Genomic DNA, 143,708 nt, shown 5'->3' with positions numbered 1-143,708 from the left:
ATCAATATTCAACAAAACAAACTCATCTAAAAGACAATTGCCCATCAGTTCTTTTCCATGTAGATCAGCAGGAAGTGATCATGAAACAGAAACTCTAACAGTCTACATTCCAACATAACATTTTGGTTGTTTTGTTGATTTTTCAGTTGGCTTCCCATTCCTGAGAGACAGAGAGCGAGGGTGAGCATGTACTGATTAACAGTCACCCTGAATGCACTGTTCGCACAGTCTGCCAAGTAATCAGTTTCATACGAATGCCAGCATGACACCTGCAGCAAGCAAACATCGCCCTGAGATTAGACCCAACTCAGTCTTTATGAAGCTTTTGAATGCATAATGAACACAAAATGCTTAGCTTCTGAAAGTTTATTAGTCCATTTTAATACATAAGATGAATAAAAAATGATAAAGGAGCTTTTAATACAACCTTTGTTTTGTTTCAGATTAACGGTGTATGTGTCCTGTGTTCTTTGAGATAGAGCTTCTGTCACAGATGAGTGAAGAGGTTGATCTCAGCTCTCATATCAATCTTCTTAATCTCCAAAGCTTGGAGCAGAGAAAAAACTAAGGACATGTCCACACATACACGGGTATTTTTATAAACAGAGTTTTTCCTTCTTCCGTTTAAAAAAAAAAAATCTCCATCCAGATGAAAATGCAAAAGCATGCTATGAAGCACTGTCAAGAGCATGCCAAGCCAACAGGTGTCAATATAATCTCAAACATAAAGCCATGTTGGCCAGTCAGAAGTCTGAAAAGTTTCCAGAAGGCAGAGATAATAGTATTTCTGACGTCACAAGCCAATATCTCTGGTTTTGCTGTATACACGATAAAGCAACCGCAGTTTTTGAAAATCTTCAACGTGGCAGGTGTTTTCAGAAATGTTCAGTTTCAGTGACCTGGTGCAGCATTTGCGTGTGGACGAACAGCCAAAAGGTTTTGATAATGTGTATGTAGACAGGGCCTATGAAGACGAGACAACAACAACATCGTGCAGGTACTTGATTTGCTGTACTTAGTAAACTTAATTTAACATAACAGTCAGTTATGCACAGATTAGATGCATTACATAAATGCCTGATATATAGTTTATGCAGCTTGGCTCTAAGAAATAGAGACTAACTCAAGGAGTCATGTTACATAATCTATCAAGTCCTGTCCCAACAAAGACATAACCAGCTAGTTAGAAGTGAGCTCCGTGCATGAACTGTGTTCCCATTGTCATTCATTCACGGATTTGTGCTGCGCAGCGTCTTCACACATGGACAAGTGTGACATTATACCTCTGTAAATAAAGACAATTTAAATTTACGTCTCGCTCACTTCAGTGCTCTTTGAATGGAGCACATAAGTTAACTTCAGAATCATGGCGGAATATCCAGTGATGTCCACTTCATTGGGCACTTATGTTCGAGTAGAACAAAAGTCTGAAGCGATAAGAGAAACGTACAAAATGTGCAGAGCAGGGGGCACAAGGACTGGAACTGAGAACCACTGAGTTGAATAATACAGCCAAGAATGATCGCATGGTGGAAAAAAGTGCTGAATTTAATTCTCTCTCTGCTGTAAATTTGCTCAATCATTAGTCTCGTGAAGCCGCTTTCATATTGCTGTTCACTCAGTGGATTGATGTGGTTGATGCTCAGGAAATGCTCCAGCACGGCCACCGCATGTAACTTTTAACAAGATTCACTTGTTTAAAACACCATAAATTGTATTAACATTTATTATATAACCATTATTTTGCTAGCAAAGATCTAAATAAATACAACTCTATGAAATAAATGATTTATTATAGCCGCAAGCGATCACACTTTGAATATAGTTCTGTGTAACTGCATAGATAAACCGTGCTGTCAGCAGGCATTTTATAATCTAGAGGGACAAAACATAATTTTGATATAACATTCCAGTTAAGAAATGCAATAAAATACAATGTTTTGTTTGTTATATTCCAATATTCCAGAGAATATTATCCAGTGAATTATTCTTGACTCTGTAGCTATTAAACAGCTTATAAACCTACTATAACGGTAGTTTAAAATGAAGTTGATATGACTCCTGTCTTTTATTTTCTCCATTTGAAAACATTAGACATTCTACATTTATTTTGCTTATTATTAATATTAGTGTTGCTGCTGTTGATGCTTTTTATAAATAAAATGTTTTTTATTGTTGTAATATAAAGATTAAATTTAACATGAAAGACTAATTTTCAACACATAAAAAAAAGATGACTGAATAGAGCATCACATTCCCGCCCACAGCCGGTGCCGGAAGTAAAAATTCAATACAATTTCTGTATTGACAGTTGGGGTATAAGCCATAAAAACGTAACCATACATGGTAGACTTAAAACGGCTGTACTAAGCGATAGTATATGCTCATATAAACGCCAAAGGTTCATGGGGCACTAACCTTGTTTTGAGATAAATGCCTTTTATTCGCGATGTCTTGGATAAGTACTTCATAACCCACAATCCCACAATCCCACAGTGATGCATCAGATTGGTGGAACTCGTGTAACCGTCTGGTTAAACCCCGCGAAGGTCCGTGTAGACTGAAGATCATTAATAAAAAAATAAAATAAAATAAAAACCTGTGTTGCGTTTTTGCATGGTAGACTTATCAGTGTAATTATGATCTCCTTGGCTACTATGATGGCTTTTTTCAAGGACGAAAACAAAAGTGTTCAAAGGGGTGAAACCCACTTCAGATGGGGTCATGTAGTTGAGTGTAGCGTGTCCGAGGGTCAGCTTGTGGGTTTTGTTAGGGCCAGCATGAGGGACAAGACCTACAAAGTTTTGGTGAATTTTGCAGGGAGGTTGGTAACGTTAGTTAGCATTATCGTCCACTTTAGCTAGGCTACTGTAGCCTTCATATGGTACAAGTCATATCAAGCATTTTATAATGCCACTGTCAAAACAATATTTAGCCTAGGCATACCTTTTTGTGCATTTACTGAACATTTGTGTAATGGCAATGACGTGTTGACGACTGAGCGGTGATTGCAGTCAGGTACAAAGCACTGCACCATGTTGCTGATGTTATCGTTAACCGCTATCACACACGCACACAATGTATAAAATAAACGATACCTATATAAAACTATTTATTTACACGATTAATAGTGAGAGAACTGCTATTACTGCACATTCACTATATAAAATAAAATTCACTGGAGGAAAACGTTCGCACGGCCGTCGTCAGATTTGAAGTCGCTCAAAAGGCTCGTTCGCGGTTGTGGCTTCAGTCGACTTCAGTGAGGCGCGGTGGTTTATGGAATGAGTAGTTCCTTCGCTTGAAATGAAAATATGTACACAGTCTTGTACCTTTGACTTTTTTTGGATTTTCTATACAGTGGTTAGTAACCAGAAGTTGACGCTTTGAAAACCACACAAGAGATAACAATTGAAACAAATATGACCCCAGTGTCATGACTTTGGTCTGATCAGCAGGTTTTTGTTGTGTTTGACAGTTCACCATGTGCTCGTTGTCTTTGCCCTCCCCATCGTTATCCTAATTTCTACCTCAGCTGCTGTCACACCTGTGACTTGTTTATTCCTTAACTTTCCCTCTTTTTAAGCTCCCCTCGTGTGTAGTCTGGTGTCCGACCGTTGTGGTGTAATGAGCTACACTTTGTGACCTATAGTTAATCTTGTCGTGTCTTGCTGTGTCTTCTTAGGCTCCAAGTTCAGTCTAGTGATTTCTGTTCACCTCTGCTGCTTGCTCTCAGCCTCCTGTTTCCGCAGTCTTCTGTTCCTGCCCTGATATCGCCACAATACTCAGTGCCCTACAAGAGACTCTCAGCTCCGAATGTTGTGTCAGTACCGACGCTTGGCCCCCCTGTGCTGTACTTCGTCTGACGTTGCGTCGTCTCTGACGCTGGGACTGTGTGCCCTGGTCCTCAATTACCTTGCCTGGTGGAGGGGCTGGAGGCTCATGTGACTGTACCCCTTATCCTTCCCCTAATCTTGGCTTCAGCTTAGGGGTTCTTGAGACTTTAAATAAATTTGAGTTGTACCTGCAAATTGAATCCGTGCGTTTCCCTGACACCCAGTGGATGAATCAGTGTCTTCTGTTCTGAAGCAAAACAATAGGTGTGTATAAGAATAATAATAATGACAGTTGGCCAGAAGTAGGGTTTATAGTTGAAAAGGTTTTAAATATTACTTTTTATTCTCTCCAGAAGACACTGATTCATCTGCTGGGATAGAATTTTTGGAAGTATCCCTTTAAGTCTGGAGGAAGTTCTAGAATGACTGACTTGTTAAGTCTTTCTTTCCTTCATTGGGAATAATCTATTCTTCAGTTATACATCTGCCATACATGGTGATCAGTGATATCTAAGAATGTTTAATTCAAATATGGATTGTTCTCTAACAGAAGCATAACTGTCTTATCCTCCCCTAGTCTCACTGTCTGGCTCTGACTCCCTCTCCGATTTTCTGAGTTTTCTTTGGAGAAGAGTGTTGATGTTGATGTTGAATGTTGATGATTAAGGAGAGATAGAGTGGAATTGTGGAATGTTTTTGCTAGGGATGCACTGATATGAAATTCTTGGCTGATAACGATAACCGATAATTCTTTATATTTGAAAGCCAATAACCAGTTTGTTGGGCGGTAAATCGAAATCCTAATTCTTATATCATTTTTGAGAGCCTGATTACAAAAGTCTCATCATTAAAATCCATGTCCCAAACACTTCAACATAAATCAAACATATACAGTACAGCAGTTTGAACCAGTGTACATTTTAAAATGAATTTTACACTTCTATTACTAAATTTCTTTATCACAAAAAAACCTTATAATGCTTAAATTTATGCAAACAAGTAATTGGACAACATTACCTGCGTGTAAAGAATCAAAATGCATGTGCCATGGATAAAAGGGAATAGCCTCTGCACAGACAATGATGAAATTATTTTAATTAAATCATATTGTTGATGAAAATAATAAGATAAAAATAAAAGAAAAAATCATGCATCCATGATTTTGAAAAAAGAAACATCTTAAATTAATACATCTGTTTCAAAGAGCAGCATGTTTGAGCTGACTGCCCTAGTTGAAATCTCTTTCAGCTGGGAAAAAATAAAATAAAATTATAGTCAATCACAATACACCCAACTTAATGTACTGCATGCTTTGTTGTCATACAAAACTAGTAAATGTGGTTTTATATGCTGCACATTTGTTATATACATCATGGTAATACAAAACAGCAATAAACAGAACTGTAAACACAGCTATTTCCCACATTAATTACCAACAACAATATACTGTCCTTACAAAAGCATTGAGTGGTTTTAATTAACTGACATAAGTTTGTTTAAAACGAGATAATATATTTTAAAACCGTATAATAATATTTTAGTAAAATAAAAAATATATTTAAAATAGATCAAAGGGACAAAATAAATAACATAAAATTGACTAAGGACCCAGTTCATTTTTTCTCAGTGAATAAAAAATAAGACACGAGTGAATCTATTAGGCTGTAAGTCCTGTAACAGATGTATAACTGTAGCATCTTCTATACCTGAGCATTAATCTCAGCCTCAGATGTCATGACCGTGGACAGACTGCCATCAGTCTGAAGGTCTGGCTATGCAAGACTACCTAACCACTGACTCGGGTAATTATTGTCATGGAGACAGATGTGCAGACCAGATGATGTTGGGTATACATCACAGACATATCTTTCATGTATTTTACATGTCCATTAGACAGATTCATGCATGTATAATACACCTATTAGTAAGCAGCACAGCTACAGTGTCATCATGGTCTTGATTTGATGTTTTTCACCTTTAACTAACACAGCTGCTGCCTGCTATTATGTAACTGCCATGTTTATGTGTCCCATCAGAGCTGCATGTGTTCGCAGCTGAGTGTAGCCTTTCATAACCTGATTGTAATGAATTGGGTAAGGTAAAAGCTTTTGCTCCATGAAGCATTTGTGGCCCACATAGCATATCTGGCTCCACACTCATGCATTTATTTTGGGTGGAAATGATCATGGATTTTTGCCTCGTGAGTGCAAGAAAATTACAGGAAAATGATATTCAAACAACGCACGTCTGTTTTATTACAGATAAACAAGAGGTCACACACAGAATGTGGATGAGGTGAAAAGTGATGTGCCATTCAAGAGGAATTGGATCAAAACAAGCTAAAAATCTGGAGGTTATGTATAATTTGATGTCACCAAAATTACAATTATTTAATATTGCAGTGTTTTAACAAGCAACCTCGCTCTGTCATTCTCACAGAATACATTAAGATATCAGAAAAAAATGTCTGTAATTAACCACAGTTAATTGTGTTTGGTTTAGCAAGGACAGGGCAGGACTAAGGGGCCAGGGGTCCCTGTACTTGAGGTTAGTTTGGGCCCTTTACAGATACACTACTAATGCCCTCAACTAGAACATCATTATGGAGTTACACAAAAATCTAAATATCCGTGGAGGTTCATATACTGTACAATTAATATACAACATGTCTAATTTAGATGTAATATTAACAAGTCATTATAATACAATAAACAGGGTATGTTCTCTAATTTGAGAATTCGAAACCCTGAAATTACACTGAAAAAAAACTGAGATGTATTAGTATTATAAAATGTACAGGTGCTGGTCATATAATTAGAATATAATCAAAAAGTTGATTTCACTAATTCCATTCAAAAAGAGAAACTTGTATATTATATTTATTCATTAGACACAGACTGATATATTTCAAATGTTTATTTCTTTTAATTTTGTTGATTATAACTGACAACTAAGGAAAATCCCAAATTCAGTATCTCAGAAAATTAGAATATTGTGAAAAAGTTCAATATTGAAGACACCTGGTGGCACACTCTAATCAGCTTATTAACTCAAAACACCTGCAAAGGCCTTTAAATGGTCTCTCAGTCAAGTTCTGTAGGCCACACAATCATGGGGAAGAGTGCTGACTTGACAGTTGACCAAAAGACAACCATTGACACCTTGCACAAGGAGGGCAAAGACATAAGGCATAAGGAGGCAAGACAAAAAAGGTCATTGCAAAAGAGGCTGGCTGTTCACAGAGCTCTGTGTTAAAGTACATTAATAGAGAGGCGAAGGGAAGGAAAAGATGTGGTAGAAAAAAGTGTACAAGCAATAGGGATAACCGCACCCTGCAGAGGATTGTGAAACAAAACCCATTCAAAAATGTGGGGGAGATTCACAAAGAGTGGACTACAGCTGGAGTCAGTGCTTCAAGAACCACTACGCACAGACGTATTCAAGACATGGGTTTCAGCTGTCACATTCCTTGTGTCAAGCCACTCTTGAACAACAAACAGCGTCAGAAGCTTCTAAAGACAAAAAGGACTGGACTGCTGCTGTGTGTTCCAAAGTTATATTCTCTGATCAAAGTAAATTTAGCATTTTCTTCTGGAAATCAGGGTCACAGAGTCTGGAGTCACTAGAGCACTTTATGGTTCCTGCTGCTGACCAACTTTATGGAGATGCAGATTTCATTTTCCAACAAGACTTGGCACCTGCACACAGTGCTCTGTAAGCTACTTTTTTAAATATGAAACTACAACTGCCAGTTGGAGGCAGCAAGTGACTGTATTAATGAGTGACTTGAATCATTAAATCAACTGATTTGTTTAAAAAGGTAATGTATTTAACTTTGCAACTGAACTTATCCTGATCAAATCATTTACTGGTCCTTGTAACGCTGAGGAACAAAACAAAACTGTTGCTCGGAGACGCAGCGCTTCTGCTGTTTTTTCTGTTCTGTTCTGTTCTGTTCTGTTCTGTTCTGTTTTTTTTTTTTTTTTTTTGGAGCAAAATGGAATTTTGTGTTTGAAAGTTTCTCAGTAACTTGTTTATTGTTTATACATTTATGATATTTGGAAAAACTCCATGGACTTTTGTTTGTGTGACAGGCTAACTCCTGGGCATGTAAAAACAGAAACTCATAAAATGCATATTTTTATTTATTTTTTAATAATTTTGATGATTGTCATGACTCACACAACAGGAACACGGAATGAAAGAGTGAGGAGACGAGGAGTAAAACAATCAAAAGGGTTTTATTAATGGCACGCTGGGGACTACAGGACTGGAGACATCAGGAGAACAGAATGACGTATACCAGCAGACCAAGAACTGGAGACAGAACACACAATAAATACACGGACGCCAATGGGAAACACCTGGGAACAAATTTATTAACATGGCTGGAAACAATTAACACAAGGACAGGAACATGAATTACCATATAACCGCAATGGAGTCACAAGAGGAGCAAAACACATGGACCAGAGTCTGACAATGATATTTCTGCCCCTCTATATATGTGTGATGGCAATGAGATGGGAGAAAGCGCTCAGAACTCTTCAGATCACATAATTTAGTGGGGCATTAATATAATATAGAATCATCCTCTGTAAAAAAAAAAAAAAAAAAATAGGCGTGAATTTATGCATTTATCATTATCTTTCTAAATGTGCACTCTTTTGGGCTAAAGGCTTAAAGGGGTCATATGATGCTTTTTTAAAGATCATTATTTGGTGTAACAATATGTTGACATGCTTTTAATGTAAAATAAACATAATATTTAAAATAATGTACATTATTGTAAGTCCTCTATGCCTCTATCAAACGTGTCGTTTTCTACAAAGTCCCTCCTTCCGACAAGCAGTCTGCTTTGATTGGCCAACTGACAGAGTGCATTGTGATTGGCCGAACACTGCAAGCACTTGTCAGAAATGTAACACCCTTTCCATAATCGTGAGTTTCATCTTTCAAATAAATGTAAAGACAGTTAATAATGTCCTTATTTTACCATCAGTTCAAGCCCAAAAGGGGAACATTGTGGTGTGACAGACAAAGTGATGCAGCTCGTATGTGTTTGCATTAAACAAGCCACTGACGGTTAAGACAGCTGACTACACTGTGTGACGTCTCTCTTTTTCTCTCCCGCTCTCTCTCTATCTCTCTCTCTTACACACACACACACACAATGCACAAAACTCTGCATTTGAACATTCAATAGCAAATACTTAAACGAATAACAAAACATACCTCCAGTAGCTGATTCAGAAGCGCCAGATTGTCGTAGCAAAGTCAGAATGGCCTCCTTTACTAGGTTTACGAAACGGTCGTCCATAAAATGCATTGCTGTTCTGCTGTAAGTAATCTTAAAGATTCCTAAATGCATGTACTTTTGGAAGGCCAAATAAAGCACTTTTGCTTTGGCCTAGAAACACAGCATCTCTCTGACACGGCTGCTTCAAAACTAACTCCGGTTAGTGAAACCATGCCTTCTTTCTTTGCGTGAACATTTGGACAGCATTACGCAAATATTTCCACATAGTGATGTAGACGTGGGGTGTATTTAAATGAGCGGTTTTAGGGGGGCGTGGCAGAGTCTTAACTTTGATAAAGAATATCTCTTTGGATTTGAGACTTTAGTCTTTGCAACTTTACAGATCTTCTTCATTCATCAAGAGCTTGCACACTCCAAACAGAAAGGAAAAATTGAAATTGCATCCAATGACCCCTTTAATGGAGATTTTTAAAGTAGCCATGTGATGACAAATTAATCGCAGTCACGATTCAATACGTGTGTCTTTCTTCCGTGTGAAATAATCAAACACCATTTTGATTATTTCACACGGAAGAAAGACACGTATTGAATTATTAAACATGTATCGCTGATTAATTTGTCGTCACATGGTTACTCACATGGACCTACTGGAAGGTCGCAGTTGGAGGACTGGCCCGTTCAGCCCATGTGTGCGCAGTGGAAAACGGCTAATAATTTATTTCTGGCATAACTGAACAAAACAAAAAATATTAAACCGTGAGAGGCAGGGACCATGTGCTCAAGCCCAATGGTCAGTCCGGACATGAGGAATGCTGTTTTTTAATCTCCTCAAGAACAACACAGATATGATTCTTTGTATAGAAAATTCTGAAAAAGTCAGAATTACGAGATATAAAATCACAGTTCTGAGAAAAAAGTCAGAAAACAGCGAGATATAGAGTTTATCTCAGAATTCTGACCTCTCCCCTCAGAATTCAATCTCACAATTTTGAAAAAAAGAAAGATTTGTGAAATGAAAATCATAATTACCCCGTTTATTAATTTATCCTGTGGCAGAGAAAAGTGAAAAACTGAAATGTGGTCTAGGACATTTATGAACTGGCATTACACTGGCAGAATATGGCATAAAGATGAAGAATTATTCAACAGATGGCTCTCCCATTTTTACTCTGCCAGCTATTGATGTGTTGGCCTGCTTGTCCCAATTAATGGAGTCACCACAGACATTTATCCACAAATGTTTAAGCGTCCAGTTTATAAATGGTATCCTTTAGCAGTAAACTAATTCTGTGCCACCACTAATGAGAAATCAAGGTTTGAATGTCAATTCTGCAGTCAAACTTAAGGATTCACATTCATGTGAAGCACTCAGAAAACAATGCCCAGGATCCAATCGGTAAGTGATCAAAGGCTGCTGTCCGGCAAACACACCGCCTGGGACGGAATTCAGAACGTCAGTGAGTTGAATATAATAACTAGGATTAGAAACAGAGGCCTTTAAAGCCTGGAGGACAAGCAATCAGCATTCTGCCATCCCAATGATCAAATCGAGAAGACTTATGCTAATCAAAGTCTGTCTTTTCCCCTTTCGATCCGCATCTAAACCACACAAGAGAAACTAAAAGAGTGCAGCAAAAAGAGCAAACATTAGAAACAGCTCTAAGAGGTTTGTTGTTCTCGGTTGGCCGTGATGGATTGGACTGGCTCACAGCTGTGACTCAAGCTGCATCCGAAAACAACCAATGGACGTCAGAGACTGTTAGGACATCAGAACTGACAGACAATCTCTTCTGATAAACAAGAGTAGTTTCCTACATTCAATAATCACTAGGACTGAGTGTGATTGAGGTTATATATTTATTTTCTATAGGTGCAATGATTGAGTGTGGTTGAAGACATGCAGTGCATGTAGTTGAATGCAGACACACATTATCAATGTGGTGAAGGAGGATCTGGGATCAGGCTGCCTCCTACTGGTTAAACTGAGATGCAGCATTGTTGGTAAGTTTGTTAAATTTTAAAAAGGCATTTATTTTAAACAGAAAGTAAATCCAAGAATCAGGCAAATATGCAAAATACTTTTTTTAATCGACCAGTGTTTAAAAATACACTTCAATTGATTAAGAAAACATACAGATATGGAAAATTATACAAAGCAGTATGAAAAAGACAAAAAAAAGAAATTTATATATATATATAAGCATTAAAATGCCATTTAAGTTACAACTTTCAAGAACCACAAAATCTAATGAGCTAATGTATTCAACCGATGAATGGTTTGTACTTTTATCAGTTTTTGAAACACTGCTATGGTCACTGGTGAGTGTTCTGGTCAAGAATAACATGGTTGGTAAAAACAACTAAACAGCTGAACATACAATGGAAAACACGCATATACATAACGTCTATTTACAGAGGTAACACATCAATCAAAATCAATCAACCAAAAGCAAAAGATTAAAATAAAACATTAAATATAATTATTTACAATTTTCTGAACTTTACATGTATTTTTTCAGGTTATTTCAAAAACCCCTCCAACGTTTCCAGACTCACCGTGGGGATCAATGCAACTTCAAAGAAAACCCTGTAAAAAATAAAAGACATTTTAATAATAAATAAATAGCTTGGACAGAGGTCTTCACAGTGCACCCGAGACCCGTCGTCCCGGGTCTGTTTAACATTGTGTGTAATACCCGTGCGATCGGAGTCATCAGACTCGGAGAACACACGGCCGTGATCAAAGACTGCTTGTGTTTTTTGTAACTTGCAACTTGTAAAATTAGGAAAAGAAAAGAGTGAGCCAAAAAAAAGTGATCGCTCTCTCTCTCTCTGCTTTTAGAAGCAGAGCTCGCAGACTCAGAGTTAATACAAGGGCACGCACGGTAATAATGCTTGCAGACTTGACACACTCATATTTAATATATTTCAAATCAGCAACACAATCTGAGGTGAACTGTCACATGAATGTTTTCTATGACGCTCAAATTGCGTTAAAGCATATTTTAGGTTGATACAGCTAGCACGCATGTGCAGTCTCGAGCGCATTTCATGTTTCTATGGCAACCAGTGAGGGACATTTCGACCGCCAAACCGCGTTTTACATTTTCTCCCATTTTTATAATATTATAAATGAACCGTTTAATCTTAAAGTTTTAGTGGTCAGATTCAGACTCGATGCAGAGCAGAGAGCACAGCGATCAGATGATAGCAAATAAATAACGTCAGCGGCCATGGCATTGCACGAGCGATCGTTATTATAGTTCAAAAGGGCAAACAGTCTAAGTTATTATGCGAATTAACTCGAGTCAGAATGTACATGTGCACAGTAGCATTTGTCATCCGTCACCGTGACATCAAGTGGACTTTTGGAGCTGAAATAATGAGTGGATTCAGCTTGGACTTGGAATAACGAGAGGAATAACATGGATAACTTTTTTGTCGGAGGATTGTAATGCATCACAGGCAGTCAGGTACAAGGAAGAGAGACTACGGCTCTTTAAATTAGGTAAGACAAAAAGCAGTATTTTTCGCAACAGGTTTATTGACTTGTAATAGCAATTTAAGGTGGAATATGTGACAGTCGGGTCTGTGTCTTCCCGGCGGGTTCGGGTCCAGATTTCAAATAATATACGGGTCTGGGTCGGGTAGGCATTTCTCGGATCTACACGGGTCCGGGTCCAGTTTTTGATATATTAGACGGGTCCGGGTCGGTTCGGTGTAGTACATTACGGGTCTCTTTCGGGTTCAGGCACGAATTTTTGGACCCGTGAATACCTCTACTTGGACATAATAAAATTAAATATGAACAAATCACTTCATTAGTCAAATGCTTTTAAGAAGTCAACATACATACATATACACACACACACACAAAACTGCAAACAAACCAGAAATGTTTACACCATAAAGACATCCAGCAAAAAATCTTTAAGTCAAAAGTTATTTGAATGGCTGAGATAAGATATGTCTTTGAACGTCGTTGTTTAGCATTTAGGGGCGATTAGAATTTTTTATATATAACTCCTCACTTGTCCACTGATCATGTACTGGTTACTCCACAACACCTCGGATCACTTCCTCCTCACTATGAACCTCACCATGGTTCCTTACACAACAAATACCCCTTCACATTTCATCTTTCAACATAAACTACTCAACCCTCTCACCCTCCCGGCTATCTGCTATGTTTTCATCTTTGCATCCCTCCCCCTAAACTGTTAGCATCTTTTGATACTAAGAGTGCTCCTTATACATTCTGCTCCACTCTCTGATGCAGAAGTCTCCAAACTCATCCTTTCTAATCATCCTACTACTTGTCCGCTAAATCCTATTCCATCTCATCTCCTTCAAGCCATTTCTCCTGCAGTTGTACCTGCACTCACTCACATCATTAACATATCCTTTCACTGTGGTGTTTTTTCCTCAACATTTAAACAGTATCATTTAACCCATCTCTTTTATAGACGGTTTCATCGGGTGCACGCGCCTGGCCCCAAGTTAACTTCCGGTCTGTGTTGTGGATATCGGTCTGGCTGCAGTGCCTTCTACAAACGCAGTTAAAGTTAAGGTGATGAGTAGACTGAAGTTGGGCTCAGGTGGTTGTGCTGTGGGATGTGTTTCCCATACATTTATTTATTTTTGGAGACTCGCCTTTTTGAAAACTCGATAAACAAACGTTACGTATAAATGAATAATAAAACGTATAAACGTTACGTAACTCCTGAATAAACATGAGTAACGTTACGTACTGCACGTTTAATAATAATAATTCCTTACATTTATATGTTTAAATATTAAAATGAGGCACGGGTGTTTTTATATCACTTTTTCTGAAGGAAGACTTGCATGTTATATGCCTGATAACGCAGCGTTTGTGAGCATAGCTCTGCTGTGTTTACAGCTGTTACTGGGGAAACCTCTATTTCTCGCGCTTTATGCATCTCCTGCTCGGAAATAATTAATTTGCATTTTCATTAAGTCCACCTGATTTACGCAGCAAACATATTTTGTTTGTTATCAAAAAAAAAATCTACTATGGAGGGCTGTTGTTATTGATTCTATTTGGAAGTCTACCGGAAGTTAAGTTAGGGCCATAAAAGCGTGCATGCGCAGTAACGTTTGTTTATGTTGTTGCCGTTGAAACCGTCCTATGGAACTACAGATAATTTCCCTTCTTCCTTTCATTGCAAAAACACTTGAATGAGCTGTGTTCATCCAAGTCTCTGCCTTTCTCACACAGAACAACCTCCTCGACCACAACCAGTCTGGTTTCAGAAGTGAACATTCAACCAAGACTGCCTTGTTGAAGCCCTAAGACTGACAAGAGCGGATTCAAAATCTTCAATATTTTTCTTGCTGGACCCGTCCGATGCTTTTGACATGGTTAACCACCAGATCCTCCTCTCAACCCTATTGGCAAAGGGCATTGGAGGAACTGCACTTCAGTGGTTTGAGTCTTACCTATCAGATAGGTCCTTCAAAGTATCTTGGAGAGGTGAGGTGTCTAAGTCACAACATCCAACTACTGGGGTGCCTCAGTTCTTGGACCACTTCTCTTCTCTGTCTACATGGTATCATTAGGTTCTGTCATTCAGAAACTTGGCTTTTCATACCACTGCATTGCTGATGACACTCAACTCTACCTTTCATGCCATCCTAAAGATCCAACGATAGCTGCTTGCATATCAGCTTGTCTAACAGACATTTCTTGCTGGATAAAGGACTATCACCATCAACTCAACCTGGCCAAGACAGAACTGCTTGTGCTTCCAGCAAACCTATCATTTCATCACAATTTCAGCATCGAGTTAGGCACATCAATCATAACTCTTTCAATAAAAGACAGAAACTACTTACTTTCTTAGAACACATTGCTAAAACTGTCCGGTCCTGCAGATTTGCTTTATTCAACATAAAGAAGATCAGGCCCTTTCTTTCGCTACATGTTTCTCAACTCATTGTTCAAGCTCTTGCTCTGTCCAGGCTGGACTATTGCAATGCTCTCTTGGCAGCTCTTCCAAACATTTGTACAAACCTTTACAATTAATCCAGAAGGCGGTAACAAGATACATTTTTAATGAGCAAAAAAGAAATGCACGTCACACCTCTGTTTATCAATTTGCACTGGCTACCAATAGCTGCTCTCATAAAATTCAAGGCATTGATGCTTGCCTACAAAAACACCACTGGCTCTGTACTTTTTACACTTTTTGTATTTATCAATTTTTTGGTTGTTTTATTTATCAATATTTTCATGTATTATACAATTAACAAAAGCAAAATATTCTCTATTCTATCCATTTACTTTTTGTTTGTTATATTATAAAAAAAAAAACCTTGCTACTTGTACTGCGTTAAGCTAACTAAAAATCTAAGTTTTATAAAAATCATTAAGTTTTAGGCCTTTTCAGTTTTCGGTTTACCACACTTTTTACTTACTTTAGTATTGCAGAGTTAACCCAGATACCTTATAATACTGAGATAATAGCGGAGAGCAAAAGTAGACACAAAGAACCTACTATTCTGGTTAAAAATACACAATTTAAACTGCATTGATTACTTACTTGTGTGCATATTTGCTCCTGACGACACCGAGTTTACTGTCCGGCGGGCTGATGAGCATATCATGAAGTTTTCTGACCACAGGTGCCAGATCCTCCACACTGTATCCAGAGTGGAACTGCAAACACTGTGTCTGGAAACAGGAGTTGAACATCAGTCAGAACCTTTACTCAAACACTGAACTGCAATTGTGAAGTGCAGCCAGACATCTGTGAAGCTTGGAGGAGTCTAATGAGTGTTACATATGGGAAGTGAGACCTTAATACGCCTGCCAAATATTTCATGGTTCTAGAAGAAAATGCCCTCAAGCTGTCAATAATCTGAGGATATGATAAAAACAACATCCGGAGAGAATGTAAATGAATGCGTAAGCGTGTGTTCGTTGTTGCTTCAAGGTAATTGAACTTCTTCATATATGACTTCTCCGTAGAAACACACAGGACACAAACCACTTACTCTAACGTTGGTAAACAAAGTCCAGCTTCACTTTAATTAACCAAAATACCTTTATCATGGTCTTAAAGGACAAACCAACCCACTACTTAGTTTGAGTGTGAATGTGCGTGTGTGTGCATAGTAGGTTTGGGCGATAATACGGTAATATGGTATACCGCGGGATCTAAAAATAGCAACGGTATCAGTTTCAATACCGTCATACCGTCAATAAAAAAAACAAAAAACAATGCACTTATATAGGAGAAAGGATTAAATATTAAATATAATTTATTTAATGCCTAAAAATGCGTATGCGTGGTTGTCATCGCGTGACAACGAGAAGAGGAGAAAGAGAGAGAGGGGGAAAGATGGCGAGTTGCGCACTGAGTGACCTGGTCTCGAAAAGAACACAACTTCTGCAGTTTGCCAGTATTTCGGGTTTCGACCGAATGAGAAGGGAGAGGCGGTAAATACGGACGAGGCTATTTGCAAATTGTGCCCTCACGAAAAAAGATGACTCTGGGAATAGGCTATGCTGCTAAAAAAAAAAAAAGCCGATGCAATGGCAGGTCCTGTCGGCATCGGCAACGTAGAGGACCGAGTAGGAGCTGAAATAACAGGCTAATGTTGGGAGCCAGTTACTCAAGGAGACGAGGACCCACTTCATTAATGGAAAAATGCTGCCTGGTGTTTTCCCCAGATGTCCGAGTGGCACGAAAGTACCTGTGCATCTATGCCACAAGCATGGCTGGACTGGCCATTGGGCATACCGGGCATTTGCCGGGTGGGCCGACGTGCTTTTTGGGCCGATATATCTCATACTCATAACTTTTTTTTTTTTTTTTTTTTAAACGGCCCATAAAATTTGTACATCGGCGGCCCACTCGTTTTGTTTTGCTTAATTGGCGGCGCTGGGTTTGTGCCGGTGTAATGCATTGGTCAAAGTCAGTGTTAGTTTTTTTTTCTGACAGACCAGCCCATGAAACACGTAGATCAGCGGCCCATTGGCTCTTTTCTTGATTGACACTGGGCTGGCCCAATCACAACTTTAAACGAGTGAGCGAGCGGCAGCAGTGTCAGTGTGTATCTGTAAAAAAAGATGGAGAAGAAACGCAAGGAATGTGCAGATAAATAGCGTGAAAAAATAGCAGGCCCTTAAAGCAGACACTGTAAACCGTGTCAAAATATATGTTTTCTGACCTTCATCAGCTCCTGTGGCAGATGATGATAGTGAGGACGGAGGATCAGGAGAGAGATGAGAAAGTGTAGAGCCTGCGGTAAGCATAACTACTTTCAAAACACTTAGGCCATGTCATGATTGTAGATTATTTCCACATCTGCATAGTTGATGATTACCGCAATTCACTAGAAATTTAATAAGAGGCGTTTGTAAACCATGTTTTCCGCCAAAATAAAAGCTTGATGCAGCAAAATAAAAGATCATGTGCTTATCTCTTTCAAGTATAGAAATTGGTACAACTAATTAAGAAAGTTTCCTTTATTTTTTGTGCATTTGTTTTACAAAATATGGCTATTACTGTCATTGGATTAATATTATAACTATTATTATGTATAGGTGTAATGTAAATAGACACTGTAACTAAAAGAGGTTTGAATTTTTCTTTGTTTAATTTGTACACTGAATATGGGTTGGAGCTTTTAATTTTGAACTCTCAAAGTGCACCAGATTAATGAATTTAACATTAAAATACACAAAATTTTCCTCACGGGGGGGCATGCCCCCGAACCCCCTAGAAGGACCGAGGACACACCACCATAGTTTTAACAAAAATCCTGTAAGAAACACTGGTATTGCTATGCCAGAGCCGCTTATAGCTTGTTTTAGGATTCACCGCTGTGGAGTATAGTTCAACTGCATTAATAAATATACAATTTTGACTTATTTCATCTGTTAACTCTCACTCGTTCCTATACTCACTCATTACATGCATGGCATTAGTGGTTTTAATGAATAGGAGTTGGTATGCATATAATTAAGGGCGTGCAAAGATGGGTGGTGTTTATGATCATATAGTGGGCCGGTCTGGGCAAAAATGCCCGGGCCGATTTTTTGTCCCAGTCCAGCCCTGGCCACAAGCACACCATCGAAGCAGATTTTCAGCACCGCAGGTAAAGTTGTTGGTCCACAACGTGCCCTAGCGAAAAAATCTTGACTAGATTGTATTCCACTTGCCATTCGTTCCTATTGGCACTGTGTTTATTTTTTTATTTATTTAATGGATTCAGGTATTTTTATTTGGTTTTCATTAAAAACAATTTTGGAAAGACGACTGGAAAGAAGAGGTTTTTATTTAGACCTATTGCTTTTCAATAATTTTTATAATATATATATATATATAAAATTATAAAAATAATATTAATTTTGAAAAAAAAAAATTTGAGCTCACAAAAAACTAATACTGTTTATTTAAATTAAGTTTAATGAGACAGACGTTATTTTTCAGCAACATTTATTGTTTCTGTCATTTTTGAACAAGCTTACACACAATAAGCTTGAACATTACACATCGTGTTTTGTAGCTGAAAACCTTTAACAATGCGTGCAAACAAACAAAAGTACAGATTAAAAGCAAAAAAAAAAAAATGAACAAAGAAAAAACGTAAAGCAGCCTGCAGCAATTAGGCCATTGTACAGAATGTAGCTTACACTTAACTTTGAAACTGTCAGCAATTCTTTTTTGCTTTTTTTTCTATTGTTTTACATGTTCTTGTTAAGAAATACGGGCATGTAAACATGATCAGGGGAAAGTCGGCTCCTTAGTCTGTTAACAATAAGGCCGGCCGCGGAGAAAACGCGCTCTGACGGCACAGACGTTGGCGGGACTCACAAATAACGGTGTGCTGAGCGAATACATTTTGTGAAGCGCTTCGTGTTTTGGTTTCACCACTGAATTGGATCCTCATCTGGTGGAATACATGGCTCCAGCAAGAACTGTTCCCACTCGTCTCGGCTGGACTCTCTGTAATCGTCGCTGAAGAACTGGCTCAGCCTTTCAGACGAGTGGGCATTGCATCCACTTCATCGTTGGTGGCAGCGGCTGCATCCGCGCCACTCGCATCAAGGAAAATGTTCTGATAATGTTCAAAAAATATATATTTTTTCTTACTTTCATGTTTTCATCGAGAAACCTGAGATGTTTGTGCCGAGGGTCTAAGGCAGACGCGAGAAGAGGAGTTTTCACTGCATTCTCCAAGTTAGCGGTGTTTATTCGTTGCTTGAGAGATGCTGCAACAATGTTCTTGAATGTGGTCACTTTCTGTGATTATCCACTGCATATTTGAAGTACTGTAGAAGACCGCATTTCTTATTCATTAATTATTTTTTGCTTGCATACATCTTCAAATATGCTGTGGAGAATCACAGAAAGTGACTGAATTAGGTTTTATTGTGGACTTTTTTTCTTTTTTTTATGGCAAGCAAAAATATGTTGAAATTCAAATATCATTTTTATTTATCGAATAATTAGAGCAGAACGAATAATCGAATGTGACTATCCGTGCACACCCCTAGTGATTTATTGATTTGTGTGCGCGTCTCCGCGCAAAAACTGTTCTGTATGTTTGTTAATTTAATTCTGTTTGACTATTGGTATTTGTTGCTAATAAAAGTTGTTAATATTGTTGTGGATGTAATTTTGTTATTGTTTCAGTATCAGTGTTTGGTATTCAGTTTCTGAATGGTTTAGGCACAAGCCAACAGTTTGGTGATGCTGTCTCAGCCTTACGTCATCATTTTTTAATTATTCACGGTAATACCGTATACCGAGGTAAAATAGGGAGGAGGTTTGACGGTATCAAAATTTGGATACGCCCAAGCCTAGTGCATAGAGACAGAATTAGCATCCATAATGAGCAGTTACCAGGCCAGAGTTGTCGTCAGGTTTAGCTCATTCAAATCATAGCACACAGGCATGATGAACTCATTGTGAAAGTGTCAAACACGGAATGGTGGCATTTTGTGAAAATAAATGGTATAACTCATGAGCTCTGTGCTTGTGCATACATTATAAAAGCATAAATGTAAACACATACCCATCCTCCCAGATCCTTAGTAACCAGAGCGATGAGCAGACAGGCAGAGGCGAGCAAAGACGCTCGTATGGGCACAAAATCCATCTCTAGCAAGCTCAGCTCACAAATAAAGCGCGCCAGAGTCAGTGTGTCCATACCTGCATTCACACACTGCCGGGAGATGAGAGACAATTAATCATCACACACACACACAAGCCAGAAAGAGCCTCCATACACTGCCAAACTGCAGAGAGGAGAAGTCAAGTTTTATACATTTTATTCATATACAACATACACACACACACACACAGATACAAAGTCAGTAGCAATGCCAATTGTGTCAGCTCACAATTACTAAAGGAAGTGCTTCAGTAAGCCATAGCAGGAAAGCATTTTAATTTAAACATCTGAAATGTAAAGTTTGATTTCCTTGATTCCTGAAATGTTCTACTCTTGAAGGAATAGTTCATTTGTCATTATTTACTAATCCTCCTCTTTTTGTTCTGATGCAGAGTGCTGTTATTTTTTGTGCACAAAAGGACAATCTTTCGAAGAGTCTTTAGACCGCTCTTATACAAATCATAGTGACTGACTATTGCTGTTAAGCTCAAAAATGAATAATGTTTTTGTCATTTTGGAGCTTAACAGACAAGGTCACTATGAACTAGAAACTAAGGAAAAAACTTGCACAAAGATTGTTCAAAAGATCTTCTAATATAATATATTAATATATCTAATATATCTTCTAATATAAACATTATAAACCATTATAATGTTTGAAGTCTGTAGGACTTTTAATGCTTTTGAAAGACTTGTGCTCAATAAAGGCTGCACTCATTTGTACATTAAAATAGTAATATTGAGAAATATCATTATTATTATTATTCAAAATTTTCTATTTCAATATACAACCCGAATTCCGGAAAAAAGGGGACGTTTTTTAAATTTTAATAAAATGAAAACTAAAAGACTTTCAAATCACATGAGCCAATATTTTATTCACAATAGAACATAGGTCTCCGGCCTTTTCCTTACGCACAGAGATTTCTCCAGTTTCTCTGAATCTTTTGATGATGTTATGCACTGTAGATGATGAGATTTGCAAAGCCTTTGCAATTTGACGTTGAGGAACATTGTTTTTAAAGTTTTCCACAAATTTTTTACGCAGTCTTTCACAGATTGGCGAGCCTCTGCCCATCTTTACTTCTGAGAGACTCTGCTTCTCTAAGACAAAGCTTTTATAGCTAATCATGTTACAGACCTGATATCAATTAACTTAATTAATCACTAGATGTTCTCCCAGCTGAATCTTTTCAAAACTGCTTGCTTTTTTAGCCATTTGTTGCCCCCGTGCCAACTTTTTTGAGACCTGTAGCAGGCATTAAATTTTAAATGAGCTAATTAAGTGGATAAAAGTGTAAAATTTCTCAGTTTAAACATTTGCTACGTTATCTATGTTCTATTGTGAATAAAATATTGAAATTCCTTTAGTTTTCATTTTATTAAAATTTAAAAAACATCCCAACTTTTCCGGAATTCGGGTTGTATTTTAAAATGTAATTTATTCCTGTCATGGCAAAGCTGAATTTTCAGCAGCATTAGGCCTACTCCAGTCTTCAGTGTCACATTTCAGAAATCATTCTAAGAAGCTGATTTGCTGCATAAGAAACATTTCTTATTATCAATGTTGAAAACAGTGCACTTAATATTTTTGTGGAAACTGATAAAAAAAAAAATTCTGAATTCTTTAAAGAATGGAAATAAATCTTTTGTAACATGATAAAAATCTCTACTGTTACTTTTGAACAACTGAATGCATTCTTGCTGAACAAAAGTATTTGTTTAAAAAAATCATCTTAAACTGACCTCAAAGTTTTGAATGGCAGTGTAAGTTCTACAGAGATTAAGAACAATATGATGATGAGAAAAAGTAGGTAAACGATCCCTTAGTTAGTTTACCTACTAATTATACATTTTACAAATTATATCAGTAAAGTCAAGAAAAGTAAAAAAAACAAAAAACAAAAAAAAAAAAACAGTCAAATGCAACAACCAGTGAGAGCTGGTCATACACACACACACACACACACACATTCATCAGGGCATACGGAGTAAACAAATAGGTCACACCTGACAAACACAAAGACATTCAAATCATGCTACCCTGCATGGTCTTTCTTTCTGACTTTGACAAACACACATACACACACACACACACTTGACATTAATCCTAGTGTGTGTCAGCTGACTCCAAAGGAGTTTCACCTGTCTCTTAAAGGGATAGTTCACCCTAGGGCTGCAACTAACGATTATTTTGATAATTGAATAGTTGGCTGATTATTTTTTAGATTACTCGATAAAAATAAAAAAAATGATATATATATATTTTATTTTATTTTATTGACAAAAGCACATTATTCCACATTCTGGCCAATGTCCTTCAAACAAATGTGCCAGCTGAATGCTAAGAAAGCATACAGTGCTTTTTTTATTAAACCACCTGTCATAATAGAGAAAACGCAAATATTTTTGTAATATGTCAAAAAAAAATGTACATCTAAAAATGTTACCGTCATTTATTGGGCAAATAACAAATTGAAACAAATAGATCAAAAAAAAGAGGCCTGCCACGCCGTTTTAACTTAACGCAGACAGTCAGGATGGGCCTTTATGCAAAAATAGAAAGGCTTGCATGAATTTGTGACATTTACAGATGAGGATATGAACGTAAACTGAAAGTGTTTTGTGCCGAGGACGCACACACGTATCTGTCAAAGCACCTGACAGGGCAAGACATTACACTAATACATCAGCTTGAAGATTAAAATAAAAATTTCTCATGTTTTGGGCAGCCTGGATCACATATTTTTCCTCCAGAAGCTCATTTGGTTTCCTCCACAATTTTTATGCAATTTTGTCCATAGAAATGCGTTATTCAGTGTTGTAATTTGATGCGACAGGCTGAAGTTGGATGTGCACTGTGGGCAGTCCCGACTAATCGATAATGAGAATCATTGTCAATGAATCTCATTATCGAGAATAATCTATTTATCGATTAGTGATTGCAGCCATAGTTCACCCAAAAATTAAAATGTGATGTTTATGTTCTTAACCCAAGGGCATCCAAGATTTAGGCTTTGTTTCTTAAGTAGAACACAAACCAAGATTTCGGTTGCAGTCTATCACTCTTATAATGTAAGTGGTGAGAATCACGGCTAAAACATACAATAAAACAAACAAAAAAAAACATAAACAAAACCAACTAAAACGCTGCAGCTCGTGACGATAGAATGACGTGTAAAGACACAAAACAATCGGCCTGTGCAAGAAACTGAACAGTATATATATTGTTTTTTGCCTATGATTCACACAACGTCCGAACTGTTAGAACTCTCCTGAGCATGTCCTCTTGTGCGCATTCTCAGCAGCAGGCATGTGAGGCATAGTCTTCTTCTTGCTTTATGGTGGATTGCAGACTTATAAGGGCATTACCGCCACCTATCTCTCAAATGGACCAATGACACGCTACATACAATCTCAATTAGGAGTATCAATGGTCCATTTAAGAGATAGGTGGCGGTAATGCCCTTATAAGTCTGCAATCCACCATAAAGCAAGAAGACGACGACATCTCCTCACGTGCCTGCTTGAAAACGCACTCAGGAGAGTTCTAACAGTTCGGACGTTGTGTGAATCAGAAGTAAAAAAACTATATAAATACTGTTCAGTTTCTTACACGGACCGATTGTTTTGTGTCTTTACACATCAATGTATCGTCAGGAGACAAAGGATTTAACTTGGTTTTGACTGTGTATGTTTTTTTGTTTTATTATATGTTTTAGCCATGATTCCCATCCACTATGGGCTAAAAATCTTGGTTTGTGTTCTACTGAAGAAAAGTCACCTACATCTTGGATGCCCTGGGGGTAAGCAAATAAACATACAATTTTCATTTTTGGGTGAACTATCCCTTTAAGGGTATATGCATATGTTGTCTCTCACCTTAGCGTAGCGACGGAGGAAGCGGTATGGAACCGGAATATTGATGTCAAAGTTTAGCGCCTGCAGGATACGGATTTCCATGGCGATGAGCTGAGAACGCTTGTAGGCATCATCACAAATATATAGGAAATCATCCACGCAAGGTGGAGCTCGCTCCTGTGAGGATACACCAGAGAGATGATGGGTAGAATCTGACAAATCACATAGTACTCACTTGTTTTCTTAAAGCATGCAATATGTATATTGTGCATAGTATGCAAAAATACAGAGCACACTGTGCGGTTACTGCAACCCACAATGCAGTGTCAGCTTGAATTTCTTTGTGTAGTGAGAGTGTGGAGATTTAATATCACTTTCTTGACTTATTTGATCGAATTGGCAAAAGGCATTTTTAAACAATTGTATAGAAACATACAATAAAATTTTTTGATTTTTTTTTCTGAAATGATAAATGGATGGCATTCACGCAGTTCAACATTCAAGAGTGATAATAAGCATCATATTGTAGCTTATATAATAATAGAAATATATTTTACTACAAATATATAACAAAAAACCTGCATATCAAAATAGTAAATGAGCTGATAAATTATTCTGGATAATATAATATTATAAATTTTTATAGGATTTGAAAGAACCTGGATTTAGACATTGTGTGCACCCTTTTAACGATTAACTACATTTTCTATGAGGTTGTGTAAGTGTGTGTGCAGGATAATGAGTGAATGGTTAAGTCCTTGAGTAATTACGACTAAGCCCAGAAAAGTGCGAGTTTAAAAGAATGGCTTTCAGCTATCATGAGAGAGAGCATATGTCTTACCTCAAATTTAGAAGCGATGAGCATAGCAGTGGAACCAATGAGCTGTAAAGACTCCCGTCTGGCCTGGCTCACAGCCAGATAATGATCCGTAATTTTCACAGCCAGGTACAGAGTCTCATGATTCAGCTCGAAATTCTCCTGCAGAGTAAAGAGCAAGGATAAAGTCACATCAGTGCTTTATCCACCAAAAGCCAACAACGTTTTACCAGACTTATCAAAACAGCACAACGATGACAAACATTGACACTTACCTGGACCTCAACCAGCCAGTCCACCAGAATTGCTCTCATATTGTTGTTCAGATGTTGCTGATCAGCCATGTAGTCATGTAAGACAAACTTTTCCTGTAAATACAAGAAGTGAAAAACACTTTAGCTTAATGTTCTCTGTTCCTCAACTTTCAAGAGAATTAATGAACTCACTACTAAACCAACCTCTCTGCTCTTGAGGTAGTCAAAAATATCTTTGGCGTACTCCACTGCATGCACAGAGTCACTGAGGTGCTCTGAATCTATGTCAAACTCAGGTGGGATCTGAAAGACATATGATATGATTTTGTGTTTTTGAAGTCTGTAAGAAAAGGATAACCCCCAAAATATTAAAGAATATGCCCAGCAGCAAATAGCCACATTCATGCCAATTCTGAAATAGTTTAATAATTTCCTGATCTTAAAAGGTTAGTTCATCGAAAAATGAAAATGATGTCATTATTAACTCACCCTCATGTCGTTCCAAACCAGTAAGACCTCCATTTATCTTCAGAACACAGTTTAAAATATTTTAGATTTAGTCCGAGAGCTCTCAGTCCCTCCATTGAAGCTGTGTGTACGGTCTACTGTCCATGTCCAGAAAGGCAATACAAACATCTTCAAAGTAGTCCATGTGACATCAGAGGGTCAGTTAGAATATTTTGAAGCATTGAAAACACATTTTGGTCCAAAAACAGCCAAAACTACGACTTCATTCATCATTGTCTTCTTTTCCGTGTCTGTTGTGAGTTCAAAACACAACAATTCAATGATATCCGGTTTGCCGAAAGAATCACGATGTAACCGGATCTTTTTGAACCAGTTCACCAAATCGAACTGAATCATTTGAAACGGTTCTCGTCTCAAATAAGCATTAATCCACAAATGACTTAAGCTGTTAACTTTTTAAATTTGGCTGACATTCCCTCTGAGGTAAAACAAACCAATATCCCGGAGTAATTCATTTACTCAAACAGTACACCGACTGAACTGCTGTGAAGAGAGAACTGAAGATGAACACCGAGTCGAGCCAAATAACGAACAAAATATTGACTCAAGATCCGGTTGCATCGGATCACCAGTAGTGATGAGACGTTCGGTTCTTTTCCACGAACTGATTCTTCTGGACATTTCGATTCAATAAACCGGTTGAAGTAAACAGTTCACCGGTTCTTTTGCACTCGATGTAATGACGTCATTGGTGATGATTGCCCTTCATTCAAGCCTCGGTTTACCCGCGCACATAACATTAGCACAGAATCAGTTCAGAATCAATCATCGAAAGATTCAGCTCGGTTCAGACGCTCTGTGTGTCGGTCTGTTTCACGCTGAATCACACATGCGCAGTATCATCAGCTCCTCGGTTCTTGAATCAGACGTGTCTGACAGAAACGGTTCTTGACTCGAGAACGAGTCCGTCTTTTGTTCGTTACCTGGCTCGGCTCTGTGTTCATCTTCAGTTCTCTCTTCACAGCAGTTCAGTCGGTGTACTGTTTGAGTAAATGGATTACTCCGGGATATTGGTTTGTTTTAATTTAGAGGGAGTGTCAGCCACATTAAAAAGTTAACAGCTTAAGTAATTTGTGGATTAATGCGTATTGGAGACGCGAACCGTTTCAAATGATTCAGTTCGATTTGGTGAACTGGTTCAAGAAGATCTGGTTACATCGAGTGATTCGTTAGCGAACCGGATATCATTGAACTGTTGTGTTTGAACTCACTCACAACAGACACGGAAGAGAAGACAATGCTGAATAAAGTCATAGTTTTTGCTATTTTTGTACCAAAATGTATTTTCGATGCTTCAAAAAATTCTTACTGACCCTATAATGTCACATGGACTACTTTGAAGATGTTTTTATTACCTTTCTGGACATGGACAGTATACCGTGCACACAGTTTCACAGTTTCAATGGAGGAACTGAGAGCTCTCGGACTAAATCTAAAATATTTTAAACTGTGTCCCAAAGATGAACGGCGGTCTTACTGGTTTGGAACGACATGAGGGTGAGTTATTAATGACATCATTTTCATTTTTCGATGAACTAACCCTTAAGCATTGCACCAGTCCAGCAGACCTAAGTCTTACCTCCGGAGGCAGTAGGTGTGGAGGAATTGGAGATTTGGAAGAGGATTCTTCCAGTTTCTCAATATTTGACTCCACATTCTTCAGTTCCTCTAACTTTTCCTCTGAATTGTCCACAGGTCTGAGGGAAGAAAAGATAAGCAATCTACATATTCTGGGCCAATCATCTCAAATTGCATTTAAAACATCTCAATGTAAAGTAGGGTAAAGCGAAAAACCCAATAAAATATGACTTACTTTAAGTTGACATCATTCTTAGAAAGTACTGAGACCTTCTTTTGCAGCTTCTTGACAGGATCTTTCTTCTTGATGGGGTTGCTTAGCTCAATCTTGTGTGCCTTTTAACAAAAATGCATTTTAAAAGTGGCTTTTCACTAATATACTTTTTTTTTTTTTTTACGGTTGACATTTCAGGTCAAAATTCAGCCTAGAAACTTCACAACACAACACTGTACTTGGGTTTAATTTGTTAAAATGAGCATGAATCATATCAATCAAATCAATTTGATCCGAGACCGAGAGAATGAATGCAAGGTGTTAGACAACAGCGAATAAGCTATCATTATAATTTGCACATGACAGCACCTCACCTGGAAACCCAGACCAACCAAAGGAGAGCCCATACAATCTGTAATTTACAGCTCGAGCATGAATGGGATTTCAATGAGCTCATGAGACATGCTAAATCTGTGTTGATTTGCATCATTCAAGCAAACTCCTGGTGTTAGTGGGGTTAACGTTTCAAGATAGACGTTCAACACTTACTGGTTTCACACCATCAGAATCAAACCGAGGGGCCAAAAAACACTGATAGACAGCCTGGTCAGGCAACACGAAAGCAATAAAACTGTGGTGCATTTGTACAAAAACACATATGAAAAATTTAAATGGCACCCTTACATTTGTGATGTCTACAAAAGCTGTTCTTTTCTTAGGGGCCCCTTGGGGAGAAGATGAGGAGCGCTTGGTCTGAGGGCCATCCTGCTTAAACACAGAAATACAATATTGATCAGAACAATGAATCAAATCAGCAAAACTAACTCACTTTTAGATCTGACCTAATCTCATTTACCTAAATGAAAAAAATCAGTTACCTGGTTTTCTAGTCCTTTAGGGTGAAGTTTGGGGATTTTACTGGTAGTGGGCTTCTTTCCTCTTGAAAACGGCATCTTGTTGTTGTGATCCTTTACAGTTATATCCTGTTTCAAATGTGATTTATACAAAGAATGAATGAAAAGCCGAATGTACTATAGTGATGCATAGTGCACAGTTCCATCCGACACACACACACACACACACACGATTTGCTCCACAAGGTTACTAAACATTCGAACAAAACTCACTGTTTTGATCGCAGGAAGCATCAAGTCGGTCGTTAAGCAACAACATGCATGCGACTGTTTCGTTTAGTTTTGCGAGAAATCTAATAGCAGAAACTATCTTACCTTTCACCATACGCTGAACATCCTTAATTAAAGCAGATAAATATTTTGAAACAGAATGTGTGCAAAATTCACGAAAAGTACAACGAAAAGCAATTCAAACTGAAACAGAGACACCACACTACTGTTTGTATGCGTCCGAAGCCACACGAGGCGATCTGATTGGCCGACTGCAACTCCCTGTAGGCCAATCAGCGTCGATCTGGGATGCCGATGTTAAGGGGCGGGGCAATAGAATTTAAAATTCAAAACACCCTAGCAACCAGTAGGAAAAACTCCCGCGTTCCACTGACGTTTGAGCATTGAGCAAGCGGATTTTGAAGAGAATGTGCTTGGTACTGACACCATCCGAGGTTCTGCTTATTAGATAAAATAATTGTAATAATGTTACGTAACTCCTTTCACATTATTTATACTGTTGAATTTTCACTGAAGCCACACCTCCCAGCCACCCACACGCACACTTACGCAGTACATGTCTTTCACACAGGAAATCAGCATAGTCTGCAAACTGCCAGTGGCCCCATCATTCACTTACTCAGGTCTTTCAAGACGAACTAGTTTGAGTTATATTCCTCAACAAGGTATGTAATATATATATATATATATATTTTTTTTAACTAGTGAATTAATTTATTTACTTCTTCCTGCAGTATTTATTTTCCCTTTTTTATTTTAGAATTTTTTGTTTTTTGGTAAAAATTATATACATATATATATATATTTTTTTATTTTTTTTATGTGTTCAATAAGCCTAGTTTAAGCCTTTTGCCCTCTGGTCTTTCAGCAAAAGAAAATGATTTATTATGTGCAAGATAAATTCAGTTGTATCTCAGTACTTTAAAACATGGTTATGAAAATCAAATTATCAGCCATTTTATACATTAGTTTACATCTGATTACCGGTAAGATGTCTTTCATACTCAAGGACCAAGTGGTTAAGTGTTAAGTGGTTTAACAGAAAATCTCCTAAGTGTTTCATGTTTCCTTTGAAAATGTCAATGAATTATGAAACATAAACAACAGATTAGACAGCCGAAGACTTTACAAGGTGAAGTCCTCCACAGCACTTCACATGAACATTTTATTTCAATTTTTTTTTAAATGTTTTTAAAATTTAACTTGAACTGACTGCAGCTAACAGGTTATGCATGTGTTGTTGCGTTCATTGCCAAATTAAATAAATATGTGGGCGCTGCTGCTGACTCAAAGTCCTTCATAAGTGTTAGTCTGAGCAGATGTTTATCAGAGCTTAAACATACGTCCTCACAAGCCTCTTTTCTGTTTCTCTTCATATGTTGCATTTTATATCAGTCTTATATGTATCAGTTTGTAAAAATGCAAATTGGAACATCTAACCTCATACTTTCCTGTCAGTCACATGACTTAGTTCCTGTAAGAGCAATCCATCTGGTGATCACTTGTGGTTTTCAGTTCTTTTTCTGCTCATTTAAAGACATGCTTTTCTTCCGTTGTTCTTGGATTAATTTAGTTAGTCACATATCAGAGTTTTGATTTTAAATGTACTTTCCTTTGCTTATTTTTATTCCTGAATTGTAATGTCACCTTTATCAAAATTTCAGTACTCAGGATGTACTATTCAAACACTTTCTATGGAGCAAATAGGGTGTTTATGGGGTGCAACAGATACCAGTCAAACCTTCACACATTGTAATAGAGAATAGGGCTTCTTCTGTCCTCAGCGATAATTGAATAATATACCATGTACCCCAAGAGGATTACTCAATCATGTTCTTGAAGATCAACGTCCAAAGAATCACAACCTTCAATTTCACTTGAAAATCATTGGCAGGTGTGTTAGGAAAGAGTGGGAAGAAAATTATGCAGGGTGTTTTATCTCCAGGAGCATTAAGAAACCCTGCACTGGAATATCAATGAACTGCTGTCAGCCTTGTTCTGAGATACAAAGTAAAGTTTATCATGGATTTAAAAAACAGCTTTTTTTATATTGAATAACCTATATGGACAGTATATGATCAATATATTGTCCAACCCTAAATTACATCTTGTCCAATCTCTTTTCCAGATGATTAATGAGGATTGGCTGTGCAGCTCATTTAAACTGTGTGATCTAGTCACCACTTCACAATCTGCTCACTCTGACGTAAGTACAGAAATGTTAGCATAGTATTTAGTACAAAAGTATATTAAAAGCCGGTTAGAAAATACTTTACAGTCGTGAGACTTTTCGATCTCTTCTAAATTAAGTTTAAAAATATTTAACACCATAGAAAAACAGCTAAAGTATAAAAGTATTGTTTACTGTATAACTTGTATTAGCAACCTTACTTTTTGAAAGTCAAGTCTTCACTTTTTTGTCATGACCTTCTCAGGAATCTGCACAGGTAGTAATTCATGGTGAATCATACCCACAACCTGCTTATAACCCATCATCAATCCAACACACTCTGGAAACATACAGCCATTTGCTGGATGTAACATTAGAACAGAATTTAGAGCCCATTCAACACTTTGCACAGACAACAGCCAAAGCTATTATAGATTCAGCCGTCAGGATCAAAAACCCAAGAGAATCCGTCAAAGTGAGAGAGGATGATGTTGAGATACTAGCTGAAGAGTTAACCTTACAAATCTGTTGCAAAGCATTGGAAGAGATGGAGAAGCATTATCACTGTGATGATCCATCATCCAAAAGTACGGATGATAAGGGGGTTGTGGAGGGGACTTATGGAAATGCATCTGTCCTCTACTCTTCAGGGGACAACTATGATAAAAACACGACTGAAATGGAAACAGACAACAAGATGGAGGAATATGATGACACATATTCTAACTCCTTGAAGAGCATGGCTAATCTGGGCTCTATTGAGTTCCCTGATACTCCTCCAAGCACCCCTTTACTTCCGGAGATGATAAGGAGTCGAGCCAGTTTCACAAGGAAGCTAAAGGGAGGACTGGCTAAAGAATTCCTTCCTTCAACCCCTCCATCAACCCCCAAAGACCACATGCAACCACTAATGGAGAATCAAATGACAGACTTGTCCGCTGACTTCATTGTGAGACTGATGCGCTCACTTTCACTGGAGTGCTGTCGAAACGAAGGCTTAGAAGAAAGCGAGGATGGAGAAGTTGATGATGGCAGACTCCAAAATGATGTTTCCAGTCTGACTGACTATGCAGCTCAAATTTCTGCGGATATCCTTCATTTTATCACCACAAACGAGATAAGAAAAGTAATGGATGAGGGTTGTGTGAAAAGCATGTGGGCTATCGCTGACCAACTAGCGAGTGAAATTGTCACAACGTCTCTAGCAGAGGTGATGGCAAGAGGAGAAAGGAAGGTCTCGGAGGAAGAAACAACATCATACTCATTGTATGAGGTAGACATGGCTACAGACACAAGGGCTATGATCTCTGCAACAGACAGGGTGAAAGTTTTAGCTAGTGAGCTAATCATTAACGCTATGGTTCATGCTTTTACTAAGCTAGCACAGGGTGCGTTTAAACATGGAACCCAGCCACATCTTCCGGGCCAAGCTGTAGAACCACAGCCATGGGAAGAAGGAAGATATTCAGACACATTGTGTAAAGACTCAGTCAACTCCCACAAAGCCAAAACCTTCAGATGTTGCAGCAATAAATCAGAACTGAACCCCATTACAGATGACGCCATAAAAGTGAAATCATCGATACACACTTTTGCCAACAACTTTGCAGAAGACGTGCTTCAGCATTCTGTGTGTGATGCTTCCAGCTTACTGTTTAACTATAAGCAATCTCAGGGAGCAGAACTTGGCCCAGAGAAAGACATTACACCATGGGTAATCAAGATGTGTTCTGGGGAAAGTGTTGTCCAGGAACTGCAATGTGCTCTACTCTGGGCCGCAGCCTCTCAGAAAGGGACTAAAGCACTTCAGTTTGATCTACCAGACAACAGCTTTCAGCAAAAGGTACATAAAGAATATTACAGTTTTCACAGACTGAATTTTATATAGCCTCTATAATAGAGGAAAATGTGGCTGGTTGTAACACTGTTTGCTCTAATGTCTGAAGGATGTTGACAGCAAGGACAATAATTAAAACAATTAATATAAAGTTTTAATAATCATTCAAATGCTATGAGAATAATAAAGTCCACACTACAGCTATAATGATAATGGCACAGAAGAACAATATCAGAATGACTCTCAGAATTTTTGCAGCACAAGAGCGATGAAAACAATGACAGCCAATCAGAATCCACCCGGCTTTAACAAGCTCAAGCATTTAAAGCAGCAGATGACATAGCTGCAGCGCATGCTTATAATAAACATAAGTATGTTAGCGTCTATTGGTGTGTATGTTAATATAGTAAACATTCTTGGTAAGAACAGGCCTTTAGCTATGGTGTGGAATTATCTATTCTCATAGAATTTGAATGATTATTGAAACAGTTATCATTCTTGGTGTGGTCTTTAACGCTGTATTTTTAGGTGAGTTGTAAGGTACCTCATAGGTTGCCTAGGACATTGACATCAGGTTACATTTTGTGCAAGCATTTATACTGGAAATCCAATTTTACTTGATCAATATTTTTATAGCAAACTCCAATCAATAGTTTTAAGCATTTTAATTTAAAAGAGGAAAAAAGGAAGGCAACATTTCATCCTAAAACAATAACAAAAAAACATAAAATATTGGCTAACAATTAAGATTTGTTTGGAGTGTGGTTTCAGTAAAAGTAAATTTGGCAAACCAAATTCCAGAACTGATTTTTCATCCTGACATTTGTATATATGTGGTTAAACTAACAGTGTTTCAACTCACACAGTTTTACAATTATTCCAGTTGTTGTCTGAGACATCAGCTTTGAGTTTATAAAACTTTTGAGCATTATAATTAAAATAATAATAATAATAAAAAGGAAACATTTTATCACAAAACAAAATGATTTAATAAATAAAACAGAACATGTCCGTAACAACTGCATCATAATTAAAAATGTTTGTATTGAGATTCCAGTAGAAGTAAACGTGGAAACATATTCGCAAATCAAAAAAGATTTTTGTCCTGTAAATCATTTTTAATCATTTCCAAGTGGTTAAACTGACAGTTCTACATCTCATTTAACAACAGTCCTGGTCGCCATCTAACACAATAGGTTTGAGTTTATACCTTATACTTTTGTAATAAACTCAAACTATATTGAATTACATGGCATTCATTACATACTAGCTAAATTGCTTTGAAAGATTCAATCGGTTTCATTAGAAGTCCTCACAATGAATTCTATCATTTCTTTTATAAAATAATTGTATTACTTTTTTATTATTTCCCTGTAGCTTTGCAGACTCTCTCGGAGTGCCCGTCTGAATGGCTGGACGGTGGGTGCTTTGATGGTGTCTCTCGATGAGTTTTGTGACATGCAGCAAGAGACCAGCGGAGGGCACTATAAGAGCTCCGATTCTCTCCTGGAGCATCTGCAGCACCTGATTGACAATGTGTGTTTAAACTGATCTTGAGGCCTTACCCTTGCAGAACTGGTCAATGATCCATGCAGCATCCCCTGAAATAAAGGCAGAAAATGGCTTACATTAATCTTCATCCACACAATCGTTCACATCCCAAACATTAATAAAAGGACACAATATCATTACAAAGTATAAGCAGTTATAATCAATTTCACTCTGAGCCACTGGAAATGAGCCTTTAAAGACGAAGTAGCTGCATGCACGCTGTCTGTTTATATGAGCTCTGCTCTCCCAGTCCAAGCGCTCAACCCACAGCCGTTATAAGGTAAGCGCAAATCTGACTACATATTAGCTTTGGAAGTTACTACCAACCAAAACACACTGACACATTCTTGACCAAAGATCCTGTATTTTGTATGTTCCGGTGTTGTTATTTTTCAAAAATATGCCAGAGCCTATAATAAAGTGTGACTGAAAATGATCAACAGTGAATGATGTATTAAAGCTGTTTTATGATGGAGCTGCATCCCATTTTCGGCATCCCATTAATACTCCCCAAGCAGTGATACCTAACATGTCAGGAATGTGCTTTAACAAAAACCTGCATCCCATTCACTTCCGCTCTTGGTGGTGACCACAGCTTGAAAATCAGGGATATACACACACAAAATCACACATACTCATTCTGTGACCCTCTGCCTCGCTCCCAGACATGCTCTCTCCCGCACACACACACGCATATTCTCATACACAGGGGGGACTGACTTCACAGCTGCAGTGTCAGTGAAGACACAGTGGCTTTCAGTCCAGCCCCCATATATGCATCTGGAGAAGTGTTTGTTCTGATGTCTGAGGAACCATCACTGCCAAAAATGAGAGATGGTGAAAAAAGACAAAAACGTGCATAAGGAAAAAATAGCAGAAAAAGGGAGTGGGGAAGAGAGTGAAGGGAAGAAATGATTGCAACAGAGCGAACACATATATGGTCAAATGGATCATGGGGGTTCTGGAAAATCTCCTAACACCCCCTCCTCCCACTCTTTTCCCCAATCTATGATACATCAATCTATTTTCTACAATGAGAGCCAGACACATGTAAAGGAATTCCATACACTAAACAGGCCTCATAGACTTAATGTACTCATATATTCTCTATTCGTATCATTCAAGCCTAGTGAAGCACTGAAGTGGCGTGACTTTAGTCAACAGGGATGGCGAGCAAGCCTTCGTATTTATAAGATAGCTGACAAAGAATTGCATAAAACACTAAATAAATTAAAATGAGTACAATACATTGAACATGTTTGCTCTAGAGAATAGGGATGTGTTTCAGGTTTTTAAAGAATTTTCACATCGTGCTCTTTGCAGGCCCTATCTCTCATTGTGTGCAAAACATGACATTTTCTCTGTGATCTGCAGTTCGTAATATGATCCGATGTGTCACACTATATTAAAGGGATAGTGAACTCAAAGAAAAAAAATAATAATAATTAAAGGGATAGTAAACTAATAAATGAATTAAATAAACTGAAAAATCATCTGTAAATGAAAAAAGAAGAAAAGTTTTCTGAAAATTGGCTCAAAGGTGTTTTTGTCCATATTTATTGACCTGTTTTTTCTTTTTGTTTTGTTTTTTTGAGATCCCATTGACTTTCTGTTTTAAGATTTTGGGGTGATTTTGCTTCCAAAACATGTCTTCTTTCAGACTAGTGAAGAGGTAAAATCCAAATAACTTTTATATTATATATAATTAAGTTTTAAAAAGTTATTTATAGAGGGGTTTGTTTATATATAATTTGCTTGGTTTATGTCACATTTTTTTAAAAATATGATTTTCTGGCTATTGAAAGTATTTTCTGACTTGGAAAAAATAAGATATTCAAAATGTGCTCTTTAAAGGAACACTCCACCGTTTTTTGAAATAGGGCTTATTCACATTATTTCCTACATTTAGATAGGTGGGCAAATGCATTTTTGTGTCAGTGCATGCATTGTTTTAGTTTGACTGGGTCGGTGTTAGCTTAGCTTAGCACAATGAATGGAATCCTTTGTTGCCAGCTAGCATGGCCTGAGTAAAAGTGATCCAAAAAATTAAAAAAAACTCACCTAATTACTTCTTGTGGCCTGCGTATTCACAACGAGTACAAATAGCGATCCAGATTAACACTAGGCGATTTCCTAGGCAGATATTGGCTTGGGACTATATTATGGGGAAGCACAGGCGAAGCACTGCTGCTTAGGCGAAGCACTGCTACTTCGGTGCAGAGATATCACACAACACATGAAATCCCACGACTTCTGTCAACATACCGGCGTGAATAGTAGCTGCCTGGCTATTTTCCTTACAGTACACGAATGGCGATGAACATGGCTGATTTTGAATTGAGACGAAGAGGGTGACTTCTCAGACAGTCAAGAACCAGAACCATACCTATTTGAACCAGAGTTTACAGAAGACGAGCTGCGTGCTTTGGAAATAGAACGACAGGAGGAGGAGGTTGCGATCGCTCAACAGCCTGAGGAAGTGAGGATGAGAGCCAACATGAACTGGTGGTGTGAATGTGGGGGAATATGCCAATCTATGCCGACGGAAATAGAGTGTCTGTGCTGTAGAGAGTGGGACATTTTTTTGCCATTGATGACCAGGCTCAACACGTCAGATCAAGATGAGCGTGCCCGAAGTTGTGTCACATCTACAGAGGATTTCCCGGCGCTGATCCATTCTGCAGTACTCAATTTTTTTTCCGGTGTTACAAAGTGAACTGGAAAAAACGCCCCACGCCGAATGGACCAAATGGACAGCTGTCCACAGAGTAAGTGATTATTTTAATCATGACGCATGTATAGATCGACCCATATTATAGCTGTATTCACATAGAGTTGATGTTTTCACAGGCAATATAGGTTATATAGGAAGATAAATAAAATACAACTTACATGTGCACTTTATTCTTCCTGTGCTTTGAAAATAGATGGGACAGCCGTATCTTTCAGACGTAGTACCGTCTTTCTGGACCCATATTCCATTTTTTCAAAGTAGTCCTCTGGTGCAAAATGTTCTTCGCAAACACGATACTGCTTTATTTTGTTGAGAGGCGTTGAACTACAGATCTCCAGAGCTGCTAGCCATTTATTTCTCAGTTCCACATTAGATGGAATTCTGTGAAACATTACATTCGTGTATGTCCTTTGCTTGTTCTCACAACCTTTTGCTATCCAGGTAATAACCATGTTTGCTGTAACTTCTCAAAATAAATCATCCAAAAGCGAAGACACTCGATGCAGGTCACGCAATGCTTCTTCTGTTTTTTTGACGCGTTGCATGCCGAATGACGGAATTCGTGGGATTTCATGTGTTGTGTGATATCTCTGCGCCGAAGTAGCAGTGCTTCGCCTAAGCAGCAGTGCTTTGCCTGTGCTTCCCCATAATATAGTCCCAAGTCAATATCTGCCTAGGAAATCGCCTAGTGTTAATCTGGATCGCTATTTGTACACGTTGTGAATACGCAGGCCACAAGAAGTAATTAGGTGGGTTTTTTTAATTTTTTTGATCACTTTTACTCAGGCCATGCTAGCTGGCAACAAAGGATTCCATTCATTGTGCTAAGCTAAGCTAACACCGACCCAGTCAAACTAAAACAATGCATGCACTGACACAAAAATGCACTTGCCCACCTATCTAAATGTAGGAAATAATGTGAATAAGCCCTATTTCAAAAAACGGTGGAGTGTTCCTTTAAAAGCCTTTCATTCTAATATGTCAGCAAAATTGAAACAAATTCCGAATCAAAATTCAGGAAATGTATGCAAATTAGTGCATACCTAATTAATGTTTTGCTTGCATACTTAAATATAACATTTCAGAAAACTGGCAGTTGCCTTGATGTACTGTGATTTGTATCTCATCTCTACAGCTCAGGGGACAGTTACCACATATAATGAATTACTTTTACGATTCAAATAAGACCAGACTACCTTTTTACTATGCAAAGTTATGACCAGTCTTGAAGACAAAAAATGAGATGACTAAATTTTAGGACTACTCTAAGCATTATGCAACCAGCACTAAATACCATCAGTAGCAGGCTTGAGATATCCATCCATGAGGAGTTGTCTCATATATGTATTAGCTGCTCACCCCTTTCACTGCACTTCCAAAGCAGAGACCAGTTAGGTGAGAGCATCAGTCTGGTTGGTTTCTCCAGCTGACCATGGGCCTCGACCAACTGAACATCTGACATCAGACATCTGTCTGCCGTCTCCACTAGATACTAAAATAGACAAACATACGCTCCAGCTCACAGACGATGCTCATCTCCTGCTGTTTATGGCTAAAACAGACAAAGGCTGCAGATATATTTACAGTCTGTTGAGAGGAGTGAAGTTTCATGTCCCTTCAGTTTTATTGTGGACCGTTTATCTCAAGATGAATTGATTGTTGAAGACAGCTGAAGAGTACAAGTGATAAATGCAATTTATTAGATATACTCAAAAGTCTTTCATCTTCAGTTCTTTTAGTCAGATGTACACAGAACAGTCATCTTTCTTTTCCTTTTTTCCCACTTAAGATATTTTACCTTTACAAAAACAAGGCTCTGTTTAGTAAGTAAAAGTCATCAAACTAGGTCTGCATTTGATATCTTGTTCTGCTCAGTCACACAAATAGCCCACCAGCAATTCAGTTTGTTAATATCTAATAATCTACATGCATCTGCATGTTTCAAATACAGATATGTCTAATATTCATTTTAAGGACTATATAAATAAGTTCTATAATGGTTTTACTCACCCTGCTTCACAATAACATCTTAACCCTAAGATGGTTTATGGCTATAGAAGGGTTTTGGACACTTCTCATCTGGTCTGTCTAGACCATCTTAAACTTGAAGACCAGCAAACCAGTTTAGGCTAAACCAAGAGTTCTTAACCAGGAGGCCGGCTCCACCAGCAAAACTTCCAAGGGAGTCCAAAAATGATTTAAAATAAGACAAAACAACCATTAAATAAGCAACAAAAACAAGTAATGGGAAATAAGTAATAACAAAAACTACAAATAAAGATTTCTTATTTTAATTTACCCCTCTCAAAAGTATTTTTTTTTCTTTAAAGCAGCATAAATAATTAATTACTTCATTAATAATATGAAGAACGTTTTTCGTCGTGGAACTATAGATGCTAATGAATAACCTAAGAATGTGTGAGAGACACGTGCACTATAGCAGCTGTCAGTAACTCACACACACACACACACACACACACACACACACACACACACACACACACACACACACACACACGCGCACACGCGGTAACAGGACGCACTATACAATGAGAGCCCAAATAAGTGGATCAGACCGCTCCATTTTGACTCGTTAAAAATAATGCAGGTCATTTAAAAAAACATGATGGAAATTGTGTGCGCGTTTACAGTGGTTAATACGATAATTTTGCCGGACCATCTGACTAATTTTCTTCTCACAAAAGAAAAGTTGTTTCAAGAAAATATTACATAAAAGAATTTATGAAATATAAGAACATTTTAAAGAACTTCTTATAATTATTTATCATAACGTATTTCTTAAGATTTGGCAACACGGTTGCTACAGTAGCCGCCTAATTTTAAAAGTGTGATTTATAGACCTGGAAATGTTATTTAAATTAATACATTCTTATAACACCATGTGCATTTCTATAATGAATATGCACTTTTTATATAGTTACAAAGCTTGTAAATATTTTATCATGAATATATTGTAAAAAAAAAAAATTTAATCCTTATCCTTATTCTCATACAGTAAATAATAAACAACTGGGAAAACTTGTGCGGCCATTTAAATATTGTTATCGCATTGGAGTAAAAAAGGACGAGCTCAGTTTAACGGGTTTCTGTAGCATGGAAAAAGAGCATTCTGGGCTTTTCGGTAGGTTGGGAGAATATGACAAATATTATTTAATATACGATGCCACAATAACGATTTAAAATGTTCAATATGAATCCATTATTACATTTATTCCTATTGCAGTTGTTCTCAGTGGGTCATCTTGTATGAGGAAAAGGGTTAAGGAAGTAATGATTTGTAGCCTACCTTGAGAAACTCTCAAGACTCAACCCACCAGACACACACACACACACACACACACACACGCGCACACGCACAACCCAAGTCTACAGCATTATTTGTGAGTGCATGCGAGTGTGGGATAGACTCGACCCTCCCACGGCCGCTCTGCGCCAACAAGGAGTTTATTCAACGTCCCGTTGCTGATTTCTATTTGTTTGTCTCTAACCGCGTATCTACTCAGTCTTAGGAATGCCATGGCTACTCAGAACAACCAGGATTACTTCAGGTCGGTCAGCAGCGAGTCCACCACATACATGATGGTTCCGGCGAACAGCCACGGTCGAGACGCGCCGTCAAAGTTATGGATCGCGATGGTGGTGATCGTGGTGGTCGTGCTGCAGATCGCTTCGACCACCGGACTCTTTGTCTACTTAAACATGTCTTTATCGCAGGTAAGGCACAGTTATTTAAGTTGCACTGATTCTTTTCTTGTCGCACAGGCCGTGACTTCAGTGAGTTTCGTGCCAATATTTTTGGCCATCACAGGCGCGTTCGGGGAGACGGCGCGTTCAAAACACAGTGCACTTCATAGACAGCGTGTTTACTCTTATTTCCAGCGCTCATGATGCCGCAAAATGCTGTCAAGGCAGCGTACTAAGTTTTGAAACACGGTTTGCAGCAGAGGAGAACATCTACGAAGTTGCAGATCCAGCAGCAGTGATGCATCCGTTTATATTCCAAGATACAGAGGGAACGCTGTTAGGATATTAGGCAAGCAACGCAGGGAGATTGGGATGGGAAAAGGGTTTTTGTTTCTTTTCATTTAATCGGGCCATTTGTTGTTTAGTGGGGATTGACGCGTTAAAGGCTTTCACAGAATATCAACACAATGATTCCATCAAACTGTTAGAAGAATCAAATCCCATTTAATGTGTGCTTGTGGGTAGTCTTCTAAAAAAGAAATACAAGTGTGAATATCAAATTATTAACAGCATGAATTAATTTGGCAAAACTGCACACACACACACACACACACACACACACACACACACACACACAACTAAAACACGATTACTCAATCAAAAGACTAAGACAAGGAAGTCATGTTGTTTTGCTACATTGTCTTCAAAAGTTCATATGCATGCTTTACTACCTTGTCTGGATTCAGCACGATACATGGATAACAACAGGTGCTTGAAATACACACAACAGCATAGAATACAACATCAATTTTCTATAAATCAGAATCACAATGTTGAGATTAATGGATACGTATCATTTTAAAAATGTCAAGTATGCTTAACATTTAGTGCATATCTATCATTCTCTGCCTTTTGTGATGAAATAATGCGTTTAAACATACTCTGAGCCATATTTCTGAAGGCTAATCAAGTTGAGAAACCAAAGGTTGAGGTAGGATAATGTAAATTCAGTTGAATATTAAAAAAAAACTCTGAACCCATATTGAGGTTATTTCAAACTAAAATATGAAGACTATATTTGAAGTTTCTAACAGGGCTGTAATACTCTCAATATAAAAGTGATCTTTGAACAGCAAAACCTGTAAAACGATACCACTTGGTGAGATAAGACTGATTGTTTAAAATAAATGCTCTACCTCTGAAAGGAAAAAGAAAGTGAGGTTAATTCACGGTCACACTGTGAGACTGTAAACACAACAGGGAGGGTAATGGCAGAAGCTCCCACGCAAGTTGTCACCATTGGATTTAAACAGAGTGGAATCTGACCTATTTATAAGTAACTATGATTGACAAAATCCATTTAGATTAGGTGTCAGACTGAGCTGACTGACTGGTGCCTGCTTTTGGGACAGCAGTTTAGTTTATACCAGCCCCAATCTTCTTTTCCCTCACACGTTGATACATGTAGTTCTAGATAGCCCTTTCATCAACAATAACAGAAATTCACTGTAAAGCAATACCCTGCAACCAAATGTGTGTCTCCTCTCGGGCTCCCCTTGCTAAACCTCCTGTGACATTTTCCATTGCCAAGATCCACAACATCTCACTCTCTCACCCCTCTGTTTTTCCCCTCCCCTTCTTGTTCTGTCTTTATTCTTATTCAATTTCCTTCTGTCTTTCCCTCTAGTTCTCATTTTAATATCATGGTTTTTATGTAGAACATATAATTATAGCTAACTGTGGCTGCTTTTCTCTGATAATTCTTTGTGGATTCAAGTTACGTTATGTTTGCCAGGCCCAAAGAAGGCATGGATAGTTTCCAGTGTTACATGGACTGGTTCAACCTTAAATACAAAACTGACAAGAGGACAAAGCTCTAGATACATTTCACCAATATAAAGTGACTTTTTCGAGATATTTAAGAAATGTTTAGAATTTGTTATCCTGCAATTAAATTGAGTAGGGAGCACAGGGTAGCTTTTTATTTTTGTAGTTCCTAAGTAAATCAAACTAGGCCAAGCAATGATTCACTTTTCAGAATAAATTTTGTGTAACGCATAAGACACTTACTTCTCTAATAAATCTGAGAAGGGTTTGAAATATCTCCTGGTCTATTTCACAGGCCCTGGTTATGATGGAGTTTCAGTTGTACATGAATAGAAATCCTTAGGAAAATATTTTTATAGATTAAACTTCACTGTGGTGTTTGCTAAAGGATTAAATATCTTTTTTCCCCCAAAGGGACAGTCATCAATTCAACACATTGACAAGGTGAAAAAGCAAGAAAAGCCGAATAGAATTGTGAGAAATGTTGACAATAAAGACACATATGCACTGGCTTTCTTTTTCACACACAGCTGTTGCCAAATGAGCATTCTTTCAGCAGTAACATAAATATCCTGTGCTCACTGTTGTTGCACTGACCAGATGGGATGCTCACAGTGTTGTCCTAAAAGATGTGTAAACACCTCCATTTTACTCCATTATCAGAGTCTGCAAGGACAAACAAATCCCTGGTTTACACCAACCAAACGATGCTACTCCCTCATTTAGCGCCATTAGCACAGTAATAAAAACTCTGCAGACTGAATGTTCCACCGACACATGGGGGCATTTTATCAGCCTTTATTTGACAATAATCAAATTTAACGTAAAAAGTACTTTTCTGACGTGATTAGCCCCAAAAGGAGGCTAAAACATGCAATTCAGTCAAGTAACTTGAGTTAAGATAAGTTCATAATCACACCAATCTGTCCATGTCATGTTTAAATTCTGTATTAATTACGTGTGGAGAAAAAAAACTAAACATATCCTACTTCTCAGAAGTACTTAGATATTCTAGTAGAGCGAGATGACTGTTGGGGCCCCATTTGGATGGGGAAAAGAAGCCGGGGTCCACCGACAGAAACATAGTTAGTATTCTAGAAGTGTAACATTCAGACAGACAGAGCAGAAGGTGCCGGCAATGGCCTGAGACTTCATAGAACACCCGGTGGCTTTAAAAACGCATCACAATGGACTTTTAATAAGGCCTGTCTTCGTTGGCGATTTACCAGAGATTTATGAGCCAATGATAAAAGCCAAGACAAAGGCGATTATAAGAAAAAAAAAAAAAGGATTGTTACCCTTGGCAACCGGGGCTTTTGCCACACACAATGGCACCGGTCATTGTAAAGTCGAATGCGTGTATGTACAGGTGCATACTAGAGGGCCAATGGCATGCTGACTATGCACTGTATCAGAAACTTTAACTCATTGTTTGTCAACACGCCTATATCAAGGATCACTTGTAGTCATGTGCTAATTTTAGAGAAACTCGTCATTGTGTGTAAAGCACCTACTGAACTTGTTTGAATACTCTTCTTTGTATGAGTCTAAATAAAAAACAAACTTTGTTCCTTGTTTCCTTTTTAACATGATTTATTGCTTTAAGAGACTAGTCGACCCTAGGCCAGAGAGAGAGGTTTTGACTTCAGTGTGGTCTTCTGGAGAACGAAAAAGAAAGAGAATAATCTCCTCAGAGTTGGTTTTTTGCCAAATGCACAAATTGAATATTTGTCTGGAATTTCCTTTGAAGACCTGTAAACCTGTAGCCCTCTGGGAGCTCATCCGAAGATGCAGGGCTTCAGTCATTTAGATCATGACCAACTTTCAGGCTGCTTTCCTTTCTTTGAGACCGCAGGGGGGAACTAGAAAAAACATACACATGGATCAGGAGTAACCATAAAAAGAGAGAAGCGAGAGGAAGGGTGAGACGTTATAGTGAGATGCAGAGACAGAGAGCCCCTAGCATGGATTTAAGTTACACGCCTGGTTTCTCTTATTTAATCCTTTCCCAAAAAAGCAATGGATGTGGAATGAAGCAGAAAGTTCAGTGGTGGCTTCTTTCCCCAGCTACAGAAATGAGGGCTAACACTGAAGCATTGTTCCCCATTTCCTGCTGCCCTCTCTGAGATCAGAACCACTAGCCAACCAATGACTCAATACCACCATCTATGTTGATTTTACTTCATTAAGCGAATTTTGAGCTACATGATTTTTGTGAGTCGGCCCATCTATGAACGATTACGTATAGCAATACTGTCAAGAGTTTACATGTATTAAGAATGTAGCAGCATTGACCCAGAGTTTTTAATTTATTGGGTGTAACTCATGATGACAAATGATACATTTCTGGCTCACACTTCTCCGCACAGTAATTTAGATTCCATCCAGGGCACGTGTGACTGACCCATTTCTAAAAGAGAAAACTAAATATAACCTTGTCACCCTATATGAAGTGAAGTGACGTGTGGCTAAGTATGGTGTCTCATACTCAGAATTTGTGCTCTGCATTTAACCCATCCAAGCACACACAGCAGTGAGCACACACACACACAGTGAACACACACCCGGAGCAGTGGGCAGCCCAAGATTACCCATGAGACAAAACCACAAATGGGTTGTCGATCAACACAAACGAAGGAGCCTAGCCCCAATACTGTAAGTCCTTCCAGGACTAGGACCAACCTTGTTTGTGTGGTCACACAAGAAATTGCAAAACAGGTTTCAGATCAGTCTTGAGCGGTTCCTGTGTGCGCAGCCCTGCTCAATATATGGGACCCTCATTACCTGCCAGACTTGCTTTGATAACCATAACGTGGTGAAAATTAACGAAACGTACCTTCTGCTGCCACGCTCTGTTGGCAACTGGAGAGTCATTAAGAGATTTGGTGGACCGTGACTCAAGGCTTCAAAATTGCACACAGAGATCCTTAACTGGCGACATATTTCTAGGAGAGACTCCGAGTTTCTGAACAGAGACAGAAAGAGAGTGAACGTCACAGAACATAAGACCAAGGTCTTCAGAGCAAGGTCATTTGAAAGTACCTCATTATGTAGGACATACCTCTCCAGCTGGCTCAAGGTCTTAAGCTGAACTTGTACCCCATTGGCTTTCCATAGAAAGCCCGATTGCAGATGTTCTCATCTACTTTCCTGGAAAGGGTCAAGAGGGATACATGCCCTCATTTTGAACTTTTTGAGCAGACTGTTTCCTCATTGAGCATGCCTTCAGCACCCTGTTGATTTTTCCCAATTTACTTCCTAAACCAAAGTGTTGTTTTCATTGTTCCTTGGGGTGACATTTTATTCAAACCTAATTTTAATGTACTGAATTGGGCTTGTTTTAAAACTTGTATCCTATTGGCAGGTTAAAAATCAGGGGGTTACAGAAGAGCTGCGGTGCTTGGGCTTGCTCAACGCCCTGGATAAAGACCGGGACATTCCCGAAGACCTGGCCCAATTGTTTGGAGAACCCTGCATCAAGCTGGCTGAGGGTATCAAAGCCTATATTTCCAAGGTGAGTTCACGTCTCAGTTTGATTATACTTGTTGCACAACATTCTGCCTTCATTTGTTGGGATATCTGTTGAGGCAGGCCATGTCTTAATAACAGCTATTAAAAACATAATCTGCCTTTCCAATGCATGGGCACAATTGTAGACAACAGTATTAAGTGAAGCTCCTCACAGCATGAAGCAACATGCTATTACCATAAATGTGTCCTGGCAAGTGATTACAATCTCCTTAGGGAAGAAAACTGGATGGTTGAGTCATGGGAGAGTTTTTCATTTTATGCTCCGTTGTAGAGGGTGAGTCAGCGCTTGTCCCGATCATGAACCAGCCTAGCAGTCATAGCTCAGATTTTAAAGAAATGGCTTGGTTTTCCCCTTGCGTGGCTGGTTATCCCTTCAGCATTTAGCTTTTTCCCCTCACAGCCTTCCAGTGGTGGTTACATTAATAAAACTGACATGTTTGAAAGCCTGGGGCTTTGTTTTTTAGCAAGTCTTGTTCTAAAGGTGTGAATAGACTTACAGAGCATCAAGTAGTAAAGTCAAACACATATCTACATTAAACACAATACCGTTGAAAAGTTTGAGATCGGTACAATTTTTAAAAAATTTTTGATAGAGCTCTTATGTTCAGCAATGCTGCATTTATTTGAAGCTGAATTGTTGCTCAGGAAACATTCATTATTATTATTATTATTATTAAAATTGGAAACACATTCTTGCTGCTTTATATTTGAGTGGAAACTGAAATATATATATATATATATATATATATATATATATATATATATATATATATATATATATATAAAAATTTCAGGGATCATTGGCTACGTTCACACTGCAGGCTGAAATGACCCAATTCCGATTTTTTTGCCCCTATGCGACACAGATCCGATCTTTTCAAATGTGACCCAGGCCACTTGGGTATGTGGTCCTGAATCCAATACGTATCCGATCTTTTGAAATGTGACCTCCATCTGAGTACCCGACCCGTACGTCATTGATATGCTACAAACGTCATACGTCTGCGTTCAAGTAGGCGGGAACGAGAAGATAAACTGATGAATTTCTGTATTAGTGAAGCCACTCACATCAGTATCCCACCACTCCTGGCTGCGACTCCGCACCCACACGTTTTGTTGTGGATTGTAATTGTGCTTTAATATTGCAAAAAGAGCTCTGCTGTTGACTACACTGTTGTTGACATCCATGTTTAACGTTAGCTACTTCCGCAAACAACGAGTGACGTCGTTGAGTGTTGAGTACTCTTCTGCGCATGCGGGTCACTTCTGGGTCATTTCACGTTCACACAGGAGATCACAAAAGGTCGCATTTAATTGAAAATGTGAACGTCCTTGCAAATAAATCGTTTTTTTTTTCAAAAAATCGGAATTGAGCATTAAGCCCTGCAGTGTGAACGTAGCCATTGATGAATAGAAAACAACAGCATTAATTTAAAATATAAACTGTATCCATGTAAAAGTCTTTAATGTAACTTTTTCACCATGCATCCTTTGTAAAAAAAAAAATATGAATTTCTTTATAAAAATGGTTTTCAAACATTTGAACTCTAGTATTATATGTTAAGGCAGAAGGCAAAAATGTATATTCTGTCCAAATAAATTAATATAAAACATGAACAATTATATATAAATTATTCACAAATAAAATTAATTAAACACTCTTTAAAGTGCCCCTATTATGCCATTTTTAAGGTTCCTAATATTATTTTGGGAGTCTCCTATAATAGGTTTAAATGCATGCAAGGTCAAAATACACTTTCATTTTCCGAAAATATGCATTTAATAGCATCTCATTTTCCAATTCGTTCGAAGCAGTTCTAAGATTCAGTCTCTTAAACCCCTCCTTTCTGTGAGCCTACTCTGCTCTGATTGGTCAGATGGCTCAGTCTGCTATGATTGGTCCACCGCTTACTGCACGCGTCAGAAACAAAACACCCAACTGCCATAGTTCCATATTTTGAACACTCTATAGAAAATATAAACATTTGGTATTTATCATACTTACACGTTGTGATTTAGTTGAGCCAGCTGGTCCAAATAAACTGGATACTGAGCCATTTTTCAAGAGCAAGCGTTTAGGAAATCTGTGTTGAACTACCCCAAAATTAGAGAAGCAGTCATCAGTAAAATGATAAAATGACAGTAAAACACACACACACACAAAAAAAAGATTGTACTGTTGTGAATTTTAACCACTGATTCTTTGCAGACTCATCTACAACAAATTTACTCTCACAGCGTAGGACACAGTGTCTTCTCAACATTATGTAAACCATACAAACAAGCGACAGTGTTTGAGGGCGAGTCAAGTTGTTCGCAGCCGGCCAACTTAGAACATAGGCATTATGCAAATGTGGTTCCCTGTAATGTGTAGCTTTCACGGAAGTGGAATTAGAATACTGGCGACTTTTTTAGACTGATTTTTTTATATTTTGGGAGACGATGACTTTATCTATCATACACGTTTAGCTTTACAACCTTGCAAATCCTTTACATTCACATACAGCTACATTACACACTGCATGAAAGGCAATATTCAAAACTGTATAATAGGGGCACTTTAACATCAGAGGATTACTGTTATGGTACCAATATATTGTGCGTGCTGTGTGTCCCTATTTGATTTTATCATCCAGTGTCAGACTGAATAAATAGCTATATGGTTATTGGTTAACTTTATCCAATAGCCTAGATGTCCTAAGTGACATCAGCAGAAAAGAAAATGTTGTTTCAGAGGAGAAAGACATTCTTTGTTTGGAACAACCTGCACCAATGAATCATTAACAATAAACCAGGAAACATTAGAAAGTAAATAGGGTTCATTTTGACTATGCTTTTCATTATGGTGGAAGTGTCGCAACTTCTGCCATTTTTCTTTAGTAATTTTCCTTGCCACTTCTTTGTTTACCCAAGTCCCTCAGGTCTGGGAATATATGTTATCATATTTACGGAGCATGTCTACCCCGTCCTCCCTCCTGCCGCTATGTGCAACAGCCCGTGCGTACCGTGAAATCTTCCACTACTAATTGAGTGAGGCTGCAAACAATTTATTGGCACTTAGAGACAGAGACATTTGCCTCATAATTAAAAACACATGTGCCACTTCTGAGAGATGCAATTATGGTGCATTAAAGAATTCCCTGTTCATGTTAGATGATCGGTCAGTGGAAAAAGTAAACAAATAATGGGAGTTTTGCCAAATAAAAAGATAACATGAGGGTTAGACCAGTACATGAATCTCAACACACATAAAGAGAGAAAACATGATGTATACGTGCATGTATTTGCTTGCATGTTCACGCATCAATACGAAAAAGAGGGTGAGATTCAGATTCAGATAAAGGAGGAGGATATTTTCACGCAGAGAAAGAAACAGGCCGAACAAGCACACGCTGAGGCTTCAGGCTCTTTTCCAGCTTCATGTCAGCACAGAGGTAAAGCACACAGAAAAAGAATAAGAGGACAAGGAAGAACGAAAGGAGTGTTCGCGGCAAAGGCAGTGAATGAGCGAGTGAAGAGAGATGAAGGAAATGCATGTTTCTGAAGTGAAGGCTTCAGAATCCAGAGAATGCCAGAACACCTGGTAGTTATTATGGAGGGCTCAAAAAAAAAAAGCAAAAAGCAAATTCAGATGTCCTCCAGATTCTCGACTTTAGCCGGACTCAGCACACAAACAGCATACAGACGTGCAGTATATGCAAACCGCTGACCATTGTTGCTCCCTGACTTTCCGTGGCCCTTGTCCGGCTTTGGTGTAAAACGTAATGCGGAATGATTGCATAGCTAACAAGAGCAAACCCTGCAAGAGTTCGGTGAATTCTCCAAACAGATGGCCACGTCCACAGAGAATCACATGCAGAATACAAGTCTTTAACACTTTAACACAAGTCAACAAATCAAAAGACACTACAACATCTTGGCCAGAACGGATACGATCCAGTCTAGAAATAATATCAGCATTCCAAAGAATATTATATGCTTAACCTATACACTCCGCAGCAGCCACTTGAGTCCTCTCAATATCCCTAAATCCCTCCTCAGTTTCCTGCAAAGCTAAATGGGACGTTTTGTCCCCATTCTCTGCTTGTCTCGGATTCTCCTAATGACTCATTAGATGAGGAAGCATCTCGTCTTCAGGCTCACATCCGCAGCATTGCATCACCGTCGGCGTCTGAAACAGATTTACGATGAAAGCAGTGATCATACTCGGGGCATCCCGCCAGCCGCAAGATTTTCCGCCAGCCTTAGAACAAACACAAAGGCCATCTCTGTGTGCGCTCTAACCTTTATCTTCTGCATGATCATTGCTCAAAGACCGTGTTTTCGATGGTGTGGTTGGTTTTACAACATGCGGTTTCTCTGGATGAATGTATTGTTTGTTTCAGAAATCTATGGGAAACTACTAGCTTGTGGATGTGGATTAGATTTGATAACAAGCAAACATGAGATTTGCAACGGTGAAAAAGGGTAAAAAGAAAGAAAAAGAGAAAACGTTAATAAAGTAATAAAGGGCTGTCCAGTTGGTGTTCTCATGTTGCGCTGCATGGAGTTACACGATGGCTCGCCTCCTGCCAAAAATGTGCTGAGCTCTCAAAGCTGGTATTACTTAAGAGTCGAATTTCAGCGAGTGCTCCACAGTGACCTTCCATCTAAAAAAAAGGAGAGAGAGAGAGAGAGAAAGAAAGAGAGATTAAGTTGGGTTTAAAGCCTCGGAAGTCTTCAAGTCCATTCTCTACACCAAAAGAGATATTGAAGACAACCGGTCACATCTTTAAAACCCCATTAAGTGTCACTGTAGCAGAGAGCCCTGACTAAAGAAAGAGCAGGAAGACACAGGCACAAACATAACTAATCATGTCTGCTGTTTTTAATGTACAGGGTAGGTTTGCACCAGCACTTGTAAGTCCTAAATTCAATTCAGTTCACGTTTATTTGTATAGCGCTTTCCACCATAAAATTACAAAGCAGTTTTCACAGAAAATTAAAGTTTCTACATTATATTTAGCCGTAGCTTATCAGTAATGACTATGTCAAGGTAATGTCCATATTGCAGAAATGTACAGTAAAAATCATGCAGTAAGTTAATGACAAACATGTATTCAAACAAACAAACAAACAGTGAACACTATTAACAGCAATGATTATATGTTGCGATCAAATGTATAGCAATTTATTTGGTAGTTTTGTATGTTGATTCAGGGTTGTCGTCATCTGAGGTAGGGTTGGACGATTAATCGAAAAGTAATCAAAACCGAGATTCAGAACCTCTAACCCACGTAATTTTCCCATGTCGGTTATTTCGGTTTTTCAATCTTGTTAATACTTCCCCCTTAAAAGCATACTACCGCGTGTGTAGCCACATGACTCTGCTCTCCAGTCAGTGGCATAAAAGCAAAACACGGAGGTGAACGCCGGTTCAACACATAGTGATGGCCTTGCTTCTTCACTAAACTTTGTCAGTTGTATTTGTTTTATGGTTTGGACATTCAAGCGATTACATGATCGGATGTGTATTATTATATCGAGCTACCATGTTAGCGCTAGGGCTGTCAAAAAATAATAAAACATAAAAAAATAGTTTATATAGTTATAAGATTGTTATAACTAAAAATAGTTATAGTTCTTTAAGCTACTTAATTATAATTGGTTTATAAACATTATTTAAAATATTATGCACTTTTTTTCACAGTCATATTTTCTTCTGCTTTGAATAAACGTGCATTAATAATATTTTGCCCAATGCGCCCTCTTGTGGCCTCAGAAGAGAAGCCAAAAGCTTTTCTTCACCCTAACTAAAATTATGTATTTAAAAATAACTGCTGATAGTGAGCTATGATGTCAGATCGCTCTTTCAATAGGAAAAAATGTCTCCCCTTTAATAGTCAATCATATTCACAGTACAAATCTTGTCAGTCAACTATGAGGGCAAAAAAACAAAACAGAAACAAAATAATCGTTCATTAATCGTAATCGAGGTAAAATGTTCAATTAATCGAGGTTTTGATTTTAGGCCATAATCGTCCAGCCCTAATCTGAGGTCTTCAGAAGGGTTGGCATCTTCTCTTTTCAGGTGTTTGGTCATCTCAGATCTTCGTATCCAGCCTGAAGCTAAATATGAACATAAAGTTCACATTGTAATTTGTTCATAATTTGGATGCACCATTAGTAGTGTGTAGTCTCATAAACTGACACCGGACTGTATTCATCCAAAAAGTTGTCTTCAATTTTTTTTAACACAATTAATTTTCATAGAAATGTGATACATAAATCATGAAAAAATTAATGCTATAAATAATTATTATATACCTATATATTTATTTATTTAGGAACGGTATACCAAGATAAATGTCTTATTTATATATTCAAGATAAATGTCTTTTTTATGAATAATTTCATTCAACAAGGGTGCACTAAATTAAATAAAAAGTGTCAGCAAAAACAGTGTTTAAAAATTTCTACTTTTTTAATATTCTGTGTAATCAAAAATTCTGAAATAAAACTGTATCACCGTTTCCGCAAAAATATTAAGCATGCACAACCATTTTCAGCCTTGATAATAATAAGAAATGTTTTACTTTTGTGTACCAAATCAGCATATTAGAATGATTTATGGAGTACTGTGTGACAATTGTAAGTAATGGCTGCTAAAAATTAAGCTTTGCATCACAGGAATAAATTACTTTTTAAAATATATTAAAACAATATATTTGTTCTATATTGTAATAATATTTCACAATATTTCTTCTTTTTTTATACTACATTTTTGATCAAATAAATCTTAAGCATGAGACGTCTTCTTTCAAAGAACATTTAAAAAAAAACGTGTACTGACCCCCAACTATAGAACAATATATATGTCACAAAAAGTATGCTCTCACTGATGTAATCCAATCAGTCTGTCATATTACTGGCAGACCAGCTGAATAACATCCTCCTGGTCAAAAGGTTTCATAAATATTTAGTTCATACAAAGGCTAACTTTTGATTTAAGTGTAACAGTCCAATGATCAAATTTTTTTGGTTGTAATGTAGTTTTCATTTCCGCTACAGCTAAGATAAACTAAGTTGTAACTTAGAAGCAGCCGTCCCAGGTTAATAGATGCAGACTTTTACAGAAGGGGAGAGAAAGAGATAAAAAGAGAGATGAATTCTCATAATGCTTAAGATCAGACTGTTGTGCTCTGTAGTGGAACGTGGAGGGCTCTGTTGAAGGGGGCTGAGGTATAGAGGAATGGGGTCAACCTCAGACAGCAGCCAAGAATGGCAGGAAACAACTTGTAAGCATACACACACACCCCATTCATTCAAAGGCCAATAACAGGCGTGCACTGATTTTATCCAGGCAGAGTGTGCGTACAGTAAAATATAGTGTGTGTATGCTGTGGGTTATTAGCCATTTACCTGAGTCACACTGAACAAAGTCTAGCGCTCTGAGATTTATTGTTTGCCGTGCATGCTCTATGCCCCAAGGAAAGCAACAATTATTTATTAATAATCCTCCTGGAGGAAGAGAACATGCTGTGCTTCAGAATCTCAGCGACGGAGCAAACTCTGGAAATTACAGCTGTTTTAAAGTATTGGATTGCCGCCTGACTAAGCTTTGCTGGAGAGGATGCTAATGACTGTGTGCATGCATTCACCAGCTTCCTGCTCCTTGAATGAAGGAGAAATCTTCTTTGGTCGTTCGTCTTTTCTGGCGCACGAGTGCAGGGGGCCAAAGGTTTAATGCCGGGTGTGTTTATTGTTATTGTTGAGGTCTTTGAATGGGTCTGTTCTCTGGCCTCCACCTAATGAACTATGTTGTGTTTTCCAGAAAACAAATTGTGCAGTGACTTCAACTAGACCTCACTGACTCTCTAGGGAAAAAAAAGACTGTGTGATGGATTCTTCACTCTTAAAAATAAAGTTGTTTCACGATGCCATAGCAGTTCATCTGAAGAACCTTTCTGTTTCACAAAAGGTTATTTGTGGTGAAGGAAGTTTCTTCAGATTATAAAAACGCAAGAAAGAGATGACTGAATGGTTCTTTGTGGAACCAAAAATGGTTCTTCTATGGCATCGCTTGAAGAACCTTTTGAAGCACCTTTATTTTTAAGAGTGTTATTGTAATTTCTGTCATAAATGGGAACCAATCCAAAAGGATCCTATTGGGATCAACTAAAAATCCCATAAGATCTTACTGGATAAACCAAAAGTCCTACGGGAGTTTTAGATTCTTAAATGATTCTTACAGTCCTTACAGAACATTTGTCCAGAAAGGAGTTTAAAAATTTTGAAAGATATTTTTAAATTACTTTTGGTGTCACATTTTTTTTGAAAGTTATGATCCTTTTTGATCAGTTATAACAGAAAGCCCAACTGGATTCCATCAGGAGCTATCGGTCTCTCTTTTTGTCCTAGCAACCACCCCAAACACCCTAGTAACCATCTTACAGTACATCATCATAGCAACATCCTAGCAATCTGTCTATCTGTCCATCCATCCATCCATCAAGAAAAGTAGAATATTACATAGCAGAGTAAATAAAATAAAGCAGCATAGCAGGAAAATGAAAATATTTATAAAGACAATTGAAATGATTTCGGTCTATCCGTCTTGTTCTCTTTTTCCTTCTGTCTTTCTTGTATGACATGCTGCATGTACAAGAACATGCTTGTAAAATAGCCCTTTATCTGCTCCATATGTGAGATGTGGAATTGATTTCAGGATCATTTACCAGAAATTATGGTGAAAAAGTCAAATCCATCTCTGCTGTGGCCTGGGTAAGATTATGTCATGATATAAAGGCTGCAGGCGCTCGGCTTTCTGATGAATGGAGAGAGAGAGAGAGAGAGCCAAGAACAACAGAGACTCCATCACACACTCACTCTTGGATGATGCCAGACAGAAAGGGAACGGGGAGCTGGGGACAGACAGAGAGAGAAGGGGATAAACTATTATTCCTTAAGAAGAAGAAAAAACACAGTCATGCCAGAAAGCTAAAATTACATTGCTTCAAAATGCTGTTTATATTTTAACACAGACAGTAATACACAAAATAATGTACTGCGAAACACTGAAAGGCAAAACATCATACATTTTATAGACTAAAATTTATTGTAAAACGTACAAATTTTATATTTCTCATAACTATGGTATTTAAGAGGCATTTAACCTTTATCCAATACGCATTCAAGAGAGTGGAAGGAAAGTGTGAGGAGAGGTCAAAACCTGCTTGAGGGAGTTGGGTTCAACTTTGGCTTGTAACTGAGTAGTTTTTTTTTTTAATCTGAACAACTTTATGGATCATATGGAATATATTTTTGCGCTGCTTTCCTGATGAAATTATGTGTTAGCATGGTATTTTTTTGCTAAATAGTGTTAATGCATCGATCCAGTCCCATTTTTATCAAATCATCAGAGTCAATTAGTTTCATTTGGGTAAATCAGACGGTGTTTGGAACACACTTAATCCAAGAGCTGAGGCTGGCCCGAGGCGATGGAAACCAGCCGCTTATCAGTTTTTAGTTCAAGACCCAGCCGGTGGGACTAATGGTCTGGATACTGGGGTTTTACTGATTGAAATATCTGAAAAACTACCCTTGAGAAAGGTGACCTTAAAAACTATTCTTAGCTGTTCCAGCTCATCACAAAACAATCATTTCTGTCCTTAAAAACTGCCGTCTTCAAAGGCTGAAAATAAAAGAAGTGTTTCTGTAATCAAATGGATTTAACTTATATTGCTGTTTTGTAACTTTAACTTTAGTCGTCTGCCTGTGAGACAAGAAACAAAAACAAAAACCGAAAAGGAACAAAGACTTGCTCATAAAACTGAATCATCCAGTTTCACATTCCTGTTAACAATCTAGAATTTGAAGAATCATCATATGTCACTGTACTAATGGGAGCATTTTCGTATTTTTGCCACAGGTTACAGATAGTATCATCTCCAAACAGGCTTTCCACGGTGAGTGTATGATCAGTCATTTCTCTGTAATCAGCATAGTCACAATGACAGCATACAGCACAATGCTAGAGACACCAGGAACAATGACTAAAATAGACTGTACCAAAACACAGTGCGGTTCAGATAACAGGTTAAGATGTCTTGCGCAACACCAGTAAATATTTTATGATCTGTCTGAATGTGCTGAATGTCTACTGTCTGTCCCTTTCTCAGAAGCAAGAGCCATACCTCATTCATATAATACATCAGGGTCGAAGTTCATGACCACAGTGACACAGCGACCGTCAGCCCACCTGACTCTTAGCAGCCTACCAGGTGAGCTTGTGTGTGTGTGTGTGTGTGTGTGTGTGTACAGTCCCAGACGAAACTTTGGACATACCCATCTGTTCTTTATTTTTACATTTTAGAGTCAACAACACTGATCAATTTAGAAAAAAATAAATAATAATAATAATAATGAATAATAATAAATAAATAAATATTCTTCTAAAATTAAATAAGTAAAATGAAAAACTCTATTATTAATAAAATAATATAAAAATAACAATCATTTTAAATTAAAATGAGTCTGTAAAAATAATTTAACTTGAGCATATAATATTAAGCTCTTTGAAAAAAAACATATTTTGTTCAACGCTCACCTTTTACAATCCAATCACTTCCTGATTTATGAAAGTCCTGCTCTGCATTTTTCAGTGTTCAGTGTTCTTTTAGTATCTGTACTATTTTATTATTTGTATTAGTATTATAATGTATGTAGTATTATATTATATTTTGAACTAGGTTTTATTTTTATATTTTCAGTTTAAATTTTAATTTTAGTAATACATTTTAGCACTTTAAGACCTTGTTTCATTTCAGTTAATTGTCAAGGCAACATTTCTAATTTTTCAGAGCTTTAGAACTAAATCTTTAAGCTCATAATAAACACATTTGAGACTTCAATACACTAGATGACTTTTGTCTAATTCTTTCCCCTGATTTGCAGTCTAGACGAGTCGACGCTAGTTACTGAAATTCAGAGCCAGTCTGCAGATTTCTGTCACTTAGCATATAATGCTCAGTTTTTTCTCTGTAACCATTTATGAAGTGGCAAGGGTATGATGCCTTGTGTTTTAAAATTTGCTCAGATTTTAAAAGTCATATAGTGTATTTCATGCAGCACTGTTACTAGTACCGTACATGCACATGCTTTTTGTACCCTCCATTGACTGTTCATGACCCATCCATCCATAAGATCCCGATGTCAAAAATGCCTGGCAGACAGATGCAAAGAAAAAAAAAATTGTTTAATTAATTAGCAACTGTACAGTAATATCACTAAATATCCCAAAATCTTGTCTGCTCCTTTGAAGTTCGATTATAGTTCCTCGGATCAAAGTCCTGTTTACTGTGTGCTTGCCAGAAAACAAAAAAGAGATTTATTCAGTGACGCATCCCAGAAGGAAATGAAACCAAGTCAAACCAGCTTTGTTTCTGGAGCACAAGTCACAAGTCTGACCACTAAACTACAAGGGAGTGTTTTTATTTTTTACACATACATGCATTATTCACAAACCTGTCTGCACAGTGTTTGATGATGGATCACATACACACAATATGAAAATTGCACGTGCCGTTAACTTCAAAAAGCCGAAACTGTTTAATCCATGAGAACATCTATATTAACTTGGGCTTATACACATCTGTACTTCATGTGTGTATCGCTTTATCAACTTTTGTCAGAAGAACAGCCCTTTTAAAACTTTTTGAAGCAGTAAATCTAAGAGCAGGTCTAGTGTGTTATTGATCTTCTTTGAGGAATGTGTGCTCATTGTGTTTGAGGAACATGCCACCCGCTCCTCCATGTGATCTACACCTCCCTTCCTCCTCTTTCTCTCTCTGTTCTTCAATTTTTTACTCTGTGACTTCCTCTCCTGTGCAGCCATACCTTCCCGTTCTGGTCTCTCCTGTACTCTTAAGACAATCCACCAATCTTTCATTTCTCGTGAATTATGTGCCTTGCCTTAACTGGCAACGGCTCCTTGTCTTGGAACAATTTTTTTTTTGTCATGAATTATTTGTCTTTTCACATTCAGATTACCTTTGACATAATTTAATGCTCACTTAAAGGTAATCTTTAAAACACTAATAATTTTATAACACTGGTAAATGTAATCTTTAGCAAATCTCTAAATTCATGTAAATTATACTGTATGTTTGTGATGTATGTGATACCTAAATTCACCTGTTCCATTTAAAATTATGTTCGATTTTATTGCTTTTTAAAATTATTTTGCACAAAATATTGTTTCATTTTAATATCAGTAATTTATCGGTTATCAGCCATAACATGAAAAATTATCTGCTTTCTCGTTACTGGCCATTATTAACGTTTGCAATTCATCAATTAACAATCCAATCACTTGCCGATGAATGAAAGTCCCATTCCACATTTTTCTTTTGGCATCTACATATTATTATTCATTAAAATTTTGAACTGACTTTTATTTTTATATTTTCAGCTTTATAAGATTGACATTTTTGCTTCATTTTAAGTAATTTTGTTATGTGCTTTTGCCATTTTATTCTCTTTTGTTTTCAGTATTAATCATTTTAGTATTTCAGCTTAACCTTGTCATTTCAGTTAGTTGCAAAGGCAACACTTCTAACTTTCCTCCCATTTTTATTTCTGCTTTATTTCAGTTAATGACAATTAATTGAAATAAATCTATATTTATATTTAGTTTTGGTTAACAATAACAACACTGGTTACATTGAATGTCAAAATGTTTCCCTTAAAAATACATACTTTACAGAAGTAAACTCGATTGTGAATTGTGTTTCATGCTACCCTAAAGTCCGCCTTCTCTCTTTTTCTCAGTTGGTGCTCAATACTTCACCCCTCAACCAGACCTGCACCAGTCCTGCCGCCACCCTGTACGTTCCTGGGCCAACCAGAGCTTCGGCGCCCATCTGCACAACATGACACTGGCTAATGGACGCCTTCGCGTACCCCAGGGCGGCCGCTACTACCTGTACTCCCAGGTGTACTTCCGCTACCCCTCTCCCAGCGAGGGTGATCAAAACAGCGTGAGCCACCAGCTGGTTCAGTGCATCTATAAGAAAACCTCCTACCTGAGGCCGATTCAGCTGCTGAAGGGAGTGGGGACCAAATGCTGGGCTCCGGACGCAGAATATGCCCTTCACTCAGTGTACCAAGGCGGCCTGTTTGAGCTGCAAGCAGGCGACGAGGTCTTTGTGTCCGTCTCATCTCCCACAATGGTTTACGGTGAGGACTCTTCTAGCTACTTTGGAGCTTTCCGTCTGGACCTGTAAGAACATATCAGAGGAGCTAAACCAGGACTTATCCCATTGGGTGGATAGTTTTGGGGCTGCGACCCAAAGAGAAAAGACTTCATCGTTCAACTTCCCTTTCCTTAAGACTTCAAATATATGAAGGATGTGTGACATTTCAGACAAGGTTATTTCTTTTAAAGACAGAGGAATGTATGTATATTTCTACAGATCACATCTAAGATGTGAACCTTTGAAACGGTAGCAAAAAATGAAGAGGAGAGACAAAAACTCACATAAAGTGAATCAGTGCCAATCGTGTTTAGGTTTTAACGTGTGAACCCGCTAGAGGGGAATATTTTCTGAACAGCGGATCTAAAACAGTTTTAAAAACAGAGATATGAGAAGAGAATGATGACAGCGGGAATGTGGAGGAAAGAAAGATGAGAGGGGAAGTATGCAGCTCTGCCAGCCTCAAAGGAGCATCCTGGCAGTGTGCAAGACTGTGGAATTCTCCCCGTCCTGTCAGACCCGCGGAACAACATGCCCGGACAAGAAAAGGACCTAAAAAAAGTTCACATGCACACATAAACACAGAGGAATTCAGCTTGTTGCATAGATCGCATTTAAGAGCACTCACTTTCTTGAGCATTTATGGCTTCAACGCATAAAAAACACACCGATAAGATACAACACACACATATATATATACGTTTTGTCTCAGATACAAATCATTTTTACAAGTCTCCCTCTGCTGTCTGATCTGGGGGGCAGGAGGAAGTACTGTCAGGGAGGGACGCACAGAGACACATGCTTCCCAGCTCACGTGGTGCCAGCCATATGAAAGCTTAAATAAACACTACGCTACATGGTTTGTTGAAATGTCATATAATGCTTCTTTTTTGTTAGTGTGCTGTACACACATCCAAAACCACTCTCCAAGTGGCCTGACAAGTGCCTCTTCTTAGTTGTACATCCATCTCTTTCTCTATGTGGTTGGTTGGTTGGTTCAACCTGTGTATATAAGATTGTATTTAATTCAGAATCATTAGGTTTGGAAATGAATGTAGAAGCGTTGTAATGTTCTCCCATGAAAATGCCACAAAATGTGCCTCACACTGTAAATGTAATGCAGTGGCATTCTCCAAATGAAACGTTTTTTTTTTTCTGAGGGAAAAGTGTTCGAAGTAGGAGTGGGTGGGAGTGATTATTTTCCACCGTAAATGATCGAGTGCTGTCACAATGGTGTTTCTGAGAATGAGAACAAACACTTGCTTGGGATTCATTGTAAACCCAGAGCATGTTTTCTTCTCTCTGGACTCTGCCCCAGTTTTTACTGATAAAGTCAGTGAGGCCCCTGCCAAGACAGTGCCTTAAATCACATTATACAGCAAGAGTGAACGAGCCAAGACTCTTTGTGGCATTTAACTATGTTCATAATATTAGTTATACCACACATTACAAAACTTCATTCTGTCTGACTCTTATCTGCAGTTAGTCTGGATTAGGAAACTTGGATGTTGAATTAATCCAAAACAAATTATTCTTCAGCGGGTTAATGCTTTTGGCACAAGTGCACTTCTCTCGACTGGTATAACATGCCGCAATGCCAAAATCTCTCTATACAGGGTGCTTTTTTTTTTAATGTCTTAAGGGAATGTAATGTCAGAAACCACTAGACTTGATCTCTGGTTTCATAGACAAGGCTTAAACCTAGTCCCAGAATAAAATGCATGTCTGGGCTGTTTTAACTTAAAAAAAACTTGCACTGACTGATCTTAAAATATGTCAGATTCATTGTTTTATCTCAAGATGCACAGTACTGTTTTTATCTAAGGCATATTTCTAAAAACTACTTAAATGTCCTAATTGAATTATGGCCTAATCCTGGTTTAACCCAAGCCCTGTTTGTGAATCCGGGCCTGTATGTGTGAGTGCCTTTGGGTTGTCGTTATGCACTGATCGGAGACCACACTCAATCTTAACACTAAGTTTAATCATGTTTAGTGAGGTTCAAAGTATGTTTTAGATCAGTGTTGAAGTTATATATGACCTCATCAGTGCTTATCACCCATCATTCCGCAGCCCAGTGAGACTTGCTCTGCTTGGGGAAAACATTTTGTCATGTCGTTCCAAACCTGTACGACTTTCTTCTGTGGAACAAAAAAAGAACTATTTTTAAAAATGTTTGTGTGTTGGCATTGAAATTCAATGGGTTCCAAAGCAACACTGGGCTCTGGGAGTCCAGTGCAAAAGAAAAGCTAGTAAGTCAAACAGCTTTGAAATGAGAGTGAGTAAATGGTAGAACTTTCATTTTTGGGTAAACTTTCCCCAAAGGAGTCTGGATAATCCTACCCTACCGATTTCGCACTGACCGAGCTCATTATCCCAGTCAATCTGCTCCAGCCCGCCCAGGGTCTTGTGTGTGTGTGCACGTGTGTATACAAGTTGAAATATGTAACTATCAGTTCAACACAGGGGTCATAGTGGAGTGAGGGGTGGCCGGGAAAGAGAAATATGGCTGAATTCCAGCGGCTCTAGACGAATTACAGCAGGACTTGCCCTCTGAACCACAAAGAACCACAGAGTGAACAACACAGAAGACAAATGTACATAAGGTGCGTACATAAGAGTGTGTTTGTTTTTTAATTAAATGCTTGACTGGTTTCTAAACCATGGACGTGATAGTTTGCATACTTTAAATCTCACTGAGCTTTTCGGAGACTTTACGGGATTGCTGTGAAAAACTTGAGCGGGGCAGAACAGTGAAATCCAATGAGCAACGTGAACTGTTAGTTAAAAACAAACAGACTATTGTATTTCCTTTTCCACTGAGAGTTTGTTATTTTCTTTGTGATTGTTAAATTCTCTGACCACCAATCTGTGGGACTGTTTTCCATTTAAAAAAAGATGCTATGCACTGTTTACCAAAGTTGCGTCTCTATCTTGGTAAGAATGTACAGATATCTCTCGCACTCTCCCTTTATTGTATAATTTTACAGTGTCCTTAAAACATAAGTTCGAGGTGTCATTTTTAACAATTAAAGTGCCTTTTTTTGAATCATGACTCATAGTGTGATCATTTATTTGTTAACTTGTGCATTTGTGCCAATGCCAATAACTTCCACCATAAATTATACGCCATTTGTTTTACTTTTCTTTTGCCAAACTTGCACTCACAATTCCACAACTAACCCACCCACACGGACACACATGGTGCTCTTAGACAAAAGATGTTTTCACAGACAAAAATGTTTGTTTCTCTATCATGGTGGGGACTTCCCATTGGCTCCTATTGTCTTGCACTCTTTTAAGTGGTCTTTTTCTATTATTTTATACTCTTTGTACAGTTTTTAAATGAAAACTGAAAAAACATGTATACACACACACACACACATATTTCAGATTTTGAATTTAAGAAATTAAATTTAATTGTTGCTTTTTAATACTTGAGCAAGGATGCATTTCAATGATCAAATGTGAAGATATGTATAATGTTACGAAATATAATTTGAATAATTGTTTTCAATATTGATGATAATGATACATGTTTCTTGAGCGCCAATGATTTATGATTTATAAAAAATCATGTAACACTGAAGACTAATGAAAATTCAGTTTTGGCATCACAGGAATAAATTACATGTTAAAATGTATTCAAATAGAAACAAAAAATTATCTATGTATTTATTTTTGTTAAATGTGTTCTTGGTGAGTATAAGAGACTTGTTTACGCACTAGATTTATTGTGTGTGTGTATTAAATTCTCAGAAACAATTATTAAAAAAACAATAACAAAGAAATAATTTATATATTTTATTTATGAACAGGACATGGTTTCAAAATGTGGGGATCACATTGCAAACCTTTTAAGCATGTCTCAAGAATATTACATAATGTAATACATAATGCTCATATTAATAATGTAATACATAATGCTCACCATGTAGTAATTACTACTTTGCTAAAAATCAAGTAGGATGCAAATTTATTATTAGTATCTCCACTAATTGACTGGAAGTTAGTTTGTTCAATTAGTTGGCAAGGCTTCTGACATTTTACAATATTTCAAAATTTTTTCTTTGCACTACGGCCAAATGAAGCTCTTAAAATACAATGCCAGATATATAACGACTATTGCTCCCCTGCTTACGAAGCATATACTCACCACTGGGGCCTTCCCTTTAATGGATATTTTGTCATATGAAAACCCACATAAAAGTGTATGCACTCAGATCCAAGCTTCTTCAGTCTTCTAGACAACCAGCCACGAGTCACAATCATTCTCACTTCTGCTTAGGATCCTGATGTCTCACCATCAAAAAAAAAAAAAAAAGCAGCACTCACAAGCACACCATTTTACTAAATCAGCATTGACCACACACACCACCTGTTCACTATTAGATGTGGCCACACACACCCTGAGCATATCTACCCTCACTCACAACAACTGAAACACTTCATCACACATTCCCCTTGCCAGCGCTCCCAAGCAATTCGTCACTCATATGTGTCATCGTTAAAACTTTTCTGCCATTCATGAAGACCACCAAGCATTCCTATTCACAAACCCAGCCTTGTCCTCCCCAATACCCAGAATCCACCAGAAAACTCTGGAATGTCACAAGAATCAAAATGCTGTCCGAATTCGAAACATCTCAGCTCACACACACACACACACACACACACACACAGGATTCACTTATCTCATTTATTTGTGCAGGGCCTAGAAAGAGTAAACACAAGTAAACAAATGGGACAGCTGGCACGGGGAGAGCGGCGGCGGGGCTGGATCACCTCCTTCCTGAGAGACAATCATCATCCCTCAGTCCCATAGCCATCTCCTCTCCTGTCTGAGACACTGAAATGAGGCCAGTTTCAAATAAAATAAAAGAGAAAGGTTCAAATAAATTATGTTATATATAGGAACAAATGTAAGATGTTAAGTCAAAGTTGCAGCTATCTCACATTTCGAGATATAGTATCAGATTGTGAGAAACGAATGCGGCCGAAATCATTAGATATAAAGCTGCAATTACATTATTTCTTCTACTCCGACCCAGAAACAGACTTCCATACGTTACCCATCTCAAAATGGCACAGGATAAGTAATGTGCTACATAAAAGCAGTGCTTGTTTTAACAAACGCTACAAGCACAATGAACCTGAACTAAAGAATTACAAGGGTGTGTTTTGTTTACAGATCCATGTACAATTATTCTCAAAGTCATCTGTGAACAATTAAAAAAAAAAACCAAGCAAAAACACGCCCTAGACAGATCATTTCACATTGTTGCTACTTTAAAAAGCATTTGTGCTTTTTCAAAAGACAATATTCTTGATAATAAAGTTGCAAAAGAATAGCTATTAAAACATTGGCCTTCAAAAGTTGTGGGAAAAAAAAGTTCTGAAGCAATAGATGAGACTCACCCACAATCCTGTGGCGTTTTAAGAGACCCTCAGTGATTTCCTTCAAATACCACACTGAAAACGAACCAGCGTGGATCTGTTTCTACAGACACCAGAGTCCTTTGGGATTGCCTTTGGGGGTGAATGCTAATATTTCTGGAATTTTCAAGTCCTGGAGACTTTGATTATGTAAGATAAACCAAAAACTTGAAGCCACAAGCCATTCTTTTTATATTTAATACATAAACATACTTTTTGACCTCCAGATGAATGCAGTCTGCATGGAAAGCATCATTCAGGTTTCTTCAAATGGACAAAAGTTCATTTGACAATATGATATAAGCACAGACGTACAAATACTGTAATGGAAAACATTTGTGTGCAAATAAATACCTATTAAAGCGAACATCTCTTATCCATAAAATGGACACATACTTCATCTCCGATAAGTGCTTCAGAATAAATTTGGTAATAACCGTATAGTATTTTTGTATATGTATATACATGCTCATTGACACCTGTAAAAACAGTTTACTTAGGTTGAGCATTTGTCCTCAGCCCTTAACTGTTTGCATAGAAAATGGCAAGTAGACACCAACTAAACAGCTGTTTACATGCTGCTTCCTGAGTTGAAAAGTTGCGTTCTGTAAGCCTACGTTCTGTAGATAAGAACATAGGAGGTCTGTGGCGTGTCCCTGGCCATTTCATTTGGTCCTGTCCTGGCCTGGTTCCTTCTGCACCAATCGAGTGTTGGGTTACAGCGCAAAGAGGCTCAGCACCCACCCAGATTGCAGGAATGAGTGAAAGTCCTTCGTGCCAAGTCTCTCCAATAACCCCCCCATGTGACACAGAGGGGACCTTTGTGAAACGGTCCCTCCACTGACCAGTGAACACTGTTTAATTAACCTTTTCTGCTCTCCCTCCTCCCATATTTCGAAGTTTTCCATGGAAGGCAAAAGAGAAAAGCGTAATCTCTCCTTCCAACACCCCTACGGCCCCACACACAAATATTCACACACATACACACACCTTTTTCTTTCAATAATCACAGCGCAAGAATTTCTTTTTTCCCCTGCTCTATTATATAGTTCAGAATTGCCCGTTGTTTAAAGACTGGACCGGAAATTGTCTTTCTAAGAGTGGAAGGCGGTCGGGGCTGCGTGACGGTGCTTAAGGGAAGCGGTCGGGGGACATCCTGGCGACCGGGAGCCCAGACGAGCAGAAGCGAATGGGAACAATAGCCCTCCACGACCTCCCTGCCCTAATCCAACTCTCGGGAATTACAGCGAGTAGGGAAAGAGCATTTAGAACAGGCAGGAAAAGAATCAAATGCCTTTAATAGGTCATAAGCCACCCAAATGCCAATGCAGGGGAAAAATACCATGCACTAAGCTGGAGGGTGGAAGTTTTAAAATGCACAGAGATAAAAAGTCGAGCAAGGAAGAGGACTACAGTATGAGTTTTGCCCTTTCATTACAGGGAGGATCTTGTTATGTCATGATTGGGTCCTCACGGACAAACAAGGGAGTTGCCTGGAGATGCTTCGCTGAGGTTGTCTGAGGATGATAGCTTGGTTACATGAGAACGACAGTGAGGGTGATGGATGAAGGAACGGAGGGGCCCAGGTGCTCATTGTGAGCATAGAAATGTAAGGAGTCCCAACTGTAATGACATGAGAGAATGCCGCAACACACCCAGCAAGCGAACCGGGCCAAGAATCAATCAGATGGCGCACAATGTCCAGAATGAACAGTCTGTGAGTTAGTGTCGCCTGGTGGTGCCACACAGGAACTGCAGCTTGGTTCATTTGGGAAGCTGAGTGGAAATCGTTTGTTTATCAGCCACTACAAACTTTTTGGAAATCATATGCCATTGGTAAGACCAAACAGCTTGTTGTAATAGCGAATGACAAAGGGAGAACCAGGGCACTTCAACATAACTATTGAAGGCATATTTCATATAAAAAAGAAAATTCTGTCATCCGTTTACCCTTGTGTTGTTCCAAAACAGTATGACTTTGCATTCTTCTGCAGAACACAAAAGAACAGATTTTGAAGAATGTTGGTAATCAAACAGTTTTAGTTGCAATCACTGCAATCGACAAAAGCCCCCACTAAGACCCTCTCAAAAAAATATCTTATTTTAGGTTTTACAGAAGAAAAAAATAATCATACAGATTTGGAACGTCAAAAGGGTGAGTAAATGACAGAATTTCTGGATGAACCATTCCTTTAAGGCACCATCCACAATAAAAATCAACATTGAATTCTGTCTGGTTGAAGTCATATGTAAATGCTTCAAAAGTAAATTAAAAAATTAAAGTTAAAATGTATGCATTTAGCATAGTCCAAAGCGACTTACAGTATATAAAAAAAAAAAAAAAAAAAAAAAAAAAAAAGTGTGCACGTTATCTTTAAAACTTCCTTCTCAAAGTCTTTAGAGTGAGAAATAGAGGAACAGCACTACTGGCGGCGTTTCGCTAATATGCATAAATGAGAAAAAGTAAGTGCGTCAGTATGACTTTTCAATATGATACACCAAATATCACTGCACTTTGACAAAAGGCGGCACATCTTCCCACAGGGATCGCTCGACACACGCAGGTTCAGACAAGACACCCTTAACGCACGTTTGCCAGATCATCTCAGGAATGTTCTCACCCTTCTGAAGTTCCTCTCGAGGTCAAACGTCACTCCAGGGATGGAAATCCTGCTAAATAATAGCTTGAGCTACCTTTTGTTGGCTGGTCTCAGTCAGTTGGGTCTCCCAGCCCAATAAATACCCAAAATTCCCCAAAACCAGCAACCCAGGCGAGCCTGAGAGACTAGCAACCGTGGAAAGCTAGTTCAAGCTACTTTTAGTAGAGTAAAGCACCATAAACAAATAAAGAACACAAAAGAGAAGAAGTCGTTGATCCCCAAATTCAAATATACATGCAGGCAGGAAAAGCATTTGGTCCACATGCAGCAAGTCCTCATGGCAACAATTCAGATCAGCTTTTATGAGGTTCACAGGTGTGAGGGGACAGCATTTCTCACATTACTGTCTCTGTAGCCTCCGGACAGGCTAAACAGCTCCTGTCTGAACATGTCCAGCTCCAGAAAGCTGCAAAAAGCTGCCTTAGGCCACTCTCAGACCACTCTATATAGCAGTATTTCAGTGACACAGAGTCCTACCACTGTCAGCATCATCGCAGGATGATTCAGCCCTCTGTGTGTGTGTGTGTGTGTGTGTGTGTGTGTGTGTGTGTGTGTGTGTGTGCAGGAGTGAGTTTATCCTGTCCGTTCAGTCTTGAGAGTCTTCAGTTGAAGAGGATTGATTCTGGGTCTCTGTTGGCCATCTGCGCCATGTGTTTAAGAATGTCCTTTTTAGTGATGATTCCCAGCAAACGCCTGAGTGAGCGAGCGACAGAAAAAAGAGGGAGAAAAAGGATTCTTGTTTTTAGTTAATACAGATCATTGATCTGTCAAGACACACAAATCAAACAGACAATTATTGAACAGATGGTCCTAGTTAGCATATGCATGAGAGAGACTATGTTTGCATAAAGGTTCAAGGCAACATGTTCTAAGTGCATGTGCGTGTGTGTGTGTGTTTCCAGTCTTCTCTCTTTTTATATTATGTCATTTCCTTTTATTGTCCTAGATAGACTTGAAGGGTGGATCACAGGGATTGAGAAACAGACACGTTGATCCACTCAACATCGGGACTAGATTAAAACGCACACTTTAAAAGAACTCCAGGAGGAATCAGCTTCAGCTGTTTTGAACAAATATAATAGGGAGCACTCTTATGAGATAGGACATGTGGTAACAAAAAAAAAACTCAATGTGGACTTTTATAAGTATAAAGGCCCCCATCAAAGAAGAGCAAAGGCTCAGCTATGACAGCCCTCCTGCTTGGGCTGGTGTCTATTTACAGAAAGTTTAACAAACATAGATTAACTGCAAATTTGAGACAACAGCTCTGTTTTTAAACCTAGTTGGCTAACTTTTGACACTGCAAATCATGAACAGCCCTCAAGGCAACATTCGAACTGATGTTGAACCTTATACATTTCGGATTTGAAATGCTCAACATGGGCAGCAATGACACAAATATGGGAGAGTTGACTCAATTGATTCCAACAGATAATGACATAAGCATGGTGCTAAGCTAACCTATTTTGTTGTACCAATTTTTGTTGTACTTTAGCAGTGGTTCTAACATCTGCACAACTCCCAGGTCCCTCACTGTCAAAGAAAATATTCCTAGGCCCATCAAGATGTTTATGGTAGTTCTGCTTTACTGACAAAGCTTTTCTTTTCTTTTTTTACAGAAACTAGGAATATAGAAATATAATAATACAACTACACTTGACATTACTATAAAAATTATTTCAATTATGAAATATGTACAATGTTTTATACATTTCCCACAATTTCCAGTTCTAAAAATCACACTTTTTACAAGCTATTCTAGGTTCTAGCCGTCTCAGATGCTGTCCAAATCTGTATCTCAGAAGGTTATGTAGTGTTGCTGCCACATGATGCCTTTAATGCTTGGTAGCTCACTAGGTTTTGAAAGAGAACTAATGTGTAACTTTAGAGCTGAGATTAAAATCTTTCAGTCAGGCCTGCGTTCATACAGCTAAAAAAATGAGACATGATCCCTAAAATGCTGTGTATTTCTCCTTGGCCCGGTCGAATCTAGCTTGAGATGGCAAAAACTAAATTACAGCTTCATTCTGCTTCTCATGGGAGAAAACTAAAATCTTCTACGCTGGTATCTCGTCTAATTCTTTAAAGAGACCACATAGTTATATAAATCATGCATGTCGACAGACTCACCCGTTCTGAATGACGAGGCACTGTCGCAGACCGAGCTTGCGGAAGATGTCCACCACGATTTCCATGGGCGTGTGAACCGTGACCGTAAAGGGGCTGAGGTCCAAGATGCTGCGCAGTTTGACTGCAGGAGGAGCGCTGGGTGATGCGGGCGGATCACATTCAGTGAACAGGACAGCAGACACGCTGACTACACCCTCCTGATACCGCCTTGCATTTTCTAAGATGATTGAGGGGAAAAACACAGGGATATTAGCTGGATAAACTCAACTAACTCAACTAATCTATCAATTACAACAAGGGTTAATTAGCCAAACTTCTGTGGCAGCCCATGGATGGTTCAGAAATCATGAAACTGGCAGGAACTGGCTGGAATCACTGGTTCCAATCTGATTGGCTGACCACTCTAAAATGTCTTGGATTCAGGGCACACCGGTTTTTAATCAGTCATCCAGAAACAAAGTTGCACTTACAAGGCGCCAGGCTGACAAAATCTCTGCGGTATCAACTCTTCGACTGATAATCAAGGGTTTGGTTTGAGACATTTAGTAGCAAGAAGAAAAAAAATTGCTTTCAGAATGTGGTCGGTTGCTTTATAGTCACTTGGCTGGTTTAGACTCCTACTGATGTAATGATGGCCTGCAAGTAACTTTTAACAGAGAGCAACATACAACCTAGAAATATTGTAAAAAATAATTTTACACTTTATATTTTTTTTTATCATACCCTAAAAGATACTGCATCAATGTTTCCTCAAAAATATTAAGCAGCACAATGGTTTTAAACACTGATAAAATATTGGTTTCTTTCAAAGAACTGACCCTAACCTTTTGAATGGAAGTATGTTTTTGTGTGGGTGTGTGTGTGTGTGTGTGTGCTCTTGTTTTTGTGATATATCAGGACACAACTCTGTATAATGACATGGGTATGACACAGGTATTACAAGGAGAGGGTGACTTATGAGGACATAACCCATGTCCCCATTTTTCAAAACGCTTATAAATCATACAGAATGAGTTTTTTTCTGAGAAAGTAAAAATGCACAAAGTTTCCTGTTAGGGTTAGGTGTAGGGCTGGATACTTTCGGGAAAGCCCTTGTACAAATTTTATTTACAGGGTTACAAGTCAAAGAAAAAAAACAGTAAATATGTGGAGCGACCAATAAAAAGACACTCACCTAAGCATATGACCAGATCCCTCCTCAACACAAAGCCCACCAATCTCTGAGACTGCTGTGAGATAACCACAGGAAAGCCGCTGTAGGTGGTGTCTGCGATGAGTCTCTCCACCTCCTCTACAGTCATTCTGCTCTGCGTCAGCACAGACAGTGGTGGGTCGCTCCGCTGCGGCCGCATTACATCCGTGGCAATAGTCTTGTGGCGGAATTCTTCTTTGGCCCCCAGGAAAGGATAACCATTGAGGCGGATGTGGGCCTCGTAAATGCTCTCGCGACTCAGAGCATCAGCAACCCATTTGCTGGTCATGGTAGCAGCCATGAGGGGCACAATGTACTCTAAACCTCCCGTCAGCTCGAACATAATGACCACCAGAGAGACGGTCATACGGGTCACACCACCTAGAGAAGCAAGGAGAAGAAAAAATGCTTGCTTGCTAATTTGACAATGCAGCAAGATTATAGCTAGATGTAGTGATTTAACAGTCTTATGCAAATGATTAGAATGTATGAAGGAAATAGTTCATTATAAATGTGACAGAGTCAATGACTAAGCAAGGTCAGGCTACGTTGCTCCTGAAAGCCACCATTAAATGCTTCTGCATGAAAGACTGCGCAGGGCAGTTTGGTTGCGAAGTGAAAAATAAATCATCCGGAAAATGAATGTTCAGTAGATTTTAGCAGAGATGCAGCTGAATCACCCCTCACCCAGACAGGCTGCTGCGCCCACCATGGCATACAGGCCCGGCGTGATGCAGTCTGCCCCTGGAGAGCACCAGCCTCTAAAAATGTCCCGTTCGTGGTTGTGTACGGCTAGCTGCTCCATGCCCACTCCAAGAAGTCTGCCTGCTATAGCCCCCACCGCAATACTAGGGATGAATAAACCAGATGGCACCTGGAGAGAGAACAAGGAGCAATAGAATTAATAAATAAAGATGGCAGAGCTGCGTGCTGGCCATTCCATGTCTGTCCAAGATGGATTTCCCAGAAATGGAACAATAAAGTAAATTCTGTTCGATATGCATTCAGCACTTTGAAAACTTCAAGACATTTTGAAGATTTTGTGACTGGATTGGAATCAATACTAAAATTTTGCCTTTTGTATGATGCCCACCTCTGGTACCTCATATTAATAATAAATAGATATCCAAGGCAACAAACAAATAAACCGTCTCAGACAATGAAACCAAAGGAAAGTTAATAATAATAAATAATAATAATTGTTAGGTCCAAATACAGGTCCTTCTCAAAAAATTAGCATATTGTGAAAAAAGTTCATTATTTTCCATAATGTAATGATAAAAATTAAACTTTCATATATTTTAGATTCATTGCACACCAACTGAAATATTTCAGGTCTTTTATTGTTTTAATACTGATGATTTTGGCATACAGCTCATGAAAACCCAAAATTCCTCTCAAAAAATTAGCATATTTCATCCGACCAATAAAAGAAAAGTGTTTTTAATACAAAGAAAGTCAACCTTCAAATAATAATGTTCAGTTATGCACTCAATACTTGGTCGGGAATCCTTTTGCAGAAATGACTGCTTCAATGCGGCGTGGCATGGAGGCAATCAGCCTGTGGCACTGCTGAGGTGTTATGGAGGCCCAGGATGCTTCGATAGCGGCCTTAAGCTCATCCAGAGTGTTGGGACTTGCGTCTCTCAACTTTCTCTTCACAATATCTCACAGATTCTCTATGGGGTTCAGGTCAGGAGAGTTGGCAGGCCAATTGAGCACAGTAATACCATGGTCAGTAAACCATTTACCAGTGGTTTTGGCACTGTGAGCAGGTGCCATGTCGTGCTGAAAAACGAAATCTTCATCTCCATAAAGCTTTTCAGCAGATGGAAGCATGAAGTGCTCCAAAATCTCCTGATAACTAGCTGCATTGACCCTGCCCTTGATAAAACACAGTGAGTGGACCAACACCATCAGCTGACATGGCACCCCAGACCATCACTGACTGTGGGTACTTGACACTGGACTTCAGGCATTTTGGCATTTCCTTCTCCCCAGTCTTCCTCCAGACTCTGGCACCTTGATTTCCGAATGACATGCAAAATTTGCTTTCATCCGAAAAAAGTACTTTGGACCACTGAGCAACAGTCCAGTGCTGCTTCTCTGTAGCCCAAAGTGGCTTGACCTGGGGAATGCGGCACCTGTAGCCCATTTCCTGCACACGCCTGTGCACGGTGGCTCTGGATGTTTCTACTCCAGACTCAGTCCACTGCTTCCGCAGGTCCCCCAAGGTCTGGAATCGGTCCTTCTCCACAATCTTCCTCAGGGTCTGGTCACCTCTTCTCATTGTGCAGCGTTTTTTGCCACACTTTTTCCTTCCCACAGACTTCCCAATGAGGTGCTTTGATACAGCACTCTGGGAACAGCCTATTCGTTCAGAAATTTCTTTCTGTGTCTTACCCTCTCGCTTGAGGGTGTCAATGATGGCCTTCTGGACAGCAGTCAGGTCGGCAGTCTTACCCATGATTGCGGTTTTGAGCAATGAACCAAGCTGGGAGTTTTTAAAAGCCTCAGGAATCTTTTGCAGGTGTTTAGAGTTAATTAGTTGATTCAGATGATTAGGTTAATAGCTTGTTTAGAGAACCTTTTCATGATATGCTAATTTTTTGAATTTTGGGTTTTCATGAGCTGTATGCCAAAATCATCAGTATTAAAACAATAAAAGACCTGAAATATTTCAGTTGGTGTGCAATTAATCTAAAATATATGAAAGTTAAATTTTTATCATTACATTATGGAAAATAATGAACTTTTATCACAATATGCAAATTTTTTGAGAAGTACCTGTATATTTGGAATACACGTAGAGGAATATATCAGTGTTTGTATTGTTAATAAAATTGAGAAGTTATTAACTATGATCGCTTTCATTAATTGAAGCTGAAATAAACTAAAATAGAAATATTAGATAAATAAAATAGAAATATTAGATTAAAACACACATACGTATGTATTAAATTTCATTTTTTTTTGCCTCATTAAAAGGCTGAAACGGGCATAATAATTAATCAGTTTCTGAGTTAAAAAAAGCCCACTTAACCAACATTTAGGAAACCATTTTGTTGTCACAACAAAGCCATGAAACTAAAATCCTTTCCAAAATCATATTGTACCATGGTCAATTTGTGGAGTTATTGTCTAAAACCATTATATTAACTCATTTTGTGGTTTTATTCTCCGAACTGCCCCAATATTCGGTTTTGCCTTCACAAACACATCTAGGTCTGTTACCTTCATGCCAAATGTAGCCACAGTGATGAGCATCTTAAAGACCAGAGCAAGAGCTAGCTGCCACACAGCTGTATAGAGACCTGGCCCCGCCAGCCGAGCCCCCAGACCATTAGCGGCAGTGGCATTAACACTTCCAGATGTGCTTCCACTGTTGCCGGTGTAGTCGCAGAGTTTGGATGAGTCCAGAAGACCACAGTCATTAAACAGCTCAGAGATCAGTTCACTGCTGCTCATCCGAGTGTACTCGATTGGGAACGCCAGCAACGCTGTAAGCAGGGTGACCACCAAAACCTCAATGACAGGGTAGTGGCCAAGACGGGTGTTCTTACGGAGACGGCACCAAGCAATGTTAGCATGAATGAAGAAAGCACCCCAAAGCCCACCAAAGATGCCCAGAAGCACAAAAGGTATGAGTTCTAGAAGATGCCAGGGAGTGTGGAACTCCACATGGAAAAGGACCAGTCGGCTGTTGCCGAAGGGATTAATGGAGCGAAGGATGAATGCTGCAACCAGAGCAGCGAAGAACGAACGCCACAGAGTCTTCAGAGGGAAGTAGTAGCTGACCTGAAATAGAAATGCATGAGAAATACGGTCACTGTCAGATGTTCAAAGAACATTCAGCAGATGTTTTCAAAGTTTATTTATAATTCAGCATACACAACTGTTAAAAAAAAGCTTGGGGTCAGTAAAGGCCAGTATGGACACATTAAGTAGATCAAAAGTGACACTAAGGGTATAAGGCGGTCCTACTGAACTTTATATTCATCAGAGACTTTAAAAAAATGGATCACAATTTCTGCAAACATATTAGTAACCAGCACAACTGTTTTCAACTGTGATAAAACTTTCTTGAGCACCAAATCAGTGTATTAGAATGATTTCTTAAGGATCATGTGACACTGGTGACTGGAGTAATGGCTGCTGAAAACTACATTTTAAAACATATGAATGGAAAACAGTTACTTTTAATTATAATAATATTAAACAATATTACAGTTTTTGATATATCTTGTAAATAAATGCAACCTTGGCAAGTATAAAAAGAACATAAAAAAATTAAAAACCTTATCTTTTGACAGTGCCTTGCCACTCATAGTTGATTGTTTGCTTCAGTTGCACGACCAAGGACTGAAACGCTCCAAGAAAAGCTCTTTTCATGCTGAGCCAATCAAAATGACCACAGCAGATTACAGTTGAAAGTTAAATGGCTTTGTGTGCCATTGAGAAGGTGATTAGCTGCACATGATTGAGTCATTTTTAGGATGGGGCGGGTGATCCTTTTTTAAACACAGTGTGAATCATTTTTTTTTTTTTCTGACACGTTGCAGTTATACCTTTTACTTGGATGTTATAAGTTGCACCGTGTAAATACAGCTGGATAAAACAAAAACTGTGTCCGCAACAAAAAGCAACACAATTAGTTGGAAATTATCTTGAAATAACCCCCTCTAAATGATCCCTGATCCCATTTGGGTTTATTTTGGGTTTACTTAGCTGATTGTTTAATAACCTTTCCAAAAGGTAAAAAAAAACAAAAAAGAGATAAAAAATTAAATTAAAAAAAAACACGGAAACATACAATTCAGAAATATACAAGAATCAATGTTTATGAAAGGTCTACAGAAATAAAAAATGCTTACCTCTTCCAAACTGAAAAGCACCCCTCCAATAGGAGCACCAAATGCTACAGACACTCCCACTGCAGATGCTGCAGACAACACCTAATACACAAACAAAAACTGATATTTACTCATTTACATTCCATTGCATTCTTATTTCCCAAGTAAAATAAAATAAAGAGCACATTCACCATCCTAAATTCATGAACAATGAATTATACATCACCCTAGATAGTCTAGAAAAAGCCTTGTCTGTTCGCTATTTCTATTACCAAATTGGCACTGGAAACTTCCAGCACATCACTTAACAGAGACCAAGCCAAGAGGCTTATATCAACGTATTACATTACAAGTTTTGATCCAAGTCGCAAAATACTTTGTTACTTTTCCATCAGTCTATCCCACACTCCCCTCTCCCTTATCTCTCCATCACTCCTCTCCTTATCTCCCGGTTCCTCTAACCTCTCGTCTCTTGGCCTCATTTCGACGGTATTTGGTGAAGAAATGGCAGAGGATGTTTGCGCAGCAGCAGGCTACATGAACCAGCGGACCCTCCTTCCCCAGACTGAGGCCAGACGAGACGGCCAGCACAAGTGTGACGGTCTTTATGATCAAAGTCCACTTCCCCAGGTAACCCCGAATTATAAAGCCACTCAGGATGGTCTTAATCTGCAAGAATTAAAGACTGGTTAGTCAGGATTCAAAATTATTTGCAAAAACAGGCCATTTTCCCGACCACAAGTTAAAGAACGCAGGTTAAGCAGTTATTCTTGGCATATAAAGGCATTAGAAATGTCTCTCTTCTAACAACTCCTCCACATGAATTTAAATCAGTAGTACAACTACAATAATCTAACATGGGGTTCTGACAGAAAGCCCTTCATTGTTCTCTCTGCGAAGGTTAGAAAGCAGAAGCAATTGTGGTTGAACATCTGAAAACATTTTGAACATCTGAAAACAGTACAGAAAATTGTGGAACTGTCGAAAACGGTGCAATATACAGATATGATCTCGATCCAACTGTTTGTGTCCATTCACCAGCTCACTTTACTCAGACAGTTTGAAATTAACCTGAAGGAAGAGTTTGAGGTATAAAGTGACTACTACTTAATGGGGTGGGGTTCTGAAGTCACAATTAATGTGAAGCTGAGGTGACGAAAAAGAAAAGTCCTAGAATGAGTGGTTTGTTGGGGAAAGATACATGGTGCATTGTGTGTGTGAGCGTTTGAGGATCATCTCACCTCTGGTATACCTGAACCGCAAGCATAAGGGGCGAAAGCTCTCACAAGAATCACAGCCAGGAAGGCGAAGAGAAGAGCCCAGCTCACATACATGAAATGATTCAGCACATGTACACCGCCCTGCTGCAGGACACACACAGGATACAAGTGAAACATAAGGATCTTATACACTGACACCCCCTGCAGGACATATCTAGAGTTAAGAGGCCACAATTGTTTTTACATTCCACATGAAACCCTGATTCAGAATTTTGGGTCTAATAAACAATTCTAAAAAAAAAAAAAAAATTTAATACTGTTAGATTTGAGGAGGCATACATCCTAATTAAGGCTTGAAGCTCCCTCCCCAATGATATGTTGGTTTAAAAGTCTTTAAAATAATGCCTAGCATTATTTATACGAGACAGCATCCTAAAATAAAAATTCTACAGAAATTACTTTTAAAAAGGCTGATAAAATTCAGGATACGTGAATAAAAGTTTCAATTTAAACATATACTGCCAGTTTTTTTATAGTAAAAAAATATATCTATTTTTTTATATATATATAATTTTTAGTGAAATACTTTAAATTAGGTTTTTTTTTTTTTGTCACTTTTCCAAAAAGAATATTGTAGCTTTCTCTTTGTACCACAAGGGGGTTTACAATATACACTACCAAAAGGAAGTTTGGGGTCAGTCAGATATTTGAAAATATAAGGGACACATTAAATTGATCAAAAGTGACAGCAAAGACATTTCTAATGATATAAACTTTTATTTCAAATACGAGTATCCTGAAAAAAAGTGTCACTGTTTTTCCCCAAAATTAAACTGCACAACACATAAGACGAAATGTTTGTTGAGCACCAAATCAGCAGCTTAGAATGGTTTCTGCAGGATCATGGGGCACTACTGGAGTTTTTAATCAGTGATGCAAGTTAACCATTGGCAACCATAAAACAATTACTAATTTAAAAGCATATTAAAAATTTTACAGCCCCCAAACGTCTGAACGGTAGCACATATATACCAACACCAGCGACAAGCAAAGAACTGTAATCCACAGTGAAGAGAGGCACTTGGAACTCATTTCATTTAGAATTTGCAAAACACTTTGTCAAACATTTATTTGAAAATCTTTGAGCTAAACAGGCCTGCAAATCTTGGATTCCACTAAACAGGTAAACACTTATTACAATAATCAGACAGAATATAAAAAGGAAACATACATCCGTTCTTCATCCGTCAATATGTCAGTAACAATGTGATGTTTCATGAAAACAATAACCACAAATGTTTGCACTGTCACTGGAAAAAAATATGCAAAACATGATTCAAAGCCGTAAACCACAACATAACGATGAAATGATTACTCATGCAATATTCTCCTCTTTTTATTGTACTCTTGCTCTGGTAACATGGATCTCTGTCACGCAATGTGCCTGAACCCACCTCACTGACTCCAACCATGAGTTCTGCCCAGCTTTTCCACTGGGGACACTTGTCTCTTTCGTGGAAAGTGCTCTCATTGGACCGCCAGCAGCAGTGCTCGTGATTAAACCAGAACCCATTCAGGCACACGCCCTCTTTAAGGTCCGTCATCCAATGGGCAGCAATGTCTATACCTCCAGCCAAGGCCCCTGGTGAGGGGTGAGACGGGGGACAAAAATCATTCAGTTCACATCATACACAATCACTACTTTTTACATTTTTTAAAGGGAATGTAAGTGATGTTTGTCCAATGCAAACTATCCATCACAATGCTCAGGTTTTGTGGGAGTTTTCCAGAGTGTTGCTATGTGTTTGTTCAGTGCAGTTTTTAGCACCCAACTCAGTGGTTGCTTACTGGCCCAAGCTCATCCTCAAGTTTCTGTGATATTCTGGATCCTAAATAGGACACAAGTACCTTTCTTCAATGCAAGTTTATGAGATTTTTCAATTTTTTTGTTGTCCACAGGCTAAAATCATAGATCTGACAGCAAAGAAAAGTAATATCACCTCTCGTCAACATTTGAGGCATCATTACTCTCCCTATGTCACAAATGCTGTGTGATGTGTTGTGTACTTGAATAGGAATTTAGTTTATATGGAATCCCATTTCTGACACACACACACACACACACACACACAAATCATGCTTTGTGCTTTGGAAAGTTATAACTTTTACAGTCATAAAAAACAATTATGACACGCAAATTCATATGAGATACAACAGCATAATTATTATTTATGATTTCATATGTTCAACATTTTTAATAATTAGGATTTTTATTTTATGTCAGACATATGCTTCTATACTCAGGTCGCCAGGAGCAGATTTGGTAGCGCTTGGGGAAGGGGTTGTGCAGGTATTAAAAATAAGATAATTAAATCATAAAATTACTATTGTTTGACAATAATAAGTGTAATTTACAGTAATATTACACGTTAATTTCTTGGTAATGCACATTTGACAGTAAAGCACTGATCTTGAATTGGGATATATACAAAATTGACTTATTAACAACAGTAACATGTGCAAAATCACATTTTTATGTAAAAAAAATATATATTCTACTTTTATTAAATGTACCATTATTCTTCTAAAGTATTGTATGGAACTGAAGTGATTACATGTGTGATTCAGTTGCAGGTTGAAGAAAAGTTTGTTTTTCAAGGCACTTTGTGACTTTTAAGAAGGCAAGTCAACAGGAAGTGGGCAAGATGTGGGCTGACCTGACATGAGTCCAATGAGAAGCATCAGAAGCCAGCCGGAAAAGGCATCACTGATGCTGAAGAGCAAGGCTGCTGTGGAATGCTTACTCTTATTGGTGATCTGAAAGAGCGATGAGGTGTTAAAGCAGGAACTGATGGGGTAATGTTTCATAAACAGGTGGAATAACCTGCTCACCTCTCTATGCCGATCTCGGTCTTTAGACTTCTCCCGTACCCAGTCGATGGTGTTGAAGTCCTCATACGTGCCAATGGCAGGAACGTTGTCATCCAGTAGATCTATCAGCTTAGGACTGCTGTACGGCCTCCAATCTGCCTTGCAGCTGCCCACAGGGACAAAACAACAAACTCGCACGGGAAACCAGCAGACACTGCATATTTGCGTGCAGCATTGCATGCCTATGCCATTTTTCTATTGTGAAAGCAGAATGCAAATAAAATGCCAATTAATCATGGATAATTCCCATTGTGGTCTGAGAGGAATTACAGATAACAACAAGTTCACTAATGCATTGTCCATCAGAGCGTGTGTGATACTGCTGGCAGGTCAGAACTAATGCGGACAGACGCAACAAAAAGAAAAGGGCTGAAGTTGAATTCAAACGCTGACCACAAATAACACTGAATGAAGTCAAAGTCAAAATACAAGACAGTTAGAACAGGATACACGGTGAATGTTACATGTGTTTTCACAATACATCAAAGCACTTCTAGCATGTTTACTTGGAAACAATGACTAACCTTGAAAACACAAAATTCTTTATTCCAAGAACTAGTGATTGAATCGGCCTGGACAGGAATTGATAACTAGACAAATTGCTTTTGTGTACGTTTACATAGGGCTGGACAATATGGCCAAAAAAAAAAAAAAAATCATATCTCTGTCAAATTTTTAGTTTAAAAAAAAAAATTATTTCACATCCTGGCCAATGTTGTCCAACCAACAATGTACATTTTAAAGGCTATGAAACATAAAGTGGATGTAACCCTGTAGGCTATGCTATATATTATGTCCAAAAAGGGTTAAAATCACATTACATTATAGCATTGTAACATTACAATCTAAAAACCAAAATAATGCTGTTGAATGCAGAATTCACTAAATTAAATAAATAAAAAGCACAGACTAATTGTATACTTTAATTGTCACTTTATCGTAAGTGCAATCATAAAAATAGACTTACTTGTAGGTTTAAACTTCTACATACGGCACATTTATTGTCCTACAAATATTTTAGCAAAATGTATATTTTAGTCACTGAAGTCTGAAATGCATTAAAAAGTGCAAGTATTCTATCTGTCAGCACATGTCTGTCAGAGCATCTGACTGGGCAACTGATTTAAACTTACGAGCTGTTTTAAAGCCCTTAATATAAAGCATGTCTCATGTTTAAGATAAATTGGATTATGTACTTTCCCCGCCGAAACTCACTACGTGCTCCGCTATTTTTCAGTTGCACTATATAAAACTACTGTATATCGATATAAACAGTATTACCTCATACAAAAATCGATTTTGAAGAATATATTGATATTCTGTATACACCGCCCAGCCCTATGGTTTACACACACACAATGATTTATACTGATGCTTAAGTGAAGTGAAGCACAGTCAAATGTTTCAGATCAAACAAGTAGCTGGTTTAACACGTAGGGCAAAACACACCAGGCCTTTAGACTGGCTCTAATACAATGTGACACAAATCCAAAGATTCAGGTTCAACTTGTAAACAAGGCCTCTGAAAGCACAAAAGCATGTTGATATTTGTAATGCAGTTGGCTATAAGGTGCAACCTCTGCTACCAGAATATTTCATTACTAATTACAGGTGCAAGAGAAGGTCGTGTTGCAATCAAAACGTTTGCCATCCATCAGTAAAGCTTTGGCCTATAAACTATTATTTGAGTCTGATTTGACTAAGCGGAAAAACATGAAAGAGGAAAAGATGTTCAAAGCGTGGGGGTTTAAGAGGAACCAGCAGCTCTGTAAAACGAGTCTGTGTGCTTGTATTCTTCTTCTCTAGTATATAGTCTCGTTCAGTTCACTTTGATCTGGTATGTTGGGTCTTTTACTTCTGATCCAGTTAAGAACAAAACCAAAATTAATAGGAAGAGTAAAGACTGAGTAAGAGAAGGATAGAGACATTCACCATGAAAAACAGCAGCTCAACTGATCTTTCAACCTACTTCCTCTCAGTTTTTATTCAGTATTAGCTCAATTTGGGCCTCTGAATATTTTTTTTCTTCCTTAAGTAAGAGCTACATATTCTTACTATATATACCATTAAAAACCTGTTGTATGAAAGATGATACTTATTAAAAAAAACACACAAATACAAACTTTATTTAGATTATTTTATGTCTAAAACAATTCCATTTCCAAGAAACTAGATTTTCTGACATTTAGGATACTTCATATGTGACCCTGGACCACAAAACAAAGTCTTAAGTCACTGGGTTATATTTGTAGAAAGATTATAGATTTTTCTTTTATGCCAAAAATCACTAGGATATTAAGTACAGATCATGTTCCATGAAGATATGTTGTTAATTTCCCACTGTAAATATATTAAAACTTAATTTTTGATTAGTAATATGCATTGCTAAGAACTTCATTCGGACAATTTTAAAGGTGGTTTTCTCAATATTATTTTAAAGCAATATTGTCCTATCTTATGATTTATGACTGGTTTTGTGGTCCAGGGTCCCATATATCAAGCTTTGCTAGGTTGAGGTAAAACAGTTACATCACAGTAAGACTTTAGGACAAGAAGGAAGAGTGAAAAGAGGAAGAAGGCTATGGAAGCATATGGGTAGCATTATTCAATTTGGAATGTAATATGCAAAATGACAATGCAATGTGTAAAATGACAATGCATTTCTGTATTTACATTTACATTTTCCAATACATTTGTGCAACGTTTGGTGCAAAATGAAAATGAAATTACATAATTTTCATTTGCCATTTCATACACCATTTTTAATATGTAAAATGAATACTAATTTTAATGCTTTATAAGTTGCAAAATTAAAATGAAAATGTATTACAGAAATGATTAGATATGTATAACATGTTCAAGCAAAAACTGTGGCAAAATGATCATTTAAATGCTATTTTTCTTAAATGCATTAACACTCACAGTCAAAACACTTAAGATTGCATTTTCATTCAATGTCCCGCAATGAATGTAGCAAAATTCAATGTGCACATTGAAAATGCATTCCGAGCCGATCACGTGTCCGCCCCCTCCCGCCATGTCAATCACTGCGTGAACAAGGCGGGGCTTGCAGAAGGTCACAGACTCAAATCTCAAGAAGAGGATTCAAGTGAGAGAACATGGACAAGACAGTTGGTCCGTGTACGTTTTGATCATTTCGGTTTATGGCTTCAATATTTCATTCGCACTTGTGGGCGGCGCTGAAACGCTGCTTTCATCTGATTGGTCGAATCGCTCCACCTTCAGCACAGTCTTTTCATTCTTTCAGGCAGAATAAGAGTCAGTGCGAGTGAAGCACTGTAATGTCTGAAACTACACTCACTGTTAATTAGCATAATATTTGAATCAGATGTAGCTGGGCATTCTATTCTGCCTGAAAGAATGAAAAGACCGAGCTGAAGGTTGAGCGATTCGACCAATCAGATGAAAGCAGCGTTTCAGCTCCGCCCACCAGTGCGAATGTAATATTGAAGCCATAAACCGAAATGATCAAAACGTACACGGACCAGCTGTCTTGTCCATGTTCTCTCACTTGAATCCTCTTCTTGAGATTTGAGTCATAGACCTTCTGCAAGCCCCGCCTTGTTCACGCAGTGATTGACATGGCGGGAGGGGGCGGACACGTGATCGGCTCGGAATGCATTTTCAATGTGCACATTGAATTTTGCTACATTCATTGCGGGACATTGAATGAAAATGCAATCGTAAGTGTCTTGACTGTGAGTGTTAATGCATTTAAGAAAAATAGCATTTAAATTATCATTTTGCCACAGTTTTTGCTTGAACATGTTATACATATCTAATCATTTCTGTAATACATTTTCATTTTAATTTTGCAACTTATAAAGCGTTACAATTAGTATTCATTTTACATATTAAAACTGGTGTATGAAATGGCAAATGAAAATTATGTTATTTAATTTTCATTTTCATTTTGCACCAAACGTTGCACAAATGTATTGGAAAATGTAAATGTAAATACAGAAATGCATTGTCATTTTACATATTGCATTGTCATTTTGAATATTACATCCCAAATTGAATAATGCTACTCATATGCTTCCATAGAAGGCATAGACTGAAATACAAACATGAAAAAGGAACTTCCTGGTATATTAACAATCTGTCAGTGACATCACACACAGCATCATCTGTCTCTGAGCAGAGAAGAGAGTGATCTGAAACCCAACCAAACTGACACGGCTGAAAGATTAGACCTAGATGTTTTACAGAACCAGTGTGTGATACTCCATTCAAACTGTAAATGCCTATGCTTTATCTAACACATTTTTGTACAACAAAAAACCTAAACATCAAAACAAACCAGTTAATCATGCAAAAGCATAAAGGTCTTAGAAAGAGGCTTAAAAAAAGTACAGCGTGTCCACTGTAACTGGTTAATATCATCTTCTGTAGTGCCTGTGTCCTTACCCGCTCTGTTATCTAGGTCCAGAGGCGGGACATCCTCACTGAAGTTCATTGTGACATCTGAAATATCCACCAGCTCATCATCACTGCTTCCACTGGGATAGTTACCGTTGCAAAACCCTCCGTTGTCCATCATCAACCCTGTCAGAGCAGAGAGAACATAAGGTCATAGAGGAATGAGGGGGAGTTAACAGAAAAAAATTTATTCTTCGTCATTTATCGCCCTCAGTCTGTTGCGAAATTATGACATTGAACAGAGAACAGATGTTACAAATCACTAATAAACCTGATGCAATTCTTGTAAATTGTGTGTTTATCACGACTTTTAATGACTACGTTAGTCACGCGGAATGTCATTGAAGATCTATGAAGAATTGATTCATGCAAGTCTAGCGTTCAGGAATCGAGCTACGCTGGTCACGCTGAATGTTTCTGATTCACTAAAAAGAATCGGCTCCATTGAATCATTCGATCAGCAATCGAGCTACGTTGTTGGTCGCGTTGTGTGTTTCTGATTCCTAAAAAGAATCGGCTCATTCGAGTCATCCGTTCAGGATTCGGGCAACGATAGTTTTTATTGATTGCCTAAAAACGAGTCATTTGTTCGTCAATCTTTCTACATTGTAGAGTAAGTGTGGTGTAAGTATTAGTATAAATGGAGTAAGAAGTGCAGCAAACACTGTCAGACTTAAAAATTCGTAACAACCGTTTTTACGGTTTTATCCTCCTGCACAGTGCGGCTTCGGTCAACCGCCTTTTGACTGGACTTCTCTGAAATGATGACAGTAAAACTCACTAACACTACCACTACCACTTCCTCTATCCTGTTCCACAAACATTTTACAAGCCAACTAATATGAATGAACAAAAATAACCACACCATCATCGTATAAGGGCTTCGGAGTAGTTCCTCTCATTTTATGGACCACACTTTAAAGTCATCAGATAGTTTGTCAATTAACTTATTGCAGAGCTAGAGCAGTGATGTGACCCAGTTATTGATGTCCTCTGTTTTATAAGCTGAAGTAGCTGATAACACTTTTTCCCTTTGGATGTTTTACAATACATCATCTAAACAGCTGTCATTTATCATACTTATCTGTCACGAGACTAAAGCTATTCCATTCTTGTGAATGATTCGATCAGTCCAAGTGATTCGGTTGGCTGGATCCGAACAAAAAAGTTTGATACGTACCTCTGTAGGTCTTTGCGTAATAGTGGTAGCTGTTATTAAGCAGTGGACTTTGCTGATGCACCAAATACTGTGATTTGGGTTTTAAAGTCCCTCGGATAAGCAATGCCGACGTAATCTTCCACAGCTGTCCGCCTGCTCCGTCAGCTGGTGCGTCACAGTTTTCCAGGCAAAAGCATCTCACAAGCTCTTCACCACGAATGTCTTCAGTCCGATCGCACAGACCTTTCCCATGTGATAAAGATGATAGAGGAAAGTGTCCGAGTACCGATGCATCGCTGAGGGTGTTTTAGTTCAATAACTGTCCCCCTCCTCAAATGTGAACGGCTGAACATCATGTGTTTGGAGGTCAATAGCGCCATCTAACGTCCTGAGGAATTACTGAAAATATGTCATTGCATCCCAGCAGCACTCGTGTAGTGACAGTGACAACAACGTCCTTCAGAAAAACAGTTTAAAGCATGTTTTTATATTTATTGTATAATAATTACATTTTCAGTTGTTGGCCTTATATATATATTATATATATACAACCCGAATTCCGGAAAAGTTGGGACGTTTTTTAAATTTTAATAAAATGAAAACTAAAAGACTTTCAAATCACATGAGCCAATATTTTATTCACAATAGAACATAGATAACATAGCAAATGTTTAAACTGAGAAAGTTTACAATTTTATGCACAAAATGAGCTCATTTCAATTTTGATTTCTGCTACAGGTCTCAAAATAGTTGGGACGGGGCATGTTTACCATGGTGTAGCATCTCCTTTTCTTTTCAAAACAGTTTGAAGACGTCTGGGCATTGAGGCTATGAGTTGCTGGAGTTTTGCTGTTGGAATTTGGTCCCATTCTTGCCTTATATAGATTTCCAGCTGCTGAAGAGTTTGTGGTCATCTTTGACGTATTTTTCGTTTAATGATGCACCAAATGTTCTCTATAGGTGAAAGATCTGGACTGCAGGCAGGCCAGGTTAGCACACGGACTCTTCTACGACGAAGCCATGCTGTGTTATAGCTGCAGTATGTGGTTTTGCATTGTCCTGCTGAAATAAACAAGGCCTTCCCTGAAATAGACGTTGTTTGGAGGGAAGCATGTGTTGCTCTAAAACCTTTATATACCTTTCAGCATTCACAGAGCCTTCCAAAACATGCAAGCTGCCCATACCGTATGCACTTATGCACCCCCATACCATCAGAGATGCTGGCTTTTGAACTGAACGCTGATAACATGCTGGAAGGTCTCCCTCCTCTTTAGCCCGGAGGACACGGCGTCCGTGATTTCCAACAAGAATGTCAAATTTGGACTCGTCTGAACATAAAACACTATTCCACTTTGAAATAGTCCATTTCAAATGAGCCTTGGCCCACAGGACACGATGGCGCTTCTGGACCATGTTCACATATGGCTTCCTTTTTGCATGATAGAGCTTTAGTTGGCATCTGCTGATGGCACGGCGGATTGTGTTTACCGACAGTGGTTTCTGAAAGTATTCCTGGGCCCCTTAAGTAATGTCGTGGACACAATCATGCCGATGAGTGATGCAGTGTCGTCTGAGAGCCCGAAGACCACGGGCATCCAATAAAGGTCTCCGGCCTTGTCCCTTACGCACAGAGATTTCTCCAGTTTCTCTCAATCTTTTGATGATGTTATGCACTGTAGATGATGAGATTTGCAAAGCCTTTGCAATTTGACGTTGAGGAACATTGTTTTTAAAGTTTTCCACAATTTTTTTAAGCAGTCTTTCACAGATTGGAGAGCCTCTGCCCATCTTTACTTCTGAGAGGCTCTGCTTCTCTAAGACAAAGCTTTTATAGCTAATCATGTTACAGACCTGATATCAATTAACTTAATTAATCACTAGATGTTCTCCCAGCTGAATCTTTTCAAAACTGCTTGCTTTTTTAGCCATTTGTTGCCCCCGTGCCAACTTTTTTGAGACCTGTAGCAGGCATTAAATTTTAAATGAGCTAATTAAGTGGATAAAAGTGTAAAATTTCTCAGTTTAAACATTTGCTAAGTTATCTATGTTCTATTGTGAATAAAATATTGGCTCATGTGATTTGAAATTCCTTTAGTTTTCATTTTATTAAAATTTAAAAAACGTCCCAACTTTTCCGGAATTCGGGTTGTATATATATATATATATATATATATATATATATATATATATATATATATATATATGTCTACATTGAAGTTACAGTAGTTACATGTAATGTTATTTAATGACAAAATAAATGTAACTGTAATATGTTACTGAGAAAAAATGTGTAGTTAAATTGGTTACTTATGAAAGTATTAACAATTACAAAGGGAGTAACATCTGAATAGTTTCAGAATAATAAAGTGTCCGAGTGGATTTGTGCCACGCCATTAACTGCGTGAGAGCCAACGATGCAGAGATGAGCCATGTTGATCTTCTTCTGTCCGTCCTCCTCAATAAGGGACATGCGTCTTAAACGATCATGATCGCCAGGGTAGAGCGCAGAGATCCTATGAGAAACAAGACAGAAGATGCAAGGTCAAAACAGAGCGTAACAGGCGAGAAAGTACATGGGAAGTTAATTTCCTTTTTACTGGATGCTGAGTCATGTTGAGCAGAAGAGGTTGTTTATATAACCAGACTGTGCAGTTTACTCCATATTTGGAGTGAATACAGTCCTACAGTCCATATGCAGTTACTGATCTCCCAACCCCCCTCAAAAACATTAATTCCTGATCTGCAAATAAATTTCAAATGCAATGTGCCATGAAGAGAACAGACCTCCAGGTGACGTCAGTTAACTTCGTAGATGATCTCTAGGTGACGGGGCAGAAGGTTTTGGAACAGGTCGACAGGCCAGCGTTCCAGTGGTAACACAGTGTGGTTAGTATGACGATAGGTAAGTAAGATGATAGAGGAAAGTGTCCGAGTACCGATGCATCGCTGAGGGTGTTTTAGTTCAATAACTGTCCCCCTCCTCAAATGTGAACGGCTGAACATCATGTGTTTGGAGGTCAATAGCGCCATCTAACGTCCTGAGGAATTACTGAAAATATGTCATTGCATCCCAGCAGCACTCGTGTAGTGACAGTGACAACAACGTCCTTCAGAAAAACAGTTTAAAGCATGTTTTTCTATTTATTGTATAATAATTACATTTTCAGTTGTTGGCCTTATATATATATTATATATATACAACCCGAATTCCGGAAAAGTTGGGACGTTTTTTAAATTTTAATAAAATGAAAACTAAAAGACTTTCAAATCACATGAGCCAATATTTTATTCACAATAGAACATAGATAACATAGCAAATGTTTAAACTGAGAAAGTTTACAATTTTATGCACAAAATGAGCTCATTTCAATTTTGATTTCTGCTACAGGTCTCAAAATAGTTGGGACGGGGCATGTTTACCATGGTGTAGCATCTCCTTTTCTTTTCAAAACAGTTTGAAGACGTCTGGGCATTGAGGCTATGAGTTGCTGGAGTTTTGCTGTTGGAATTTGGTCCCATTCTTGCCCTATATAGATTTCCAGCTGCTGAAGAGTTCATGGTCGTCTTTGACGTATTTTTCGTTTAATGATGCGCCAAATGTTCTCTATAGGTGAAAGATCTGGACTGCAGGCAGGCCAGGTTAGCACCCGGACTCTTCTACGACGAAGCCATGCTGTGTTATAGCTGCAGTATGTGGTTTTGCATTGTCCTGCTGAAATAAACAAGGCCTTCCCTGAAATAGACGTTGTTTGGAGGGAAGCATGTGTTGCTCTAAAACCTTTATATACCTTTCAGCATTCACAGAGCCTTCCAAAACATGCAAGCTGCCCATACCGTATGCACTTATGCACCCCCATACCATCAGAGATGCTGGCTTTTGAACTGAATGCTGATAACATGCTGGAAGGTCTCCCTCCTCTTTAGCCCGGAGGACACGGCGTCCGTGATTTCCAACAAGAATGTCAAATTTGGACTCGTCTGAACATAAAACACTATTCCACTTTGAAATAGTCCATTTCAAATGAGCCTTGGCCCACAGGACACGATGGCGCTTCTGGAACATGTTCACATATGGCTTCCTTTTTGCATGATAGAGCTTTAGTTGGCATCTGCTGATGGCACGGCGGATTGTGTTTACCAACAGTGGTTTCTGAAAGTATTCCTGGGCCCATTTAGTAATGTCATTGACACAATCATGCCGATGAGTGATGCAGTGTCGTCTGAGAGCCCGAAGACCACGGGCATCCAATAAAGGTCTCCGGCCTTGTCCCTTACGCACAGAGATTTCTCCAGTTTCTCTGAATCTTTTGATGATGTTATGCACTGTAGATGATGAGATTTGCAAAGCCTTTGCAATTTGACGTTGAGGAACATTGTTTTTAAAGTTTTCCACAATTTTTTTACGCAGTCTTTCACAGATTGGAGAGCCTCTGCCCATTTTTACTTCTGAGAGACTCTGCTTCTCTAAGACAAAGCTTTTATAGCTAATCATGTTACAGACCTGATATCAATTAACTTAATTAATCACTAGATGTTCTCCCAGCTGAATCTTTTCAAAACTGCTTGCTTTTTTAGCCATTTGTTGCCCCCGTGCCAACTTTTTTGAGACCTGTAGCAGGCATTAAATTTTAAATGAGCTAATTAAGTGGATAAAAGTGTAAAATTTCTCAGTTTAAACATTTGCTACGTTATCTATGTTCTACTGTGAATAAAATATTGGCTCATGTGATTTGAAATTCCTTTAGTTTTCATTTTATTAAAATTTAAAAAACGTCCCAACTTTTCCGGAATTCGGGTTGTATATATATATTCTACATTGAAGTTACAGTAGTTACATGTAATGTTATTTAATGACAAAATGAATGTAACTGTAATATGTTACTGAGAAAAAATGTGTAGTTAAATTAGTTACTTATGAAAGTATTAACAATTACAAAGGGAGTAACATCTGAATAGTTTCAGATTTCATTGATATCTTTCCCAAAATACATAGACAGCTCTAAGATATGAGACATCAATGTTTCAGCAGTTTAGGTCAAAGAATAGGACATATGCTGTTTTATTTCCTATGGTTGATGTACATGCTTTATTTTGTAAGATTAACATTGTTAGATGCCAGAGTTTTCTGACATATTTTCTATGCAAAGATTTGATTTCAAAAACAGTTTAATTTTACTATATATTATGATTTTAAATCCGTATTGGAGTGGATTTTTGCATATTTTGTAAGTCTGAAAGTAATCAGTGTTGAGTACTACTGTAGGGTTAACTCTGCCTGGTTTAAAAGTTTGAAAATGATTAACAGTTCATTAACATTCGTTAGAAATTAAGCAAAGTAATCAAATGTAATCAGTTACATTATTTTAGTAAAGTAATTGAAATAGTTACACTACTTAATACATTTTCAATAGGGTAACATGTAATATGTAACCTATTATAAAGTACCCTTCCCTACACTGTGTGTGTGTGTGTGTGTGTGTCAAGCTTTTAATTCTTTCATTCAGCAAGGCAATAAATAACATTTTTATATTACAATAAAAAACATATATTTTAAATTACAATAATTGTTCACAATATAACTGTTTTACTGTATTTTTATTAAATAAATGCAGCAATCATAAGCTCACTTTTCAATGATAATGTACATTAACCATTCTGTATTAAGTCACCTGGAAGACAACCATAAGAATACTTGCAAAAATCAGAAACAGTGATTAATCTCTTTATTTCATTTTGTCACTCTTCAAGGGCAGCAGCAGGACTGTTTGGTGTGTGTTGTCACCCACAATAAAGACAAAACATTCAGAGAGAACAAAGGAGGGGAATGAAGGAGATGGTGGAAGCTGGAGCTGTGAACAAAATAAGTTGCAGGTTAGATCCAGTCCATGTAGGGGAGACATAAATAAACCACCATCCATTATCACTAAACCAGGAATTTATGCCTACTTTAATTGCAGATTTGAAGTGTTGTCTGCTAAATAGCCTCTTCCTGCAATTCTAAAAGCACTGCACCACACATTCATTTCCTATTCTAAATAAGTCTACCATAATATATCTGAGTAAATACACTTCTGAATCTTGATCGCAGCCTGGCCAGTATGGAGAATCACACTTCAGTGCTATATTAGTTTTGCTGCCTCACTGGATTCAAGCAAAGTTTTTTGCAGGACCCCATCATTCCTGCAGGTCTTATGTGAAAACCAGTGTTTCAACAGGAAAGAACTACAGTAAAACTGAGGACAAAAGTGATAGATCATGCCTAAAGTGCTCAAGTGAGGAGCTATGAGCATCAACAGGCCAATGAAAGACGAGCAGAGATATAGACCTAAACATACACAAACAACCCTCATACGGTTAAGGCAGGTAGTTTCAAGCAGTCAGAATACATGACGGACATCTCTAGTAAAACTAGAGCAAGCTGTTTCTTGAGAAACCAGAATTATTTTCATCTTATGGTTGTAGAGGGTGATGATGTGCAGACAGTTCAACAGCTGTCTTTTGTATTCATGGATCCTCTTCACTTGGACATCAAGCATGGAGTTTGGGTTGATTTTTACATGGCATAGTTCTTCTAGATGCACTGCAAATTTCAACTTATTTTCCTGCAAACGGCAAAGCAACACAATACGATGTCCATCATGTACATGTAGAATATGCGCTAAATTTCACTATGAATGTGATTTTTTTGACTCACCTGTTTGACATTGGCAATGTCTTGAATGAAAGCATCATCATCCACAAACTTCAAGAGGCTCTTCAGCTGGCTCAGGTCGCAGATATAGTCTTCTCCAATTCTCAAATTTTTAACACAAGAGTCAACACTGGCTTACATTTCACAGTGTTTCTCTCATGAAGTTCTTGAATGGCTTCCAAAGGCTTGGACAAAAAGATGTATCAACTACGGTTATCATACTTTCTCTCAGTAGTGTTCCCTATCTGTTTATATGTAATTTTTTATGTAGAAATGTTCCTTACCTCGGCGATAACCTCCAGGGTTCTACATGACAAGCCAGCGACGAGGTTAGATACCATTAGTCTTGTTCTGAAACTTCTGTGGGTCCACATCATAGAAGTCCTTAAAAATGTACACAAAATCAACCCTAACAAATTAGATAGGACTGTTTAAAAGCTGTAAACATCTCTGAGTTATTCACCAAGGCTAAACACTATGGTAATGACAGATATGTTATGTTGATTTAACCAGTGGCCTTTAAATGTATTTGGATGTTTAAGATGCAAATGTATGAATGTCATTGCTGTGGACAAGTATGCTTATGTTGTCTTTTATTAAAATATATGCTCATGTTCATGTTGGGATTTTTTGAAAGAAATTATACTTTTGTTTGGCAAGGAAGGAAGGAAGGTGATCAAAAGTGACAGTAAAGACATTTTTTAACTTTACAATATATTTAGATTTTTAGGGTTCAACTTTGAAAACAATAAAAAAAAAAAAATGTTACTGTATTTTTGATCATATAAATGCAGCCTAGATGAAAAACATTTTTAAGATGCATTAAAAATCTTACTGTATACATTCTTAAATGTGGCTTAAGTGTCCAAATACTTTTTTGGGGGCCACTGTGATGTAATATAAAGCATTAAGAGACATACACAGTGTCTTTAATAAAGTGTCCGAGTGGATTTGTGCCACGCCATTAACTGCGTGAGAGCCAACGATGCAGAGATGAGCCATGTTGATCTTCTTCTGTCCGTCCTCCTCAATAAGGGACATGCGTCTTAAACGATCATGATCGCCAGGGTAGAGCGCAGAGATCCTATGAGAAACAAGACAGAAGATGCAAGGTCAAAACAGAGCGTAACAGGCGAGAAAGTACATGGGAAGTTAATTTCCTTTTTACTGGATGCTGAGTCATGTTGAGCAGAAGAGGTTGTTTATATAACCAGACTGTGCAGTTTACTCCATATTTGGATTGAATACAGTCCTACAGTCCATATGCAGTTACTGATCTCCCAGCCCCCCTCAAAAACATTAATTCCTGATCTGCAAATAAATTTCAAATGCAATGTGCCATGAAGAGAACAGACCTCCAGGTGACGTCAATTAACTTCGTAGATGATCTCTAGGTGACGGGGCAGAAGGTTTTGGAACAGGTCGACAGGCCAGCGTTCCAGTGCTTCTGGTAACACAGTGTGGTTAGTATAAGCACAAGTACGTACAGTGATGTCCCAAGCCTGAGAAGAAAGAGAATGAGAGAGTGTAGGCAGAATGAGATAAAAACTGAAAATTAGAAGAGGCAAAAAGAATACATTATGGTGTAGGTCCATGTGGGTAAAATTAAATACCCATAGTTTGGTAAACTTCTACAGTGGTGAAAGAAAACTACAACACATACATTTTTGCATTCCAACAAGAGATTGTATTGAAAAAAATATTGAGAGATTGATTACAGTGGTCAAAAGACAGAAAGATGTCAAATTGTCATCACTCCCTCAGCAGCATGGTAATATAACACAAAGTATTTATAAATGTACATTAAATGCAAAAATGAAAATATAAAAAAATAGATTTACAATTTTAATAACTGTTTAAACATGTCATCACAATCAGTAAAAAGGTCCCATTCTAAAAATCAGGAAATTTAAACTTTATGACCTCAATCTCATATCACCCTTATTAATCAATTTAATAGTCCTAGAGCATGGACAGCATGTCCTTTTTTTGAGCATGATAAATGACAAGATGACAAGGAATTTCCAGCTTACCGTGTCCCAGGTTAGTTTCGCATTATCCAGCAGTATTCTCATCAGTTCAGGGATGGCCAGCGCAGGATGAGTGTCATTCAGCTGTATAGCAACCTGACCAAAACAGCCAAAGGAAGGTAACAGTTTTTAAATGTGAAATTCCTTCACTGGTACTAATTTTGTTTAGGCCAATGCCTTCAGTTTTATTGTTCAGTATTATTAATGTGAATAAATCACCCCAGATATGTCACATACTGTGTTGAATGTTCTCTACAGATCAGTGTGTTAACATGAAACATAGTGCTGTCCGAGCTGTCTTACCTTATCTGGCAGTGTGGTCAGATCCATGCGCACTACCTCAGTCGAGCCAAACTTGGAGGCTTTGAACCTGCGGATAATGTTGTGGAGAGTCGCAGCCACCACAAAATACTCCTGCTTCAGACGCAACTCTTTCCCCTCAAAGAACTGACATATACAAACAGGAGGATCTGTTTACATTAAGGCTCCAAGAGTCCCGAGTTTTGTTTCTTAATATGAATCACTTGAGTGGACTTGAGTTGCACTCACATTGTCATTAGGGTAAAGCACACAGGAGATGTTCTCAGCTAAATTCTTGTCCAGAACGGCCTGGATGTAACCACCAACATTAACTGTTTAAGGAAACAGAAATTCTGTTAAAAGATCTAATGCCATTCCATTTTTTTATAAATTACATTAACATGTAATACTAGATATTTACAGAATGATAAAAGAATAATAAGGCTTATGGGCTTGTTAGAATATCTGACAATCATTCTTTGACTGATTGAAGAAAACTCACAGTCTTTGAGGTGGAATTCACATGGAGCTTTGACAGACCAGAGCCTCATTGTGTTAACAATGTTGTTCCTGTATCCTGGGACAGGTGTGTCATAGGGAAGGGCAAGGATGACCTGGTGAATCAAACAGTACATATGTAATGGGAAAATGTACAGATACAGTACCTCTGAAATAATGACACAATTTGGTTCTTGCTTTGCATATTGGTTGTTCTGTTTTAGTCTCTACTGACCTTCCTGATGTGGACTACTGTTCAAAAGATTGGGGTCAGTAAGATTTGTTTTAATGTTTTTTGTAAAAAAGTCTCTTAAAACAACTGTTTCTCTTAATATATTTTAAAATGTAACTTATTCCTACGATGGCAAAGCTGAAATTTCATCAGTCATTACACCAGCCTTTACTGTCACATGATCCTTCAAAAATTATTTTAATATGATAAATTGATGGTTAATTATTATTACAAATATTATATTATTATATTACCATTCATATGAAAATAGTTGTGCTACTTTATATTTTTGTGGAAACAAAGATTTTTTTCAGGATTCTTTGATGAATAGAAAGTTCAAAATAACCGCATTTGTTTGAAATAGAAATCTTTTGTAATTATAAATTTCTTTATTATCAATTTAATGTCTATATGTGGAATACAAGTATTAATGTCTTTCAAAAAAATCGTATTGACATCACACTTGAATGGTTGTGTACAAGTAAAAATGTGAATAATGGCATTTCCATTCCAAATAATGCATATACATGGTTTCTTTGCTCTCACTTGTGTGTCCACCCATTTCACTCCATCAGGGTTGTGCTCCGAACCATAGAAAAGCACAGGACGCATGTATTCAGGCCGGGCTTTTTCCCAAGGATTGCCATAATGCAGCCAATCATCCGCTTCCTCCACCTGTCAGATGATGTCAGTCATTTACTGAAACCCAGATGCACCAAAAGCAGTGAAATACATTTCACTGAGATACTAATGCAAGTACGTTTTACCTGCCAGCCATTCACTACTTTCTGATTAAAGATTCCAAACTCATATCGGATTCCATATCCATATGCTGCCAGGCCCAAGGTTGCTATGGATTCCAGAAAACAAGCTGAAGAATTAAGTGAATTAAAGCACCATCCCATAAACACAAGCCCTCTATTAATCTTATGATCAGCACATTTAAAGAGACTAAGTTTACCTGCCAGTCGTCCAAGGCTTCCGTTGCCCAGCCCAGCATCCTCCTCCATGTCCTGCAGCTCCTCCATTTCCAGACCCAGCTGAGAAGAAACAGAATATGAGAGCAAGAAGGTATGTAACCTCTGAGAGCACAGAGCATGCCCTGTTGCCTGGTTTTATATTTTATCAAAACATATATTTGTAGGTATTCTCAGCATAGCAGTGCATATCTAGAATGATTCATATCCTAATTATAATTAAAGAATGAGTGGCAACTGATCCAAGATTAGCAGTATTACAATACATATACACACAGCGCTAGATCTCCTCCATAAGCTCTTTATTTATAGCTCCTTTTTATTATTATGGTACCACTGGCGATGATGGTGACTGATAATGACCTCTTTCTTTATACAAAATTGTACTTTTTAAAGGTAAAGCATTGATGTGAATACTGACAGACAATGCTCCCAATGTATTAAAGATTTCCTCTATTTAGACAAATGAATAGTTCCAAACCAAACACACACCACTGGCTGAGCCAACGCTGTTATGTGGAACCCAGTGTAGGGCCATTCAGAAAGACTGCAATTCCTTTCAGAAACTACACACAATTAATTTACTTCCTTATAGATACTGCATAAATCAGTGGTTCTCAATTCCAGTTGTGGCCAGAAGGGATTCAGGAAAAACCAGAAGCTAAAAATAAATTGAATTTTCTAACTATTAGATTCTGTTTTATTAATGTCTACATCTACCCCTTACAATAATGCAAAAATAGCCATTATTGTTGTACATTGTGAGAAAAATTATGCTATATTGATTTGTGCATGCCCAGTAGGTTTTGATGTATGCCATCTACAACAAAGCTGTACTCAGAAATACTTTATCACTGCAGCACTCAATTTGCTATTAGCGTTCAGTTTTACAAATCTCCTCTCACCTGATAGATGGCCTCGTCACAGGCATTCTCCAAAGCTAAGTTTACCATGCTGTTTTGAAGGGTCCGCCCCATGTAGAATTCCAGAGAGAGATAGTACACACGCTGGAGTTGAGATAAAAAAGGAGAAAGGTGAAAAAAGATAATAACATTTAAAAAAAAACAAATTTTTTTACACCGATAACCTCCCGTTTGTCTGTCATTGGTGTACGAGCGGTCCCGGACTGTAGGATGAAACTGCGGCATTTGACTTTCTTACTTTCGGGTCTTTCTCTTAGTAATGCTGCTGCGTCCGGATCCATCTTCCCACCAAATGGTCGCGGACGGTGTGCGCCAGGGCGAAGTAGTAGTCGCGCTTCGTTGCTACATTTCGGTCCTTAACCAACGTGAAGTGCAGATGGCGATTAAAATTGGTCTTGAGGTCTGCGACGTTCTTGTTTAGCTCAAGTGGTAGAGCATTGCACTATGAAGCGCAAGGTTGGGGGTTCGATTCCCCGGGAACACACGATAGGTAAAATTTGATAACCTGAATGCACTGTAAGTCGCTTTGTGTAAAAGCGTCTGCTAAATGCATAAATGTAATTTTTAATTTAATTAAAATTTTATATAATAGTAGGTTTCATGCACCAGGGATATCAGTCAATGTGATGCGTGTGTAGCGACCGTAAGGTTGCGACGCACGTCACGGTGATCTCCAGCAGATGCTTCAGGGTCAAGCGCGCTCATTGGCGGTGCGAACTCCCCTAACCATGGATAGTATATATTTACCGGCTGGTCGTGGGCGGGTCATAATACATTCAAAGGCAGGTTTATTTATATAGCAATATAGAACAGAACAGAAATTCGTCTTTGCGCGTGGAGGTAACATAGCAAAAAACCGCTAGATCGCGGGCTGTATTATTCTACAGACATTGAAAGCTGGTTAGTTATTGGTTAAGCTGATAAAAGTTAATGCGGTAACTGTCCCAGAAGACAGCTGCGCGACTGCGTGCACAAACGACTCTATTAGAAAGTCGACCACTCTGAAAGGCACTAAATAATTCCCAAGTAATTCGCACACTGCAAACCGAGATGACAGGACCCAAGAGAAAATGGTTGAGGGCGCCGGTTGTACTTATATGCACTCATAAAATTTTAACAACCTTACAAAGCTTCTAACAGTTATATGCTATAATAACAATGCAGAATTTGCGTGCTGAACTCCCGGAATGAACCCAGTCAATATCGAGCGAAAAAGTCCCCTTGAACCACCTCCTATTCGCTTTTACTGCTGCAATCCACGAGAATTTACTTCTATCTCTTATACCGTGTGCACAACAGGCGTATCGATCTTGTCTAAGTAAATTAAAGCCATAACTTCTATATATTAAGTTAAAGCATCAGTTCTTTCATTTTGCTGCAAGACAACAAAAATAACAAAACTAGTGTGTTTTTAAGCACTAGGAGCATTGGACACAAAGAAAACTATAAAGTTATATTGAAGTTTAAATGTGTCTTGAAAAATAAAAAACCTGCATCATAAATCACCATATTCGAGTTAAGATGGTTAATATTAAGAAGAAAGACTTTGTTAGTGCAGCAAATGTGAGAGATGACAATTCATTGCCATGCCAACTTTTATTTAGTTGAATGCTTCATTACAAAAATATTGAAATACATTTGGAAGGCAATTAATGAAAAGTTCTTTTAAATAAAAACAGTTTGGGGAGGGATGGGATACAAGGCGAGCACAAAAATTATACTGACCAACTAATAGAGAAAGCCAATCATCTACAACATCTTGAAGACATAAATGTCTTGTACTATGCAGCAACAAATGCACAGTTGGTTAAGAGTGTAAATGGTTGTTTATACACCTGTTGGAATGTCGCTAACTGAATCTTAAGCAGATGCCATTTTTACTCACTGGAGAAAACATGAAAGCAAGCTGGCAGAAACAATACCAAACACACATTCCCTGCACATCAACATTTTTCAACAAATATTCAACCAACAGAAGAAAAACTACAGTTAAAAATCATTAACAATTGAAGCAAATTTACAAGATTAACCACACCGTCCGTCTCTCTCACTAGCTCGATTTCTGTGTCCAAGCATGGGAAACAAATCTGAACCGAGGCCATCAAAAAAATAATAAACCTTTAGCAACTAATCACATCAAGCTGTTAAATGAACAGAACTAGGTACAGTCCTGTGATGTATATTTTAGGCATCACTGCATGGTCACAGGGCCATAGATACTAAACACAGCCTTTAACTCTGGGGCGGAGGGGGTGGAGGCGCAGGGGGCATCCCGTAAGGTGGCATACCGGGAATCCCCATCATGGTCACAAAGTTAGGGTCCATTGGTGGGGGAGGGGGAGGAGGTGCATACATCATGCCTGCCGAGCCAGGAGGAGGGGGTGGTGGAGGAGGGGGCGCACCAGGAGGCAGTGGGGGTTGGACCCCAGGTGGAGGCGGCACCATAGAGGGGTTACCCATGGGTGGAGGGGGCTGAGCGGCTGAGGCGGCCGTCTGCTGAGGCTGTTGCCAGGGTGGCAGGTTTCCAGTTGCAGGGGTGGATGTGGTGGTTGTATCTGGGAAAACAAAAAATAAGTCAGTCTAAGCCAAAAGGAAACCCTTTGATGATATCAACTGTGTGCTACTGTAATACACTTACTTTGTTGCCATGGCAGTGGAGCGCTGGTTGCCATGCTGCTGGTGGGTGGTGGGGGAGGAGCCTGCTGTTGCCATGGAGGCAGAGGACCTGAGGGTGGAGGTGGTGGTTGGTTGTTGGGGGGAGGTGGAGGTGGGGGCATCATACCCATGGGTGGTGGCAATAAACCTGATCATCAGACAAGGGAAGGAATCACTAAGTAGGGATGCACGATATTATCGGAATGATATTAGAATCAGCAGATAATGGCGTAAAATGTAAACATTGGTATCAGCCCGATGTGAAAAATTATGCCAATATGCCTAGATAAGACGAATAGCTTACATGTGCTTAGGGTGTGCTAGTGATAGGATCATGTCAGCAGTGTGGTCATTCTTGAAGCAAACCTTTGCCTAAATGGTGATTGGATTTACTGTTTTGGATCACCATATTTAATCAGGGAATGCACTTCAGTGTGTGATAAAGTCAACGGTCATTGCATGCAACAACTGCAGCCTCCCCAGGCTCCTAATGCCCACCACATAAACTCATCTACTTAGGGGTGCTGTTGGATAACTTGTAATAAAATTAAAGTAAAATACACAAATACCATTAATACTGTGCTTCTGATTAAAGCAGTAATCAATGTCAAAATTAAATAATTTTTTATACACAGACTAATTAATGTGTTTTTAACATGTTTCCAATGTAAGAAGCAGCAAATATCCATTTATATGCTTCTATCTTTCCAGGTAAATGTTTTATGCTCCATTAAGCAGGAATTGTAGAACTGAGAGCCTAAACATCACAGGATATACTCACCCATGGGGTGTCCGGGTGGTGCTGGGCCTTGGCTCATTGGAGGAGGGGGTGGCTGCATCCAGGGTGGAGGCATTCCATTGGGGTTTGGTGGCATAGGAGGGCCACCCATGTTTGGCATTGGTGGAGGGAAGTTGTGAGGGCCACCAGGACCCTGGTGCATGCCATGGTAATTCCTGTTATCAGTAGGGCCTGAATTCATCCAAGGAGGACGATTCTGAAAGGTCATGTGAATAAATTACTTTTTCTTTATATTTTCTTTATATACACACATTATATACACACACAATACTACAGTTTTTACTGTATTTTTAAAAAAATAAACAGCCTTGGTGAGCATGGGACTTTATGAACATTATAAAGAAATTGGCATCCTGTAAGGGAAAATGGATGTCTTCGGACTTACTGGCGGTGGCTGGTTGTTGTTGGGTCCTGAAGGGCGAGGGCCACTAGGGGGAGGATTGCTGTGGCCCCCACCGGAGGAAGGGACTGGAGCCTCTCCTAGCTCTGCCATGAGAGACAAGTACTCTTTATCCATTCTAGCCTTATCCTGAGCAGACTGGGGTGGTTCACCGGGTCGTTGAGCAAAGGAACTGAGAAGAAGGGAAATACAATGAACTGTGCTGTCTGTACTTCACTTGACATAACCAGGAGAAGGTAAAGTATTTGAAGGGGGGGGGGGGGGTGGAATTTTATCACTGCTCATCATTGGTGGATGGGGTTACCTGGTAAACTTGCAGTCTGATGAGATGTGACCTGCTCCACCACACTTTGTACATACAGTTGTGTTTGTGATGCTGCGAGGCTCTGTGCTCTGCCATGGGCGTAAAATTCTGAGAGAGAGAGAAAGTAGACATTGATGAGTATCAAACATCTATGACATTTACTTGTCTGCTGCTCTAAGTCGCTCACCTGTTATCATCCTCTCTCAGAGTGCCATTGAGTCGTGCCAGCTCCCTCAGCTGCATCTTTCTCAGATCATTCTGGTCTTCGGGGGTCTCAATGCCCTGCTTTAGGATATTACGAATCTGTGGACAAAAAGAAATTTCTGATGCCAGTACTAATTCTGAAAACCTGTTTTGACTTCAAAGTACAAGAATGTCTGAAGTGGACTCACCTGCTCTACAGCTTTCTTGACATTCTCCATGGTGTTAGCAGTGACCAGTGCGTGAAGAGGTTCATCTTCTCCTGGAAGCATCTGTCCATCCTTACGGCCAACCTTTCCTTCCTTTACTGAGCCTTTGCCGCGAATCATGATCTTAGCACAGCACTCCTTCTCAATGTTTTTCAGAGTGTTTCCACTTAAAAAAAAAACAATATACCATAGAGAACTTACTTTATGACATAATGACCCAAATCTACCAAAGAAATATAGTAAAATAAAATATTGAGAGCTCAAAATCATGCAACTCACCGTGGGCCAATCAAAAGCCCAACAAAGTTGATCTCAGGATATTCATCCTGAGGAATCATCACCTTATCACTGACCCGAGTAGCTGGTGGTCTGAAATGGAGGAAAAACAAAAATATTTGACCAGTAAATATCTGACACCAGAGCCAGAGAGAAGGCAAAAACCAAGATAGTTCATTTGTAGAAGACAAACTTGTAGTCAGCAGGGGGTTTGAATTCTGGGTTCAGTCCCACCATCTCTGTAATAAGAGAGTGTCTCTCTTCCTCTATTTTCTTGCGTGTCCGATATTCACGTGTGTTAAGCCTCTTCCCCTCACTGTTGTAGATGGGCTCAGGAGATGGAGACCTGAGAAAAAGAATGAACAACAGAAAGATGCAGCATAAAGTCAAAATCTTAAAGCAGTACTTACACCCTCAACAGTAAAACATTCAATGGCTTGCCTACCCTTGACTGAAATAGTTTCGACTTGTTCTGTGGTCATTTAAAAAGTGCATGGGATGCCCCAGAGTGCTTATTTTCTAATGGGAAAGACGAGAAAAATGCCTATAACAAAAATGTACTCTACTGAACCATTGAAAAAGCGGAAAACATTCTACAGATCAAAGAGCTTAAAGCTCAGAATAGGAACATCAGCAGACTTCAAAATTTGGTGCCAAAGAGATTTTGATACATTATTAAAATGGGTCTTCCTAGTTTCAATATTATCTTGGACATGAAAAATAGGACAAATATCTGAGGCAAACGGGGCAACCAACACACTTGAAAAAGTGTCTGTTCTTGAATTCTGATCTAAACCTTCACACGTTCTCGGAGAGCATTCCAACTGTTACCTTCCCCTTGGATGGTGGAGAAAACCTGTTAACCTGCACAATGAGGCTCTGTGCTTGAAAAAAGTTACGAGAGGGGGAATTTGGGTTAGAGAAATAAATTTAGATTAAATATTAACTTTCAACAGCTCTCAAACAAGACAGCCACACAAGCGTGACAAGTTCATGAGAGGCAACCCGAAGAGGAGAAAAGTGGGTGGGGGGGGGGGAGAGAAAATAATTTTCTGCTGATTTTCTTTTGGACTGATATCTCCAGCGCTGAACCCCTGAAGCACCCCACAGCTTTGTTTTGCGAGCTGGAAGTTGATGAGCGATCGTTCCTAAATCCTGGAGTGGATAGACCTTTGAGAAGAACCTTTTTAGGGTTGGCGGTGTAAAAACGTCGTATTAAGATTCTGCCGCAGAACCTAAGGCTGTTCAGAGAGCAAGGCGTGTGGCTACTAGAAAGACACTCACGTCAGAAACATGACATTTCCTGCTACGTTGGCTGCTTATGAAGTCTATGAGTGGCCAAAGTGATTAAGTGTTAAGGTTATGGTTATTCCAGAAAGAAAAGGTCAGAGGAGTCTCCTCCAAGCAGTCTTCCAGTGCGGAAATCTGGAATACAGTGGAAGTTCCTGAACAAAATGGTGGTAGCCCCATAATGGAAAACCATTACGGACCATCCAATTAACAAACCATTCAGATTTTAGAATTAAGGATTCGATTGTGTTCGTCATAACTTCATTTTGGAGGTTAGAATGAAAGGGCATTAAAATTGCAATGTATAATCTATTAAAATCTTAGACTACATGAACTACACTGGAATAATCAAATAAAATCCAGCCTTTTTAACACAAATTTCACATAGAAAACATACATGCAAGAATACCTACAAGAACAGTATAGATGTTTTTTTTTTTTTTTAATTTAATTAAGATAGACTAATCAAGATCTCCATAGCTTATATGATAGAACATTATTCTTTGGTAAAGTTAGGTGCTGTGTATTGCCAACAGGTAATATCCATGATATGTTTTATGATATGGTCGGCAAAACAACTTCTATTTTGTATGTAGCATTGACCAATTACCTGGCAACACTTACTAAATGAAATAAGTCTAATCTATGATCAGAAAATATCCTACCATAATAGCCTTCAATCATATCTTTGCCTCTCTGTAAAGAACAAATCCAAATTCAACTAAGCATTTCAAAAACTGGAATGTTTAGGCATGTAACAAAACCAATTTCATAACCAAGACATTTTCTTTACTCTTCTCAACTGAAGAAAGGCAAAGATATGAGGTCATTTTAAAGCAAGGTATTTAGACTTAGAATTTCTTCATTTAACAATCACTTACCCCTACGTACATATTAATACACTTACAAACTGGCCTCACATAAAATGGCACATTAAAAAGGTAAAAGAAATGTTACTGTTGGTGGGTTTAAATCGTTATTCCGACCTGTCCTCAGGGATAACAGGGATTCCCAGGTCTCCTGTACGCAGTTTACGTGTCAGGTCTTCGATCTGCAGTTGGACTGGAAGAAATCAGGTTAGGAAGAAAAAAAACAAGGATGGAGAGAATTTTGGTTAACAACAAAAAAAACCCCCACAAAAGCAGAAACAGTACACTGTTAAACTCAATGTGACTAAGGTTAAACAGCGAATAAAAAAAAAAACAATTACCATGGTAATTGTCAGGTCACTAAGAATCAAGGACAACTGAAGACTTTTGATCCTCTGCGAAATTTTCTGAAATACCAAAATCCCACCAAGATTTCTGGAAAACACACTAATGTTCGAGCTTGAAATTATTCTTAAAAGCCCATACAGATTTCCCCAAAAATCCAGAAAATTTTGATGGTTTGGCCAATTTGAGATGCAGAAACCTAGAGGGATTTCAGTAAATAACTATTTCAGAAAGAGGTTCATTGCAACAGGCTTTCAATTTTATGCCACCAACTTCAATAAGTGGAACTACTAAAATTGACATTTTTAGCAAACATTTAAAAATATTTCTTAACATACTATAATCATTTCAAGCTAAAAAGGTGGCAAAACACGAAGGCCTGTCAGGAAAAAAAAAAAAAAGACTTGAGCAACTGCATCATAAATGAGACTGAAATAACGCCAGTGTAATTACATGACAGGACTGTAACTTAACAATATTAATAAACATCAATATTATAACACTTCAAGTTATCAATTTATTAACATGTAACGACAACCACTTACCAGATGTTACCAATACTAATCAATTAAAATAACAGATGCAATAATTAGAAATAATCAGACAAACAGATCAGCCTTTAGTGTATTGATGTTTCTTTTCATGCAAATGACTAGATTTACTCAGGCCTCAAGCCACACCAAAAACTGACCTGTAATCAAATAATGTTCTGCATCACTCATGGAAGCATTTGATGGGTTTTCACATGCATTTTTCTATGACATGCTTAAGAGAATCAGACCCCACAGGTCACACGCTTAATGGTGCAGGTTGATGGTAGGTAAGAGACATGAGGTATCAATAAAGGACTAGTTAAGGAGATGAAGGTCTCTAGGTCACATTATAGTTGAACAAACACTACACCACATGCCATTGCAAAACAAGTGCCTGACAGCAATGAGAAAGCAATTTACTACACACTGCTTTCAGACACTGGGGATGGAGATGACTTTTGCAATTTAATATTGGACCTGCATTGCTTTGCAGTCAAATTGGACTTAAGACATTTTGCATAGTAAACACTGATGGGAGTCCTGCAGCTGGAGACAGTTCACAGCAAGCAGCATCATCAGAAAAACACTGTGGATTCTTGCTAAGGGACTTCGGATGGTATGCAAAAGTGGACAGTGCTACCAATACCCCAGTGCTTCCTAGACAAAGAAAACTTCCTTACATTGCACATCAATGGAGTTAGTACATTCTAGTGAACACGGGGTAAAGTGCTGAATTTCGATTGATTGACTTTTGAGAAAACCAACCCTAAGCAGAGTCATTTGAGACATACAGAGATGGCCATTTTGCACCGAGACCTTCAGATTGATGGTTCGCAAATAACCAAAGTTATCCTATTAACTGACCTCAATTATATAAGCAAAGTCAGATTAATGAAATTCAGCAATTACATCCTGCACGCGATGTGCAAACTGTGAGGAAATAATAAACTGACAAATTTTGGGACAAAAAAAAAAAAAAAAGTGTGTTGGGTGGGTGTTCACCCCTCATTCACAAACAGAATGTTCCGCAACTTAATAAACTATATGACTTAAGACACACATTATAATAACAGTAAGTTGAGATATTCACCTATATAAGCTCGTTCCTGGTCCCGAGTCAGCCCAGCAGGGATCACGGTGGGCATGCCGGGGATAATGGTCTTCTGATCAGGGGTTTCGCTGCTCCAGCGACTCCTTTTTCGCTTCTTCTGGCCAAAATCTAACAGGGAATGGTATAAGTGAGATGTCACTGGATGCAAAATCTATGGTCTATTAAAGCCTACAGTATCAAGATGCTCCCGCCCTCTGATTGATTGCTCATTTTTGATAAGTCTCAGTAAGCAGGCACGTGCATACTATACACAGACATCAAAGGGGACTTGAGCACCTGCCCTTTTTCTTCCTTGATAGAAAGTGCCTTTTCTTTTTTTTTATAAATTACTCTGTGTTATGTGTGCATCTCTGCTGGCGCAAAGCTTTCCCTGTCAAACAAATAAAAAAAAAATATATATATAAATATCAGTTTGGGAAATGCTGAGACTGTCGAGTTCCGATGTCTCTCTTTCCTCTGCGCAGGCGTGAAGCACAGCAGTGTAGCACACACATTGATCTTTCCATTAAAGCAAAAAAAAAAAAAACATGGAACTCCTGTTCCTCATTTAATAACTATCCAATCTATTATGTTATAAGCGGTCAGATCTGTAAAACCATAAGTTCTTGTCATCATCAGTTTGTGTGTGAGTGCATGGTACAGTAAGAGGAATTATAACCCCTTTCTTTTCTCTTTTTATTTACTGGTTTTTGTTTACAGGCAATCACAAAAAGGTCAATATCTATGTGAGGCAATTATAATCTTTTGTTTTCAGACCAAATGTTGCATTTGGTAAAAGTGCATAATTAATAAGCATAATTCACCAATTTTTTGGTGAATCATTATGCAAGTGTGTCTTTCGCAGAGAATGTCAGAAAATTTTGCCTCCAATGTAAGCTGTGAAATGAGCAAGATCTTTTTAATAATAATTATAATAAAAACACCAACAACAACAAAAAAACAGTGGATTATTTGGAAACATCTGTTGAAAAATTTAATATCATAAAACAATTGGGTGAGTGTGAGGGAATTAAAATAATTTGATAAGCAAGTCAGAGTTGAGTTAATATATTTTAAGTTTTGTTTAGAACAAAAAAGAAAAAAATGTTAAGTGTCCTGTCTTCCACTTGAGCCCCTGTCCCTCAAAATCTCTGTGCATGTCCCTCCGCTAAGTAAAATTTATATTTTTTATATATTTTTTTATTTTTATTTTTTAAATGCCCAATAAACAAAGAAAACAGATACAGAGTGACAACTAATATTTATATGTATTTTACCCAAACAATCTGTAATAAAGAACTGATTGCATGGCAAACTATAAGCATTTAGTTCACATTTCTTCTCGGCCATATAAATAACAGCAGCCAACTGCAAAACGTTACTTTTGCTAAGTGGTTTTTCCCCTCCTTAAGTGTGAAAAAAAATTTTTTGTGTTTTATATTTTTAATTATTAAAAATGTTTTAATGCTTCGTCTAGAAGTAAATGTTATATATATACACACACACAAGTAATTAGAGGAAAAAGGATTTAACCACCAAGTATGAAGACAATTTCAACCGGTAAACCGTTTATATGAACTACAGTTTAGTGCACTACACAATTTCAAGTTGTTATTAGAAAATGCTAACGTTACTGACAAAACAAGTCAAACAGCAAAGCGCACAGCTACAAAGGAGCAGGCCGTTGTGCTGAGCCTCAGGCCCGTCCACGCTGTTTACCTGTACTCCCCGCCATAGACGGTAGCCCCACTCCGACCGGGTTTGAGAGCGCAGAACTCACGGCTCCGGGGAACTGGGAGAAACCTGGGTTTGATAGCTGCGGTTGCTGTAAGTTCTGCAGCGGGAAAGACACCGCAGGCCCGGGCGGAGCCATTAACCCCGCGCCGGGGCCCGGCTCAAAGCCTCGCTTAGCGCCGATACTCGGGTGCAGCTTCCCCAGCGGGGTTGCGTTGGCTCCCGTTGCCATTTCTGGGCGTCAGGGGCTTTTCTGTAGTTTTGTATATGCACAAAAAACAGTATGTTTCCTCTCTAAACAATATTAACGTATGCCTCCTACCATGCAACCTTCTTCTGTCACCCGCTGATTAAGATGGCGACCACTGAGATCGACAAAGGAAATTTGACGTCAATTTAGAACTATGCGATTGGTCGATGATTATGTCAATCTATGTGTGGTTTAAAGTCATTGGATCATGTAGGGGCTGTCGTATTTCCGTCGAAACACTTTGGTAGCCTCTCATTGGTCGTTTAGTGCTAAGTAAGCTGCCCTAGTTTCTCCTAGCAGGGTAGGTTGGCTCTTAACTTGTGTGAGTGCGCTTCAGCTATATCTGGATATCTGGCCATAGACATCATATAGATAGACGCCTTATTGGCCGCTGGGCGATGAGATTTGCGGCCGCCATCTTGAACCGGTCGTACTCCTAGTTTCGTTGCGTAGCAGCAGTTAAGATACCAGAGCACTGTGCAGCATTTTCCTGTTCTAATCGGCGGACCATCGCAAGTACGGCTCGGGATTACTTTTCACAAGTAAGATTTAACATTACCATTGTACTATTGGTTGTAGTGTTTCCTTAAATCCAGATAATTGAGAAGGAGCAAGGATCTTTGATAGTACTATACTGAAATCGTAGCTAGCTAACGTTAGTTAGACTATGTAACGTTACCTCCCTCAACTCAAGTGTTTCCCACATAACTTACTATTACTATTCAGATCAGAAAGAAGTTCGAAAAAGCACTTGTTAGATGCACGAAATTTACTTTTAGCGTTAGGTAACGTTAAGTGCCTATTACCAACACAATCCAATCTGAAGTTAATACATACATCGTTCGACAGAACATAATAACTGTTATAGGTTGCTTTGTTCATATTTTCTCTGTTCTGTAAAGTGTATTTGAGTACTGTGTAAAGCGCTATATAAATATATATTATTTGTATTCTTATAAGGTGCTGAGAGCTGCAGAGAGGATGATCTGCCAAGCTTCAGCAATACAAGCTCCTAAGGCGTCAACAGTCACACACATTGTGCGGGAGGAGATTGGGACAGAGGATGTTTTCCTTCCTGGGGAGCACATTGAGGAGACCCAGTTTAGCATTGACAACCATCAGTCTGATATGTTGTCATTGGTTGTGTCTGTGTTTCTAAAGATTAGGCTCCACCATGTTGACAAACTCTCCTCTCTTGAACTACAGAAAGGGAGCACGAGAAAGAAGCTCTGCAAAATAGTCCTCTTTCAGAGGTTTTAGTGTGTGTGTGTGTGTGTGAGTGTATGAGAGAGAGAGAGAGAGAGAGAAAAGAGTGTGTGTGTGTGTGTGTGATAGAGAGGAAGGGAGAAGAGAGAGTGTATTTGTGAGAGAGGGAGGAAGTGTGTGTGTGTGTGTGTGAGAGAGAGAGAGAACCAGAGAGAGTGTATATGTCACAAATTATAATAAATTGTTTCTTCAACTTATTAAAATATCTTATTTTACTGCAACTATCTGTTTCTGCTTCTTTATCATATTTATAGTGTGCGATTTATAAATATTCTACCTCACATATTTAGATTTTGGGCGTCTGGTCACTTATATCTTATATCAGAATATAATATGTAACTGTAAAACCTATTATGAATATTAAAATATGCTGAACCATGTGTCCTGTATCATAGCTGCATGAATGACCTTTGCAGCAAAAAAAACCGCGTCAAAATCAGTTAGGTATTCAGTGAGATATGATTAATTTAATCCGCTGACAGCTCATTGCACCTGGCAAACAAGTTACACTGAGTGGAGCTAGCGACCGGTCCAAGATGGCGGCTCCACGGCTCGTTCGTGCCAATAGGCAGTAGCGTTCGATGGGGCGTCTACCTATATGATTTCTATGTATTTGGCTATATTAACAGTCTAGAGTTGAAATACTTTCTATAAGCAGTTTGTATAAATGTAATAAATGGTCATAATCTCCTATTACATTTGATATTCAAATCAATAAACTGGATTTAAATATGCTCTCTCTCCCTTATGCCTTTATATTTACAATAAATAGAGGAATCATACATTTGAGAATCCAACAGCAATTTTTTTTTACACAATTGCACAAATAGAACAATATTTCTTATTTAATTTCCAAGCTTAATTACCATCACGTTTCGGAAAACACTTCAAGTTATTGATTGGCTGGTCATATAACACCAACTTGAATGCAACATGAATACAGCACATTAATCTGAGCTCATATGTGACCCTGGACCGCAAAACCAGTCATAAAGGTCAATTTAATAAATAAATAAGCTTTCCACTGATATATGGTTTGTTAAGATCTGAGGATGGAAAAGAATCTAAATACTGAGAAAATCGCCTTTAAAGTTGTCTAAATTAAGTTCTTAGCAATGCATATTACTAATCACAAATTAAGTTTTAATATATGTACAGTAGGACATTTACAAAATATCTTCATGGAACATGATCTGTACTAAATATCCTAATGATTTTGGCATAAAAGGCGAAAACAAAAAATTGGTAAGAAATGCTCAAGTTGGTGTACACAATGTATCTTTGGCTATTGCTTCAAATATACCCCAGCGATTAAATACTGGTTTTGTGGTACAGGGTCAAATATATTTAATAGATTTAACTTGAGGTAGAGGTCAAATAGCAGGAATTATATAAAAATTATATATATAATAAAAAGCATTTGTATCCTGTGCACCATAATAGGTTTTCTTTGTCCATTTTATCTGAAACACTTTTTATGGTAGAGTCAGATTGTTTAAATAAAATAGCAATACAGACATTTAAAACGGATGAATTGGACACTGTCTCTTTAAAAATGTGCGTGTATGTAAGAATTATTTTCATTATCATAATTATATTTTAAAGTATTGCATATACATAAGGATATAAATCCTATAATCTTGTATAAGAAGGGGAAAAAGCTGAACAAGAATAAGAGGAAATGAGGGTATCGGTATGTAGCATTAAGTCAAGAACGCTGATGGTGCTGAATCACAGGAAAGGGTCAACAGATGGTTAGAAAAGATTTAAAAAAAAATAAAAAATATAATATTTAAATATTGTGCATGTATGCTGAACAGCTATACTCTTTGCTAAGAGCTCTCCCAGCCATAGTGACTGAACTGAGACTGATAATGTTATTGTGTAAACATTTTCATTGAGGAAAATTTTAACTATTCATATACATACTGTACAGAGCAACTGCAATACAAATACAATTGCTATGATTTAGACAGAAAAATAGATTTTGTTTTAACTTTTATTAACGAGAAGAAAATATTTACAAGTATTGTATTGAGAATCCAAAAAAAAAAAAAACAGGGCTACATCAAGTTTAAGACGACAAAAGGAGTTTAGTGCCAGGAAGTGGGCCCTCTGTACTGTCCTTGACCCGGGCATAACAGGATGCATCACAACTTCTAAAATGATCCATGAGCAACCAAGAAACACCTGCAAATTGAAAAGATTATCATAAAATCATGTCAGTTGTTCAGTTATCTATTCTGTGGACTTCCATGTGCTCCAACCGACATCATGAATTGTTATAAGACACTTTATAAGAACAGGAAATAGAAAGTAATCAAGGGCTTCGATTTGACAAATCTGACTCAAAATAACAATTTTATCCTGCTTATATTTATGAATATATTGGATCTGTAACCTTAATATCCATGATGTCATAATGAAGACATGTTAAGCCGGACCTTGCAAAATTTGCAGATCATCAATGACAGGAAATCAAAAACAGTACTTAACTGCCATATGAAAGCAAAGAAATTTAAAGGTATAATTCTGTTTCTGAATTCTGAAAATTCTGTTGTCATTTACTCACCATCATATCATTCCAAACCTGAAGACTTTTTCCTTGTGGATCACAAAAGTAGTTGAGGTTGAGCAAATGATGACAGATTTTTCAGATAACATTACTGGAGAGGAAATATCCCTTTGACAGTAATCCCCCTTAAAAACTGCTTTCCGTTTGAGCAAACTTTGCTCTAACCTTTTATAATCCTAAAAAGATCTCACCTGAGTGCGCACAGGTATTAGGCTAGTAAGCATAGCGCGCCTGTTCGCCATATGGATCCCGCGCTACATCGTACGCAGAGCTCCTGGGAAGCGAAGAGACAGGAGAGAGGCGCGACCGTTCGTACGCATATCCCTCCGCCTCTAGGGGAGCTCGCCGGATCGGGCTCCGTTCGCGGACATAGTATGAAGAGGTGGGAGCCGGAGGAGGGGGAAGGGGATGGCGCTCATATGGGTCATGGTTAGAGGAGGACAGGCGCTCTCTCACGATCGATGAGGAGGATGGGGGAGGAGGGGCCGTAGGTTGAACCGCGCGTCTATCTTCGAAATAACTTGCTCCGAACGGACGTGCCCGATATTTCTCGTAGAAGTCCACCACCCCGTACGGATCTCTTTCCTCATAGGGCGGTCGCCGTATTGGGTAAGCAGGCATCGCAGAGCCATAGGCCATATCACTGCTCCCATAAGCAGCCTCACTGCCGTACGCGGGGGCCATGCTATTATCAGCGCAAATGCCGTAGCCCGCTGGCATACCATAACTCATTGCACTCTCAAAACTCGCACCCCTTCCATACCCTGGGACAGCGTACCCTGCTCCCCTGGAGAAGCCATGTGAGGGTGCAAAGTTGCCACCGTAGGCCGGCTCGCCAATGTAGCCGCGATGAAACCCCCGGCCACCACGATCGCCACCCGAACCGAACCTGAGGGACCCATATCCTGCCGAGCCCGGGCCCTCTCTGTAGGAGCCATTCTGGTCCATTGGGCATTCTTTGGACCAGTGGCCTTCCTGCCCGCACCGATAACAACCCGTTCTCTCTCCCATTCCCGGCGCGGTACGCAGGCGGCTAGTTGAAAGCTTCACGCTCATCAGTTTGCCTTAAGGAAAAGAAAAAATTTGCCATGATATTTCTATTTTAATTTTTAGCATGCACACGGGTCAAACGTTCATGTCAAAGCAAGCCACACAGTTATTAACAAAAACATGGCCAGATTTAAAAAAAATGAAAAATCGCAATTAGAGTTCAATTATAATTTAATGTCAACGTGCAACACTGTTCGCAACCCATTTATGTCTGTAATCTGACACATTACAAAGCGAAACAGGATTTAAGAAAAAGTTATGTCTGATAACTTACAAATGACAGAAATTATACGAAAGTTCTTGAATGGTATGAGTGCATTTAGGGGTTATAACATTATAATGTAAAGTTTGAAAGAGAGGTGGATAAATATAATAAGAATGCAATTTTAAATAAGAAAAAGTAAGTTGTTAAATAATACAGATGATCTCAAAGAGTTACCAATAGACTATGATTAAATAATTTGGTATTATAAAAGAGCATATGTTGTTTGTACAGCATATATATGTGGCATTTAAGTAACAAAAATGATGATGAAATGTCTCACAATCAGAAAAGAACTCACATGATTTCCCTTTCTTTTTTACGATGAAAATACTTTCAATGAGGAATTGATCAGCTCTGGAATTGAACTTGTTTTTGAGTACCTGAGTCAAAATCTACTGTATTTTAGTACTGAATGGACATCCCCCACTGACCTCCAAATAATAAACTAACAGTAGAAATCCAATTTAATGAATTTCCTCCACTTATCACTTACCAAGTATTCTACTTACCAACCTGTAATGAGGCTCACTTTTGGAACAAATGTGACAAGATAAAAAGATTATATATATATATATTTTGTTTTAGCTAAATTGGGCAAAGGACCATACTGGTTCACCTTGAAAGGCTGTGTTGTCCAAGCCACTAATGGCCTCCATAGCATCTTCCACTCGCTCCATGTGAACAAATGCATAGTCTTTCACTATATCACACTCAGCCACAGGTCCATATTCCTCAAACTTGGCTCTGAGTTCTTGGTTGGAGCAGCTACTGCTGATGTTGCCCACATGAAGTTTTGTAGAGGTCTTGGGCTTCCCTTTGCTCATCTCCACATTCATGGGCAAACCGTTCAGCATGTAATGATGAAGATTTCGAATGGCTTCATCTGCCTCTGCTTTGTCATCCATGTGCACAAAGCCAAAGTTTTTCACAATGTCACACTCTGAAATTTTGCCATACTGAGAGAAGAGGGAGCGGATCTCCTCTACAGTAGTGTTTGGCGAAAGATTGCCAACGAAGATTTTTACCATTTTAGTAATGTAAAAGTCAACGTTCAGGCCCTGTTGTGAGAAGAAGAAAAATACACAGCTTAATATTATGGTACTGTAGTATACGTCTAAAAAGACAGGTAAGGTACAGAACAAAGGCAGACTTCAATAATACAATACATATACGAAATATCGTCCTGCTTACATTAGTCAATAAACATATGAAATACATATGAAGGAAAATGTGTGCATTGTCGCATACAGAAAAGTGATGTATAATTTTTAAACAAATCCTTCTTTAAAACTGAACTTTTAAATCGGCTGAATCAAAATAACTAAATTGGTCTGAGTGGCTGACGAATCAACAATTCAATGACTCATCGAGCAAATTATATCTTTTGTACCCAAATCTGACCTTAAAACCGATGCGGATTTAAATTATGAGGAAAAAATAACCAGGTAAGACGAATAAAATAAAACTGACTGTATGTCAAGTACAAAATGTTGTTGCTATGAAAATGTGCAAAAACTTTAAAGCGTGTATTTTGTCTCATCGGAATGACGGCGAAACCGAATTGTTCGAAAGAATCGACTCGCGAAAGAAACGAGGCGGGCTTCTCATCACCAGTAACGTTAGAGGACAATCGACAAAAAAAAAAGCTACGCTTTCTGTGCACTGATTTACGAGCCGCGTAACGTTACCAGCAAAACCTCGACATCCTAAGTATTGATACAACAAGAAAAGCTCTGTATCAATAACTGAAATATCCAAAGCATTCATATTACATGCATTATAATCAAGTTAGCTTACAGTGCATCTAGCTAACCTGTAATACGGACAGAAACACTGTGGAAAACTAATGAAACATCACGATAAAATAAAGGAACTTTAGGAGAAAAGATTAGCCGTTCAGTCAAGAGAACGCTTGACTAATTTGATACAGCATAATAGATGTTTTTCATACCTTTTCACAACACAATGCTTGCAGGAGCCAGCACGAGATGAAATGGCGTCACTCTTGCGTCGCATAAAGCGAGGCTGGATGGATAATAGAGTTGCATGGTGTTGCATGGTGTTAACACTGCCCATCCCCTTTTCTTTTCTCCACACTGAAAGCCTGCTGTAATAGCTCGAGATTTCAAAGCATCATGGCCAGATAGCTCGTGTAATGAGCCGTTACATAATATGTACCAAGAATACACAAGACCCATTTCATTAAATGATACTCATGTATTAAAAGAGGATTCTATTATTAAAGACAGAAAGGTTTTTTCTTCACCAAAATATTGGTTTATTACAAAAAATAATTCATAAAACACACTCCTGAATTCTGTAGTAAACAGAAAAACTACAGAAAATCTAATTTATAAACATTTTCACAGAACTTCCCAATGCACCCATAAAGGACAATAGCCAGTAAACGCTAGCAGTCTCAAAGGTGAATAAAGCCTCTCAATGAGAGTTGGTCAGCACATGTCATGCAAATTTCCAATTCACTCACATGTACAGTCCACCTTTCCGTCTAGGTGCATCATCTTACAACGTTATGATCTCCTGCCTTGAACGGTCATTGGTGTGTGCAGAACAGAAAACAGTTTGCATCCCACTGAAAGCTGGCAAACTATTTAGGTTGTATATGAAATCAGATTTTTTAGGAGGGTGGAGACAACCAAAACCTCAAAATTGTTTGAAAAACGTGTCATGTCCAAGCTCCCAAATCACAAAAACTCACAGATATTGGTAGAAGAAACGTTTACCATCCTGTTTTACATATCAATTAGATATAACACAATTCAACAAGCAAGTAAAATTCGAATCTGAACAGACTGTATATACCAACCACCTGTAGCAAATAATAAAAAGAATGTAGGAATGTTGAATTTATTTTTTTTCCCCAAAAAGCTTTTTGCAGCCACAGGATTCATTAGATTGCCACTACCCCTATAAATACACAACGCTGGCATTATTTTGCCAGAAGAAACATAACCAGATTGTCCTCACAAATCATAAATCAAAGAAATTAGGTGGCAAACCAACCTGACAACTGAAGTATAGTGTTGGAAAATTAAAAGGGGTAAATTATAGTGTATCACAACTTGACTGGAGGAAAGCAGAGACTAAAGTAACATTTTAAATCTCACAGAGTGTCTGTGTAACTGTAGTTAATAGCAGAGGTAAAGTTATGCTGACATTAGACACCCTAACTTACCTCTGGATACAAATGAAAAGCAAAACAAAAACCACAACCACTTCTTGTAATCATACACAGATGTCTCCATTGGAAAAGGAAATTAAACAGCAGTTTGTGCATTATGGGTAAAACGTTAATGAGCAGAGCTGATGAGTATTGTGATCAAAGTGCCCATCCAATCCTGCATCTTTGAAATCCGATGGAGCATCTGAAGTGCCCATCCAATCCATCATCTTTGAAATCCGATGGAGCATCTGATTGAGGCAAAGTCATATAGGTGGAGGGGAAGCCTCTTCACTTGACAACACCTAAAAAATAAAAAAGGAACAAATATTCTGTGATATAACATCTTACAGGCATCATCTTCTGACTTTTGAACTTTTTAAGCCGAGCAAAGCGGCTTCGCTTACTACTGTACTCGAAACGGCTTGCGCTTAGAACAGATCACGCTGACATCTCATCGGAGTCATCAAAGTTAACGACCCGCTGTCGCTCACCTTAGCATGTGTGTGGCTTAGTATGCGTATCGAACCCGCTCGGTGTAGTTTTCTCTGGGCCGCGGCACGCTGTAAGTCGATGAGCTCCTTGATACCAGGGAAAGTCGCGAGCGCTCATATGAGTAGCCTTCCGAACCAGAGCCTACACGTCTGATAGGGCTACGGTCCCGCGAGAAGTACGCTGATGCCGTGGGAGGCGGAGGCGCCAGAAGACGTCGCTCATAGGGTTCGAGGCTGGGAGGAGTCAACCTCATCCTTGAGAGAGAGGAAGAAGAGTGAGGGGGGGGAGGAGGGGGAATAGAGAGAAGCCTACTATCCTCGAAGAAGCTAGAGCCAGTCGGATACTTCTTGTAATAGACAATGCTTCCGTGGCGTTCTCGCACAAATGTGGACGGGCTCTCAGGATAGGCGCTCAGTGGCCTGCTGAGGTACCGTTCTCGAGCACCCGCGCCGTACTCGCCGTAGCTGGGACGCCGGCTCATGGGCGGGAGAGGGGGGAGCGGCCCTGCTGGATAACCTCTATTAGGAAGACCTCCAGGGCCGCCCATGCCGTAATTCGGAGCGCTCCTTGGGGGGCCTCTACCGCCGGGGAATCCCCCCATGCCTCCGCCATAGCTACCGTTTTGGCGGCGTCTGCAATCTTTGGACCAGTGGCCCTGTTCTCCACAGATGTAACAGCCAGTTTGGTCTCCCATGCCAGGTGCTGTACGGAGGCGACTTGTGGACAGTTGTACTTTGATCAGCTTGCCTTGTGGGAGGAAGAGAACACACGCAAAACAATGTAAAACTTCCTTCCGCTCACGTAAACCGTTATTTTAAAAGAGAATTATTGCATCACAATAGCCACAGAGCACTTAATGGGTCAGGTGGCCCAAAATATTTTTCTTCCGTCTTTGTTTACTTTCTTTCATGAAACCCATATACCCATTCAACGTTGGTCCATCTTCGAAACACAATTAGGATATTTTTAATGAAACCTCATTTTTACTGAAAGTCTGTTAACATGTTAAATGTGCTTGATGTATGCATTTTTATCAACTTTCTGAATCATCAAACTTTTGGTTACATGGACTTTCAATTTAGGAACAGAAAGTTGTGTTTTAAAGATAAAAGTGTTGCGAGCTTTGGAATGACATGAGGGTAAACAAATGACATTTTTCATTTTTGGATGAACTATGCCTTTGTTAGTAGTGTATCTGATGTCTACTGCCAATTACCTAGAAAATTTATTCTCTTCAGCAATTACAAAGAACTGAAAAAGTAGTACATTCTTCCCATGCTACAAAAAAAATTAAGGAATCATGGATTTCGTCATTTTGAGGTTAAGGTTGGTTCACCTTGGAAGGTCGTGTTATCCAGCCCACTGATGGCCTCCATGGCATCCTCCATTCGCTCCATGTGAACGAAAGCATAGTCCTTCACTATGTCACACTCAACCACAGGGCCATACTCCTCAAACTTGGCCCGGAGCTCCTGATTGGTGCAGCCACTGCAGATGTCGCTCACATGCAGTTTGGTGGAGCCCCTGGGCTTCTTTTTGCTAATCTCCACATTTATGGCTTGACCTTTCAGCTCGTGAAGGTGGAGTTTGCGAACAACCTCTTCGGCCTCCTGCTTACCCTCCATGTGCACAAATCCATAGTTTTTCAGGACGTCACACTCTTTTACTTTGCCGTAGTCAGAAAAAAGAGAGCGCAGATCTTCCGCGGTCGTGCTTGAGGATAGGTTGCCAACAAAGATCTTAACCATCTTTATTGCCGTTTTTTCCTGGACAGAGGGAGCATAGTTTCACGTTATATCAGATAAGTCCCTACATTAGAGCTGTGTTGGTCTACAAAACCACAGTCAACTTAATCCTATCAAGAGTTGTTTTGGTTTCCATTGTTTAGCTTCAAGCCAGAATGATTGACGCACAACTCAGCATTAAATATGCTGTGTGTGACACTCACTGATCTGATGAAGTTGTAAACCAAGCCAGAGACAGTTTATAAGAGACATGCCACTTCCCCAATCCTCAATACAACTATATAAGGAAAACCCGTAACGGCAAAGATGGCGGTTGTGTGCACATGTCCCGCCCCTCCCGCTGGAAAGCCAATCATCTGCTTTTAACAGTCAAGCCGGGAAACATTTAAGCCTATCGTCTGGTTCCACTGACGTATGCGCACAGTTGATGAACTCTTGCGCATGCGTAGTAAAGGTATAACCTGTGGGGAAAAAGGCGTTTTAAACCTTATTTTGGGGCAAAGTCATCAAAAATTTTCAGCGATTTTTATCATATTTCACTGCTGTTTCTATACATGTAGCTTTTATGTCCCGGTGACCAGTGAAAGTGCAGTTCTGACTCTCTGCCCATTCATTTAGATAGGAGCTGGTCTTGTTATAAATGAAATAGCTGCCCGGAGGCGTTGCCAAGATAGCGGCCGAGTGGCACGACTTGCCTGAAAGGACTTTGACCAAGCTCAGTTCTTCTACTTTTTATGGCACAGCTGAAATAATTCGCTTTGCTAGGCCGCGTTTGTGCGTGACCATGACACCCGACGTATTACCTTAAGTTTAATTATTCATTATTAAAGTGTGTTTTTAATGCCCGATACGCGATTAAGTACGACCGATGAGCGTCGGTGATGTTTTAAGAGCTGTAGGCCAATGGTTTCGGTTGTGCAACGCTAAGTTAAATTGGCATTACTAACGTACATAAAGTTACCCGAAGACGTCGCCTTATTAAGAAACATGATGTCACATTACAGTACAACGACAGACTGCATTACCTGCATGTAAAATCTGAACGTTAGCACTCATGTAAAGTAATTAATAGTTGATTATGTAGGTACAGCACTGCCTTACCGTAGCGAGCACGTAATATCACTGGCTGCCGAGATGAATGAAGCCTAAAATGGAGTCGCGGGCCGTCACCGACAGCACTTCCTGTCCACGAGTCAACAAAACCCCAACACGCGTTCAGAGCAGTGTCTGAATTCATACACCGCTTTTACAAATTATTCAGTGTTGACAAATATTGTATTTCAATTTATATCAAAGAAACGGCAAATCTGAAGCACAGATGTCACTAAAATTGTAATGAATAATACAAGTAAACAAACATGTTAAATTAGCTTTCATTTTCTTTAAAAATATATTTATTGTTGAATTTTATACTTTTATCAGGACAAAACTGAGTAACTCAAACCCTAATTCTGCTCATTTTCAAACAGCCGTTGAAATGTACTTAAAAGCTGTTTTAAAAATTCAAAAGCCCCAAGAACTGTCAAAATATTTTAACTTTAATATCTCCCTTTTTGTTTTGTTTTTTCAGTTCAAGTTATTTTTGTTTGTACACAAAATGGAAAACGTTGAGAACTGGACAAATTTTGCATTTCTTAAATCTAAAAAATAAATAAAAACAAGTTTAAGTTAAGGCCAGGAATTAAATAATTTTAAATACTTTGTCAAATGTTTTAATACATTTGGTAGTTTAACCCTCTGCTAACCCTGAGTGAATATATGTGCATGTTAAATTTATTTTTACATACACAAAATATACATACACACTTATACCTTAATACACAACTGCCTCATTCTTAAAAATAACAGCCAAGACAGTTTGGGTAAGAAAAAGAAAAGCTTTATTAGCTTATTGAAATTGCAGTCACCTTATAAAGGAAAAATAAAATATTTCTATGCGGAGAGCACTGCCAGAAGAGGCACATTCATTTGGTGTCCCAAGGGTAAATGAATGAACAGACATAACATTTTATTGTAAATTCAAGACAAAACTATGAGGGGGGACATGCACAAGTTAACCTAAAATATAAAACTTACCCTCAGGAATGAGTTCAGCATCACTTGCAAAACATTTGGTTCCTGAGACACATATTCAGTCTCTGTACTGAACCTATACCTTGAAACAATTAAGTATATAAAAGGCATGCTGAAGAAACTAAAATCAAACGACTTACCTGTCACAATTACACTTACAAAGAACCACTGATTGGAAATATTGGCAAATCTACCCACTTTGTGAATCTGAATGATAGGATTATTTGGACACAGAGCAGGAATACAAAGACGATAATGGTTTAGGGCAAAATAATAGATTTGAAGACGAAGTGATGGTAATCGTTTTCATTTCGCCGCAGAAGCGGTTTCATTCTCCGTAATACTTCTAAACTAGGAAGCAAGATGTTATGGGTTTTAATTTTTTGACATAGTAACTACATAGTAACTTTTATGCCTATTTTAGGCAACTTGAGTTTAAAAGGTTGGCAATAAAAGCAAAACGACGAACCAAGTTCCAGTCTTTTTTTTTTTTTATTAAAACTTGCAAGTGTTCCTATGAAAGAAAATGATACAAAGTCATTTAACTTCTTAATTAAAATGCACACTTTACAACACATTTTCAATAAAGCCAGTAGACGGAAAGGTTTTATTGCTGCGGAGACTGTATGCTTTCTTGCATGCTGCACTTTAGCAAATTGATTAGAGAGGGCAAAAAAAATAAAATAAAAAAAAAATAAAAAAAAAAACTTTACACATTAATTTTTGGTTCCAAATCAAAATTGTCATGGCGCTTGCTACAGTAGTTTAACAACAAATTATAACCTCCTTCCAGATTTTTAAAGGTAAAAAGGTACAGTGTAATACAATGAAGAGTTCTTTGATAGAAGAATTTTTATAAGACGTTCCTTTAATAGTCTTAACCAAACCACCAAGTTACCCTAATTTATGTATTCTGGCTTAGTGCTTCTCTCACCTATCCAATGTTAAACAATAAAAACAAGGCAAAAAATAAAGCAGAGTTGACAATTTAGCATGAGGACGTTTTTATGCGTGTAAAAGCGGTAGTTTTATAGAATGTGCAGTCCGCAACAGAACTCTTCCACTATGGTGCGCAGGCGAACGAAACGCGCTCTGGCAGACAAAGACGCATCGCGGCACGTGCACCTGGAGACAACGACGACGATCTTGTGGAATAATTTACACCTGGAAAGAGAGCAAACCACATGAGTCAAACGGCTGCAGTGCCATCTGAGATTACTGAATCGACAAGCTAAGTTAAAATAAAGATTTGCATGAAGTCTATTTGATTAATACGAAGTGAGAGCTTAATATACCAAAAGGTTACTAGAATTTACCATCGAAACACTTCGATACGAAGTTAAGCGTTCCGAGCAGTGCTTTTAAAAAAAAAAGACCATAAGGCCATTCAAAATGCATGATCCAGGCACTTTGATACAAAGTTTACATTACTTCTACATGCGCATCAATTACACGACACGCAGAATAGGGCAAGTACGTAAATTCTTGGTTGTATATTAAAAGGGCATTTCAGATTTCATTTTTGGGTTACGGGACCTAGTCTCACCTTGGATTACAAAAGCGCACTGGTGCACTTTAATACGAGTAGCGCGGAGGTGGTGGAGGTGGCGCCGCCCTGTCAGCATAGGGGTCTCTGGCCCGAGGCATGCTGTACATCGGGGTCCGAGACATGGAGAGAGGTGAGAGACGAGATCGCTCGAATGAGTAACCATTCCCGGCGGGTGCCTGAGGGGGAGGAGGAATTCGTCTGATGGGACTGCGGTCTCGTGCATAGTACGAGGATGGCGGTGGTGGAAGGGGGCGTCGCTCATAGGGGTCGAGGCCATTGCCAGACAATCTTTCTCTCATAATGCTGGATGACGGGGGAGGTGGGGGAGGGGGGATGGCACCCGGACGCCGGTCCTCATATGAGACGCCGCCATAAGGGCGAGCACGGTACTTCTCGTAATAATCGACCACACCGCGTTCTCGCTCGTATGCCGGTGCTGCACGCTCTGGGTATGGGGGGCGTCTGGGGGGCATGGGTGGTGGTGGTGGAGGGGGACCAGGGGGATACCCGAAGCGACCCCTAGGATAACCAGGAGGCTCGGGCCTGTCACCAGGGAAACGGGGTGGCCAAAATCCACCGTCTGGGGGGCCATAGTCTTCCTCCTCGCCTCTTGGTCGACTCTTTGAAATCTGCACATGAATTCGTTTGCCTGCAAATGCAAAAGCATTTTCAATTAGCAAATTTGATAGACATGCAAAAGGACATGAAAGAACGACTGGATTTTTTTTATACCTTGGAAATCAGAGTTGTCCAACCCCTTGATGGCATCCATGGCCTCATCGGAATTGCTCATGTGTACAAAGGCAAAGTTTTTAATGACGGCACATTCAGAAACAGAGCCATACTCTTCAAACAGCGCTCTGAGCTCTTCATCTGCTCCTTTCTCCACATTGGCAACATGAAGTTTCACCGGGCCCTGGTTTTTGCCCCGACTTGCCTCAACATTGATGGGTGTTCCATGCAGCTTGTATAAATGAAGGTTTTTTATTGCCTTTGTAGCACTTTTGCGATCATCCATGTGGACAAAGGCAAAGTTCTTGATAATGGCGCACTCAGTGACCGTTCCATATTGAGCGAACAGAGACTTTATTTCTTCTGCTTCTGCCTGTGGAGGCAGGTTCCCAATGAAGATCTTCACCATCTTTGCTAATGTGTTACGCAGAGCCTGAAACGCACTGTGACAAGATATGCTTATAATGAGTTGCCAGTAATGCAAGACAAATTACTATGGTTAATGTAATGGACTATGGATTTTTGCAAACTAATGTATTACAACGAGAAAAGAAACCACGCCTGGTGCTAAACTGAAATCGAAACCTTTCACAGTTCACTTCCTGAGAAGCCAATCAAGTCAAACCAGTTTATGCAAATACTTTAAATGTTACTACACCCTACATACACGCAAGCACGACTAAATAAAATTATGCGATGTTAAGCAGAACCTAACCAAATGAGGGTTCGTACCAACCAAGCAAGAATTCTCCTCACACGTTTAACTTACATACGCCACGGCCTCGTGTGATTACTTAATATTGGCGGACTATGAAACCTCGACAAACATTAAGTTAATTCACGGCATATTATCTTTATCATTTATACTCGTAAATCATGAGAAGAACAATATAGCAACTAATCGTCGATTCACGTGACCAGCACCTTGAGGAGAAACTCAGATTCTGATGCCAAGTTTGAATAAGCTAACAGCGTTAGCTTGGTACGTTAGCCGAACGGCCGTTGCGCGCCGAGATAAACACGATGTATGACTTTTACATGCAGGCGATTTACAGAGTTTTTGCCTCCCATATAAAAGCTGCTTATATCATAAATGCTTTAATGCCGCATGTTAAACCTTATTTTTAATACTAATGTAATAAAGGTCAAAGTACTAAAACACAATACTCACCGTCTGCTTCAACGCCACAATGAGGAAGAGGGTGCGTCATTCAGTAATATACTTCATAAGTCCCGCCCACAAGGCTGAATAAACCAATCCAATTTAAGAATGTGGATCACGCGGAACGTGGCAAGTCAGAAACGTTTTTGTGCACGCGTATGAGAATAGAGGGGAATGAGGAATCAGTCAGTCATATGGTCAGTCATCGCAAGGGAATAAAGCGATGAACAGGATAAATCGGTAATGAAAAGTAAATGCATCAAAACTGACAGCATTATCGGAAAGTAGAATCAGGCTGGGTAAACATTTTTGTTCAACAATAACAGTGAAGAATTCTTTTTTTTCTGGCAGGAATTGGATTGAAGAAAATATTTTATCAGCCAATCAATGCACTATTAAATGTTATTATTCATTGCAGGAATCAAAAAGCAGGAAGACAAAAGTCTGTGAAGAAGCAGAGAGTCTGGGAAATCTAATATACCGGTATATATATATATATATATTAAAATACTCGTAATCAGACTACAGTTACTCTTTTATGGATTACATGATTACATATTTTTAACACAATGGTAATAAATTGTTCCCAATTCATTGATTCTCCTACAGTAAGTTTCCTTTTTTTAACGTTTAAATTTTTTCCTAATAAACCTGCTTCTTATATACGTTCGTGATTCTTCGAGATTTTCCGGCGGAGAGGGGAGGGGTGTCAGAATTGCTCTCAGAAGATGTCAGCAACAAGATAATGGACAATAATGGGTAATGGGGAAAGCAGACATGATTTAATTTTTAAAGAAAGTCACAGGAAAATGTCACTGTTCCGTGTAAGCTCTGCCTACCACGCATTAATTTGCTGTCCACGGAAATCTTTGACCTAGCAAAGTTATTGCTGGGAATTTTATGTTCTTTAAAATATTTTTTGTAATATGGATTTTTCTTCATTGTCACTACCTTATGCACTTCAAGGCCTCGTCCACACGGAGACGCGTTTTGCTTTATATGCATACATTTTGCATCGTGTAAGTGTTTCATCCACACGGATCCGGCGTTTTGGGAGAGTGAAACCGATATTTTTTTTTAAACCGGGTCCCAGAGTGGATAAATTAAATTTTCGTGTGGACAGCGAATCCGTATATTTTCTGAAACGTCATTAGTCCACGTCTCGCCCCAAGTTAAACACTGCTACGTCACGTAACAGCAACAAAAACATGAACAAACACTGAACGATGGTGTTTTTGTTAACTAATATTAACACAGATTAATACATGTATTGTTCCATGTTTGTATGTATACCGCACCCAAGGTTTATGTGCATAGTCCATGTCTTCTGCGTTTTTAGTGTGTCTCTGTGACAGAATTACAGCGCCACATGCTGGTCTGGCATGTATACTACATAGTTATGTGTCTTTTGCTAATTGTTACTATGCACTTAAAATGTTTTGAGATGGATAGAAATGCCATTGCTGTGTGAATTTAGTCTTTTTCAGAATTCATGTTTGCAATGTAGCTATTGTTTGATGTTTTTCATTGACAGAGTCATATACACTTCTAGTGTTTTTTTTTATTTATTTTTTTATATTTGAACTAGCAGTGAAATTGCTGTTAATTTCATGCTTTTTTATATTGTTTCTTGTAATGTAGCTTTTTTTTTTTAAATTTACTTCCAAGTAAATATGCTTTAAAATCATAAGATGTGATTTTGTTTTATTCAGTGTTACTAGCAAACACTAACAGCAAGGTATATTAGTGTAAGTATTTTTTAAGTATTCACTTACCTTCACATTGCACTTGAAAAAGAATCTATTGTGGCTCTTGTTGGTGAATTAAATATATTTTTGGGAAGTAGGCTAATTCAATATATGTGATATCAAATAAGGGTTATCACAAATGTAATCTAAATGTAATCCAAAAGTAATCAGATCACGTTACCAAAAATGTGTAATCTAAGAGATTATATTACTGACTACAAATTTTGTCATGTAATCTGTAATCAGTAACTGATTACAATTCATAAGTAATCTGCCCAGCTCTGTATATATATATATATATATATATATATATATATATATATATATATATATATATATATATATATATGTACAAGAAATTGTATTCTGCCAGAAATGAGTTCTCTCCCTCTAAACATCTTATCTCACATGCTATTTATACCACTCAGACAGGTCTTTCTGCTTCTGTAACTGGTTAGTGTTTATCACAGAAACAAAGTCTGCATGTCACTTGGGCAGTTAAATAAATCACTTTTGTTACAGTGGTAAATATAATTTAATTAGACATATAATGATTTTTTAGGGCTTTAATCAGTGTATCTGGTTCATGCTACCAGTAGGTTGCGGTAATGCACTATTAGATTGAGATCATCCCTTGACTTGAGCAAAAGATAAAGAGTGCGCAATCGTTTACAGTCTAGATCCGATATCCGTGTTCACTTAAGTGTTTAAACTTTGTTTCATAAGGATGTTTTAGATAAAACAAGTTGTTCCCAACCACACTGAAAGCAGAGTCAAACATAAATGAAATAAGAGCATGCTTATTTCTTACGTGTTTTAGCCTACGTGTTAGGCGTTTATAGATTATGTTAAAAGATTGTTATTTTGCTGTGATGACGAAACTGACATGCAATTGACACTTTCAGCTGCCTAAAAGCCGCCAACATTTCTCATCAACTTCCCTTCCCTGTGGTTTTACAATTTTGTCAGGACGTTTCTGGGGAGTGACTGGTGAGACCATAAACGTGTTCGCAGTCATGTTTAACATCTCCTTTATCTGGTCATTAAACGATGTCATGTCACAAGATAAAGACTGCCGAGTGCTTTAAGTTTTAACAATGAGCTACGCAACATAGTTTTTTTATTTTTGAACAAAACGATAATAAAGCGTGTCTGGTTTCTCCGGGTCAAATATAGGACAGATAATACTGTAGAAATATAGCAAGAAATCATATCAAAACAAGCATGAAACAGATAGTGAAAGCATGGAAGTCAGTTGCGCAACTCTGGAGTTTTTGAGTCACATGTCCCAAGCTGGAAGGGGGTGGCTGTTCCTGATGCAATTCCCCTTTGTTTGTTGAGCTCATAGTATAGCGATATCCGCTTCAGGAGAACAGCAGTCCGTTAGCTGAAGATCGTTGCAAACAGCTTTTGAAGGTGAGTTACCGACTAAACTAAAACGCTACTACTAAACTCTACTGCACTTAGCTTATTTAGTCCGTGTATATATACTTAAGTGTAAAGTTTTTCGCCAGATCTGTGCTTTTCATACGTATATCTCACTTTAATTCAAAATAATAGGTTTTTCTGCAACAGTGTGCAATGTACTAACACATAACTAGTTGTTTCTTGTCGTTTTTCCTTAGGTTTAACTGTCAGCAAAGTAATTCAACTCCACAGAAGTTGCGTCCATTTCTTTCCCACAATGAATGACAATAGCAAACTGGAGACTGAAGAGCTGCTCACTTGTCTTCATATCCATCTCTTCCACCCTAACCAAGCCATTTGTCCGCTCTTTCACAACCTGCCCCTAAATCAGCCATACAAAATGAACGCTGAAGATCAAGTAAGGCTTGGCCGTGATGGACAGACCTGCGTCTTTGTCCTAAATGACACCTCTGTCTCCAGAAAACAGCTCACCATACAGGCGTTTAGGAAAGCTGGCAGTCCGTTCTTGAGCTTCATGATCCAGAACATCAGCCAGAAGGTCAAACTCATGGTCGGTGGGTCTGAACTGAGATACCTAGAAAGAGCTGAGCTTGATGACAAGGTGCTCTGCCGCTTTGGGAGATATGAACTGCTGATCTGGCAGGAGCCAGGCGATTCAGAGAATAAATTTGAGGTCCTGTTTGAAGTATGCAATAAACCCCCTTCACAGGAAATGGGCATAGATGTGCCATGCAAACCAGCTGTTATGGATACCGGCGTGCCATGGAGAAGCTTTGAGAATGGAGCACCTGTAAGCCAAGAGCCACTGGAGTCAGATGAAACAGCTGTTTTTGTATAAATATTTTTTGGCCATTGTGCTGCAAGGCAGCAGACATTGTCCATTCAGAATATTCATATTGTTATTTTCATTGATACTGTGATATTGAAAACGGTCTGTTATGCACATCTCGTAAGTAACAGATGGAGATCTAAAACCAAGTGACATTACAAACGTTGTTATGATTTCTTCTGGAATGCCACTAAATCAGTTTTCTTGCCTTCTGTGTCTTTGTGTTCTTTCTCTTGTACAGATTTTATCATGTATTTTGCAGAGTTATTGGAATTGCTGTCACGCATTTGCTCAAATGTTCCTGTGTTTTCTTTTCATTATTGTTCTGTAAGTGTTCATTGCATAAGTGCTTTTGGACAGTTTTTTTATATATAATATTTTGTATTGCATTGTTTTGTATTGACTGTTACTTGATAAAATGTGAATCATATGCTTTGGAAAAATGTGAAATTACCATGATTGAAGGGTTATTCATATACTACTTAAGTAAATGAAATAAACTTTTTTTTTTTTTTATTTATTATACAGATTGCTTTTTCAATATAGGTAAAATGGTTATTTAAAAAGGTTTGTTTTCAGGTTTAAGCTGCACAAAAAAAATCTAAATTCACGGTCAATTTAATACAACATAATATTTTCCACATAATGTTTTAATAATGAATCATTTGTTTCGGGACTATGACTTTATAGAATAATTATTTTATTTAAGAAACAATGTGCTATCTTTCTGTTATGGACTGGCCATCTTTATTCCCCTTTTGCAACCCGAGACTCGGGTCAGAGTGCATTGATGGATGTGTTCAGACTAAATATTTTTTTTCACACACAGCATAAACAGCATAAAACAATTTCTATATGAAAATATATAGGCCTAGCTACCTTTATATTTTAGAAAAGGGGTCCCACTAAAGGGGATCCAAAAAAATGTAGATGCTAGTGTTTGTGTCATTTAAAATACATAAAGGTCTGAAAAGTGGATATTTGTTTGCAATTTCAACTACTAATTTAAATATTTATTTGCATGCTGCTGGAAGATCATGGTTAGTTACTGATCTCCAGAATGCAGCTGTAAAGGTTTAGTTGGCAAACAGGGAATTACATTTTAAGCAAGTATTATTATCTTTGGTAAGGTTAAAAATCTTAAGAAAGGTTAATCCCAGGAACTGAAAATTACTGGAAGATGACCCTCCTTTTGTACTTTAATCTCACCACCTGTCCTTATTCTTAGCTGATAAGCATCGACTACATAGATGGTTTACAGTAAATGATGTCAGTGATGAACAGATAAGATCGAAACTCTGATGTAACTCAACAGGAGTGGCAGTATTCATCTTTTTGATATATATCTTCATGTAAAAAGCATATTAATTATATTATTACTAGCCAGAGCCTGTTGAGCAAAAGTTCCTCCATCATTAGACTGTATATAATTGTATGCCACTGTATTGCAATAGTGATTATTTTAAAGGGTTTACAATGTAAAAATCATAAGATAATAATATTGTATGTTATTGTAATGTTCAGCACTGAGACTGACTGATTCCTCAGAACAATATTGATTGACACAGATGTCTCAGCATCATCACACTCCGATTGTTGTTTGTTTAGTTGCATGTACAGACTGGTTGCATTTGCTGCTTTTGATGAACTCTAGAGGTTTGGTGAGCGTTTGTGTAGATTTTCCAACAGACACGTGTAGAACAGCAGGTCACCATAAGTCACTGTTCTTCAAACATTTCAGGAAACATGTACTAAAGTAACAAAATGTGTTGAGATGTGGAAGTGTGGAATTGCACAATGTGAAATTGACAGGAAGTCAGACCTATCGGAAAGAACACACAATTCTTCAGTCAACAGTGATGTGAGGAGATTATTAGACATTCAAAGTCTTAAATGGCTGAGAAAAGTTTAAAATAACAGAATGAAATGAAATGCAGTAGAGCTCATTTTTAAGATTGTTACATGTTAAAATACACTAAATGTATTCAATAAACAATTGAAAATGAAATGAAAATGAAGAAACTTTAATGTAGTAAACCATGTTCACATAGGATGCAAAAATGGACTGGATGCAAAATCTGAGTTTTTTTGCAAAAAAAAAAAGTTTTGGTTGTAACACTGAATTTTAAAGACTAATAACTATTCTACACTTCTTTCTGCTGGGAATGTTTATTTGGATTTATGAGGCTGTCAGGTTTTGGTTTCTTGTAGTTTCTGGCATTTTTCACATATAGGCATAAACTCTACTTCAGCTCTCTTGCCATTTAACATGCATAGTTCAGTGGGTCAACAAACAACAGTCAGAGACGGGCGCCATAATGGGGGAAGGTTATGGCAATTCCTGCAGTGAGGGTTACGAGCTAAAACGATTGAGTTTCTGAAAAAACTGAAAAGAGGGAAATTGAACATTGAAAAGATTACAAAATTACCATGAAAGTACCACAAATAGGCTACATTTTTACAATAGCATTACCATAACATTAGGATCACAAATAGGTATGCAAATACTAATGTTCTCTTTCTCTTGCACACAAACACGTTTTTCTTTTCATCATGTTTATTCTCTTTAGACGCACCTCTGCAGTGAAATCACACGCTACTGTAACCACGAACAGAAATGTTCTAAAGAACTTATTAACATTATTGTTTCTTTCTTTTCACTACTTTCCAGAGTTACATGCTATAGCTTTTGTAAACGTGCTCTCTAAAAATTCTGGCATACATGAAGAAATACATTAAATACGTTTTGCAGGCTAAAAAAAGTTATATTAAATAATGTTCCAAGTGTGTTTCATTTTGACTATCCTGAATATATTTTCAGAGTCAATCGTCTATAAAGGTCTTTGTCCAAAAAAAAAAAAAACAATCGCCCAACGTGGGGCTCGAACCCACGACCCTGAGATTAAGAGTCTCATGCTCTACCGACTGAGCTAGCCGGGCTACATGCTAATGCTTTATGCTACATGCTAATGTTTTTTCACACGTTTCTGTTGACAAAATACAAATTTAACGTTAGATCCAGGGGCCAGTAACATAAACATAGCCACTATGTTATAACTGTGTCTTAAGAACAAATTTGACCAACTAGCAGTTAGCCAAGAGATAACCAAATTTTCAGATTAAAAATGGGCCAATCAACCGTTACATGTTTGCTACGTTAACTGACTTCAAACAGTTATGACAAGTCAAAAAACAAATGAGTTAGCTAACTTTTTTTTAATACTATTCTAAGCAGTTTATGCAAGCGGCTCCTGGTCCAAGACCCAAACGCAGGTTACTCCAGAAGGTGACCGCTTACTGCGAAACAGTGGTTCGTAGCGCGAATCAAAAGTTTTTTTGTTTGTTTTTTTTGGTATGCAAAAGGAACGTTTTTATTATTATTATTATTTTATTTATTTGTATTATTATTATTATTATGCTTTAAACGAGATATATAAAAAAATATATAACAGACAATATAAAGCCAGGGTAACAAAGAATAAAAATAAATAAATTTAAATAAAAATAAATAAAAATAAAAATAAAAATAAATAAAAGAATAAAATATAAATAAATAAATAAAATAATATAAAACAATAATATCCATCTTTAACTTATGCAAAAGGAATGTTTTTTTTTTTTTTAATAAATGACTCAAAAACATTCAATCCAGCAACTCAGCATACAAGAGCAATGCTTCACAAAACGAATACCACACCTTTAGACAAATTGACAAGTCATTAAAAAAAATCCTAATTAGACATTCAGTATACATATAATTTAGTGAACAAGTGGGGACATGCAAAAGGAACGTGATTTCTGTAAACGAGGCTTCGTCACGTCATAACTGTTTGTAAAGTTCAATAGTTGGCCGCTGGAGGGCGATCTCTCATGCGAGTTCATTGAGCTCGGCTGCCATTGAGAAGAGAGCTCTGATCTCGGATCAGTTTGATCAATATGTACACATTTTTTAACGAGATATTTGTGTAATTAAAAGGGTGAGTTGTAGTCTCTTACTGGCCTGTTTAAGCTCTCCACGAAACAAACAAAACAAGCACTGCAAATTAATAATTATTTTAAAAACACATATTATACAGACACTTTATATGTAATGGTATTTCATTATTTTTAATCTAAGTTTTTGTTGCATTTACACAATTTCGACCAGCAGTCGTCACCCGTTAATGCACATGCGCTTATATCACTATAAGTATTTTATGACGAAAATACTGAGATCAATCTAAAATTCAGATCAGGGAAAAGATAACAGAATATGTCGATAACGAAAACAATGTATAAAATTACCATGTATTTTATTGTAGTAATTATACATTTTAATCACGATCTTTTTAGTAAAATCACGGAAATTCAAGTAATAACCAATCATCATACTTACTGTCCTCTTAAAATACTCAAAAAACATAGCCGCATATGTCTCTGTGGCGCAATCGGTTAGCGCGTTCGGCTGTTAACCGAAAGGTTGGTGGTTCGAGCCCACCCAGGGACGAAAGTTATTTTTTCAAATGAACGATGAATGTTCCTGAATATTGGGACATCAAAGTATTCGATGGTTTCAGTCACGTGACATTTTGTTGCGGCCGCCATCTTTAAGACTTTGCGTAGCGTCTCCTCGCTGATCGGAAAACAAACTAAAACTTCCAAGTTACATATCCATAAAAAATATCCTACTACATATTTTAATCTAAATTCGGCGTAAATCAGATTCATCTCAATAGCTGACCGAAGTGATCACTTGGCATTACAGTACTGCCGCTCCCTACACGCAAAGTACGCAGTTTGCGTGGGCCACCAACCGTTTCTTATATATATATATACAGAGGTGGAAAGTAACGAATTACATTTACTCGCGTTACTGTAATTGAGTAGCTTTTTTGTGTACTTCTACTTTTGTAAGTATTTTTTTTAATCTGTAATTTTACTTTTACTTAAGTATATTTTGTTTGAAGTATTGTACTTCGCTACATTTTAAAACACATTAATTACTGAGTAAAAAAAAAAATCGCTCCCTGGAAGGTATGTCAGTAAATAATGGGCAGGAGGGCAAACTGGCGCTAAAATCACAAGAAAGATGCAGACGGACAAAACAGGCGTTAGTGGTGCAGACACCGCTGAAAACGAAACCCCGTCATATTCTGAAGTTGAACTCAAGGAAATGAAGTGAACCCCTGGCCATATGTATGCTCTATTATGCTGTGTATGCTGTGCTTGCCTAGGGAGACCAAACTAGCAGTTTATAAAATCTCGACAAGACATCAACCCCACGTAAGCATATAGAGGTGAGCTAAATAATTGCGTCATTGCATTGGTGGTTTAAATGATGCTTTGGCATTTTAGCAAGAGGTTTTGCACAAATTAGCCAAAAAGACTGGTGCGGAGTGTGCGATATATATTGTCTGCGATAATATCATAATTGTTGTTTTAATGATGTACGCGCGCATTTAGAGTGTTCTTTCACTGTGTGATTCAGTCTGTTGAAATGCATTTAGAATGAAATCAATCAAAATCATTTAGAATCAAAATCACACAAAGAATGCTGTCTTTTCCTCTAAAAATCATAATCACACACACACACACACACACACACATATATATATATATATATATGTATATATATATATATATATATATATATATATATATATATATATATATATATATAGATCAGTGGGGATTTCTTTAAGACTGCAAGGGAAGCTCAGCTTCCCCTCTAATGTAAAAAAAACCCAACGGTTAAATATGTACTATTGTGTATTATGTATTATATATATATATATATATATATATATATATATATATATATATATATATATATACATATATGTATACTTAAATAAACATTTAAGCGCCCGTACATCACTTTAAACTATTTTACGTTTAAAATCCTGTGAAACTTTTTGGGATTTTTATACCATTAAGTATAAAACGTGTTTTAATTCGGCATCTGCCTTAATATCCTCTTAGAGTTTCAATGTTTCCTTCCGAAAATAAACCATAATTTTACTACGGTCCTTGTAGCAGTGGTAGCTAAATACAAATTAACCACATGGCGTTGATACTTCAAATAATAATTTACGAAGTATTAAGTTAATAATTTTGTGGTGATAAAAATAGACCCAAGCGAACAACAACCTTTTAAAATGCTATAAAATGCATTATATAAAACAACGAGGCAATAATGATTGGCAGATTAATAATATTTGTATGGTTTCATTGAATAACACTGTTAAAATACAAAATGTAATACAAAATAAACAAATTATGTACATTACATAGGCTATTATTACAAATGCCTGATAATTGTAACAGGATGATCAAAGCCTTGTTTAATATTGACCAAATATTGAATTAAAATATCCACTTAATCTTTCATTTTTGGCCACCTTTTTGCGATAGAAATGCTGTCCTCAATAATTTCTTCAACAAAAACATGTGGGCATCCTTACAAAAAATATTCCTTGGTTTTATTGAAGTAAAAATTTCTTTTGTAATTTCTGAATTCTTGAGACTTTAAAACTGTATTAGTGAAATCATAGCCATAGGCAACTGTCTAGCTACAATTGTAATTTGTAAATAATAAAATTGAATTGCAATTGAGTAATTTTTTAAAATGTTTTTGAAAGAAGTTTCTTCTGCTCATCAAGCCTGCATTTATTTGATCAAAATACAGAAAAAAAATTTAATATTGTGATATATTATTACAATTTAAAATAATTGTTTTAAAATGTATTATCCTTTAAATTATCATTTATTTCTGTGATGCAGAGCTGAATTTTTAGGATCATTATCACATGATCCTTCAGAAATCATTTTAATATGATGATTCATTATCAAAGTTGGAAACAGTTCTGCTGCTTAATATTTTTTCAGAACATGCAATACTTTTTTAGGATACTTTGATGAATAAAAAGTAAAAAAAATAAATAAATAAATATTTTGTAATAACAATATACACTACTGGTCAGTAATTTGGGGTCAGTAATTTTTAAATAAAATCAATACTTTTATTCAGCAAGGATGTGTTTGATAAAAAGTGATAGTAAAGAAAATATATTATTAGAATATAATTTATTAGAATATTTTTTTTTTTAATAAATGCAGTTCTTTTTAACCTTTTATTCATCAAATATATTAGACAGCAGAACTGTTTGCAACACTCTAAATGATCATGTGATAGACTGGATGTTACATGTGACACTGAAGGCTGGAGTAATGATGCTGAAAATTCAGCTTTGCATCACAGGAATAAATGATTTTTTTTTAAGTATATTCAAATAGAAAACTCATTTTAAGTTGTAATAATATTTCACAATATTACAGTTTTTTCTGTATTTTTGATCAAATAAATGCAGGCTTGATGAGCAGAAAAAACTTCTTTCAAAAACATTAAAAATAGTAATGTTTCCAAACTTTTGGTCTGTACTGAATATATATATATATATATATATATATATATATATACACAGCATTTAATATATATATATATATATATATATATATATATATTAAATGCTGTGTTTGACAGATGAGAACATAATTAGTAAATAGTGGAGGAATCATCTCCCTGTTTGCAGTTTTCTAAGGAATATGTGGGATAGTTATTATTTAACATCATGAGCGGCCACAAGGATTTATTGTTACCGCAATTTCCTGTTAGCTACATGTATGTTGTTTTCTGCATATTAGTCCTTCCTTCCAGATTCCCCTTTGACTAATTTCAGTATCTCATTAAACTCTCCACATAAGTTCTGTGTTGACACTGTTTGGACAAGAGACAACAGCCCAATTACAGACAGAGACACACACGCACACACACTTGTATTTGTGGTTTACAGGGACTCTCCATAGGTGTAATGGTTTTTATACTGTACAAACTGTTTTTCTATCGCCCTACACAAACCCTACAACCCCTTACAGAAAACTACTGGCAATTTAAAAATTTCATAAAACACCATTTTTTATGTTTTTTTTTTTTAAGCCTTTTGTTTCATAGGGACAAAGGAAGTGTCCTCATAAACCATATTTACAATGTAGTAGTACCCATGTCATAATACACATTTGTGTCCCCATAAACCATATATACCAGTACAAACACACACAATAGCATTTTTGTGATTGACATTGTCGATGCACACATGAGAAATAAACAGTTTTATGAGGAAATATATTATTTATTTACTCAAATAGGTGTACACCCAATCTTAGCTTTCTATTATTTTTTTAAACTATATTTGGCAATTTATCTATAGAGAAAAGTGCTGAAAAAGTTAGTAAAATGCAATATTGTTTGTTCTGTAAAAATATTGGCATTGTTAAACAGGTAGGCTAGATATAAATATGAAAATGAATGAATAAATTTCACTATGTAATTTCAACAACAGATTTAGCTCTTTGAGGAGCTTGAGGTTAAAGGACCGCAGGTGTGATTATGTGCTCTGAGGTCATTGGTAGGCAGGATTGATGGGTTGCAGAGGCTGGTTGAAAGCCTGCGGGTGCTGGTGAACAGGGTTGACGGCAGGGTTGATGACCACTAGGGAGTGTCGTCGAGCCTTCAGCTCTCTCGCCATCTGACACCACACGCACACTGTGCAGAAGGTCACCACACAGCAGTCATCCTGTATCGAACCCTTCATGACAGAGAAAAGAACATCAAATCTAGAGAATCTTAAAAACATGAAACCGACTAGTCTATAATGGGAGGGTGGGGAAAGTATCGTCCCGTTCAAACTGGGTACATAATTTTTTGAGCCATGCAACATCTGTAAACTTGATGAATTCTGTTTGTAGTTGGGGTTTTTTAGGAAAGTATTATTTTTGTGGTAAACATTACTTGAAAAGACATTTGACTTTGATTATATATATATATATTTTTTTTTTTTTTTTTTTGCAATGTTTGGTCAATTGAAACAAAACAAAATTAAATAAAATTAAGATGTTTAAAGGAATTAATACTTGTATTCAGCAATGAAGCATTAAATTGATCAAAAGGGACTTTCAAATATTGACAAATAATAATATTGACAGATATTTTTATTAAATAAATTACACTGATACAAATATTTTCTGTTTATCAAAGAATTCTGAAAATGTATGTTTTGGCATTTCCACAAAAATATGAAGCCGCTCAACTGTTTTCATTGCTGATAATAATAAGAAATGGTTCTTAAGCAGCAAATCAGTATATTATGCCCCGTTTCCACCGCAGGAACTTTACCCAGGAACTAGGGACTTTGGCCTGGTACTCGGTGTGTTTCCACCGCAGGAACCAGGAACTAAATAAAGTTCCGGGTAAAAAAATGCCCCTCAGAAAGTCCCTGCTGGCGAGGTGGTACTTTTTCAAAGTTCCGGAACTTTCGGGGGCGGGACTTGGGCGCTAAACATCCTGATTGGTTGAGTTCACTCAGCATTGGTTGAGTTCAACCACCATTTATTTGGATCATTTTCAAAATATTACTGTTATTGTGTCATGAAATGTAATTTTAAAAGTATTTCAGGCGAGAATGTAGTTGTTTAAAACTCAAATCTGTGGTTTATTTATAATGACAGAGCCTATTTAAAATTGTGTTTCGCTGATCTGTGAGATGGTGAGCTCCACGCGATCAGCGGGAGCTCAGTGATCATCTATCCGCCGAGAAGCAGCCTCTACTCGGCTAGACCTTCTGATATGTGCCGCTAGCTCTGATGTCTCTTTATTGGTTAAACATAAAATATAATTCGTTTTGGGTAAATCTAACAGGTTATCTTTGGTCTGTATTCAGTTGATCTATATGTTAAAATGAAAATAAAAAAGGCAAATTTATATAATATTTTGTTTCATTGTAATGGCTGTATCACAAATCCCTGCAAATTTCTGCAGCTGTTATTATGTTTAAATGAAAACGAAAGGAGGCAGTGGTATTTGATATCCTATTTCGTTTTATTGTAAATATACAGAGAGGAAAATTGCAGTATCCAAGACGAGCTTACTGAAGTTATGAAGTACGCTGCTGTTTGCAGTATTACCGGATTCGCGTCGTCGCGGACATCACACTCCCGAGTCGAATAAGCAAAATCTGAACTACCGAGGATGCACGTCCAAAATCAGCGTACTTTGTATTGAGAAACGCGCGCAGACCTACGTCACCAGACTATTTGCCTAATCTTCCCGGTACGTTACACCGTGGTGGAAACGCAGAAAGCAACAGGTCTGGGGGGAAAAAAGTTCCTGGGAAAAAAAGTTCCTGGTACAAATGTTCCGGGTAATTTCGGTGGAAACGCGGCATTAGAATAATTCCTGAAGGATCATGTGACACTGAAGACTGGAATAATGGCTGCTGAAAATTCAGCTTTCCATTACAGAAATAAATTACATTTTAAAATACATGACAATAGAAAATAGTTATTTAAAATTGTATAGTGATGCTGTTTTTACCTTGATGTGGAATCTCTCTCTCATACTGCTCCGCACAGCGAGTGTGACAGGAGGCAAGATGCCACCAAAGCACATCTCCAGCAGGGGGAGACAGAGGCACTCTCCAAATTCCTCACTGGTCCTACACATAAGGCAGTATGGACACCAGAAACCACAGCAACCTGCCACAGGAAAACAGATGACATTGAACAGCTTTCAAGTCATCCAAAAGCTCATCATTCTTCACACATACAAACACAGACTATAGTCTATATTTCCTGCTTTTCCTCTTTCTCTCTCCACCCCACACTTACAGATACCCATGTCTTCACAGCAGTCACACACTCCGCTGTTCCACTGGTTTAGCATTGCATTATTAGTGGTCACCACCATGGCTGGCTGGACACTTATAGCTGTATGTGCCATCATGAAATGACCTGGCAAAACACATTTAAAAATCAGAATGCTCATCATATACATCTCAACAACATGTATTTATTTACAGAGGCGTGTGTTTAAATAAATACATGCATATTATTCAATAATGATGATAATAATACTTATTATTAGGGCTGCACGATTATACCAAAAATCATAATTGTTGATTATTCCCTTGAAATTGTAATTGCAATTATTAATTAGGATTATTTACATTGAATGATGTTTATACCATTGTTTGATGCAACTGCATGCCGTATTTTTATATGAAAATAAACAAGCTTAAAAGGGAAAAACCTTTTGTGCATTTCTGTAGTATTAAGACTCAAATGCAACTATACATATCGGATTGGTTTCTACTATAAATGATAAAAAATTTAAAAATATGAATGGTTTTAGTATATGTTATACTAAAACAAAAATTCAAATAATGAGAAAAACCCTGAAGATAACATGTAGAAAGAAAGAAAAACGCATCATAAGCACGCAGAATAACATAAATTAATTGACGATTCGAACGAGTACGTAATTTTGTGGCATTTATTATTGTAATTGCATTTAGAAATTAAATTAATTGTGCAGCGCTACTTATTATCATAGTTCATAGTGCAAAATTAAATGTAATTAGTTTTGAAGGTTCCACTTCACCTGGACATGTTAGATAAAGTAAGACACTTTTAAAAATCTCTGCTGATGGATTAATATTGTGAGTTATCATGGCATAAACCCTGTCAAACAAGAGTTAATGTCAGGATATTTACAGAGTGTACTTGTTGCTGGCAACCCATCTGAATTTAGCTGGTTTTACATTCAAGTTGGGCTACAAACATAAAATAACTGTCCCCACTGCACATGACAATATAGATAGCAGTGTTATTAGCATTTAAATTACACTGGAACTTAAATTACTATGGAAGCTGCTCCATCAGCGATCACAAGGCAAGTGTAAAGTAGAGAGTCATGAGAGCAGCTGAAATCATTATAGGCACCAAACTACCCACCTTACAGGACATCTATTACACACAATGTCGAGGAACGCTCGCAAAATCATTGCTGACCACAGTCCCCCACAACCCGTTTTTTAAAGAGGTCATATGACGTTGCTAAAAATAACATTATTTTGTGTATTTGGTGTAATGCAATGTGTTTATGTGGTTTAAGGTAAAAAAAACACATTATTTTCCACGTACTGTACATTATTGTTTCTCCTCTATGCATTGCCTTTCTGAAACGCGTTGATCTTGTGTTGAAAAAAAAAATGTATACAACACATACACCTCATGATGACTATTTTTCTTTGCAAAGATCATTTGCACTTTAAAAACAGACTGCACATACTACAAGACTTTTTTTCTCTTTTCTCTATACTGCACTTATATTGTATTGCACTAATGTAGAACGCCTGAGCCTCAACCTAAGCATTTAAATGTGCAAGTTGTCACTGGCATTGTACACCTGATTGAACTGGGTATTTGAGAGTAAAAAGCTTTTATCTTTTTTGAATACCTTCAAATCTTTCCGAGTCAGTAGTATCTTTTGCAAGCAAACGTCCAGATTGTGCTTTGTAAACCTGAGTCAGACAGAGAGGTTTTACAATGCATCACTTAAAAAAAAAAAAAAAAAAAAAGACAGCAAAGAGCTACAAGATTCTGCCATGACCTAAAATCTCCACTACAATCAGAGGAACTTGATCAGGACTGAAAAAGAAAAATCCCTTCCCCACACGCAGGGCCAGTTCTCTCCCACACCCCATCACAGAAGAGCACAATGCAAATTTCCACACATTTTAGTGCAGGTGTGGTATCAGGAAAAAGTATCAGAGCATGAAAAGGGGAAAAGAAGAAGACATGGAAAATAATAGAGCAGTGTGGTTACCAATGACCACAGAACAATATGAAATGAAAGGATGTAAATGAGGTCAGCGAACTTGTTTTTCACATTTTCTTTTCATTTCACTTATAAATGGCCTCTTGCTTCTCTTGTTTCACAGATGAAAAAGAATTCAGCTTAAAAGCATGTGGCAGTGTGGTTAATGGTTGAAAAATATGTTGCTAAAGAAGATTGCAAGAATGTGATTTTTAAAATATAAAGAGCGAGGCGCTTCTATCAATTACAATTAAAAATGTGCCCTATCTGGACAAGCTTGAGAAATTGAGAAACAAAACATTTATAGACAAATCTGTTACTGTGCCACCACTTTAGAAGCTATTTAAAAAAACAAAACAAAAAACAATCCTAAATCACTTAGTAATCAGATAAAGGAACAGTACAGAAATAGAATACTACAGATAGCAACTGATGTATATTATTTACACAAGTCTAAAAACTAGTGTACTTGACCCCTGATAAAAAGGGAGCAAGCCGAAGGAAGACAGAGAGAGAGAGAGAGAGAGAGAGAGAAACCAGTGTACTTGCCTGTAGCCTGGTCTTCGAGGGTGTGTTGATGCTCTGCCGTTCACAGGGGGACAGAAATGAAAACTGTTTGAGGTGGAGCGCCAGTCTGTGTGATTACAGGTGGTGAACACAGATGAGCAAGTCACTCCTCATTTGTTTGCTCTGAAACGTCACACAACCCCTACCCTGCACCATTCTGAATACAGCTTAAAAATAGAGAAGCAGGTGCATTTCTATTGTGATCAAGGAAGTAAAGACAATCATTGGATTCATTATCCATATTTACAATTTTTTTTATCTTAAATGTAAAGGTTTAGCAATTTTGTTGGGTGTTGTAATTTTTTGTGTATGTGTGTGTGTTTATATATTTTTTTTTCAAGTTAAACTAAATTTAAATTAAGTTTCTGAAATTAATATATATATATAATTTCAGTTAACATTTCAAGTAACAAAAATGTGTTCTTAATACCTTTTGTTTTAGTTAACTAGATTCCTAACAGAAACCAGTTAAAATGGTTTCCATAGACCTTTACAAAAAGTCTTATTTGCCCAGTAACCCTTATGATGTAACACATCCTTGAATAAACCCAATAAACCGGTCTGTAGGCACTGAGCAGAATAAAGGTTTCCTAAACAACGACGCGTTCGATGCAAAACGTAAACACTGCAGTGTGCTTAGTGATGCATTTGTAAACACACGTACTAGGTTAAGCTCTGGTAACAAATGCATTTTCAATTTGAAGGTCTTATTTATCCGTGACATCTGAACCTGGGATCAGGTTCTAAACCTCTATTATGGGTTTTAGTATTTATAAACAAAAGCAAATATAGCCAGAAAGTATTATAATACTGCTATCCTATCAATCCTGTAAAATAAATGATGCAGTCTGCATTTTGAGAGCTTAGGATGTACGAGTCACTCCAGCATGGACCTCAGTCTTGATAAGTACGCAAGAGATTAAATAATAGGCTTTTTTATTTAGCAGTGTTAACGTTAAACAGTGTTCGAATTGTCTAAAAAAAAAAAAAAAAGTAATTTGTTATTTAGTTTTCTTGTCGTTCAGAAACCTAATAACCTAATGAATGATCGTCGTTTCCAAGATAAAAGGCCTTTTCAATAGTTGGTGTACCAAACAATCATTAAGCAAAGAAGAATTAACAAATATCTTACCCATAGGCAGAGAGTGACGTAACGGCTAAAGTAGTGTAATGTTAGTGTAACTTAAAGAACTAACGTATACACATAAAAAAAGTAACGTTAGTTAACTAACTTTACCAGATATGGTGTCATGAAATATTTTAATACGACTGAATTTATATTTGAAGTGATCACAATTTGATGAAAACAATTTAAGTTAATAAAAACACTTCAGTTATTCAAACGGCAAGTCAATTGTGGAGAAATCGCACAAAGAACATTCACATTAAAAATAGCTGACTTCAGCCTATCCAGAGTTTACAGTAGCACCTAAGCACTGAAAACAAGTGTTAGAATCAGTTAAGCTGTCCACAAACTTTACGATAAATTGATTACTTACATCGTTCGTACTTCTGTACTTTCTTGCGTATGTTGACAATTCGCGGGTTTCAGTTAGAATTCAGTTGGCGAGCGCGCGCACTGAACAAAGCTCGGTGTTCCAGCGATGACTCATCTGGACGCTTCTGATTGGCTGTTGCTTTCATATGCTGAACAGAATCGCGTGTGATTTGTTATAACGCGCAACGCTGTAAAACACGTAATAAGAAATATGATGTAACATGATCAGGTCTAATTTACACTTTTCGTTTTATTTCCATTTTCACTAGTTTCATTTCAAGTATTATAGTTGTACTGAAAAACCAGGGGATGCCAAAAATGTCTAACTAGACTCAACATTTTGTGCACAACCCTGTGAATGAATAATTTGCACTACACACTCCATCGAAAAATTAAAATTCTCCCATCGTTTACTCAACCTCATGCTGTCTGTATTTTTCTAAACATCTGTTTGTCTTCCAAAGAAGAATGTCAAATGTATTTTTGATGTTATGAGGGTGAGTAAAAAAAAACAAAAAAACAATCCATTTAATATAATATCTAGTTTGACAATTTTTTTTTTTTTTTTTTTTTACAGATTTTCTGGGAAAAAATACTATATATTTAAGAATTTCAGGTCCAATTGTACACCTCATTCAAGTGCAAAAACTGAAACCAGACTGCAAAGAAAAACTGCACACAGGTGTCATTCCAGAAATAATTTATTTCACTTCCATTTGAATCTTTTTTGTTTTGATGTGGAAAGAAAAAAAAAAAGAAAAAAAAAACAGAGCAGGAACCAAAGATGACAGTAACAATGTGAGGGAACGCTACCTCCCTTTAACCTCAACAACCAGGGATACAACAAACGCTCCATCATCTTCTCTTCAGCTTCAGATCTCCCAGCTGAGACAGAAGAGGCCAAAACCCTAATACAATCTAATACAAAAGAGTATTAGAATGCTCTTGGATGTACATGAGTGTGTGAACAAATCTATCTATCTCAGTGTT

General features: G+C 38.0%; 10 protein-coding genes, 2 long non-coding RNA genes, 2 other non-coding genes and 1 pseudogene across 19 annotated transcripts; 4 read left to right on the top strand and 11 right to left on the bottom strand.

The window, feature by feature from the left end:
• Nucleotides 1-11,154: 11,154 nt before the first annotated feature.
• On the bottom strand, nt 11,155-29,045 carry LOC132103378 (G2/mitotic-specific cyclin-B3-like). The gene is made up of 12 exons (XM_059508446.1): nt 28,729-29,045; nt 28,378-28,482; nt 28,184-28,264; nt 27,521-27,621; nt 27,287-27,404; nt 25,384-25,482; nt 25,201-25,293; nt 24,950-25,087; nt 24,130-24,285; nt 20,149-20,298; nt 15,663-15,793; nt 11,155-11,683 (listed from the first exon to the last, which is right to left on the bottom strand). The coding sequence occupies exons 2-12, from the start codon at nt 28,450-28,452 to the stop codon at nt 11,617-11,619; spliced, it is 1,209 nt and encodes a 402-aa protein (XP_059364429.1). The 5' UTR covers nt 28,453-28,482; nt 28,729-29,045; the 3' UTR covers nt 11,155-11,616.
• Nucleotides 29,046-29,176: 131 nt separating this feature from the next.
• On the top strand, nt 29,177-34,649 carry LOC132103369 (uncharacterized). The gene is made up of 4 exons (XM_059508435.1): nt 29,177-29,309; nt 30,773-30,850; nt 31,080-32,657; nt 34,029-34,649. Exons 2-4 carry the CDS (start codon nt 30,773-30,775, stop codon nt 34,200-34,202), a joined length of 1,830 nt encoding a protein of 609 aa, XP_059364418.1. The 5' UTR covers nt 29,177-29,309; the 3' UTR covers nt 34,203-34,649.
• A 5,643-nt stretch (nt 34,650-40,292) lies between these two features.
• LOC132103386 (tumor necrosis factor ligand superfamily member 10-like) lies at nt 40,293-60,104 on the top strand. The gene is made up of 5 exons (XM_059508459.1): nt 40,293-40,671; nt 45,833-45,982; nt 55,910-55,946; nt 56,160-56,261; nt 58,810-60,104. The coding sequence occupies exons 1-5, from the start codon at nt 40,474-40,476 to the stop codon at nt 59,262-59,264; spliced, it is 942 nt and encodes a 313-aa protein (XP_059364442.1). The 5' UTR covers nt 40,293-40,473; the 3' UTR covers nt 59,265-60,104.
• LOC132103399 (uncharacterized) lies at nt 43,251-45,835 on the bottom strand. The gene is made up of 4 exons (XR_009423371.1): nt 45,530-45,835; nt 45,305-45,433; nt 44,229-44,330; nt 43,251-44,126 (listed from the first exon to the last, which is right to left on the bottom strand). It is a non-coding gene; the product is annotated as an uncharacterized LOC132103399 (long non-coding RNA).
• LOC132103404 (uncharacterized) lies at nt 52,479-59,202 on the bottom strand. Its single transcript, XR_009423379.1, has 3 exons — nt 59,064-59,202; nt 57,129-57,202; nt 52,479-54,902 (listed from the first exon to the last, which is right to left on the bottom strand). It is a non-coding gene; the product is annotated as an uncharacterized LOC132103404 (long non-coding RNA).
• Nucleotides 60,105-67,070: 6,966 nt separating the features above from the next.
• On the bottom strand, nt 67,071-85,620 carry LOC132103391 (H(+)/Cl(-) exchange transporter 5-like). Its single transcript, XM_059508471.1, has 13 exons — nt 85,280-85,620; nt 84,051-84,225; nt 79,618-79,762; nt 79,443-79,542; nt 78,180-78,367; nt 76,747-76,869; nt 75,968-76,174; nt 75,527-75,607; nt 73,887-74,450; nt 71,340-71,526; nt 70,635-71,033; nt 69,461-69,677; nt 67,071-68,023 (listed from the first exon to the last, which is right to left on the bottom strand). The coding sequence occupies exons 2-13, from the start codon at nt 84,218-84,220 to the stop codon at nt 67,933-67,935; spliced, it is 2,472 nt and encodes an 823-aa protein (XP_059364454.1). The 5' UTR covers nt 84,221-84,225; nt 85,280-85,620; the 3' UTR covers nt 67,071-67,932.
• A 5,246-nt stretch (nt 85,621-90,866) lies between these two features.
• On the bottom strand, nt 90,867-97,614 carry LOC132098564 (glycogen phosphorylase, muscle form-like; annotated as a pseudogene).
• Nucleotides 97,615-98,490: 876 nt separating this feature from the next.
• sf1 (splicing factor 1) lies at nt 98,491-107,985 on the bottom strand. 2 transcript variants are annotated; one of them, XM_059508412.1, is made up of 12 exons: nt 107,600-107,985; nt 105,881-106,009; nt 104,030-104,105; nt 101,947-102,099; nt 101,757-101,846; nt 101,460-101,643; nt 101,255-101,370; nt 101,068-101,175; nt 100,749-100,935; nt 100,346-100,559; nt 99,548-99,712; nt 98,491-99,464 (listed from the first exon to the last, which is right to left on the bottom strand). In XM_059508412.1, the coding sequence occupies exons 1-12, from the start codon at nt 107,844-107,846 to the stop codon at nt 99,142-99,144; spliced, it is 1,992 nt and encodes a 663-aa protein (XP_059364395.1). In that variant the 5' UTR covers nt 107,847-107,985; the 3' UTR covers nt 98,491-99,141. The 2 variants fall into 2 exon arrangements, with proteins under 2 accessions (XP_059364395.1, XP_059364406.1); XM_059508423.1 differs by lacking the exons at nt 104,030-104,105; nt 107,600-107,985 and having other exon boundaries at nt 105,881-106,011.
• A 3,112-nt stretch (nt 107,986-111,097) lies between these two features.
• Nucleotides 111,098-115,134, bottom strand: rbm4.1 (RNA binding motif protein 4.1). 3 transcript variants are annotated; one of them, XM_059508392.1, is made up of 4 exons: nt 114,972-115,134; nt 113,637-114,078; nt 111,897-112,769; nt 111,098-111,320 (listed from the first exon to the last, which is right to left on the bottom strand). In XM_059508392.1, exons 2-3 carry the CDS (start codon nt 114,046-114,048, stop codon nt 111,919-111,921), a joined length of 1,263 nt encoding a protein of 420 aa, XP_059364375.1. In that variant the 5' UTR covers nt 114,049-114,078; nt 114,972-115,134; the 3' UTR covers nt 111,098-111,320; nt 111,897-111,918. The 3 variants fall into 3 exon arrangements, with proteins under 3 accessions (XP_059364375.1, XP_059364366.1, XP_059364383.1); XM_059508383.1 differs by having other exon boundaries at nt 111,098-112,769; XM_059508400.1 differs by lacking the exon at nt 111,897-112,769.
• Nucleotides 115,135-115,274: 140 nt separating this feature from the next.
• Nucleotides 115,275-118,650, bottom strand: rbm4.2 (RNA binding motif protein 4.2). Of its 2 annotated transcripts, XM_059508360.1 has the most exons (3): nt 118,033-118,650; nt 116,696-117,443; nt 115,275-116,506 (listed from the first exon to the last, which is right to left on the bottom strand). In XM_059508360.1, the coding sequence occupies exons 1-2, from the start codon at nt 118,442-118,444 to the stop codon at nt 116,713-116,715; spliced, it is 1,143 nt and encodes a 380-aa protein (XP_059364343.1). In that variant the 5' UTR covers nt 118,445-118,650; the 3' UTR covers nt 115,275-116,506; nt 116,696-116,712. The 2 variants fall into 2 exon arrangements, with proteins under 2 accessions (XP_059364343.1, XP_059364351.1); XM_059508368.1 differs by lacking the exon at nt 116,696-117,443.
• A 1,656-nt stretch (nt 118,651-120,306) lies between these two features.
• Nucleotides 120,307-123,879, bottom strand: rbm4.3 (RNA binding motif protein 4.3). Its single transcript, XM_059508345.1, has 3 exons — nt 122,796-123,879; nt 122,061-122,712; nt 120,307-121,678 (listed from the first exon to the last, which is right to left on the bottom strand). Exons 1-2 carry the CDS (start codon nt 123,202-123,204, stop codon nt 122,090-122,092), a joined length of 1,032 nt encoding a protein of 343 aa, XP_059364328.1. The 5' UTR covers nt 123,205-123,879; the 3' UTR covers nt 120,307-121,678; nt 122,061-122,089.
• A 3,088-nt stretch (nt 123,880-126,967) lies between these two features.
• On the top strand, nt 126,968-128,055 carry LOC132096964 (TRAF-interacting protein with FHA domain-containing protein A-like). The gene is made up of 2 exons (XM_059502648.1): nt 126,968-127,121; nt 127,331-128,055. The coding sequence occupies exon 2, from the start codon at nt 127,390-127,392 to the stop codon at nt 127,969-127,971; it is 582 nt and encodes a 193-aa protein (XP_059358631.1). The 5' UTR covers nt 126,968-127,121; nt 127,331-127,389; the 3' UTR covers nt 127,972-128,055.
• A 2,774-nt stretch (nt 128,056-130,829) lies between these two features.
• On the bottom strand, nt 130,830-130,902 carry trnak-cuu (transfer RNA lysine (anticodon CUU)). Its single transcript has one exon. It is a non-coding gene; the product is annotated as a tRNA-Lys (tRNA).
• Nucleotides 130,903-132,374: 1,472 nt separating this feature from the next.
• trnan-guu (transfer RNA asparagine (anticodon GUU)) lies at nt 132,375-132,448 on the top strand. Its single transcript has one exon. It is a non-coding gene; the product is annotated as a tRNA-Asn (tRNA).
• A 3,661-nt stretch (nt 132,449-136,109) lies between these two features.
• On the bottom strand, nt 136,110-142,792 carry ponzr6 (plac8 onzin related protein 6). Of its 2 annotated transcripts, XM_059508281.1 has the most exons (5): nt 142,720-142,792; nt 141,203-141,287; nt 138,664-138,786; nt 138,371-138,531; nt 136,110-136,586 (listed from the first exon to the last, which is right to left on the bottom strand). In XM_059508281.1, exons 3-5 carry the CDS (start codon nt 138,776-138,778, stop codon nt 136,401-136,403), a joined length of 462 nt encoding a protein of 153 aa, XP_059364264.1. In that variant the 5' UTR covers nt 138,779-138,786; nt 141,203-141,287; nt 142,720-142,792; the 3' UTR covers nt 136,110-136,400. The 2 variants fall into 2 exon arrangements, with proteins under 2 accessions (XP_059364264.1, XP_059364273.1); XM_059508290.1 differs by lacking the exons at nt 141,203-141,287; nt 142,720-142,792 and adding an exon at nt 140,294-140,439.
• Between the last annotated feature and the right edge of the window lie 916 nt (nt 142,793-143,708).

Source organism: Carassius carassius, chromosome 2 (genome assembly GCF_963082965.1).
Source record: "Carassius carassius chromosome 2, fCarCar2.1, whole genome shotgun sequence".
Taxonomy (NCBI): Eukaryota; Metazoa; Chordata; class Actinopteri; order Cypriniformes; family Cyprinidae; genus Carassius; species Carassius carassius.
Note: the sequence above shows the minus strand (reverse complement) of the source record. Positions and strands in the feature narration are given on the sequence as shown.

Coding starts and splice junctions, on each gene's coding strand:
- LOC132103386 (XM_059508459.1), top strand. CDS start 40,474: ATGGCTACTCAGAACAACCAGGATTACTTCAGGTCGGTCAGCAGCGAG. Junction 40,672..45,832: donor TAAACATGTCTTTATCGCAG/GTAAGGCACAGT, acceptor TCCTATTGGCAG/GTTAAAAATCAGGGGGTTAC. Junction 55,947..56,159: donor CTCCAAACAGGCTTTCCACG/GTGAGTGTATGA, acceptor TCCCTTTCTCAG/AAGCAAGAGCCATACCTCAT.
- LOC132103391 (XM_059508471.1), bottom strand. CDS start 84,220: ATGATGGACAACGGAGGGTTTTGCAACGGTAACTATCCCAGTGGAAGC. Junction 71,034..71,339: donor GGGCGCAGCAGCCTGTCTGG/GTGAGGGGTGAT, acceptor TTGCTTCTCTAG/GTGGTGTGACCCGTATGACC. Junction 68,024..69,460: donor TGCCTCGTCATTCAGAACGG/GTGAGTCTGTCG, acceptor TCGCTCACTCAG/GCGTTTGCTGGGAATCATCA.
- LOC132103369 (XM_059508435.1), top strand. CDS start 30,773: ATGATTAATGAGGATTGGCTGTGCAGCTCATTTAAACTGTGTGATCTA. Junction 30,851..31,079: donor CACAATCTGCTCACTCTGAC/GTAAGTACAGAA, acceptor TGACCTTCTCAG/GAATCTGCACAGGTAGTAAT. Junction 32,658..34,028: donor ACAACAGCTTTCAGCAAAAG/GTACATAAAGAA, acceptor ATTTCCCTGTAG/CTTTGCAGACTCTCTCGGAG.
- LOC132103378 (XM_059508446.1), bottom strand. CDS start 28,452: ATGCCGTTTTCAAGAGGAAAGAAGCCCACTACCAGTAAAATCCCCAAA. Junction 27,622..28,183: donor CTTTTGTAGACATCACAAAT/GTAAGGGTGCCA, acceptor TTTTGTTAAAAG/GCACACAAGATTGAGCTAAG. Junction 25,483..27,286: donor CACACCTACTGCCTCCGGAG/GTAAGACTTAGG, acceptor TATGTCTTTCAG/ATCCCACCTGAGTTTGACAT.
- rbm4.1 (XM_059508383.1), bottom strand. CDS start 114,048: ATGGTAAAAATCTTCGTTGGCAATCTTTCGCCAAACACTACTGTAGAG. Junction 112,770..113,636: donor GGACAACACAGCCTTTCAAG/GTGAACCAGTAT, acceptor CTTTTCCTTAAG/GCAAACTGATGAGCGTGAAG.
- rbm4.3 (XM_059508345.1), bottom strand. CDS start 123,204: ATGGTGAAGATCTTCATTGGGAACCTGCCTCCACAGGCAGAAGCAGAA. Junction 122,713..122,795: donor GGACAACTCTGATTTCCAAG/GTATAAAAAAAA, acceptor TTGCATTTGCAG/GCAAACGAATTCATGTGCAG.
- rbm4.2 (XM_059508360.1), bottom strand. CDS start 118,444: ATGGTTAAGATCTTTGTTGGCAACCTATCCTCAAGCACGACCGCGGAA. Junction 117,444..118,032: donor GGATAACACGACCTTCCAAG/GTGAACCAACCT, acceptor TCCTCCCACAAG/GCAAGCTGATCAAAGTACAA.
- LOC132096964 (XM_059502648.1), top strand. CDS start 127,390: ATGAATGACAATAGCAAACTGGAGACTGAAGAGCTGCTCACTTGTCTT.
- sf1 (XM_059508412.1), bottom strand. CDS start 107,846: ATGGCAACGGGAGCCAACGCAACCCCGCTGGGGAAGCTGCACCCGAGT. Junction 101,176..101,254: donor CTGAGAGAGGATGATAACAG/GTGAGCGACTTA, acceptor TCTCTCTCTCAG/AATTTTACGCCCATGGCAGA. Junction 100,560..100,748: donor ACAACAACCAGCCACCGCCA/GTAAGTCCGAAG, acceptor ATGACCTTTCAG/AATCGTCCTCCTTGGATGAA.
- ponzr6 (XM_059508281.1), bottom strand. CDS start 138,778: ATGATGGCACATACAGCTATAAGTGTCCAGCCAGCCATGGTGGTGACC. Junction 138,532..138,663: donor CTGTGAAGACATGGGTATCT/GTAAGTGTGGGG, acceptor TTCCTGTGGCAG/GTTGCTGTGGTTTCTGGTGT. Junction 136,587..138,370: donor GAGAGAGATTCCACATCAAG/GTAAAAACAGCA, acceptor TCTGTCATGAAG/GGTTCGATACAGGATGACTG.